At 45.4% G+C, this 117,965-nt stretch overlaps 4 protein-coding genes across 5 annotated transcripts; 2 read left to right on the top strand and 2 right to left on the bottom strand.

Annotated features, from left to right (window-relative positions):
• Positions 1 to 8,275: 8,275 nt before the first annotated feature.
• Positions 8,276 to 8,605, bottom strand: LOC120882456 (60S ribosomal protein L37a-like; the record flags this gene model as incomplete). Its single annotated transcript, XM_040266478.1, has 1 exon — positions 8,276 to 8,605. A coding segment is annotated over one exon (330 nt), but the record flags the coding sequence as incomplete, so codon positions are not given.
• A 1,752-nt stretch (positions 8,606 to 10,357) lies between these two features.
• ZC3H7A (zinc finger CCCH-type containing 7A) lies at positions 10,358 to 37,621 on the top strand. The gene is made up of 23 exons (XM_040230609.1): positions 10,358 to 11,000; positions 11,086 to 11,187; positions 11,959 to 11,998; positions 14,294 to 14,491; positions 15,226 to 15,384; positions 15,621 to 15,701; positions 15,795 to 15,833; positions 16,712 to 16,745; positions 17,362 to 17,645; positions 19,068 to 19,275; positions 20,372 to 20,436; positions 20,984 to 21,170; positions 22,217 to 22,378; positions 25,605 to 25,801; positions 26,076 to 26,176; positions 26,826 to 27,007; positions 27,384 to 27,460; positions 28,370 to 28,503; positions 28,905 to 29,010; positions 31,644 to 31,752; positions 33,568 to 33,701; positions 35,467 to 35,630; positions 36,719 to 37,621. The coding sequence occupies exons 2-23, from the start codon at positions 11,120 to 11,122 to the stop codon at positions 36,906 to 36,908; spliced, it is 2,919 nt and encodes a 972-aa protein (XP_040086543.1). The 5' UTR covers positions 10,358 to 11,000; positions 11,086 to 11,119; the 3' UTR covers positions 36,909 to 37,621.
• A 7,797-nt stretch (positions 37,622 to 45,418) lies between these two features.
• TXNDC11 (thioredoxin domain containing 11) lies at positions 45,419 to 103,423 on the top strand. Of its 2 annotated transcripts, XM_040230581.1 has the most exons (12): positions 45,419 to 45,739; positions 53,259 to 53,475; positions 56,604 to 56,701; positions 60,176 to 60,305; positions 70,974 to 71,067; positions 85,578 to 85,690; positions 87,758 to 87,958; positions 91,676 to 92,468; positions 94,690 to 94,832; positions 95,306 to 95,415; positions 98,886 to 98,966; positions 102,664 to 103,423. In XM_040230581.1, the coding sequence occupies exons 1-12, from the start codon at positions 45,498 to 45,500 to the stop codon at positions 103,304 to 103,306; spliced, it is 2,865 nt and encodes a 954-aa protein (XP_040086515.1). In that variant the 5' UTR covers positions 45,419 to 45,497; the 3' UTR covers positions 103,307 to 103,423. The 2 variants fall into 2 exon arrangements, with proteins under 2 accessions (XP_040086515.1, XP_040086522.1); XM_040230588.1 differs by lacking the exons at positions 45,419 to 45,739; positions 60,176 to 60,305 and having other exon boundaries at positions 53,257 to 53,475.
• Positions 103,350 to 113,292, bottom strand: SNN (stannin). Its single transcript, XM_040230597.1, has 2 exons — positions 113,181 to 113,292; positions 103,350 to 106,508 (listed from the first exon to the last, which is right to left on the bottom strand). Exon 2 carries the CDS (start codon positions 106,424 to 106,426, stop codon positions 106,163 to 106,165), a length of 264 nt encoding a protein of 87 aa, XP_040086531.1. The 5' UTR covers positions 106,427 to 106,508; positions 113,181 to 113,292; the 3' UTR covers positions 103,350 to 106,162.
• Between the last annotated feature and the right edge of the window lie 4,673 nt (positions 113,293 to 117,965).

Here is a 117,965-nt window from a genome sequence, read left to right as displayed (position 1 = left end):
CGGCCACAAAGGTCGCGCGGCCCCGGCGCAGGGGCGGCCCAAGCGCGCGCCGCCGCCTGGGCCCCCGCGGGCGCGCCGACGGGGGCGGGCGGGTCCCGGTGCCTCCCTCCCTGGGGGGCGGCGGGGGGCGCGTCTCCGCCAAGCGGGGCGCAGGGGCGCCGCCGCACGCCGCATTCCCGCATGTGTTTCGGTTGACAAAACACCCCTTCTCTGGTTATCTAAAATATATATATGTATATATTTTCCCGTACTATTTGTGTCTGTTTGGTGATCGAGGACCCCCACCCCCCACCAATCCAGTACCTTGGTTTTGGGGGCGGGAGAGATGCTCGCGGGGCGCCTGGCTGGTTAATTTCGGGTCACTCTCTCCGCCCCCGCCCCCCCGTTATTTATTTTTTTGTTTTGCACGGAGCTCACGTCTAGGACGTGCACGAATGGTTTCCTGTCTTTATTGTGGACACCGAGACGGCCCGGGCTGGAGGTTTCTCGTCCCCACCCTTAAAGAATGAAGACCTGTCAGTTCCCATTAGCGTGAATTTCCTGTCGGGGACGGTCACTGCAGGGGTGTGGTCCAGCTGGAAAGCTCTGGCTGGTCCCGAGAGGTCGCGCCTGCACCCTGATTGGGTGAAATTTTCGGGACTTGGGTCTTTCCCCCCAACCCCGTCCTCTGATACGTAGTTGGGTATTTTAAAGGCCAACGTCCGCCTGAAGTTCGTGTGAGCTGTCCCCGGAAGGTGGCTGCTGACCGCCCGAGCGGTTGCAATGTGGCTTGACCTAGTAGAGATGCCCTCTTCGGTGAAAGAAACACACCTGATTTTAAATCACTTAGGAGAAAACAGTAAAGCCCCCCCATTCGTCATTTTTTTCCTGCTTATATCATACAGGTTGAGACGATGTTTCGAACATACTGGGTTAACTTAAATAGATTCTTAAAATTAATGTCACTGGTTTCATTTTGCTCTCTCTTCTCCTTTTAACATGGCTACTTGAAAATTTAAAATTAGATATGTGACTGGCATTATATTTCTATTGGACAGCGTTCAGCCAGAGCCTCGGAAGGGGGCAGGGGTGATTAGGAGCCTGTGCCATCTGCTTATTTTTTTCTGTTTCTGTGATGGCATGTGGCCTCCTTCTCTGCTAGGCTCTCAAGGAATCCCCTGCCTCTTCCCTCTCACCCTCAGCTGGACTGCCCAGCTGATTGCTTAATGAGGATCTTGTCCTAATTTGCAGAATAATTTAAATTAGTGGACGGAATTTTCTTTGCTGAAAAAATGTTTTCCGTCTGTTGTCTACAGGAGTCTGCAGATAGTTTCACTCAGAATCAGACCTTGAGCTATGGAAGCTGAATGTTTTTTGGGGAGGGTGGGGTGTATGTGTGTGTGTGTGATGCAAAGCACATGTTGATTTTCAGGTCCTCTGCCACCTAAATGCCTTCCTTCAAGTTACCATGGCTCTTTCTTGGGTGCTCATCACACACCGACCTACACTCTTTTCCCTTCCCACCTGTTAGATACTGTTAGTTTTTACAAGTACAAGCAGTGATTGTCAATGATACTGTCCCCTAATTATTCATTTTGACTAACTGTAAAGCTTGTCAGTTTGGGAGGGTTAAATCACTGTTAAGTAGGAGAGAATCAATTAGTTTAGAATCTCAAGTCCAGTAATGGTGACAGTGACTCTTGGAGAGTTGTGAGCATTCCAGTAAAGGACAAGGTAGAACAGAAGGTGTCTGTATTCTGTTGTCTTGGTTACTCTAGAATGACTTTCAAGAGAAAGTATAATATGTGGAGATTTGATTTCCAGATAATATCTTGAAGTGTGTATGTGATAGTGAAAATACTTTTTCTCCAGAATCTTAGGATTGAAAGTGAAATTTGTGTTTTCTTAAGTGTGAAATCTTTACAAATCATCAGGAAAACTTTAGATAGTATTTTTCGGGTGGAGAAATAAGAAAATATTCATCCAGAAGTTTAAAATGTATACTTGTTCCAAATAACAGTTTAAAAAATTTAATTCACATACACGCACGCACACAATAGAAGCATATTAAGTGAGGTAAAATTTTCCTTTGATGCAAAGAAACAGGGTCATTTATCCTTACCAGGTCTTGCCCAAATAAGAAGTTTGCTTTTTAATTTTGTTATGAGTTTAGCGATGTGTTGTTTTTAGTTAACTAATTACTATTAATTTCACATACTGTGAAGCCTTGGGAACCAGATAATTAATACAGTAAAAGGCAGAAATTTTTCTGTTGCACAAATGAGAAAGTGGAACCTTTATATTTTATTAGAATACGTGAGTCTGGAGCAGGGTAGTAATCTGGCAGTTCAGCACACCTCTGCAGTCCTGGGCATGCCACTGACCCAGGGCCTGGGTGCCCCTGGGCAAGTTGTCTGCAAGATTTTTTGTCTTTCTTGTCCATTCCTCCCATACAGGATTCCTGTGTCAGGCAAGATGTTCCCAGGGCCTTAGGAGGCCTGGGCCCCGGAAGGGCCACCTGGCACATGTTATATCTGAGAGATCTGAGAGCAAGTTCAAAGTGAACAGCTGGGGGGGTGGGGTGGGGAGGGGGTTGGGGGAGGAGTAAAAGTGTGAAATTTCCTCCCTGATGTTGCTTTGCTTAGCACAGCCTTCATCTTGGGGCTTTCGTTTTCAGTAGAAGGGGCAAACTGCCTCGTAAGTGTATCCAGGAGATTTCCTGTTCCAGGAAGGTGCCAGAACACCTATAATAACGTTTCCCTCCCTGGGTTTGTGGTCTCTGTGGCATGTAATGTGTCCCCCTGCTTCTGTAGGTGTTGCAAGCCGGGTGACAGGGAACAGTTACTGTAGCTACTTGGTGTGTTGTTTGGGCCCCGACCCAGAGAGGCTTGAGTCTGAGGACCGCATTGACTACAGGCTGATGATTATAATTTTTCACTTGCAGCTTAGGAATGCCTTTTAAGGCAAAAATTCAGGCACTGTGCTGCACATTCCCTGGGGCACCTTCTCTGGTCCTGTGTGAGGATGTCTTGGAAGTACGGCTGTTTAATAATATTTACTGCTCTTTCTAAACACATGATGTCATGGGCGGAGCGTATTTCCACTCGCCACTTGGCCCTGGAGTGCTGTCCTAAAATTCCCTGTGTCCACACCATCGACCCCCTCTGCTTCTCTGAGTTGCTTTAAATTTCATCCCTTGCCGACGTCATCCTGTATGCCTGAGCGTGCGGAGGGCTGTATTTATTTGGTTCCTCTTGATTGGCACTGAAGTGCCCACCTGTCTGTGGCAGCTGCATGTGTCTTTCAGAGCCCAGCCCCAGCGCCCTCAGAGCCATGCTGGTCCTCCTGGCAGAGCTCCTGGGATGGGAATTCAGGCCCGGGGCCAGCCCGGGCGGCTGGGCCGCTTTCTGGCTGTGCGATGCTGGCCCGGCCACATCACCTCTCTGTGCTTCAGCTTCCTCTCAGTACCTGTCTCTCAGGATTCTTAGGATTGATGATTTCACCCTCAGAAAGCACTTGGAACAATGCCTGGCATCCAGCCAGAGCCGTCAGTGATGGCTGTGATTTTTGCCTCTGCCGTATATTGTAGTCACATTTCGCTTCCCTGGTGTCCTCTGATAATGGACGCTGGTTCCCAAAGTTACCATGAAAGGCCAGAATTTCACAGTTTGGCGTTTCATGGTTTAGTTATAGCTTTGTACTAGGCTTCGACTAGAGGGTGTCACCTCACAGGCACAGAATAAATATATGAGGAATTATACCGGAGAGCCAGGGTACCTTGCCTTCTGTGAAGCTTCAGGGTGAGTAAGGAACTTAAAATCAGCTAGTTCCAGACAGGTGATGTATGTTCCCGTTTACAGGAGTTTAGCTAATTCATGAATTGTTGTTCAGCGGCTCCCTCGTGTCCGACTCTTCTCGGGCCCCCTGGACTGCAGCACTCCAGGCTCCCGGTCCTCCATCATCTCCCAGGGTTTGCTCAGACTCTGTAATTGAGCTTCTGGCTGATTTTGTTTATTTATTTTTACAGTTCAAAGCTCCCCCCTCACCCTCCCACCACTTCCTTTCCGTTTAAGGAGAAGAGGGTGGGGCTGACTGGCTCTTCCCCTGTTGGTGATGAGTGAACTCCTTCAGGAGTGACTTAGGGTTTCAGGTTTTCCCTCTGTTGGTCCGGTTGATTCCCACCCTGTCGATTCACTCCCTTGTTTGCTCCCTAAGGACGTGGGGTCCCCCTCAGCCAGCCCCACTGGCGTCCGGTCACTTCCTCTTTGGCCCTGTCCTTTGGTTTCTCACGCCTGCCTTGACTGAACCGCTGTCCTGGGGACTTTGAATGGAGTGTTCTCTTTACACTTGGCCACTTCATTCATTCTTTGCTCAGGTTGTCATTGACCTGGACCCAGGGAGTGTGAGGTGATCGAGGCCAAGAAAGACGGGGTCTCCTGGCAGGGAGTGATGAGGGGGACAGCCTCTAAAGCTGACCCTGAAGCCCAGACTCAGGGCTGAGAGGAGCCAGCTCAGGGCAGATCTGAGAAGGGTGTCGTGGGCAGAGGGAAGTGCATGCATGAGCTCCCGGAAGCGTGGAGCCCTTGACTCACCCCAGGGACCCACAGGAAGAGGAACAGCGTGACCCGGGCCGGGTGAGGGCGGCGTCGCCGTCAGGAGTCTAGATTTGGTTCTGGGTGCTGAGGGGACGCCAGCAGAGGAGTTCAAGCAGGACTGAAACACCCAACTTGTATTTTTAAAGAGCATTCCTTTCAGTGCAGTGTGGGGACGGGGTGGGGGAGGGGCGGTGGGGAGCTTGGGGCCCGGAGCAGAGGTGTGGGGGGAGGGAATTGCGACACCCCCCTGTGACTGGGGCCGGGGTGGCACAGGAGGCCTGACACGATCAGATTTGGGGTGCCCGGCATGTATTTTTGACAGTGTCACCGACAGACGCTTTGTGGGTAGATTAGTTGGATGTGGTGAGAGAAAGGTTTCTGGTTTGAGCAGTTGACCAGGAGGTGATTTCAGTACTGAGAAGGGCAGTTAGGCTTGGGAGGAGGAGGGTATAACATTAGGGGCCTTCCAGTTAGACATGCTGAGTAAAGATCACACACTGGCCCAGAATTTTCTATGGGTCTTACACATGTCCGTGTAGGATAGGTGGCCTTTTTGTAAATGGCATTTGGACAATTAGTAGCTATTTGAGAGGGAATATGTGTATTATATATCTCACTCCTTAGAGTAAACTGGTGGATCCGGTTTAAGGAAAAGAAAATCTTTTTTAATGAATCAGTGAGACTACTAGACGAAAACATGGAGAGTTATTTCATAATCTCAGAGTGGTGCAGGCATTCCTTTCTTTCTTTAAATAATTTTACTTCTTTATTTATTTTGGCAGTGCTGGGTTTTCACTGCTGCTAAGGCAATGGCACCCCACTCCAGTATCTCGCCTGGAAAATCCCATGGATGGAGGAGCCTGATAGGCTACAGTCCATGGGGTCGAGAAGAGTCGGACACGACTGAGGGACTTCACTTTCACTTTTCACTTTCATGTATTGGAGAAGGAAATGGCAACCCACTCCAGTGTTCCTGCTTGGAGAATCCCAGGGACCGGGGAGCCTGGTGGGCTGCCGTCTCTGGGGTCGCACAGAGTCGGACACAACTGAAGTGACTTAGCAGCAGCAGCAGCAGGGCTCTTCTCTAGTTGCAGCGAGCAGGGGCTATGCTGGTTGCGGGGCATGACCTTCTCGTTGTGGTGGCTTCTTTTGTTGCAGAGCCCGGGCTCGAAGGTGTGCGGGCTTCAATAACTGTGGTATGTGGGCTCAGTAGTTGCAGTTCCCGGGCCCTGGAGCATGGGCTCAGTAGTTGTGGCACACGAGCTTAGTTGTTCCGTGGCATGTGGGATCTTCCCAGATCAGGAACCCCTGACAGGCATTCTTAACTGCTGAGCCGTCAGGGAAGCCCAGGCATTTCTGAGTATGTCAAAATCCAGAAGCCATAAAATAAAGTATTGAGCTACTTAAAAATAAGACTTTTGCTGTCAAAAAGTACCATAACCAACATCAAAAGTTTGACATCACGTTGGGGAAAATAATAATAACATCATAAAGGACTGCTTTCCTCAACACATAAAGAGCTTCCATGAATCAAAACAGCTCAGCCTGGAAGAAAAAGGCATGAAGGAAATGAAACAACAGTTCACAGAAAAGGAAGTACAGACGGCTCTTAAATCTTCAAGGATGTTCAGCCTCACTAACGATAGGAAGGCTGAAACAAATAAGCCCCAACCACAGTTGTCACACTGTCATCTCCCTGACGGCAGTGGAAGTGTCCGATAATTTCTTGTGCACTGGTGGTGGGTAGGGTCATTTGGTAAAACTTGGCAGTAGCTGGCAAAATAAAGAAATACACCTACCCTTCATTCTTTGGAAATTCTTTGAAGATATGTACATATGAAATGTCCTGTGTACCTGGTGAACTTTTAAAGACTGGAAACAACCACAGTGTCCTAGGGGCCTGGTCACGTTCTGGTGCAGCCGTATCACGGAGCCCGCTGCATGGCTGTTCACGCAGCTTGATGTGTGCTGACGTGGACTGACCTTCAAGACGCGGTGCCAGTCAAGAAAAGTAAGGTGCAGACACGTCTTAGGAGCCCTGGTTTGTATAAAAAATAGTGTATCCACAGGATATTTTTAACTTTTTATTTTGAAATAATTGCATACTCAGAGGATACTGCGAAAGTCATATATTGACTCCCATGAACCCTTCGTCTGCTTCCCCCAGTGGTGCCGTCTTGCCTACCTGAAGTGCCTTAGCCAAGCCCGGAAACTGACACCTGTATAACGTTATTAACCAGACTACAGACCTTACTCAGCTCTTCATTCACGTGTGTGTGTGTTTCTGGGCAGTTTTATCCCACGTGTAGATTCATGTAACCACCTCTGTAGTCCAGGCACAGCTTTGTTCAGAGTGTCTTTGTTAGGATGCCTAACAGATCTGTGTCAATGATGTTCTGTTGATTGATTGCCCTCAGAGGGCACCCAAGTGGCTGAATGATCGGGCTGGAAAGGCGACGTTCCTTTTCACTCTCATGGTATCTTAAAGCCCTGCTTTCTGAACAGTGGGTGGCGTCTGGACATCCAAGTAGAACTACCAGGTAGAAGGTATCTGCGAGCTCTGCTAGGGGATAGACATGGAACATTGTCGGGCCCTCGAGAATATTTCACATCTGGGTCGGGCAGGGGGTTCCCGAGGGGAGAGGGGTTCTGGTGGCCCCCAGGGCCCTCGCGTTTAGAGGTCAGCTGGAGGAGAAGCCCCCCGCCCCCGCACTTTGAGGAGGGAAGGGACCCCTGGCATGTGCTGCTGAATTTGAAGAGAAACGGTTGTTGGATTAACTTTATCAAGTTCTCCTTCACTTTAAAACTGAGGCAGGGTTCTGTTGACTGGATCCCGAAATAAGATGGTGTGGAAAGCCTTTATTGTTTTATTTTAAAGTGAGATGTTGGGGGAGGCTTCATCTCACAGGTAAAACTAACTACGGTGGGAAAAAGGCCGAACAGTGATTGCCCTGGGTGCAGGGTAGGGGAAGACCGGCTGGAGAAGGGGCCCGAGGGAACTTCCTGGAGTAAAGGCAGTGGTGTGTCTCAAGACCAAGGTCTGGGTTACACACAGATGTATCATTTGTCAAAACCTGCCTTAACGTATTTGCATTTTACCTTAAGAACTGCAAACAGCTGTTGAACTCCGCATAATGCTGAGGTGTTTAGCGGTGAGTTATAATTGATGTCTGCCGCTCACTTTGCAGTTTACAAAATTGTGTTGGTGGGTGGACGGAGGGTGGGCAGCCGTCATTAAGGATGGGCAGATGTAATACGTATACCAAAATATTCATTGTAAGATATAGGTAGTATAGAGGTATATGGATTCATGGTGAAAAAAAAAATTTTTTTTTTTCTGTGTGTATAAAATTTTTCATAACAAAATTTAGGGGAGAATTCTATAGAACACGGAATGCTGTGTCATATGATATTTAAATGTCACCCCATGCTCTGTTCCCCGATCTTTAAACATGTGAAAGTGGCATGGCGTTTCCTGCTGTTAAGAATCTACATCTTACTTTCTCTTAATCACTTGCTTGAGTCGTCAGCTCTTTCTCTGCTGCCCTTTGTCCTTAAGAGGCCAGGGTTCAAGGTTTTCGAGCACTTCCTGGGGAAGCAGCTCTAAGGCTCTTATCTTGGCGGATCATCCTAACCCCGGAGTCCCTTCTGAGTCCACAGATTTGCTTTTTTTGTTGTTGTTACATAAATGAGCCCCTTTATTATAGGCTAGGCAACGTTGTCAAATGGTGGTGCTTCTCCTGATCCTTCCGTTCCTTCAGTCTTCTTTCTGATGCAGCCTTGACTGTGACGGCAGAGGTAGGGGTGAAGGTCCAGGCGCCACCAGCTGCTGTTCTCACACAGGAACCACAGTGCCAAGTGCCCACGGCTCGTCTCTTCTTGGTTTTGCTGCAGAAGGAGCAGGTGTGCTTGGCATGCTGGCTGGTTTCAGTTTTCCTCACCATTTTCCTGGGGGAGGCATCATAACAGGTCCCGTGTTTGCCCACGATTCTGACCTCCTTGGTGCATTTCGCCAGGTCCGAGCCCAAGAGCCAGATTTACTTTTCAAGTGAACCTCAAACTAATTCCACACCTCGCCAGGCAAGGGTGGGGAGAGGCCCATGGTTCACTGAAGGAGAGGAGAGGCTTCTTGCCTGCAGCTTCTTTTCTTCCATCCCAGTCACTCTGGCCTGACCACCCTGGGTCTCCAAGTGCAGCCCTGGGTGCCTTTCCCTGGGCCTCCAAGTCCAGCCCTGGGTGCCTTGAGCTCCAAGGTTCTGACTCGGCCTTAAGTTAAAGGAGAAAAAACTCGAGTGGCCCCGGAAGGGCTCAGAAGCCACATAGGCTTCTTTGAATACTTTCTTTTTCAGTGGTCATTTATTCACAAGATTTAAAAAAAGAAATTTTTTTAAAGGTTTGCTGTGAAGAGACTCTGTCTTACCCTCTCCCAGCCCCCAGGTTCCTCTCCCTGCTGTTGCTTCTGTGAATCCATCTGGAGCTGTCTTGTGTATGGCTCGTGCTCAGCTGCCTCAGTCGTGTCTGACTCTTCATGACCCCATGGACTGTAGCCCGCCAGGCTCCTCTGTCCATGGCGTTTCCCAGGCAGGGATCCTGAAGTGGGTTGCCATTTCCTTCTCCAGGGGATCTTCCTGACCCAGGGATCACACCCATGTTTCTGGCATTGTAGGTAGATTCTTTACAGCTAAGCTACCAGGGAAGCATGAAAGTTTTGAGAAAGTAGAGTAAAAGTTCTCATCCCAAGGAAAAAACCAAATTTTTATATTCGTTTAATTTTGTGTTTATATGAAGTGATGGTTTTTACACCTTAACCTTACCCAGTGCTGTATTTAGTGGTATCTCAATAAAACTGAAAGGGTGGTGGGGGGGGGAAGCCTTAGCACCAGTTCCCAGGTTTCAGGGCACTCCAGCCTCCATCCCACTCTACACTTTGAAAAACTTGCATAACACATGGTGAGCAGTAATGAAACTAAAACAGTTCAGCCATGTATACTTGAAAGATGGGTGCAGATCCATAGTTTTCGTGACACGATGTCCTCTTAGAATTGACTCTCAGGAGTCCTCGTCCAAGGGTGACTGTGTGGACCCCCCCAACCCCTTTCCACCCCACCGGGGAGCGTTTAACAATATCTGGAGACACTGGTGTGTCACATCTGAGGGGAGGATTGCTGCTGGGACTTAGTGGACAGAGGGCAGGAAGCTGCTAGCATCCCACGGCACACAGGACAGCTCTCCATGCTAGCGCTTGTTGTCATTTAGTCTCTAAGTCACGTCAGACTCTTTGCAACCCTGTGGATGCAGCACGCCGGGCTTCCCTGTCCTTCACTATCTCCCAGAGTTTGCTCAAATTCATGTCCATTGAGTTGGTGATGCCATCTAACCATCTCATCCTCTTTCATCCTCTTCTCCTTTTGCCTTCAATCTTTCCTAGCATCAAGGTCTTTCCCAACGATTCAGCTCTTCACATCCGACCAGAGTAGTGGAGCTTCAGTGTCAGCATCAGTCCCACCCGTGAATATTCAGGGTTGATTTCCTTTAGGATTGACTGGTTGGATCTCCTTGCAGTCCAAGGGACTCTCAAGAGTCTTCTCCAACACCGCAGTTCAAAAGCATCAATTCTTCGGTGCTCAGCTTTCTTTATGGTCCAACTCTCACATCTATGCATGAGTACTAGAAAATCATAGCTTTGACTATACGGAACTTTGTAGGCAAAGTGATGTCTCTGCTTTTTAATATGCTCTCTGGCTTTGTCATAGCTTTCCTCCCCGAATGGCTGAGATTGAGTGACCCTAGTTTAGGACGCTGAGAGGTGACGTTTTATCCCATTTCTTTTCTCCGTGGCTCTCCTGTAGCTTTCTGGAAAATACTTCATTAACAATGGCCAGTCAGGGTAAATAACCCCGGTGTTGACATCAACCTGAGTTACATTTAAGGTAAACCCTTACCATCTAGAAAATTTCAATTAAAGTAACTTCACTTAGATCCTCATTCTATCAGTTGTATCAACAAGGATTGTTTCAAAAGTCTGTGTAACAAAGTATGGATCAGGCTTAGACTGCTCACAAGGAAGTCAAAATCCCTCGGAGGCAAGCGGATATGAAACCTTTTTGCTCCTGGAAGGTTTCCAGAAGCAAAACAAGGCCAGGACTGTTCTCACGGCTGCTTCCGCATGCGTGGAGACAGGCCAGAAACAAAACCTGCAGTTGAAGGAGGGTAGATGAGAAGGGGAGAGAGGTAACTTGTGCGTGGGGATTGTTTAGGAGGCTCCTGCTGAATCTGCCCGATTGTTCAATGTGGAGCAGGCAGAATGTGGACACCCTCTGCTCAAGGCGCACGAGACAGCGGGGACCACTGACCGAGCTCAGGTGGTGTCCTTGGCCTCAAAGACCCTAGTCAAGCTGGAGGATATGGATGCGTCCACAGTTAATTGTGCGACATGACCTTGATCCTGAGTGTTTTAATTGGGGTCCAGGAGCCCCGTGCCTTGTGTAACTTGTTGCCTGTTTCTTTCCAGATTTCTCCTTTAGAAAGTGGATGTGTGGGATAACATGTCCAGTGTGTCCGAGGAGAGAAGAAAAAGGCAGCAGAACATTAAGGAAGGACTACAGTTTATACAGTAAGGGCTCCCTGCACGCTCTGTCCTCGCCACGTAGCAGTTCCTTTTTGCTGTGGGTCTGGATTTAGGAGGGGGTAGGACACTTTTAGTCCTATTCACCTGGGTTAGAAATCAGATATTTTTGTCCCAGCAATGCTTTCTGCTCCCGGAACATCAGTCCCTTTGTGTTCCGAGGTGGACCTTGCCATCACCGATATTTCAGGGTTAAAATCCTGACTTATCTCCCAAAATGTTTGACAGAGGAATTTGAACCTAGTTTCACTCTGATGAGGGAAAGTCAACATCGGTCAGCACCCAGGGCTTTTGCGGTCCCACTCCCTCTGTTGAGAAGCCCGGCCTCAACTGGCCTTCGTGACGCACGTCAGCGACAGGACCACAGCCCGGGTGGCCGTGTCCAGGCAGAAAGGCTTCTTTGTCCCTCCTGGGAAGGGGATATTCTTTCCCTCTGTTCTGCAGTGAATTGGAACAAGTAGAACTAGTGGTTCTGTACTATTTTAAAACTTTTTCGGCATTTAAAGAATTAGGCCCTCTGTTAGTAGAAGTAGATTTGAAAGGTAAATGTTACCCTAAAGAAAATACAAAAGAATAGTTTTAGATTTTTTATGTGACTACAGTTATATGTGAATCATGCTCATAGAGGACAAGTAGGTCTTTCAAATGTGCTTTGAACCAGTGATGAGCTAATGAGAAGCCCAGTTTTATGGTCACTCCTGGATGAACAAATCCTGACAGGGACCTGATCATCAAAATTAACTGATTTCTTCTTCTTAGGTCACCGCTGTCGTATCCAGGAACACAGGAACAATATGCGGTAAGGAAAAGATCTGTTTGAAAGTAGCCTGTGAACTGTCACATGTAGCCTGGCTTGGCAAACCCCAGTGTGGCCCTCTGTTTTTATAAATAAAGTTTTATTGGAACACAGCCATGCTCATTTGCTGGTGTGTTATCTGGCTGCTTTCATGACATGGTTGAGAGAGACCATATGGATCACAAAGCCTCAAATCCTTACTCTCTGGGTATTTACAGGAAAAGTTTGTCAACTCGTGTAAATAAGACAAGGTTAGTTTCTTCTGGCATACTTGGACAGTTGTATTTTCTTTCCTCTGTTAATGTCATTTTGAAGTAATTTCTTTGAGTCCCTTGACAGTTACTTTTAGCCTTTCATTTCAGGAAGAATGAGAGGGACAGATTATGATTGAGAGGGACAGAGTATCTTCTGGTTTTTCTTTAGCAGAGAAATTGTCACAGTAAAAGGGTGACTTGGTAATCAAATGAAAGAGCTGGAGATGAATCTAGTTAGAGAGAAAGCCCAGTTGACTAGGCCTGGTACTAAAGATTACCTCATCTCTGCATACTGTTAGTTCCCCGTGGCTTTGTGTCTCTGCGGGTTTTGGTGTTTCTGAACGTCGTTCCTTTCTTTCTGCCTCCCTCCCTCTCTGTTCATTTCAGCCTCTTCCTTCCTTTTCTCCAGACAGACGTAGAACTGTAAAGTATGAGAGCTAGCAATCATGTGGAGCAGTCCTTTGATTTTACAGACAGGCATTCGGGGCCCAGACAGGGGGATCAGCCTGTCTCTCAAGTCACCTCAGTCGTTAAAGATTGATCTGGACAGTTTCCTTTGTCACTTTCATCAGCTTAGACGTGAATTCATGAAACGAGATGAAGAGCTGCATGTTTATGTGCCCCCTTGATAGGAAAGGATTACTTATTTAATTTATTTTGGGGGCTGTACTGGGTCTTCATTGCGGTGCACAGACTCTCTAGTTGAGGTGCACAAGCTTAGTTGCTCCGAGGCATGTGGGATCTAGTTCCATGACCAGGGATCGAACTGGTGTCCCCTTCATTGGAAGGCAGTTTCTTAACCACTGGGCCAACAGGGAAGTCCCAGAAAGAGACTTTTAAAATCTTAAAGCAATGATAGCAATCCTGAAGGAAACTTAAAGAACTTTTGCCCCTACCAAAAGAACATGTGTACTAAAAGCAATAAAAAAACGATTTGACATCCCCTGGAAGAAAATCTGTGACCAACCTAAACAGCATATTAAAAAGCAGCAACATTACTTTGCTGACACAGGTCCGTCTTGTCAAAGCTATGGTTTTTCCAGTAGTCTTGTATGGATGTGAGAGTTGGACCGTAAAGAAAGCTGAGCACCGAAGAACTGATGCTTTTGAACTGTGGTGTTGAAGAAGACTCTTGAGAGTCCCCTGGACTGTAAGGAGATCAAACCAATCTGTCCTAAAGGAAATCAGTCCTGAATATTCATTGGAAGGACTGATGCTGAAGCTGAAACTCCAATGCTTTGGCCACTTGATGTGAAGAGCTGACTCATTGGAAAAGACCCTGATGCTGGGAAGGATTGAAGGCAGGAGAAAAGGATGACAGAGGATGAGATGGTTGGATGGCATCACCGATTCTGTGGACATGAGTTTGAGCAAGCTCCGGGAGTTGGTGATGGACAGGGAGGCCTGGCGTGCTGCAGTCCATGGGGTTACAAAGAGTTGGACACGACTGAGTGACTGAACTGAACTGAACCCCCTAAATCAGTAAGCCACCTGAACATTTACAAAAGAAGAAATACAAATGGTCCATTAAAATGTGGAGAAGTTCAGCCTTGCTGATAATCATTTATGCAGATAACTAAAGGATACCGTTTTTCCCCTAGAAATTGGTAGATTTTATGTGTGCGTGCTCACGCACGTGTGTACACATGTTGGCAGGGGTGCATTAAAGCAAGCCACTATATGCATTCATGGTTACTGTCTTTTTTGGAAAACAATTATAAATACCAGTTAGAAGCCTTAAAATGCTCATTCCACTTGTAGGAATTTATCCTTGGCACAGAGTTGGTGATGTCAACAAAAATTGACAGGCTGCTTTTGCAGCACTTTTCTTAATTGATTTTTTTCTTAGAAAAAGCAAGCACGAGGAAACTCCAGCTGAGATAGTAGTGACCTGGCCTAGATTTCATAATTTCTTACAATAGTGCTTGTTGCTCTGTCAAATTATTTCCTCTGAAGTTTTAGATACAGAAATTAAAATTTGCTTGCACTTTGACTTGTTCCTTAAAGAGTTTCAAGGGGTAACATTCTTTTTATTTTTTTTAAGGTATATTTACACGCTCTTGTGAGAAATCTTTTTAATGAAGGAAATGATGTTTATCGTGAACATGATTGGAACCACTCTATAAGTCAGTATTCAGAAGCTTTGAGTATAGCTGATTATGCAAAGTCTGAAGAAATTTTAATCCCTAAAGAAATCATTGAAAAACTATATATAAATCGTATTGCTTGCTATTCCAATATGGTGAGTTGTGACTTCTAAAGCAGTGTTTCTGGAGAGAAAAAAGATTTTCAGTAACATGGTACATTAGCAAAAGTTACCTTTCTAATTTCAGTTTATAGGAAAGATGTATTAGCTGCTTTAGAGAGGCCTCAAGCTTTGAAAAATCAGTTTTGGCCAAATACGAATTTTTAAAAATAATTTTTAAGATACTGGTCCTTGGAGATACCCTTTTGAGTATGGCTTTGAGGGAGAGGGGTATCTGCTCTTAAAAAAAAAAAGTCAGCCTGGGAAGATACAGGTATTCACAGATGGGTGTATCAGTTGTCTCTGCTGACAGCTTGCTCCTTATGTTTCTCTTAGGAGTTATTTTTATTTTTTAATTAAAAAAAAGGAGTAGTGAGCCTTCAAAAGAATTAACACAACCTCTTCACTTATCTAAACTTAAAAAGTAGTATTTTGATGTTCTTACAGTTTTCATATAGACATTTACACTTAGGACCTCAGCAATACCTGGACAGCTTTCTTTCTTGAAGATCTGGGGTCTTTTATGGCCAAAGGTCTGGATGGTGGGTACATAGGTAGCCATGATATTCTTTCCACTTTTCTGTATTTGAAATTTCATAATGAAAATAATTTTTAAAAAATAAATAAAAACCATTACCAATCCATTTTGAGAGGAGAATCTGAATTTGTTTGTGTTTGCATCATTGCAAGACATGAATTGATTGCTAACTTTATTTGGTCTCACTCACCAGGGTTTCCATGATAAAGTTTTAGAAGACTGTGATACAGTCCTCAGTTTAAATGCCAGTAACTACAAAGCTCTGTATCGGAAATCTAAGGCTCTAAGTGATTTAGGAAGATTCAGAGAGGCTTATGATGCTGTAGCAAAGTGCTCCTTGGCAGTGCCTCAGGTATGGTATTTATGTTCTAATTCATTTGTTTACATCCTAGCCATTTTATTGCTTCTGTGTAGACGAATGGCATCAAAAAGTTATGTTTTTCAGCCAGCCGTCTACTTGCTGCAGCTGGGAATAATTGCCCATAAAGCAAGTGTCTTGACAAGGATAAATTAGAACTGTTTTGTCCTTTCACCTCTACGGTTAGTAAATATAACCCTCCGTTAATTGTATATTCTGACTTTTTTCAGGATGAACATGTAATAAAACTAACTCAAGAACTAGCTCAGAAATTGGGATTTAAAATAAGAAAAGCATATGTTAGAGCTGAGGTAAGCTGGAGTTCTCGCCATAAGGTATTTTCATTTTGTTTTGTAACTTGGAATCAGTTCTGGTTTTAAATTAGCATCTTAATTTTCTTTCAGCTCTCACTAAAATCAGTTCCTGGGGATGGGGCTACAAAGGTAAGGTCATTACTTTTGTAAGAATCATAATTTTTAAAAAAAGAAGATAGAAGTAGTAGCAGTCCTGCTTTTAATATTTTGGGGTTCTGTTTATTTTTGAGGCCTTTTTATTCCTCATACACCTAAGTGGCCAGAGCTTCCTGCGCTATGAAAAGAAAACAAACAGCTCCAGTCATATCTTTTACTCTCAATCAGCATTTCCTGAAGGCCCATGGAGCATTTTACAGGATGTTCATAGAAGTTAGGTGTTATCAGAAAATGTGGGTTGGGGCCACATACTAATTTTAGAAGTCACTGGGGTAAACACTTATCTTTTTTAAGGATAAGTCTTCTTAGAGCTGTTAGGAGGTCGCTGTGAGTTGGGAAGGGTGGAGTGGCTACACGGGTCCCTCTGGAACTGGAACGCTCCTGAATATGCTTGGAGAAATACTAGGCCACACGAAATGAGTGGCAAAAGGCCCGCACTGTTTAATTCTATGTATTACAAAGGTTGGGCTTCCCAGCCAGGTGGCCTGCCAGTGCAGGAGACGCAAAAGATGCAGGTTCAATCCCTGAGTCAGGAAGATCCTGAAAAGGAAATGGAACCCTACTCTGGTATTCTTGCCTGGGAAATTCCATGGACAGAGGAGCCTGGCTGGCTACAGTCCATGGGTCACAAAGAGTCAGACACAACTGGGCATACACTGGACTGGCCCACACGACTGAGTGTGCACTGGACTGGCCATCACAAAGGCTTATGCATTCTGTTTGTCTCTGTCTTAATTGGAAGGAGGTCAGATGTGAGAATCGGCATTGCTCTCTTAGAGTGAGTTTTATAGCGTGCTTTATAGTCTAGAATCCTGAAAATACTATGATCTATTATTTGGTTCAATTTCTAGGCTTTGAACTGTTCTGTGGAGGATATCGAGCCAGGTATGTTTGCACACACATGTCCTCTTAATCTGAAGTGCCACCCTTGGGGACTTCCCTGGTGGTCCAGTGGTTAAAACTGCACGCTTCCAATGCAGAGAGTGTGGGTTTGACCCTGGTCAGGGAACTAAGATCCCACCTGCCTCACTGCGCACCAAACAAAAAAGAAAAGTGCCAGCCTTAGATGTTATGTCCGTTATAGTGTTGTCAGTTAAGATTGCTGGGTCGTTAGTAGTGTTAAAACAAGAGTAATTTCAGAAACCACCTCTGTGCTTCTGGTGTGTCAGTAGTGACTGATGGTACTGACTGTCAGCGAGCAGTTGTTTGGCGTCCACCGTGGCATCACCACCCTCTAGTAGCTCCACCCAAAAGGAGCCCAGGTATTTTGAGAAAGGAAGCATTTTCACAAGTGAATATATCTGTTCCTGGGCAAAACAAACTCTTTTTTTTAGAATTGCTTTTACTCTTTTATTTGAATTGGTTTCGCTGTTGTATCTATCTGTTTATAATTGCTTTCATATTTTCACCTTGCTCTTCATTTTCTCTGTTATTGGCCATTAACAGTAGTATTATGTACATATACTGAAAATATGTGAGCACATGTCCATTCATGTTACAGATTTATTAGCTCCGAGGCAAGAAGCACCTTCTGTTGTTTCTATACCTGCATCCAGTTTTTCTCACCAAGTTGGAAATGAGCTGGCTTCAGTTTCTATTATGCCCTTAACTTCTGTTTTGCCACTGCAAGTGGAAGAGAGTTCTCTATCATCGACAGTGTTGGCAAATGGAGGAAAGATCCCCTTCAGCACGCCGGAAGCGTTTTTAGATGATGGGGATATGGTCCTCGGAGATGAAATAGACGATCTCCTGGATTCTGCACCTGAAACTAATGAAACCGTCATGGTAAATTTCAGTCTGACTCCCTTAAAACCTGACTCCCCCCCCCCTTTTTTTTTTAATTGTGATATAACCTGCTAGATATTTTCAGTAGTGACTGTATGCTAAACTTAGGCTTTTCTTGAAAATTACTTTTGTCCTTTTCCAGTGGTAACTGGCACTTTATTTTATAAATTAAAAAAAAAAAACAGAACATGCTAGGAATCACATGTTATGGGAAAGGGAAATTTAACTCCCTGGCAAAGAATAGACATTTGGCATATAAGGCAAAATGAATCGATGGATTAAGGATTTCTCATTCCTTAAGGATGATTCTCCTGTAGCTACATAACCATAAAGCAAACTTGGGTCCACAGGCCAGATCTGGCCTGCTGCCTCTTTTGTACAGCCCGAACACTAAGATTGGTTTTGAGATTTTTACATGGCTGGAAGAAAGGGAAAAGAAGAATAATATTTTAAGATACATGAAAATATCTCATGACACTGCAGTAACACATTTGAGTAGTTGCACCAGAGACCGTGTAATCCACAAAGTCTACAATGTTAATAGGGCTATATTAATATTCAGCCCTTATAGAAAAGTTCACTGACTCCTGCTGTGAAGTATATTAAGAAAGATAGTGGCAGCAGTGATACTAGAATGATGATGCAAAGAGGGAAACTCAGAGCTGGTTTCCGGGGAGAGTAAAACCAGTGATGTCCTTGTGGGGCTGACAAAGAGAAGATGTAAAAGGCAGACAGATGATGGGGGGTGCGGGTGGGGGAGTTGGTTCCTTTGACTTTGATCTGAGGCAGGTTATTTCACCTCTCAGTCCCTCGGTTTCCTCATCTGTACAGTGACAGTCCTCGTAGGATGCACCTCAGAGGGTTAGGAGGATTAAATGGATGGTATATCCCGCCATTTGCAGAAAAGTTCGCTGACTCCTGCTGTGAAGTATATTAAAATAGTGGAAGGTATTTTAATTGATACAGGGGGCTCTCGAAAAATTGTCGCTGTGTGGGGGAGGGGCAAGGCATCGTTCCATTTGTTCTCATGAGGTTGTACATTGACATCTCCCAAAAGATGGTCCCCAATTCTCCAGGCTGCTCCAGCTCCCTTCTCTCAACCACCCTTCCTTCTGCCCTGGCCCCCATTGGCTCAGAGCAGGGAATGTTAGGAATCCTAGGAAGCTTGGAAAATGAAGCAGGGACTTCTCATTTGGGTCACAGTGATATTAGAAGTCACATCTCCAGACTTTTTAAAAAGTGGGCTGGAGAAGAAGTCAGCTCTGTCGCTTGGATTCTGCCATCTTGATTATGACTTCAACTTTGTTACCTAACAAAATCACCCGGTGGACTAATTTGTTCTTATGTGCTGATATTAAAAGCAGTTTGGCAAGCTTGGGACAGAGTTTCACAGACTTCATTCTGGTCTTGTTTCCTCCCCAGCCGTCAGCCTTAGTCAGAGGCCCCCTCCCAACTGCCAGCGTTGGCCCAAGCGTCCCCTTCTCGGCGGCGTCTCTTTTGGGTGCCTTGCCCATCGGGGCGAGGTACGCACCTGCGCCCTCCTTCTCGGATCTGTATCCGCCTTTGACTTCATCCTTAGAAGATTTCTGTTCTTCTTTAAATTCATTTTCAATGAGTGAATCTAAACGAGGTAAGACTCGAGCTGCTTATGTAAACAGTTACAGTTCATTTTCTAAAAAAGACAGTCTGTTTAACTAACACTAGGTAGTTGGTACTTGAGTTATTTTCATTGTAGCTGAAAGTACACTGTAGCTCTAAAACCTGAAGCTTCCTGTTTTAAATTCACCTGGACCTAACTGTGCCATTGTGGAGATCAAGAAGCAAAGGCCTAAGAGTAGGAATGTATGTGGCACTGTTTGTTTGTTTGTTTTAATAAGATAACTTGTTAAGGTGGGTGTCTGTTGTTTCGGGGGAGGGGTGTGAAATGACTTAATGTTTTCTCTAGAAAAGGGATAACCCCCTCTTAAAGGGTCTTAAAGACAGGTTATCCTTTTAAATTCTGAACTAGGCAATACTTTAGTTAAGACTAATTTAAAATCAGTGTTTAGAATGATAATAGAACCACCACGTATTTTTGGCTTCATCCATTGAGCTCAGCAAACTATGGTACTTTACTTTTGCAAAGGATTGCTGAGGTTTGGGCCTGACTCCTGTTTTTGTAATCTTAGGCTTAATGTATCCTTTAAGTAGCCACAAGAAAAATCTTCATATTTTTGTCAGGCATCATTACAGTTAAACAAATCAACATCAAAATAATTGATTTAAAGATTGGCAACTGAACAAATGAAAATTTGTGGAAAACAGAGGGTGGAGAGAAAGTAATGGAGTGGTAGACTAAGAAAAAGAAAGAAATTGAACCTGACTGATTCTTTTAATGTTTTGATGAGTTTCTGCTTCATACTTTCAAAAGGAGAGAATCCTTTTCCCTTTTTAATATGAATTATCTTCTTAGTCTTTTTAACATTCCCATTTGATAGGCTCTGCCTTAGCTCATGTCTCTGAAAAATTGCTTTTTATTGAAATTTGTCTAAGGATTATTTATGTCCTTGGTTTCTGGAGGAGAAGAGAGACTCCATAGCCCTTTTTGGGTGTCAATAATGAGCAAAAAAGCTTCTTGGAACTGGGAGGGGAAATAAGGTGGGAAGCCATAGTGAGCTACTAAGCCCTGATGTTCTTATTACATGATTAGAATGAAAAGGTCTGTTGAAGTTTTTTTATTATTTTAGATCTGTCCACCTCAACTTCTAGAGAGGGAACAGCGCTTAACAACAGTAATTCTTCCCTTTTACTTGTAAGTGCCACTTCCTCTTTTGTAACTTCGTCGCTTAAATTGCAAATAGGTCTTTTACTTAAGTAACTGAGTTATTTGAATGAACGGTACCAGCTCCCTGGAATTTTGTGTGTGCTGTGGGAAAGAGTGCTAAAATAAGACTCTTCTGGAACATCCAGTAATAAGTGCTCTGTGTTTAAGGCTGGATCTGTCATGGCAAATTAATCCAACAGTGTAAGAGGCTTTAGCACAGTGTGAGTGACGAAGAAATGCAAGATCAGGGCATGAAAACCCTGTTGGCTGATGAAGCAAAACAATTGCCCATTGCTTATAACAACTCATGGAGCAGCCCAAAAAGTGGGGGAGGGGCCTAGAGACCCCAAAGACAGGGAAATGTAGAAGGAAATTGTTTTCAAATAGAAACGTAGTAAGGACAGAATAGTCCCACCTCTAGTCTGTGCAGAATGTCTCACTTTTCAGATGCGTTTGTTTTCTTCTTTAGTGATAGTGCAATATTTTTTGGCTGTTTTTTGTTTTTTTGTTTTTTGTTTTCTTATGCTTCTTGCAGATGAATGGACCAGGCAGTCTGTTTGCTTCTGAGAGTTTCCTGGGAATTTCAAGTCACCCTCGGAATGACTTTGGAAACTTTTTTGGAAGTGCAGTAACTAAACCCACTTCTTCAGTGACCCCAAGACATCCCCTTGAAGGAACCCATGAACTGAGACAAGCTTGCCAGATCTGTTTCGTAAAATCAGGTCAGGACCAAACCAAGGAGCCCGTCAATAACCTGAGAGTTATTAGGAATTTGTAAATCTATGTGGAAACACCAACTATTGTGACTCTTGTATCTTTATTTGAATTCTTTCTAAAGAAGCAGCAATTATTGATTAGGAGCCTCTAGAGTCTAATAGGATAAGTCTCGGTTCTTCTTTGATATAATTTTATGTATAGAATCATTTGGAATAGAATATTTAACCTGATTTTGAAAATTCTTTGTATTTTAAGTATATGTTTAAGAATGTGATCATTTTCAAATAGAGTGAGAACTAGAAAAAAGCATTTTAAGACCAGTATGTGATACAGTGTTTGTGAAAATTAGAGTACTTTCTGTTGGGTTTCTTCATATCTTTACCCCTAAGTCAAGTCATACAAACACAGTTTATTCTAAACGGGGCCCAAATTCATTTTCTTTCTTAGTTTATTTAAGCACATGCTTTTCCTTTACTCCGTTGGTAAAGAATCCGCCTGCAGTGCAGGAGATCCTGGTTTGATTCCTGGGTTGGGAAGAACTGCTGGAGAAGGGATAGGCTACCCACTCCAGTATTCTTGGGCTTCCCTCATGTCTCAGCTGGTAAAGAATCCGCCTGCAATGTGGGAGACCTGGGTTCGATCCCTGGATTGGGAAGATCCCCTGGAGAAGGGAAAGGCTACCCACTCCAGTATTCTGGCCTGGAGAATTCATGTACTATAGAGTCCATGGAGTCACAAAGAGTTGGACATGACTGGGCGACTTTCACTTTCACTTTACCTTTAGAAGCCATTAGAATTCTTATTCTAATAATTAAATAAGGGTTATATCTTGGGAGCACTCGTGGTTTTGTTCTGATCTTTGTGTTTTGTCTGACAGCACAAAAGGCAAAAGTTACTTTCCCTAGCTTGTTTTACGTGGGGGTTATGAAAGGACTTTTTCATGGGAATTTAATAATCATTATTCAGTTGCTCACATCTGCTTATAACTGTGCCTGTAAAATGAAATGATACTTCTTGTGCATATGAACAATCCTTTTTATATCTTTTTCAGGGCCTAAGCTAATGGATTTCACTTATCATGCTAATTTAGACCATAAATGTAAGAAAGATACTTTAATTGGTAGGATAAAGAATGTAGAAGATAAGTCATGGAAAAAAATACGTCCAAGACCGACAAAAACAAATTATGAAGGACCTTATTATATATGTAAAGGTATGTGCTATAATTACTTAATTGGTGTACCATGGCCTAAGTGAGAAACAATTTGCTACTTTTATTGCAATAGTCCCAGTATTACTGTTACTAAAAATGTTTAGAGTTAACAGCAAATTCCTTGGTTTGAAAGATTAGTATTTTTTTATATTACTTTTACCTTTGCTTTTAATTTGCTGTCTAGTGGGTGTTTAATAGTTATTTATTGAAATAGGGGTTTCACCAGGTTTTAAACAGAAAACTGTCTCAAACTTTGGGTTCTCTGACATAGTCTAAGCAGAATCAGAACACTGAACTAAGGCTTTGATAATGTCACTCTTTTAATATATTTTTGAGAGAAATATAGTGTTTTCCTTTTGTCAGACCATTCCACCTAAATGAGCTTTCAGTCAATTAAGTCGCTCAGTCATGTCTGACTTGCTACCCCATGGACTGCAGCATGCTAGGCTTCCCTGCCCATCACTAACTCCTGGAGTTTGCTCAAACTCATGTCCATTGAGTTGGTAATGCCATCCAACCATCCCAACCTCTGTTGTCCACTTTTCCTTCTGCCTTCAATCCTTTCCAGCATCAGGGTCTTTTCCAGTGAGTCAGTTCTTCACATCAGGTGGCCAAAGTATTGGAGCTTCAGCTACAGCATCATTCCTTCCAATGAATATTCAGGAAATGAGCTTTGAATGTCCGTAAATGATAGAATGGGAAAGACTAGAGATCTCTTCAAGAAACTTAGAGATACCAAGGAAACATTTCATGCAAAGATGGGCTCAATAAAGGACAGAAATGGTATGGACCTAACAGAAGCAGAAGATATTAAGAAGAGGTGGCAAGAATACACAGAAGAACTGTACAAAAAAAGATCTTCACAACCCAGATAATCACGATGGTGTGATCACTCACCTAGAGCCAGACATCCTGGAATGTGAAGTCAAATGGACCTTAGGAAGCATCACTATGAACAAAGCTAGTGGAGGTGATGGAATTCCAGTTCAGCTCTTCCAAATCCTAAAAGATGATGCTGTGAAAGTGCTGCACTCAATTTGCCAGCAAATTTGGAAAACTCAGCAGTGGCCACAGGACTGGGAAAGATCAGTTTTCATTCCATTCCCAAAGAAAGGCAATGCCAAAGAATGCTCAAACTACCACACAGTTGCACTCAACTCACACGCTAGTAAAGTCATACTCAAAATTCTCCAAGCCAGGTTTCAGCAATAGGTGAACCGTGAACTTCCAGATGTTCAAGCTGGTTTTAGAAAAGGCAGAGGAATCAGAGATCAAATTGCCAACATCCGCTGGATCATCGAAAAAGCAAGAGAGTTCTAGAAAAACATCTATTTCTGCTTTTTCAACTATGCCAAAGCCTTTGACTGTGTGGATCACAATAAACTGTGGAAAATTCTGAAAGAGATGGGCATACCAGACCACCTGACCTGCCTCTTGAGAAATCTGTATGTAGGTTAGGAAGCAACAGTTAGAACTAGACATGGAACAACAGACTTGGTTCCAGATATGAAAAGGAGTACATTAAGGCTGTATATTGTCACCCTGCTTATTTAACTTACATGGAGAGTACATCATGAGAAACACTGGGCTGGAAGAAGCACAAGCTGGAATCAAGATTGCCAGGAGAAATATCAATAACCTCAGATATGCAGATGACACCACCCTTATGGCAGAAAGTGAAGAAGAACTAAAGAACCTCTTGATGAAAGTGAAAGAGGAGAGCCTAAAAGTTGGCTTAAAGCTCAACATTCAGAAAACAAAGATTATGGCATCTGGTCCCATCACTTCATGGCAAATAGATGGAGAAACATTGGAAACAGTGGCTGACTTTATTTTGGGGGGCTCAAAAATCACTGCAGATGGTGATTGCAACCATGAAATTAAAAGACGCTTACTCCTTGGGAGAAAAGTTATAACCAACCTAGACAGCATATTCAAAAGCAGAGACATTACTTTGCCAACAAAGGTCCATCTAGTCAAGGCTGTGGTTTTTCCTGTGGTCATGTATGGATGCGAGAGTTGGACTGTGAAGAAAGCTGAGCGCCGAAGAATTGATGCTTTTGAACTGTGGTGCTGGAGAAGACTCTTGAGAGTCCCTTGGACTGCAAGGAGATCCAAGCAGTCCATTCTAAAGGAGATCAGTCCTGGGTGTTCATTGGAAGGACTGATGTTGAAGCTGAAACTCCAATCCTTTGACCACCTGACGTGAAGAGCTGATTCATTTGAAAAGACCCTGATGCTGGGAAAGATTGAAGGCGGGAGAAAGGGATGACACAGGATGAGGTGGTTGGATGGCATCACTGACTCAATGGACATGAGTTTGAGTAAACTCTGGGAGTTTGTGATGGACAGGGAGGCCTGGCGTGCTGCAGTCCATGGGGTCGCAAGGAGTTGGACACGACTGAGTGACTGAACTGAACTGAAATGATTTTTTAAACTTAGGTGGTGAACATGCAAACATCAGGGCTTTTTTTGCCCTGTCTGAAATAAAAGTAATTTAGAATTGTGCTGCTGTTTTTTTTTGTTCGTTTGTTTGTTTTAAGAGTTAATACCATTGGGACTTCCCTGGTGGCTCAGATGGTAAAGAATCTCCCTGCAATGCAGGAGACCCAGGTTCAGTCCTGGGTCGAGAAGATCCCCTGGAGAAGGGGATGTCTACCCACTCCGGTATTCTTGCCTGGAGAATTCCATGAGCCTGGCAGGCTATAGTCCACAGGGTTGCAAAGAGTCAGACACAACTGAGCAACTAACACTTCCATGCTTTCAATACACCATTCCTGCATAGTAATATGTGTACCATGGTTTGAAGCTATCCGTGAATTGTTAGAAAAATTTAAACAATGCCCTTAGTGTGTTTAATGTTCATTGGCTTTGAAAACACAGTGGCCCATGTTTTAAATGTCTTTTAATGCCCTGTCTCCCCCCTACTTTTTTTTTAAGATTTTGTTTGAAAATATATTATTTTTTTTTTCCTTTTTCAGCGGATAGTTACTTTACAATGTTGTGTTAGTTTCTGCTTTACAGCAAAGTGAATCAGCCACACGTATACATACATCCCCTGTTCCTTGGATTTTCCTCCCATTTAGGTCACCACAGAGCATTGAGTAGAATTCCCTGTGCTGTACAGTCGGTTGTCATTAATTACCTGTTTTATTCATATTAGTATATGCATGCCAATCCCAATCTCCCAATCCATCCCACCTCTGTTAATTTCCTGTCTTTCTAGATGTTGCCGCTGAGGAGGAATGTAGATATTCAGGCCACTGCACATTTGCTTATTGCCAGGAGGAGATAGATGTCTGGACACTGGAGCGGAAAGGTGCGTTCAGCAGAGAGGCTTTCTTCGGTGGCAATGGAAAGATCAGCTTTACCGTGTTCAAATTGTTCCAGGAGCATCTTGGAGAATTTATATTCCTTTGTGAGGTACCGTCTTCAAGTCTTCTTTCGACTGTGAAACAGGTAGTGGTTTCTGACCCAGTAGTATCGAGTGCTTAGCTCTGGTCCTGCTGTATGCTAAAGCATTTGCTTAGCAATGGTAGCTACTATTACTATCCAAAAGAATTACATTAAGACGTCCTATTTGCCGAGTGTTAATTGACATATGCTTGTAATATGTAAGTATGAATGTCATCAGCATCACACAGAAGTTATCATCTTGTATTACATTTTTATGATAATTCTTTTCTGTCTGTTTCAGAAATGTTTTGATCATAAGCCTAGAATGATAAGTAAAAGAAACAAAGATAATTCTACTTCTTGTTCTCATCCGGTTACAAAGCATGAATTTGAAGACAATAAGTATGTTGGTATTTTCTAGTATTTTTAGTGACAAAATTAATCCTCTTTTTAGATCTAAATAAAACCAGAGTAGTATCTTGCCAGGCGTTCCCTTCTCTTTTTGTTGTTGTTTTGAAAGATGGTGACTATTTTTATAAGACTAATAGCTTTTGCTGAGAACTTTAAAATGAATTATTAAGATTTAATACAGAAAAGCAATACTGGTTTATAGCTTCTCATGACATGGATTTAGGTATTTTAATGTAGCCTAACATAATTATCCTCTCCTCTCCCCAATTAATCCTACAGTTGCATACAGTGGTTTGTTTTTTTCTGAAAGAGATTTAAAATGTATTTTCAGTCTAGAATTTTACATTTTGTATGTGTATATGGGCTTCCTTGTCACTCAGATGGTAAAAAAAATCCACCTGTAACGCAGGAGACGTGGGTTTGATCCCTGGATTGGGAAGGTCTGCTGGAGAAGGGAATGACAACCCACTGTAGTATTCTTGCCTAAGAATCCCATGGATAGGAGCCTGGTGGGCTACAGTTCATGGGCTTGCAAAGAGTCAGACGTGACTGAGCGGTTAAGCACACACACACGAGTATATACTTTTTTAAAAAAGCTATGGTAGAACAGTAGTAAAATGTTGCTCCATTTTCCTCTTAGGTGCCTTGTCCACATTTTGCGAGAGACAACAGTGAAGTATTCCAAAATACGTTCTTTTCATGGCCAGTGTCAGCTTGATTTATGCCGACATGAGGTTCGATATGGCTGTTTAAGGGAAGATGAATGCTTTTATGCACATAGTCTTGTAGAATTGAAAGTCTGGATATTGCAAAATGAAACAGGTAGGTTTGTGCAAGATTGAGACAAGTCCCCTCAAGAGCAGTCAGGGTTTACGAAATGGTGTTGAAGACCTTTCCCCATAATCTGGTGTGGCAGCACTGTAGATTTCATCTTGAGTCTTAAACCTGAGTTGCTTCATCTTTAGAGTGGCCTATTTTGAATGTGGTCTCATATAAGTAATTCCTGATACAAGTTCATGTATGCAGTATGGATCCGTGAGGAAGAAAGATTCTTCGGAAGGCACCAAGAGTAGTATGATATTCATCCTTGGTGACAGATTATGCCAAATGGGGGTAAAGAATTGAGTCTGACTGTGCCTAGACAGGTGGCCTGGTATTGCGTAAAGAACCTTAAACAAAAGTCTTCGGCATTTTTCAGGCATCTCACATGATGATATTGCCCAGGAATCTAAACGATATTGGCAAAATTTGGAAGCAAATGTACCTGGAGCTCAGGTATGTTTTTCCTTTATCCTTTCTGCATTCGTGATCTTTTCTGGAATGGCCTGATGGATGTTAGTAGTTGGCAGATACAGTTTATACTTCCATGTAATCCAGTAACTTGCTTGAGTTTTCTTGAGTTTATTGAGTTAAGTGGGAAAAAAAATTGCATAAATGTGAAAAAAAATTTCTGAATTTTTGAAATAAAAAACCAAAAAACTAGGCATCTCATAGTACCTGCCAGGAATACAGGTTAGGGAATTCCCTTGTGGTCCAGTGGTTAGGACCCTGTGATTCCACTGCAGGGGCCATGGGTTTGATCCCTGGTCAGGAAACTAAGATCCTGCATAGCCAAAGAAGAAAAGAATATAGGATCCAATTTTCTCTAATTATTTTATCTTTTGGCCACACCACATAGCATGTAAGATTTTAGTGCCCCAACCAGGGATGGAATCCACATCCCCTGCAGTAGAAAGAGTCCTGACTACTGGGAAGTTCTAGGATACAGTTTTCTTATTTAGTTTATTTGGCAAAACAGTTGGGGTCTTGGGCTGTGGGCATCCTCGGAGGAGGGGAGGTAGGCTATGTAGTTTTGCTTACCACTTAGCCAGACTGCTTTATCCAGCCATCTTCCTTCCTTTCTCCCCACAAATCCTAAACATTAACACCAGAGCTGGCTTTGATAAATTGAGGTTTGGCATATGTAATCTACTTTCATCATATTCTCTTAAATTTGGGTAGAGAACTAGAGATTTAGTTATCAGATTGTATATATAGTGGTCAAATCATCAGACCAGACAAGAACAGAAGTTGTGTGCTATTATATTAAAAAAATAATAATAGCACACAGTTGTGCATGGCGAATGAATGTGTTCTCAGAAAATGGTTTTCTGTTAATTAAAACTGACCTCTTAATTACTTAAGGTACTTGGCAATCAAATAATGCCTGGATCCCTTAATATGAAGATAAAATTTGTATGTGCTCAGTGTCTGAGAAATGGCCAAGTCATTGAACCAGACAAAAACAGAAAATATTGCAGTGCAAAAGCAAGGCATTCGTAAGTAGTGTGTGTGTGCAAATAGTGCCTGTTTCTTTTCATGGGCGTAAAACCGTACATATAAGAAAAAAGATTAAGGCTGTGAGGAGAGCAAAGGAAAGTTGACAATTTAGGAGTAATTGCAAACCAAAAGGAAAGAGATTTTTAGGATTTAGTAGCTAAGAATTCAACAAAATTCAATAGTATTTTTCCTGTATTTTACCATTTCCTTGTTTAGGATTCATAGGGAATGTCTGTTTAGAAATATCAACAGGAAGTGAAATGACAGAATCATAAGGCATTTCTTTTAGAAGGGTTGAAAAAAAAATCTCTGGTCCCTTAGGTACAGACTTTGTACCTGCCCCTTTATATTATGCCTTTGCCAGTGTGTTTTTGTTTTTTCTGAACTCCATTTTTCTTAGGTGGACCAAAGATCGTCGTGCGATGAGAGTGATGTCTATTGAACGTAAGAAGTGGATGAACATCCGTCCTCTTCCCACAAAGAAACAAATGCCTTTACAGTTTGATGTACATACGTAATTTTTAAGCCACTTTTTTTTTTATTAGGCATTTCAAATCATTAGAAAGTAGTAGTAATTCAGATGGAAACTGGTACCCTTTAAATAATGCTCGTCATGTTACTAAAATCTAAGTCGTCCTTTCGTTTTCCTTCCCCTTTTGTGTGTGTGGCTCTGGCGCAGTTTTTAGGTTGACTGGAATGAATTACTTAGGAGACGTAGAAAATGAACTAGAGAAAAGTGATGGTCTAGACTTAGCTTATTTTCCAGATGAATGACTGTGAGCAAATGGTAGAGAATTTCACTGATTCCTCAGCTTTGCTATCAAACCCAAGACTTTCTGTATTATTAACTCTGTTGATGAGTTTTTGGTGTTTGTTTGTTTTTTTTATCACGCCTATTTCTTTCACTGAAGCAATGGATGCTCACTAAAGGATACCTAATGTTACAGGATTTTCTTGAAGTAACCCAGGGGTGGAGAAGGAAATGGCAACCCACTCCAGTATTCTTGCCTGGAGAATCCCAGGGACAGAGGAGCCTGTGGGCTGCCGTCTCTGGGGTCGCGCAGAGTTGGACATGACTAAAGCGACTTAGCAGTAGCAGCAGCAACCCAAGGGAAAAATGCTTTCTGTTGGAGCAACATGTTCCCCCAAAGCCCTTAGACTGGGAACATCAAACTGACTTACAAGGTGGCACGTTTCGTCTTGGTCCCTGTGGTTCCCTACATGGTCGTCTGGGCAAAGCTTGGAACTGGCCTGACTTTCTTGTTCACAAGAGAGGGTCTGGCGGGGTTATACCTGAGCTCAGGTGAGGGGCGCTTTCTGCCCCAGTGGAGGAAACATGGAGAGCCTTTTGCCCAGAGCAGCAGTGCATATGGACTGCAGAGTCTCCACTAACGCGGCTCCTTCTCCAAACTGCCAAGGAGTTGAGGAAGAGGCGGGTTCATTTCCCATCACCCAGGGCACCTTGCAGTTTGTGAAACTTAACACAGGTTACAAGGCCAGTCTTTGAGGGAGGTGATGTGTTTGTGTTTATCCACTGTGGTTTCAGCCTCATAGATATGGGTGATTTATTAGTGGGCTATAATAAGAGAGGAGGAAGGCTTATTAGAACCAGTGATTATCTTGTGCTTCAGTAGATAGTGGAGATTATAGACGTACTCCTCAAAATTTTGCCAAAACAAAGACGACTGGGAACAGTTCTAACTCATGAGGCAGCTGCCTAGAACCACTGATTATTCTCTCATTGCAGATGCGGGTTCTACACTGCGTTTACAGGAACACATTTCCTCTGTTTCCCTATCCCACTAGATACTGCTAAGGGGTCCTTTTTCTAAAAGAAGAAATAACACTCTGCATGCGTGTATGTGCGTAGGCAGTGTGGTGAGGCGGAGAGAGGATGGACTCCAGGGTCTGCCCAAAGGGCCAGTTAGTTATCCTCAGTTTGCTCATCTGTAAATGGGAATCATTGCAAGGAAGATATGTGAGATGGTGGTGTGTAAAAACCCAGCACAGAGCAGCCTTCTCCTTTATCTTCTCTTCTCCCTGCTCCTTATCACTGAGCTTTGAAAGACAATCATCAATGTCTACCCAGTAATACATAAGTACTTCCTGGGGCTTGAATGGGAAAAGAATATAAGAAAATCCATCACAAGAATGTTTTGGTGACTTGACTTCCTGCAAAAAAATTGTAAAGGGGTTGGGGGGTCCCTGACTTGCGTTCAGGAGAGGAAAGGAGCAGTGTTTAGTGTTAACCGCTTCTTGATTTTTGGTGAAAGTCAGTGCTAAGCATTTACTGTTATGTAAACTAATACACAGAGCCAGCTCTGTTGAAACACGGATAAACTAAGACAAGCTAACAATGAATTGTGCTAGGATTTATGCTCCATAAAGACAAGTACATTGATGATATTTACGAATGTGCTCTTGGTGACAGTGGTATTCCTAGTTCTTAATAGTCACAGGTCTTAGGGAAATCTGTGTTCTGCTGACTGCTATCATTTTATTTTTCCTACCAGTATCACTGTATTTACTCTGTAAAGTAAAAATGCAAATAACCACAAGAGGTATTACTTGAATGCTGTATAACTGGATGGCCTGGTTAGTGGAATAATTGTCTTCTGACACTGCAGAGCTAGTGAATGATGGCTGATATTAGCTGCCAGTGTCGGTGAGAAGTAAATGTCGGAGGTTTTCTCTGACCTTGTTTATTGGAGGTGTCTGCAGTTTCTTTCCTGCTTCCCAAGTGCTGACAAGGGGTTATCCTGGGTGTCAGGCAGAGGAGAGTAGGATATGTCATATTGAGGGGGCCAGAGACTTGCACTACAGAGATAAAGTGCTCTGTTGTGTTAAAAACAGATACTCTGAATAAGTGAATCTGTTGACATTTTCTCATAAGAAAATGTTCCATATTCCAGTTCCATACTTATGCTCTTTTGAAAAGTTTTGAGACAGAAAGCTTGATATCATCTCATGTCTTTGGGGCTTATAGTCAATTTGAATAGGAGCAAATTAATCTCATTTAAAAATTATATTACTCAGCATTAGCATGGATAATATTTATTTCGCTTACATGTAAAAATTAGGCAGTTTTACTCATTGTACTCTGTCTTAAAGCATATTCATGTATTTTTTTTTAATACAGCTGTGCAATCATATTGCTTCTGGGAAAAAATGTCAGTACATTGGAAACTGTTCCTTTGCTCACAGTCCTGAGGAACGAGAAGTGTGGACCTACATGAAGGAGAACGGGAGTAAGTTGATGATTAAACATGGCCTTGACACCCACGGAATCCAGCTCGCCTGGAAGTCTCTTTCCTCCCTGTAAATTGCCAGCTTACAGGGGACACACAAGGCAGTCTGTGCTCTAAGCCATTATCTCATTTTATCAGTGAAGCAGTCTGACCCCCAATCATGTTTGCTTAGGTCAAATTTGGATACAAAAACGTAGGTCAGCATCCTCTGACGACATAGGCGTGTCCCTGAGTCACTGTCTGGGGTAGTTCAGTCCTTCACGAGTGCTCAGGTCAGATCACCTGCTCCTGGTGTGAAGAGTCACTCCTGAATTTATCAGGTTGGAACTGGAGGTTTTTTCCCGGAACTCTTATGGGTAGAACAGGCCCAGATGCAAAGGCCCAAGGAGAGAATGATTGTCTTGGTCAAGCGTCAGTTTTACTGTGAGAGCGTTGGAAAGAAGCCTCAGGCAACCTTTCACTTCTGATCAGAAAAGGTTTCGATACCAGGATCATTGTTCTTCAGTCTTAAGTAAACTGATCAAAATTTATGGATGGCTTAAGAGCTGCAATCTGGGGATTACAAGAATCAATTGGATTTAAGCACATCACCTATTGTATTTCAGCCATGCAAACATTCAGTGACTTGTGTGAGTGGGACTCCTTGCTTAGAGTGAGGACTTGAGGATATCCTGAAGGTGTCCTTGCAAATCAGGGCTCTTGCAGCAATTCCTGCTACCACTGGCCTGAAGGAAGAAGGATTTCCTATTGTATCTCTAATCTTAGCTGGAGGTATATTGTTAGAAACACTTGAGCAGACAGTAGAGCCGGTTTTGACCAGATCCTCATTTCTAGTTTTATTATTATTTTTTTTAACTCAGTGCCTCTCAGCTGGGGATGAATTTTGCCATCCACACCCCTCTCCCCTTTGGGACAGTTGGTAGCATCTGGACCTTTTTTATTGTTATGACTTGTGGGGCAGTGCTACTGGCAGCTGGTGGGCAGAGGCCAGGGAGATTGTTAAACATCGTACAGTGCACAAGGCTTATCCAGCAGCAGAGAATTATCTGGCTCAGCACACAGGTGGTGCTGAGGCCGAGAAACCTTAGTTTTATCAGTGGATGCTAATGCCGGATATACTTGTTCCTACTGTAAGAAGCAGCTTGCAGCCACAGCCCCAGACCTGGTCATTACTGTGCTGTTGTAAATTGCACCCCTGCATGTCAGTCCTCTGGGAAAGTAGCTGGACTGACGGGGCCCCATCAGGGCCAGAATCTTGGTCCCTGTAGTAGGTTCCTCACCTTTCTCAGTAAACAGTGAGGAGCTGTGTAAGTTGCCTGTGTGTTTACGGCACTAACGAGTGTTTGACGTGGGCCCTTATGAAGCTGTGGCTTTCCTTTTCAGCAATGCCCTTGAAATGGCTTCTGAATTTTATTTTTTGGCTGCACCATGCTGCATGTGGGATCTTAGTTCCCTGACCAGGGATCAAGCTTGTGTCCTCTGCAGTGGAAGCTCAGAATCTTAACCACTGGACCACCAGGGAAGTCTTGGGTTTCTGAATTTTAAACACCCACAAGGTGTCTTGCAAATGCAGGGAGGAGTTCATCAGTCTTGAAAACTAATGTTTGTCTGTGCCCTCATGGACCTGAATTTGGTTCTTACCCTGAGCATCTGGAACTGGCTCGTCTCTCGTGTCTAATACATAATCATCTCTGTTTGCCTCTTGATTTTCTTTTGAAAATTATGCTGACTGATACAAAAAGAGTGCACGCTCTTGTGTGTATTTAAATGGTGTCTTTAAATATTTGCCGCTGAAAGGAGTTCATTTTTCTTTAGTACAAGATATGGAGCAGTTTTATGAACTCTGGCTAAAGAGCCAAAAAAATGAAAAAAGCGATGATGCAGCCAGTCAGTCCAGCAAAGAGAATGGAAAGCAAATCCACATGCCGACGGATTACGCGGAAGTTACTGTAAGTACCGCAGGTTGGTGCCCTTGTCTGTGCTTCCAGGCCTTTCTTTTCTTTCCCACCTTCTCCCAAACCTGGCTCCCTTGCTCCCAGCTGGCCTGCCTGCCTTCCGGTGTCTTCATCTTCTCTTTGCGCTGGCTCCCCGCTGTGAGTCTAAGCCTCTCCGTCCTAAAAACTCCTTTCCTGCCTCCTTTTTCTGACTCTGGAAGCAGGAGCTGGAGAGTCACTGGCCTGAGACCCTGGGTAGCTTACGGAATGCCTCTGTGAGGGAGACGCACAGCATGATGAGCCTGCGGGTGCATCCCAGTGCTGGGCCACGAAGGTGCTCAGGAATGGAGGGTTCCCCACCCCCAGGCCCTCCTTGCATGTGGGATCTTGGTTCCCCAGCCAAGGATTGAACCCGTGCCCCCTGGACTGGAAACCACTAGACCATCAGGGAATTGCCCACCCTGCCCCAAGTCCTCATGTTCCCTTACCATCCTGCTGCAGTCTGGCCTGTCTCTGGGTTCCACCCCAGACATAAGTCACCTGCGGTGTTTCACTGTGCTAGCCTTAACATTTTTCGGAAAAGTAAAGGGGTTAATATAGAGAGTATCTTGAGCCGACCATCCCAAGTCAACTGATGTTAATAGTTTGCCGTGTTTGCTTCTGTTAGGTAAATAAAATACCACAGATGAGGTTGGAACCCCAGTTGTCACCCTTCCCAGAGGGACCAGATCCAGTGTGTCTTTTTCGAGGCCGTGTCTCCATATCTTGGACTGTCTAATCCTAATCTGCAGTTCTGCCCAGCGTGTTTTTTTAAACTGACACAGATGTACACATTAACTCTGCTCCTTGTTTCCAGTTTTGGTTTTTTGGCCTCTTTCTGAATTGAATCAGTCAGACCCGGGTCAGGGATGTGTCTCTGCTCACGATAAGCCCTGTGGACTCTGCCCTCTCTGCCCAGGCTCAGCGCCGATTGCCTCTCCACCTTAAGTACTGCTGAGGTTTCCAGAGCAGGGTCCACCCCAACTTTCTGGGTCATGAGAGTCACCTGTCTCTGTGAGCCTCTTCTCTCTGCCCCCTGGCCCCCGCCCTGCGGTCCCGCCTAGCATGTGAGATCCTGGTTCCCCCGCCAGGGATCAAACCTGCATCCCCTGCATTGGAAGCACGGAGTCATAGCCACTGCACCGCCAGGGAAGTCCCTCTGTAAACCTGTTCCTACCCAGTGTCACACAGGATTGACCCAGGGCACTTGGGAAGTACTGTTCAAATACCGCACGCTTGCATCTGTGGCAGCACAGGGTTCCTAATACAGTTCGTGGGTCTGTGCCCCTGGGGCGGCGTCTTCCCAGCATGGGTACTTCCCTGGTCCCTGGCACACGTCCTGGCCCGCGGTAGGGGCTCAGTTCATGTGCAAGCGTGGAGTTGCTGCTCCTTGTTCTTGCACAGCAGGCGAGCCCTGGGCTTTCGCATCTTCTCTGATTTTCCTCATGGTGTTTATCCTCCCCGGGACCCTGGTTTGAACCTGGCCCCCCATCCTCCCGACAGACTCCCTTGTTGGCACACCAGTTTCTTGCCAGAGAGTGCCTGGACCCCTGGCACTCTCTTGTCCCGGCTCATTGCTTCCTATGTGCTGGGGGGACCCTCGGCCCATCTCTCCCAGCTACCCCCGCTGGACGGGCTCCCCAAGAATAGAATGTGGGCCTTAGGTGGAGTTTTTAGTCAATCTGGGCCCCCCCCCCCCGGACAGCAGCTGCTGACACGACACGTCTTCCATGCGCTGCAGGTGGACTTTCACTGCTGGATGTGTGGGAAGAACTGCAACAGTGAGAAGCAGTGGCAGGGCCACATCTCCTCTGAGAAGCACAAAGAGAAGGTCTTCCACACTGAGGACGACCAGTACTGCTGGCAGCACCGCTTTCCAACGGGGTATTTTAGTATTTGTGATAGGTACGTGGGTCTCTACAGCTTCCCACGTGAACTCTGCTGGTCTGGCTTGAATTCCACAGTCATTGTATCAGTAGACATGGTGCAGGCTAAATCACTTCGGTTGACAGACTCTGTGTGACCCCATGGACTGTAGCCCTCCAGGCCCCTGTGTCCATGGAATTCTCTAGGCAAGAATACTGGAGTGGGTTGCCATTTCCTTCTCCAGGGGATCTTCCTGACCCAGGGATCGAACCCACATCACTCACCTCTCCTGCACTGGCAGGCAGGTTCTGTGCCACTGAGAGCTACCTGGGATGCAGTGGACAGGGTACCTGAGTGGCAAAGTCTTCTAATCCTGGATGTTGGCATCTGAGCTCAGAGTTTTAATTGCTCCTTGAACATTTCCTTCACTCACCTGTGTTACCTGAAAAGACTCACTAGTTTGCCCGCACTGGAGTGAAACATCTTAAGATAACCAGACAGGGAAGTAAGTTCATTCAGGCTTGCCCAGATGATCTCTGAGCTGGCAGTGAGGATTCTCTGACTCTTCACAACCATCTTTTCGTAGTAGATGGTTGAAACTGCCTTTGAATTATATTCCAAGTGTCAATCTGGAACTTTCTCAGGTCAGATGGAAATAGTATTAATAGTATCACTCTTTTTAGTTAGAAAATTTTTCAGTGAAAAGCTAGGCAATTTTGAATTGCTCCTTATTTTGTTGTTGGCCATTTCTGTTTGATTTCCCAATTTAGATCCATGTGATACGTTGAATTATTGAAGATTATTTTCTACTTCCGGTCCCCTTTGATTTTCTTTCTACTGCATCAGGAAGGAGTAGAGTGTTTTTTTTTTCCCCTAGCAATCAGTCTTTTTCATTGAATAGTACATTTAAATAGTTTAAAGTACTCATTTCTCTATTCTAGATGCCAAGACAATAAAATACTCATTTTTATTATACTCCGATATGAAAGTATTAAAAATACGCATTTTTCTAGGATTATGAGTTTGAGCTACAAGTTTAACACAAACCATATAGGTAGTGAAGAGCACATTTTAAAGACTGTTATAAACAACGGGTGGACACTTACCAAGCTGACTTGTCCTAACAGGTATATGAATGGTACCTGCATGGAAGGAAGCAGCTGTAAATTTGCACATGGCAATGCTGAACTTCACGAATGGGAAGAGAGAAGAGACGCCCTAAAGATGAAGCTCAACAAAGCACGGAAAGATCACTTAATTGCCCCCAATGATAATGACTTTGGAAAATATAGTTTTTTGTTTAAAGATTTAAACTAATATGCTGGCTTTTATGTATGTTACATAATCAGGGCATTGACCAGAAAAATTGAAAGTGTTCTAAGGCACGTAGCAGAGGAGCTGCAGGTTTTCTGCTTGTATTGGCGTCTCTCGTCCCTCCTGAGCAGCAACCCACAGTAGGTAGGAAAACGGGCTGTTGGACAGGTCTGGCCAGGCTCTTAGGGCGTCACATGGCGAAGTGACCGCTACTGGTTGCCATCTGTTGAACGGACATTTGGATGAATTGTGTTCGGGAAGAGGTGATGTCTAGGACGACTCCTTGAGTTGGTCCTTCAGATAAGAATCACGATGGTGAGAGAGAAACACTGTACTAGGATCAGAACACATGATGGATGAAATTCTTCACGCATTTTTAAGAGGAATGAATTTGTCTAATAAAGTTCGCTACTTATCTGTACGTAGGTTGCTAAAAAGGATTTTTTTAACTCAGATTTTAAGCCAAATAACCATTTAACACTAGTATATGTTAAATGGGGTATTTTTCTGTATTTGTATGTTTCACTATAATAAGGGAACTGAGGATAATGTGCATTGAGACTATTTTGAAAAATAATCAGTTGACTCAAATTTTATTTCTTGGTCTTTTGCTGTTTAAATGATGATTTTGAAAGATTAAACTTGTACTGTTGGTATTGTGTAGTGTATGGACCAATATTGCCTGTAATAAAGATTTTATATATAGATGTCTTTCATTTTGTGGTATGGTCCTTGCCTCACAAAGAATTGTTAAAACTGGGTCCTAAAATCACAAGGTTAGATCTTTTTTTTTTCTGGCCACTCCATGCAGCTTGTGGGATCCCAGTTCCCCAACCAGCGATCGAACCTGGGCCCTTCGCACTGGAAACATGAAATCCTAACCATTGGATCACCAGGGAATTCCCTAGATTTTTTAAAAACACTTTTCCTCAAGCAATTAATGACAAAGTAAATTAGAGGGACATGGCAGTAACTGCCACTCTGTCCCACTCTCCTGCGATTCGGGTTGCTAAAAGGCTTCTCTTACTGACCAACATGCTAACTCCTCTAAGAGCTCTTCTGTGTTTCATTCACATGAACACTCAGCAAGGGGACACATGGTCAGCTAGGACGTGGGCTGTGGGACTCTGCAGAGATAGCCGTCTAGCGAGATGCGCTCGATAGGGTCATTGTGGTTGTTGAAAGACCGCTGAAGACATGGTCAGCACAGAGACAAAGGCACTGCTGTCGTTCTGCTAAGTCTCCCTAGTCTGACGGCCTTCATGATGTTTTTCTTCTCCATCCTTCCAGACTTCTTTTGTGCTCTTTCCAGGGAGAATAGATGTTAAAAAAAGATATCTCTGCTGTTCTGTTTCAACCTGCAGTTTAAAAAGCTGGTTGTTTTAACCTTGGAAACGTAGGCTTGAAACCTAGTTTGGAATCCTCTGACTGGTCAAGAGAAGAATTTTTTTGATTTTCACACCCCACCTCAAAATTTTCTGTGCCTTGGCTCTCTTGCAGTTCTCTGTGCTCTGAACCATCTTTGCAGTAAATCCCACTTCTGCCTAAGTCATCCAGTTTGTTGCTCTGGTTTCCACCTAAGAACCCTGCAGGCCACAGCCTTGGTCTCAGCACCAGGATTTAGTCATTCAGTCACTAAGCTGTATCTGACTCTGCGACCCCACGGACTGCAGCGCACCTGGCTCCCCTGTCCTTCACTGTCTGACGGAGTTTGCCCAGAATCATGTCTACTGAGTCGGTGATGTTCAGTATCTCACCCTCAGCTGGCCCCTTCTCTTTTGACTTTCTTTTCCAGCATCAAAGTTTTTGCCAGTGAGTCAGCTTTTTGCATCAGGTGGCCAAAATACTGAAGCTTCAGCGCCGGTCCTTCCAGCATCAGTGAATATTCAGCATCAGGAAATCAGTCTAATTACTCCATGATGAAGTCACATCCCCAACCCAGAAATGAGAAGAGAGTAGTATTGGGGTGAGGAGAGGGAAGGAATTTAATAAGGTATAAAAGAGCAAAATGCAATATGGTTAATATTGGAAACTAATAAACAGATGTGTCTCCTTGGACAGGTTGATCTGCCTGTCTCCTCCAGAGTGGATTTTTTGTTTGTTTCAATGTTTCACAAATGGAGATACAATTTTAAAACCCCCAAATGTTACCATTTTAAAGTAGAAATCCATGGTTTTAGTAGAATCCAAATGTGCTACAATCGCCACAATGAAAAAGTGTTTTACTCCCTGAAAATAAAACCCACACCCTAGTGTACTCACTCCTGCTTTTCAAGCTGTAGATGACCACTAATCTGCTTTCCTTATTTAAAAAAAACATTTATTCATTTGGCTGTGCCAGGTTGTGCCATGTGGGATCTAGGTTCCCTGACCAGGGATTGAACCCAGGCCCCCTGCATCTTGAGCTCAGAGTCTTGTCTAAGGTTGTCCTAGACAAGGATAGGGCAGTCCCTAATCTGCTTTCTGCCTGTGCTGGACATTGCATGTAAGTGGAATTATAGAATATGTGGCCTTTTCTGACTGGCTTCTTTTACTGAGTGTAATGTTTAAGAGAGCAGCAGAGGATGAGATGATTGGACGGTATCACTGACGCAATGGACATGAGTTTGAGCAAACTCCGGGAAATAGTGAAGGACAGGGAAGCCTGGTGTGCTGCAGTCTGTGGAGGGCACGACTTAGTGACTGAACAGTAACAGTGTTTTCAAGGTTCATCTACACTGTAGCATGTTATCAGTATTGCATTCCTTTTAACTGCTGAATAATCCTTCATTGTGCAGATCTGTTAGGTTTTGTTTACCCATTCCTCTGGTTGATGGGCATTCAGCTTGTTTCCTCCTTCGGGCTCCTGTGAATAGGAACATTCATGTGTAAGTTGTGTTGGCCACAATAAGCTGGTCCCATCAGTCCTGAAGAGGTGTTGGGAGGTGGCAGGTAGATTTTCCTCTGCCCAGTTCTCCCACCTGTGTTGGACGTGCCTGGACAGTAGGCCGGGGCTGGAAGTGCTCACCCCTCTCCATCATCCTCAACCTTCCTGGGTCTGCTCTTTGAGGGCTGTTTGCCTTTGATTGAGTTCCAGTGATCCCCACTGGGAAACCGAAGGACTGCATGTTCCCTGGGCAGTTAGTGTGGGTTCAAACACTCCTTAGTTGACCTGCAGAGATGAGCATATGGGTTGGCTTTACCTAGTAGGCTCAGGGTGTGGGCTCCGTCCTGCGTTACTTGCCAACCTGTACCTTGTTAGGCACATCCTGTTTAGTAAGTAAATGCTTCGAGGCTTTAAAAATTAACAAGCAAAAAAAAAATCATCAAGCATTAGATGTTTCATATATACACACACACATATATATATACACACACATAAATACACGTCTCTGGTAGCTCAGCAGTAAAGAATCTGCCTGCAGTGCAGGAGACACAGGTTCAATCCCTGGGTCAGGAAGATTCCCCCCAAAAAGGAAATGGCAACCCACTCCAGTATTCTTGCCTGGGACATCCCAAGGACAGGGGAGCCTGGAAGGCTATCCATGAGGTCGCAGAGTCAGACATGACTTAGACACCAAAAAACAACAAACATACATGTTATATACATGTATATAAGTATATGTGTGTATATATATACACACACACATACATACATATACAATGGAATATTAACTCAGCCATACAAAAATGAAATTTGTAGCAACTTGGATGGACCACAGAATATTATACTTAGTGAAATAAATCAGAAAAAGACACTGTATGATATCCATTATAGGTAGAATCTAAAAAGATAATACAAATGAACCTGTATACAAAACACAAACAGATTCACAAACAGAAAACAAATTTACGGTTACTGAAGGAGAGACGGAGGGACAAATTAGGAGTATGGGATCAACAGATACAAACTACATAGATCGGCAACAAGGATTTACTATACCTTCTACATAGTACAGGGAATTACTGAATATCTTGTAATTACTATACCTTGTATATAGCACAGGGAATTACCTAATATCATGTAATAACTTATAATGGAACATAATCCACAAAACACACTGTGCTGTACATCTGAAACTAACACAATATTGTAAATCAACTATATTTCAATTTTTAAAAAATTCTGTTGAAACTACAGAATGTAAAATAATGGGCTTTCTTGTGCAAGAAACACTAACAGAATACCAAACCAGAGACTCAGATTTAAGGAAGCTGATGAAGGGACAAAGTAGAATAAAATATTTGAAGCAAGTGATAGCACTGCTTTCTGAGTTACCATAGTAACAACACTTTTAAAAATAACCAAATTTGGCTTAGAAACAATAGTAACGAGACCGTTTAAAAGACAGAATTACACAATTTTGAGCAGGGGGAAAGTTATGATTATTTGCACACACACAAAAAGAAAGAGCTCTAATTTAAAAAGAAATTAACAAGTCATTATTTCTCCCAAATTCTAAGACAGGATTAATACCTGGGAAAAACATACATCCCAGATGGCATGGTGGTTAAGAATCAGCCTGCCAACATGGAGACAAAAGAGATGTGGGTTTGATCTCTGGGTTGGGAAGATCCCCCGGAGGAGGAAATGGCAACTCACTCCAGTATTCTTGACTGGAAAATTCCATGGGCAGAGGAGCCTGGCAGCCTACAGTCCATGGGGTCACAAAGAGTCAGACACGACTGAGCACGCGCACAAAGAAAGAAACACATGGAATCTTCTCCCTGCCCCTATGCAAATGCCACCACCCTGATCATGGTATGAACAGTGACCGTGAAAGCACAGATACTGGCTGACGTGGACTAGTTAGGGCTGCCATGATTTAATGACTGAACAAGAACAAACTGTGAAGAGCAGTGCAGCCTGACCCAGATGGCCGGGTGTCATCTGAAATGAATTTCCCATTGTCCATCATTGCCGGAGCAGCAAAGTCTGGAAACAGAGGAGTAAAGGAAACATATGTTGGTCTCCTGGCTTGTAAGACACTGCCCTGCACTGCCATAAGATATAGTGGGTCTCATGAAATAGCCCAGAGGCAACAAAAGCACTTTGAACTTTATAAAGCCCTGTGCAAAAGACAGGTGTCTTATGAAAGAGTAGGGTGGATTCTGCCCTATTGGCCTACAGTGAATGAGTACCCATGACTTTGGACCGTATTTGTTTTTGTTAGCAATATACTGTGTTAACTCAGATCTAAACAAATCAAGAAAACTAGAAATGGTAAATAAAGTTAACATCTTTTAAAAAACTAGATATGCATTTAAAAAAAATTTCTCAGCTTCTTCCAACAATATTATATAAAACAATAACAACACTGGCTTTGTAGTAGATTGAAAAAGAACAATAATAGCATTAAAATGGAAGGAAGAAATGGAGCTATATTGGAGCAGTTTCTGTATTTTACTGGAATTAAGTTAGTGTAAATCTGAAGTAGATTCAGAAAAAAATGTATACTGTAATCTCTGAAGGGCTTCCCTGATGGCTCAGATGGTAAAGAATCTGCCTGCAATGGGGGAGACCCAGGTTTGATTTCTAGGTCAGGAAGATCCCCTGGAGAAGAGAATGGCTACCTACTCCAGTATCCTCGCCTAGAGAATTCCACAGACAGAAGAGTATTGTGGGCTACAGTCAGTGGGGTCACAGAGAGTTGGACACGACTGAGCAACTAACACACAATCCCTAAAGGCTGCCGCTAAGAATATAAACTGAAAAAAATAAGTTTTAAATCAGTAAAGGAATTAACAGTGTTTTAGAAAAGAGCCACTTAACATAAAGGAAGGAAGCAAAGAGAGAAAAAAAAAAAAAAGGGATTGTGAGAGGAGATACTTCCCTGGTGGCCCAGTGGCTAAGACTCTGCACTTTCAATCCAGGAGGGCCAGGTTCCATCCCTGGTCAGGGAACTATATCCCGCATGCTGCAACTAAGATTTGGTGCAGCCAAAAAAAAACAGTATTAAAAAAAAAAAAAGATGAGATATACAAACCAAAGAGCAAATGGCATACAAACATGAGCTACCAACATGTTGAGCCTCCATGGTTAACAAACTGAATGCTCTGAGCCACTTAGGAAGGTGGCCATTCCTAGAGCCCTTTCAGTTCAGTTCAGTCGCTCAGTCATGTCCGACTCTTTGCGACCCCATAAACCGCAGCACTCCAGGCCTTCCTGTCCATCATCAACTCATGGAGTTTACCCAAACTCACGTCCATCGAGTCAGTGATGCCATCCAGCCATCTCATCCTCTGTTGTCCCCTTCTCCTCCTGCCCCCAATCCCTCCCAGCATCAGGGTCTTTTCCAATGAGTCAACTCTTCACATGAGGTGACCAAAGTATTGGAGTTTCAGCTTTAGCATCATTCCTTCCAATGAACACCCAGGACTGATCTCCTTCAAAATGGACTGGTTGGATCTCCTTGCAGTCCAAGAGACTCTCAAGAGTCTTCTCCAACACCACAGTTCAAAAGTATCAATTCTTCGGTGCTCAGCTTTCCTCACAGTTCAACTCTCACATCCATACATGACCACTGGAAAAACCATAGCCTTGACTAGACGGATCTTTGTTGGCAAAGTAATGTCTCTGCTTTTGAATATGCTATCTAGGTTGGTCATAACTTTCCTTCCAAGGAGTAAATGTCTTTTAATTTCATGGCTGCAATCACCATCTGCAGTGATTTTTGAGCCCCCCAAAATAAAGTCTGACACTGTTTCCACTGTTTCCCCGTCTATTATTTCCCATGAAGTGATGGGACTGGATGCCATGATCTTCGTTTTCTGAATGTTGAGCTTTAAGCCAACTTTTTCACTCTCCTCTTTCATTTTCATCAAGAGGCTCTTTAGTTCTTCTTCACTTTCTGCCATAAGGGTGGTGTCATCTGCATACCTGAGGTTATTGATATTTCTCCCGGCAATCTTGATTCCAGCTTGTGTTTCTTCCAGCCCAGTGTTTCTCATGAGGTACTCTGCATATAAGTTAAATAAGCAGGGTGATAATATACAGCCTTGACGTACTCCTTTTCCTATTTGGAACCAGTCTGTTGTTCCATGTCCAATTCTAACTGTTGCTTCCTGACCTGCATATAGATTTCTCAAGAGGCAGATCAGGTGGTCTGGTATTCCCATCTCTTTCAGAATTTTCCACAGTTTATTGTGATCCACACAGTCAAAGGCTTTGGCATAGTCAGTAAAGGCCCTTGACCTCCCTGGAAACCTTGCACCGGGGTTAGCATGCTGGCTTGTGGCATAGGTGACTTCTTATCTTCTGTTTTTTTTTTCTTTTTCTTTTTTTTGTTGTTGTTTTTGTGTGGTATCATACTGCCTTAGTTCTCTCTGCGTTTTATTCACCTGGTTTGTAGTTATTGACAGCAGAAGTCTAGTCTAGATCTTTGGCCCCAGCTGTTGGGTAATTATGGACATTCTCTTAGCTCCAGGCACACGTGTCCCAGGTAAACAATCCCAGTCACTCTCAAATCATATTTCATCCTTCTCCAACTTGTCCTTTTTAATCACCAAAACTTATTTAGAAGTACCTAACATTTAGAACATTTGGAGCTCCCCCTGTGGCTCAGCTGGTAAAGAATCCGCCTGCAGCGCGGGGAGACCTGGGTTCGATCCCTCGGTTGGGAAGATCCACTGGAGAAGGGAAAGGTTACCCACTCCAGTATCCCGGCCTGGAGAATTCAAAGGGCTGCATAGTCCATGGGGTCGCAAAGAGTCGGTCACGACTGAGCGACTTAACATTTAGTCAGAAAGGATTTAAGAGTCGGCAGAGGATCGATCTAGCGGCTTGTTAACCAAATTGCTTTCGAGTCTACTCCCCTAATGCCTAGTGGACGCGGTCAAGCGGCTTTTCCAAGCCTCGGTTTTCCCATCTCTAAAGTGAGTACAGGATGCACAGATCGTTTTCCCAGGGCCGTGGTGTAGGGACGTGGTACCGTGGCGCACAGCACTTCACTGTGCAGGAAATGGACACTAGGAGAGAACAGTCCCTAAGACTTTAGCACTCACTATTGGCCCAGCAGTTTCCATCAAGGACCTCAGTTAACCTTCAAAGCATCTCTGTGAGGTCAGTACTGACGCCACTGCAATTCCACAGGTGTGTCCCAGACACGACTGCTGTCACCATCACAGCTCTTTTAAGCTCCCGGAGCCAGGCGCTGACTTTCCGCAACCCGGGGCTGCTTTAGGGCAGCGCAGGGTTGAACCCGCAGTAAGAGCAGCCAGACACCTAGCCGCGGCGCCTGCGCAGACTCAGTGGACGGACGGACGTAAGCGGGGCGAGCACGTGGCAACAGCGGCTTGCGCGCAGACTCCAGGGACGGGGCGGGGTCTGTGGGACGAACACGCCTCCGCGGCGGCGCTCGTAGGGGGTGGGGCCACGCAGACGCCACCAGTGAGGGGTGTGGCCCTCCGGGGGCGGGGCTTCCGAGTGGTGTCCGGCTCCGCCCTCTGCCCGGAGGGGGCGGGAGCCGCAGTGGCGGCGGGGCTGACGTGGAGGCTTGGGGTTAGCGGGCGCGGAGAGCTGCGGGATTGGGGAGAGACGGGCCGGCCCGGGCCGGGCCTTCGGGCCCTTGGCGGCGGCGGCGGCGGTATAAAGCCGGCGACGGGGAGCATGTAATGTCGGAATGCGGAGGCCGCGGCGGCGGCAGCAGCAGCAGCGACGACGCCGAGGACGAGGGCGGCGGCGGCGGCCCCGCGGGCTCCGGCTCCCTCAGCCCGGCCCCGGCTGCGTCCTCGGAGGGCCGGCTCCGCCGCGGCTTGCGCGGCGCCTCTCTTATGGCGCGCCGGCGGCCCGAGCTGCTCTGCGGGGCTGTGGCGCTCGGCTGCGCGCTGCTCCTCGCCCTCAAGTTTACCTGCAGGTGAGGCGGCCCGCATCCCACCCCGGTCCCCTGCCCCGGGCCGGCGGCGCGTGGCCGGCTTGGGAGCCTCAGAGTCGAGGGTCGAAGCGGCCTCCGGAAGTTGGGCCTGACTTTGCCCTGGCCGGTGGACTTGACCCTGCCGCCTGCCGCATGCGGCCCTGCCCGCCGCTTTCCCTTTTCGCGGCCAGCGAGCCCTCAGGCGAGGCTCTGAGGTGCTGCCCGGCGCCCTTCCTACCATTTTCATACCAGGAAAGGTGGGCCAGGTTCTGATGTGCTTGTCACCTGTTGGGATTTCTTGGGGGTGCACCCGTCACTTTTGCCCATCCTGTAGGACCCTTATTTATCACCCATTTTATTTTCCTATGCCTCGGGGAGGCGTAGAAGACCCTTAGTGTCCCGGACGTTGAGAATTCATGCACTCATGGATCTAACGATTATTTATCCGCACCTACTGTATGCGGACGGCTCTTCGAGGGTGTGTGATGAATATCAGAAGTCCCTGTTCTCAGTAAACGAGTAACCTTAACATAATCTTAAAGGGTTTCAGTAAGTGCTGCGCAGGGAATAGAAGCAATGAGGGTGGGGCCCTAAAGACCTTCCCGGGGATCTACATAGGAGAATCACCCAAGAAGGGGAAGGGGCCAGCACTGGGGCGATCCGGGGGGAAATGTCCAGGGTAAATAAAGGAAACGGCAGGTGCAAAGGTCCTGGGACTAGACAAGACTGGTGGACTGGTGTTTTCCTGAAACTGGAAGAAAGGCCTGAGTAGGCTGGAGCTAGTGGGTGGGGTGGGGGAGGGAAAGACAGTTAATATGTCTTGCTTTGGAAAAGGACACAAGTACAAATTTTGCTTTATGTTTTAGTGTGTCTAGTGTGTTTTCGTATTTTGGTGTGTCTACAGTGTGTCTCCTGGGACTCCAGTTTATTTATAAGTTTGTGGTGCCACTGACTGGCATAGCGGCCACTGGGAAGATTTCAACTTGGAACATTTTTATGGAGTCTGTTTAGGACAATATATGACCCCTGTTGTCAAAGAGATGTCAAAAGATTGGAGATTTTAGTGGAAAGAAGAAATTATAATAATTATCGCTGATGAATTAGGAGATGGGGATTGACATATATACGCTGCTGCTGCTGCTAAGTCGCTTCAGTCGTGTCCGACTCTGTGCCCACCAGGCTCCGCAGTCCCTGGGATTCTCCAGGCAAGAACACTGGAATGGGTTGCCATGTTCTTCTCCCATGCAGGAAGGTGAAAAGTGAAAGTGAAGTCGCTCAGCCGTGTCTGACTTTTAGCGACCCCATGGACTGCAGCCTACCAGGCTCCTCCGTCCATGGGATTTTCCAGGCAAGAGTACTGGAGTGGGGTGCTATTGCCTTCTCCAATATATACGCTAATATGTATAAAATAGATAATAATGAGAACCTGTTGTATAGCACAGAAAACTCAACATAATGCTCTCTGGTGACCTAAATGGAAGGGAAATCCAAAAAGGAGGGGATCTTGGATACATATGAGCTTCCCAGGTGGCTCAGTGGTAAAGAATCCACCTGCCAGTGCAAGAGATGCAGGAGATATGGGTTTGATCCCTGGATTGGGAAGACCCCCTGGAGAAGGAAATGGCAACCCACTCCAGTATTCTTGCCTGGAAAATCTATGAACAGAGGAGCCTGGGGGGGCTGCAGTCCATGGGGTCACAGAGAGTTGGACATGACTGAGCGACTGAGCATGTGTACACACACATGGAAGTATATGTATGGCTGATTCACTTTGCTGTATAGCAGAAACTAACACAACATTGTAAAACAACTATACCCCTAATTGAAAAAAAAGTCATATAGTAACAAAACAAAACTAAACAAAAAACCTTATTGAGCATTTGCCATTGTGCCAGGTGCAGCCTGCCAGCTGGGTTTCTCAGCCTTGGTACTGTTGATATTTTGACTCAGATAATTCTTGTGGTAGCGGGCTGCCCTATACATTCTGAGGTGTTCAGTGGCATCCCTAGCCTCTACCTACTACCTGCTCTTACCCCCACCCCCCACAATGTGACAGTAAGAAATGTCTCCAGGTCATACCTGATGTCCTCTGGGGAACAGAGTCACCTGTTTGAGAACTACAGATTCCATGAATGCATTTATCTATTTAACACGTGACCTGAGAACCTGTTATGGATCACTTAAGTCACCAAGCAAAGTCTGGAGAGAGAGAGACACACACACACACACATGCACGCACGCACACACGCACACACACTCTTACTCTTCCAGTTTACACATGAAGGAGTGGAGCTTTGGCCATGTTGCAAAACTTGCCCCAATTCACTTCCACCTAATAAGTGGCTGAGCTGGAGTTTGAATCCTTTATTGTCAGAAACCAGGCTCTTAACTGTGTTCTGTGTCACATCCTACACAAGGGAATTACACAAAGTATTTTACAGGGTAGAATACGGCAACGTGGTATTCGAGTTCAGATGAGGAAGAGAGGTTCTCTCTCCTCCAAGGGTGGAGAGCTTACTTGCATCAGTTTGTCCATTTATAGCAATAAAATGTAGTGTTTTCTCTGAGAGAACAAGACTTAGTAGATATGAAAGTCCTTTGAGATTTCAGGAAGAAGTGTAAATCCAGTTAATGGAGCAGGCTGAGCAAGATCCCACCTGCTTCAGGCAGGGAGAATGAGCCAGTGAACAGCCTGTTTGCCTGTCCAGCTTCTTTCTGTGCCACAGATTTGACGGTCTCTTAATAGACTCAAATAGATTTTTTTATAATCTCCTTTGATTAAATGGTGTCATGATACTACTTTATTGTTCTACAACCGACTCTGACATTTCTGCTGCTCTTTTCCTATTTTGCTTTTAAGATCTTGTGTGTTAATGAAGACAGAGGCTTAAAGAGTAGAATTTTTTAAAGTTATTTTTTATTAATAGCTCCAGACCTAAAATAAGACAACCCCCTTTAGTGTCTTATTGCTTATTTTTTTAAAAAGAAAAAAGGTTGATTTGGAGTTGAAACACTATTAATAATTAGTTGTGCATTTCTGAGCACTTAATCTCTGTCCTAGCTGCCTTTTTATGCATTGAATGTCCATGACTTCATCCTTTCCTTTTACCCTGCTTTGTGGGTGTGTTTTTGTGGGGAAAAAGTTATAAGTATGTCTTTGGGTGCCTGTTATCTCTGTTGTTCAGTTGCTCTGTCATCTTTGACTTTTTGGGACCCCGTGGACTGCAGCATGCCAGGCTTCCCTGTCCCCCATTATCTCTCTATGTGTACATATTCATTTTGCTTTATTTTGTTTTGTAAGCTCAAACCTGCCTCAGACCCTCTTTGGAAGGAGGTGTAGAGCGTGATTCTGGTATAGAAATTGGGAGTTGCGACAGGACTTCCTTGTTTGCAACCAGCTCTTTTGAGTTTTTTGGTACCTGAGACTTTGGCTTCAAAGCTGCAGGAAATCTTTAATCTCCATATAGTTTCTCAAAAACAGTAGCTAATTTAGGAGTTAAATGGCCACTCATGAATGCTTCTGTTGGGGCAGACGCATATTAGTTTCTCTGCCCCGGTGATGTTTGCTTTTTGACAGGCCATGGGCTTGTCTGGCTCGTTTACTTGAGGAGCTGGCTCATCAACAGTACTAGGTTGATGATTGTCCTGTGTTTGATTTGCCACAGACCTGCATTTTCCCTCCGTTTGTGTATTTAACTCTTACCACCAAATTTGAAGAGTAGAAAAATAATGCCTCCAAAGACTTTTGGACTTGTGAGAATGTGTCAGCTTGCCTCAGGGCCTTCCCTCTGGGTGACTGCCTTCCTGTCATTCACGTCTCAGCTTAAAAGATACCACCCCGACCACCACCCCCTGGAGGAGCTTCCAGGTGCCCTGCCACATTTCCGGGTTGACTTCTCCCAGCGAGCGTGATCATTTTGTATGGTTTTCTGTCTGTTTACAGGTTTGCTTGTTTGCGTGTCTTCTTTCCTGAGAAAGGAAGCCCCTTGAGAACAGGTCCCTGCTCCTGTAGCCTTAGTTCCTATACAGCAGTGCCTGAAGCACAGTGACATTTGCTCAGTGAACTTTTTTTTTTTTGAATTATTGTGTAAGGGACTGAGTTTTGGGGGTTATGAAGATGTTACACTTAGACAAAGCTCCCTGACTGCAGAGTTAAAATATTAGCGTGAGTGTGTAAATAGGAGATTTGCTCTGACTTTTAACAGCATTAATTTATGATGTTAATAATTTTTGGTTAAAATGGGGAAGCAATATATTTAAACCTGTCTTAATTCAGGAAGCTGACACCTTGTAGATGTAGAGAAGGGTGTGTACTCTTCCTCAAAACTAAATGACCCAAGGCTCTTAAAAGTAGCTTTGGTCTTGGGTATTTGTATGATTTCTTTTTTTTTTTTAATTTATTATTTGTAATTGAAGGATGATTGCGGCACAGTATTGTGTTGCTTTCTGCCATACGTCAGCATGAGTCAGCCACAGGTACACATACGTCCCCTCCCTCGGGGCTATCACAGAGCACTGGCTTGAGCTCCCTGCGTCTCACAGCGTTTGCACACTGGCTGACTATTTTACATACGATGACACAGGTTTCAGTGTTACTGTCTCAGTTCGTCCCACCCTCTCCTTCCCCCACTGTGTGCACAAGTGTGTTCTCTATGTCTGTGTCTCCATTGCTGTCTTGCAAACAGGTTCATCAGCACCATCTTTCTAGATTCTGTATATATGTATTAATATATAGTATTTGTTTTTCTCTTTCTGACTTAACTTCACTCTGTATCATAGGCTCTAGGTTCATCCACCTTGTTAGAACTGACTCAAATGCATTCATTTTTATGGCTTTGAATAATATTCCATTGTATTACACTACAACTTCTTTACCCATTCATCTGTCAGTGGACAGCTAGGTTGCTTCTGTGTCCCATTACTGGGCATATACCCTTGAGAGACCATAGCTGAAAAAGACACTTGTATCCCAGTGTTCATTGCAGCACTATTTACAATATCTAGGACATGCAGGACCTTCTCAAAGCTCAGTTGGTAAAGAATCTGCCTGCAGTGCAGGAGACCCGGGTTTGATGCCTGGGTGGGGAAGATCCCCTGGAGAAGGAAATGGCAACCCACTCCAGTATTCTTGCTTGGAGAATCCCATGGATGGAGGAGCCTGGCAGGCTATAGTCTGTGGAGTTGCAAGGGTCAGACTCGACTTAGCGACTAAACCACCACCAGGACATGGAAGCAACCTAGATGTCTGATTTCTTTTTTGAACTAATTATCTGTTTGTCTGCTGCATATCTCAGAGCTGGTAGCATGTTCCTACCTGTTCCTCCGTCCTGCTACTTTGCTGTATACTGAGAGACCAGATGATCAAGTTCATTTGAACACATATAAAGTTAGAATAAAGTGGTCCTTAGAATCATTCCTTGTAATGCAAATGCACCTTCTGACATTTTTGATTCAGATTAATAATATATGTCTGTATGGATTTAATTTGCTTTCACAGATATTCAAATGAGGTGAGTAGGGTAGGTTTGTTCATTTCACACATTACTGATCTTTGCAGTACTGGGAGCTGCTAAACAGTAAGGATTTATCAGTGAAGAAAAGAGCGAGGGTTGTTACCCTTATGGAGTTAATAAACAGGCAAATAAGTAAGTCACAGATTATGGTGAGGGCTGTTGAAAGCAACTAATAGGAATCTGAGAGGGAAAAAAAAAATTTGGAAGAATCGTCGGAGCAGTCCTCACCAAGGAGGTGACCCATCAGCCAAACTTATTTCTCATCAATGCCATTGTACTATAATTTACATTTGGTAAAATTCCCACATTTTATATATGTAGGTCCATGGCTTTTGGCCAGTGTAGCCACCGCTACCCTTTTAATTCCTTGTCCCCAGAAACTTTCCTCAGCGTCCTCTGCAGCCGGTCTTCCTTGCTCTACTCCCAACTCCAGACCACTGCTGATGTGATGGATTTCATTATAGACTAGTTTTGCCTGTTATGGAATTTCATGTCAATGCATTCATATTATATGTATTCTTTAGTGTCTGACTTCTTTCAGTGTATTTTGAAACTCATCCAGTTATAGTATGTATCAGTTTGTTTTCTTTTAAATTACTGAGTGACATTTAATTGTAAGAACACACAAATTAGTTTATTTATCCTTTCATCTAATGATTTATTACAGCTTTTTTTGTGCTTACTATGTATGTAGTTTATCTTTTCCCATCCCTGTGGTTTTATGCTGTCTATGTCTTTATGTTTAAAATGCTTTTAGAGAGCATATGGTTGGGTTTTGCTTCATTATCCAGCCTGTCAATCTCTTCCTCTTAATTGGATGGTTTAGTCCTTTTATATTTAATGTAATTGTTGATATGGTTGAGTTTGTGTTTACCATCTGGCTATTTGTTTTCCATTTATACTTTCTGGTTTTTCTTCCTCTCTCGGTCTTTTTTCTGTTCACCTTCCACACCACCCCTCCCCGCCCCCCACCCCAACCCCCCTGCCCCCCAACCTGGTACCACATGGTCTGCAGGAATCTCAGTTTCCCAACCAGGGACCAAACCCAGGCCCTCAGCAGTTTGAAAGCAGGGAGTGTCAACCACCGAACATCTAAGAAATTCCCTCTTTTGGGTTAATTGAATTTTCGTAGGGTTCCATTTTTATTTTCTCTCTTGTTTCTTAGCTAAGCTGCTCTAATGGTTTTATACTCTTTTAATCCAGATGTGTGGACAGCTCAAGAGTGTTCACTGGGGCCCTTTAACCTGGTGGGATGCAGCTTCAGCACAGACCTTGTTGTCTTGGCTCTGGCCACTTGTTTAGTTTTATTCTCTTTCTTTCTTCCCCTGACCTTCTGTGAATCTTAAGTACATACTTAGGAAACCTGTTTTCCAGTTAAATGGGCAGTTGCTTTGCTTTCGTCTTTATTAACCTTTGGATCATGATGCATACATACAAATGGAGACATCTACATTATTATTACTTTTACCTGAGTGTCCTAAGTACAGGCCAGCCACAGCTAATGGACTTAATGTGAGTGGACTGTAAGGATTTCCCATGCCTCCTAGTGGTGCCATGCATGCTCCCCCCTCTTGATTCTGAGCTAGCTCACTGGTGGCTCTGAAACCCTGGACATCAGTGGCTTGTGGAGAGCAAGGCTGCAGAGAGATAAGGATGGAGTCTTTTGGGTGGGGGAGGCAAGAGTCCGATAAGGATGGAGTCTTTTGGGTGGGGGAGGCAAGAGTCCGGATTATTCAAAGACATTCTTCTGCTCTCCACTGCCCTCCCACCCTACACCCGGGGCAGACAGTGTTAGAGAATGTTTTTAACATGTCATTTGAGTCTTGCATTCTCTCAGTCAAATCTTGCCTTCACTTAGCACAAAGTACTGCTTTTATCCTCTAGGCCAGTGTTTGGGGAAGTCCCTTTTCTTACTAAGAGAAGACTCTTCTTTTAAGCTTTGTTCTCTTTCTACACAGAGCTGTTGTTAGAAGATAAACTAAACAGTCTTGTGTTTGCTCTTTTTTTAGTCGAGCAAAAGATGTGATAATTCCAGCAAAGCCACCTGTCAGCTTTTTCTCCTCGAGGTCTCCGGTTCTTGACCTCTTCCAGGGGCAGCTGGACTACGCAGAGCACATTCGCCGGGATTCGGAGGTGGTGCTGCTGTTCTTCTATGCTCCGTGGTGTGGCCAGTCCATCACCGCCAGGGCTGAGATTGAACAAGCAGCAAGTCGGCTTTCAGACCAGGTAAGGTGGACATTCAGCCTGACCATCAGATGACTGGCAGTCCGGGTGCAGGGCAGGTTCTCCCCACAGAGACACCTTTCCCAGATGGCTGATTTTGCCAGGGTGAAGGCCAGGAGCCTTATTTCTAGCCTAAATCATAAAGCCCCTGTGAGCAGAGGTTAGAGGCAGGAGTGGGAGGAGATGCCATGTTTTCTTGTGATGAGGCCAGTGCTCATCTCAGGGTGCCAGGTTGTCTGGTTTCAGTGGGAAGACTGAAAATCCTCACTGAATATACTGTTAATATTTGCTGGTTATTTTAGGTAAGAGAATTTATGGGTCATGATTACAGTGTAACTAGGCAGACCTTTCAAATACCTAGACCATAGCTACATTCAACAAATATTTAAAGAATGCCACCTTCACTCTTGGTAAGAGGGATATATAGACAATTGATATATAGGACTTCTGTCTGGCAGTGGTTTTCAATCCAATGGATCCCAGTTGACCTTTATAAAACAAGTATTTTTTGATATCCCTTTTTCTGTCCTCAGAAGGTATTCATAGATGATAAAACTTCCCTATACATATAGTTTCGATGTAGCCAATTTAATGCACTAATTGTAACATAAAGATAAGGGGAAAAAGAAAAATGTTATATAATTAAACACGTGTTTTAGCATGTAAGTGCTGGGGTAAGTTAGGTCCATGTACCTTTATGTAGGAGAATGCAATGGAGAACCACTGTGAGTTATAACAGCAGGAACAATTACAAATGCAGCCTCATAAAGTAGGATATGTTGGCCACTCAGGGGCTACGAGGGCATTGCTCTCAGTGACTTGATTTTTCTAAATGGTGAACAGCTCTTGGAAAAGTTCTGAGCCAACGAAAGTCCTTTCAGCCCTCAATTAAACAGATGTTGCCTTCTTGAGAAATTCAGTGAACACAGAAGCCATGCTTTGGATTGACATATATAAAGTGGAGTCAAGATCTGAGTTTAATAATAATAAACAGGTTTCCCTCCACATCAGTGTTTGGCAGGATGTTTAAAACTGCTCTGGGTGACATGGAGGATCGTTCCATGTGCAGAGCAGCTTGAAGCACTGCAGGACATCAGTGCCACGACCCCTGCCCACCACATGCCCTCTAGCATCCCCCGACCGATGCAGTCAGCCAAAAAGCATCCCACAGGTTTCCAAGAGGCTGCTGTCGATACCCACTGATCTGGGGTGACTTGTGGCACAGTTGAGTTTCAGAAGTTCATTTGGAACTCTCAGTTGGATTTTCTTAGAAACAGTGTTACAAATGTTGTCTAGACTTCCTGCCCAGTGTAGCAAAACCTTTTTAATTAAGTTATACCCCTGAAAGTGGTGCTGAGTACTGTATAAATACGCTAATTTTTGTATTGATAGCGTTGATTCTCAGGGGGTTGTGATTCTGTGTTCCAGCTTTGGACCCATGGACTCAATCTATTCCTTGTCTCCCTGCCACCCCCGCTGCCACCCCCCTTAAGAATGGCTGATAGTAATAAAGCTGGGGACACTTGTGGGAAGAAAACAACCCTAAGGGAGCTCTGGGAGGCAAGCTCAAAGGAAGTCACCCCTTTGTCAGTCATTCCTCATTTAGAGCACTTGGGGGAAATGTGAGAGTCTGTTGTATTTTAGGGTGAGTGTCAGCTACTTGTTATATTACTGCCAGCCTAAGGAGTATGGCCTTCAGTGTGACTGTAGGGATTGAGTGCTGCTGTGCAGGCCCCTGCTCCTTAGAACATCCCTGCAAGCTGATGCTGGTTGCCCTGAAGCACGACCTTAGGTTTAGAGGGCAGAATGGTTTGTTAAGGCCACAGGACAAGTGGTAGAGGTTACAGTGCCATCCACAACTGATGGGCTCTGCCTTCTTTCAGAAAAAATTTTAGCTCCTTCTAAATTGAGAGCTTATTGTTCTATATTCTCAGTAGGGAAACGGAGTGGGTTTATTTTTGGAAATAGGCAAAAATTTCTGGAGCCACATTACTTAATAAAATTAGCAAATGTTGTAGATTGTGCCCTATTTTTGAGGTGTCAGCCTTAGTAAAGGTACTGTTATAAAGTGTAGGTAGAGTATAAAAGGAGTTCTTGAGAGTTTACATTAAGTTTTGAGCAGTACTGATCTCTGGTCAGTATAAGGCATCTGAAAGTGACTTTTCATTTGTAGTCTTCATATTTTTCAGTACAAAGATTTAAAAACATATAATAGCAAAGGCGAGCTCTGTCTGCCACTTAACATCTAATAACATTTTATTAGGCTTGTTTTATCATGTATCTGTTCATCTTATCATCCATGTAATCTGTGGTTCTCAACTAGAGGCGGTTTTGTCCTCAGGGGACTTTTGGGACTGTCTGGAGAGGTTTTGGGTTGTCACTACTAGAGAGGGGAGGCCAGCGATCCCACTGAATCTGGCATCCACTGTGTGCCCTCCCCACTCCTGCCCCCAGCAAAAACAAATAAAACAGCAGCAAAAAACCTGTATCAGTTCATGCTAAGTGTCGGTAGTAACAAAGGTGAGAAACTCTGCTCCAGTCTAAGTATTAATCCATCCCATTTTGGGTAGAGTTCAAAGTAAATTTCGGGTACTGGGATACGTCTCCCTAAATACTTTAGCATCTTCCTATAAATACATACTTAATCCATATTTTTGCTATCTGATAGTATATTTTAGAGTATAGTTCTAGTCATCTATTATCTTTATTGGTTTTTAATATCATTATTAAAAATGGTCCTTTGAAATTTTTGGTATGTCAGCTGTAGGTAAGATTGTTTTTATTCTCAGATGCTCAGTTTGACTATCAAAAGACATATCCTATTGGTAAGTTTTAGTATAATCATGCTTAGAAAAAGTTATTTGGTGTCATTCACTTCAGGATTTGAAGCAATTCGTTTTCCTCTTGGACCAGACTGCAAAATATTCAGAGTCCCAGCTGGACACTGTCTACTAGAGTCTTTCTTTGTCCTTGTCAGGGTAAATGATGCCCTTCTTTGAACACCCAAAACGACTTTTTTAATGCTTTCTGTTTCAGAGAGGGATTGTTTCATTTCTATAGTTTTATTTTTTAAATCTTGGTGATTTTTCAGTTGTTATTTATAGTCATTTGAAACCTTCTTTGACTTGCAGGTGTTGTTTGTCGCAATTAACTGTTGGTGGAATCAGGGGAAATGCAGAAAACAGAAACACTTTTTTTATTTTCCTGTAATATATCTGTATCATCGGAGGTAAGAACTTTCAAGTAGTGTTTCTAATCCAATTCAGTTTATCAGTTTCAAAGTGAATTTTTGTTTTATCCTGTTTAAAAGTATCTACTGTAGAAAATTGAGAAAATAATAAATAAGCAAAAATAAGTAAATAGAAGGATCTGTGATTTATCAATCATCCATAATCACTATGTGTTTTGATTTATATCCTCCTGTGACTGTACATATCCACCCCCCCTTTTTTTTTACTTAAAAAGTGGGGTCATGTGTTGAGAGTAGTAATATCTCCTCAACTGCTTTTTTGTGTGTGAACATTTTTCCATGTTATTACGTATTCAATAGCATTGTTTTCAATTGTACTGGTTACTCCACTGTGTTGCTGTATGTTTCAAATATTATAGAAATATTTTATGGAATAAAAATGTATTAAAGTCCTTACCCTGTTGTCTAGCAGCATAACATAGTCAGGAGGATATCTAACATTTTTTCAAATTGGGAAGAAAAAACTACAAGTGTGCAATCCTATAATCTATCATTCTGAAATCCAGAGAGCTTTGAAGACCTGAAAGAGTTCCATGAACATCGTCCCCAAATACATTCATCTGGCCTAAAGTACCAAGAGGCCACCTATAGTCTTTGTACCACATCAGACGCCACTGTACTCATTTTGCTGCAGAAATACTGGTGCTTGATGTTGGAGAACTGCCCGGGCCTTGCTCTGGGTTGTTTAGTTGTGTCCGACTCTTTGTGACTCTATGGACTGTAGCCCTCCAGGCTCCTCTGTCTATGGGATTATCCCAGCAAGAGTACTGGAGTGGGTTGCCATTTCCTCCTCCAGGGGATCTTCCTGACCCAGGGATTGAACCCGTGTCTGCTATGGCTCCTGCATTGGCAGGTGAATTCTGTACCACTGAGCCATCTGGGAAATCCTGCTGTGGATGTTAGGTCTAAAATCTGACTTGAAGGATTTTGGAGACAGAAGATGAAATTCTGGGCTCTGTTCAGTGTAATTAGCTTAAAGTTTGTTACTGAAGGGTTAAGAAGAGTTGACCAGTAAGAACTTTACTTTTTAGGCTTTATTACCTCCCTCTAAAATCCTTGGGCCTTAATCAATGCAGAGTCCAGATTATCATGTGTGGATTATCTATCCCCTTCCAGCACATTCCTGTGTCTCTAACATAAAAATTGTGTGGCTCAGAGTGTTGTGTCTCAGGAGCTATTGAATAGTATTTGAGCAAAAACACACATTCCTTCCCCATCTCCACCCTCAAATTTCCCTCTGGGTATAAACACAGTTTCTCTGAGTAACTTTCTGATGGTCACTTCTTTTTTTTTTAAGATAAGTATATGGTGGTATATTAATATTTGAAAGTTGTAAACCTCGGTAGTATGTAATGGGTGATGACCTTGCCCTGAAGAGATCCCTGTGTTTCTATTTTTGGAAATAGGGCACAGATGGCTAGCAGGGAGTGTAGGCCTTGCAACTATGTGTAACCAAGCCTGCTGCCCAGAGGCAGACTTAACTCGATATGACATTAAAATCATAAGAGTTCCCTTGAATTGAGTACAAATGTCATTTCAGAATATGTGGGTGTGCAGCATTGTCTTACACTATTGGTTTTCTTAGTTTTATAGAAAGGTTGAAAGGACATGAAAGGAACATCAGAAATACTTAGTCCAGCCCTCTTATTTTACAGATGAGGAAACTGAGGCTGGTATACCTTAAAGTGCTTGCCCCTCATCTTGGCCTGTTAAACCTTTACTTGAAAAAAAAAAAAAAACCTTTACTTGTTTGAGTCAGTTCAGAACCATTAATACTCATTTCAACATCTACCATTCCCATTGTACCAAAAAATAAAGTGCTACGGTAGAGACAGGAAAAGGTAGCCTTTTTGTATTCTGTGCTGTTTGTGTAACAGCTTAACTAGTAGTAGCTACCTATAGAAATTAACAGGCTTTCCTGTTTTGTGAGAGCAGACTCCCAAGTTTTTTTTGACTTGTTTCGTTGCCAGTCACAAAGGCAGTTTAGGAAAGGCTCTGAAGCAGGAAGTAGTTTTCCCAAAACACTCTGTGCAGAATTCATCTCCCCTCAGTCAGCTTGTCTGAAAGCAATGGCCATGGTGTGCTGGCAAACCGTGCTCTACGACCTGCATCTGGGGATCTTCTCATTACACCTGATCCCTGGGACCCTTGTAACACGGTACCTGGGAACCTTAGCAGAGCCTGATTTGCTTGAGTGGACGAGGTTTCCAGGTCCCTTGCCCACTTTCTGCTAAGCAAAATAAGTTATTAGATGACTTTTTTGTTTTCTTCCTTTAAATTAAAATTTGGTGGTGGATGATGGGGTTGGTGGTGGTAGTAATTTAAAAACAAATTAGTTAGCAAATGAATTGTAGTAAGTCTTGAATCGATAGAGTCTCTGACCCAGTGTCTCTGCTGTGTGTGTAGAATGCTAGTTTTACCTCTTTCATGCTGATGTTCCTCTGTCTGCTGTCATATTCTGCAGGGCACCCTGAAGATTGTTTATGTCATCACATCATATGTATGTGTGTTTCTGTTATTATATATTAATATTGTGATCCCCATTTATGTAGTTCTTTTCTGTGCTCTGCTGTTGCTGTTAACAGGACGCTTAGTGTCAGTTTCTATTCAGAGAGAAGAATGGGTATAGATCTACTGAATTTCGCCGTACTCCCCCATCCTCGCCACATACTATCCAATTATATTTGAGCAATGTGTGTTGTGCAAGAGTGAAGAAAGCCCTGTGAGCATTCTTATTAGCTTAGGAGGATAACTCGGTGTTGGCAATACTGCTTATCGGTACTAAATCAAATTCCTGTGTGTCCCCAAGCACAACTGCCTAGGAGAACAGGGAAGATCATTTGTACAGTTCCCTGACTTCATACCTTCATATATATAATTTTTTGTTGTAATAAAGTTTTAAGTAGGTTTAAGGTTCATTTAGTGACCTTTTGTATAAGTGCCTCTGAAAATATTTAATGACTACTTTGTAGTAGGCCAAGGACCAACTGCTCAACTTGTTCCTTATTTCACAGTGACCTGAAAAGGAAAGTCTACCCCTCCCCCCTCCTTCCGCCCCTCCCCCACCCCACAGCAGAATTATGTAAAGATCCCGGAATCCTTTGGCATTTGATCTGTTTTCAGAGTTGCCTGTTTATTGTTTTTTATAGAAGTGTTACTGTGAGAATTAATTTGTTTTCAGAGACTAGAATGAACTTTGCTCTGAAATTCAGTTTGCAGAATTAATTTCATATTGAAAAGTAATGGCCAGTTTTACCTCCCCTCACATAAAATGCTTGCTCTTAATTAGGCCTCCAGTTACCCTCTTGAGACAAGGAAGGCTGCTGACATATGAACCAGTTGGGATCCTAAAGCAGGACATTTTCATTTTGTAGTGTTGATGATTTCAGTTATATATTACAGGTTTAATGCATAGTGTATTTTTATTTTTTATTTTTATTTTTTTGGTACTAGTTTTGGACCAATCGAATACAAAGGCCCCATGAGTGCTGTTTACATTGAGAAGTTTGTCCGCCGAGTGATGAAACCACTTCTCTACATCCCATCTCAATCAGAATTACTAGATTTTCTCTCAAACTACGAGGTACCTGTCTTTCCTATCTTCTCCCATTTCCTCAGGCTTCACTGGGTTGCATTGGATTGTTTTTATTAGAAGAGTCTTTATATCTCCTGATTTACAGCAGTTAAAAGATCACATATAGGTAAGCCCCAGTTAAATGCTTTTGGAGATACTTAATTACAGGGATGGTTTGGCCAAGTGAGTTTTTAGAGAACAGAAAACTTGTGAATACTATTTTTTATTCGGGGATTTTAAACAAACTTTCAGTTTGTCTCACGATTAGCTTAGAGTATGTAAGAATTAATTTACAATTTATATGCAATTGTAGATCTCTAAATATATGATGCATACAGCACTTTTGGGCACCCAGTGGTAAAGGTGGTAAAGGACCCGCCTGCCAGTGCAGGAGACATGAGACGTGGGTTCGATCCCTGTGTCAGGAAGATTCTCTGGGTTAGGAAGATCCCCTGGAAAACGGCACAGCAGCCCACTCCACTATTCTTGCCTGGAGAATCCCATGGACAGAGGAGCCTGGCAGGATACAGTCCATGGGGTTGCAAAGAGCTGGACATGACTGAAGGGACTAAAGCACATAGGACACAGATTTCTAAAAATTTTGTACGATGCTGACAGCTTTTTACTATGCGATATCTGGTTTTTCTTGTAAGTTGTAGTTTAGTTTAAAAAAACAAAAGCTAGGAATATGTTCTTTCTGTTTTATTAAATGTGTAAAAATTTCAAGGTTTATTAACAGACAGTTTCCTAACATCGCATCTCAACTGTTTTCCTATTGCCAGTCAACCCCTGATGGATTATTTTGTTGGGATCCTCAATGCGTGTTCAGGACTGGTTTTTATTGAGAGACCAATATAAATCTTAAAATAATCTCAAAAATTATAAAAATAGTTCCACAGAAAAATTCACTGGATCAAATGTAAAATCGTACTTACAGTGTTAGTTGCTGAGTTGTGTCTGACTCTTTTGGGACCCCATGGACTGTTGCCCACCAGGTTCTATCCATGGAATTCTCCAGGCAAGAATACGGAAGTGGGTAGCCATTGCCTTTTCCAGGGGATCTTCTCAGCCCTGAGCCTCCTGCATTGCAGGCGGATTCTTTACCATCTGAGCCTCTTGGTCACAAGTAAAAATGATACTTAGCGACAACAAAATCAAGACTGTAAGTACCTAGTAGAGATAAAAAGCATATGAATCCACCTCTCACTACTTGAGAATTTAGTAACTGTCATTTGGTTAAAATTTACCTTTTGCACACTGTGTATATTTTATATAGGTGGGACGTGAATTTCTTTCTCCAGAGCGTCACTTACAGCTTTTTCCAGTTGTGTCAGAAACATTTTGTGTTAACTGTTAGCAGATTCTCAGGCAGCAGCGTTCCTCTCCAGTTATTCTGCTTCTAGTTCCCAGATGTGCTTTAGGGTGAATGCTTCCGAACTCTTACGTGGATAAAGGGTAGGTTTCCATGCCCTCCTGGGCTTGCTCCCATTTTCCTGGGAGGCTGGTGAGCAGGACCTACAGTGGGAGGCAGGACCTACAGTGGGACCTGGACCCCATCCCTCTGGCAGCACCAACTGGGTCTGTGACTGGGGGCAGGTCACTCATCTGCCAGGTGTCAAGGTCCGGGAACAGGGTTTTCCTGAGACTCCGTTTGGTGCAGTGATTGTGCGATAAGGGTTTTCACGTAGATTTTCAGTAGATGACAGTCAGTCACTGGGGGTGGTCCAGCAAGACGGTGAAGAATCAGGACTCAGACAAATTTGAATCCAAACTCAATTCTGTCTTCTTAGCTATGTGGCCTCCACCTAGTACTTAACCTCTTTTAAGCCTCCATTTTCTCATTGGTAAAACAGGGATTAAATGAGATTTTAAAAAGAAAATGCCAGGTAGGATGTAGTCATAATAAGTGAAAATCTATCAGTGAAAATTACATTGTGGAAAAATCCTGGATAGTTAGCACTACTGAGAGAACTTAAAATGTGCCTAACATCTGCCAGAATTCCCTACTTATATAAAAACCTTTTGTTTGTTTTGTAACTGAGATGATAAAAAATGACCTGTAGAGGCCAAGAGGTCTTCCTTCAGGTGAACTCTGTTGAGACTTCTGTGGAACACTGGGCCTGGATTGGTGCCCTCTGTTTTCCCTTTACATTTTCACTCAGTGTCCTCTAGAAAGTAAAAAAATGGGAGAAGAGCTGTGCAACATCATGTAGCACACAGCATGTACCTGCCCGTCCCCAAAAGAGTGTGGAAAAAAAACGGAGATGATACGGCTTTACAGAGCACAGAGAGGCAGCTTTAGAGTTATATCCAGGTCTGTGAGAGATTTGTGTACAGAGAGTTTTGAGCAAGTTCTTAAGCAGAGGTCACGTGATGAGATGGACTCAGCTAGGACTCTGCAGGGCTGGGTTTTAGCCCTGACATCTAGCTCTGACAGAAATCTTTGATTTCTGCGTTTTATGCAGATTTCTCACCTCTGAAGAAAGGGAGATGGCTCAGATAATCCCTCCTCTTTTGGCTTTGGTGAGTTTAGAGGTTGGAAAGAGGCAGATGAAAGAAGATTTATCATTTTTGGTTGGGAAGGTATTTTTTAAACAGTGCCTTTGGGCATGTGTATCAGAGATCTTTCTAACCCTTTTTTTATTACTGTCTCTAAGATGTTTGTAGTGTCTCTGTAGTTGGATCTGCAGGAGAGAGACGAGGGCACCGCTATGACTGAGCAGCAAGGATGATTCCTGACCTTGAGCTTCTGCATTCTTAGAACCCGCTTTTCAGCAGCAACTTTCAGTGATGATGCTCCAAGTCTGATGTTGAGTTCACATCAGACTCGGTGTCATGCCAGTGACATTACTCAAGTTGTTTGTTTTTTTTTGGCAGCCCAGTTAATTAGAAAGATGACAACAATGGTTAGACTGCCTTTAAGATGGGACCCAAGAGAGTGCTGCCAAGATGGAACCCTGTAGAGCTTCTCTTGGCCTTTCAAATGCCTCCTGAAAACTGCAGATGGCTTTTATCTTTTTAGAATCATCTTTGCTGGGCTTCTGTTCACTGAAATGAAACTGTTGGGTTGGCAAGAGACAGTATTTGATTAATTGTGAAAGAATTTGGGAGTCACGCCCAGCATGGTTTCAAATGGGAAGTCTTTTATCTTGTGAAATGTACCAGATACTGCCTTAGAAAGGAGTGATACCAGCTTCATTCACTCTCTGTAAGATAGCATAAAGACACAATTTATGATCCAGAAATGAAACCACTGTCATGGTTTTGATAGTTGAATAAATAAAAAAGTTTAAAGGAATTTTTAGAGGCCCCACTCTGGACCATAATAAATTTTATAGGCATCCTCTAAATGAGTTTCTCAGCCTCAACATTATTGACATTTGGAATCAGATAATTCTGTGTTGTGGCGGGTTGGCCCGTGCTCTGCAGAATGTTTAGCAGCATCCTTGGCCTCCACCTACTAGATATCAATAGCGCCACACCTTCCCCTTACTTGTGACAACCAAAAATATCCAGGCATTGTCACGTGTCCCCTTAAGTAAGTAAGTAAGTAAGTGAAGTTGCTCAGTTGTGTCCGACTCTGCGACCCCATGGACTGTAGCCTACCAGGCTCCTCTGTCCATGGGATTTTCCAGGCAATAGTACTGGAATGGATTGCCATTTCCTTCTCCAGCAGATCTTCCTGACCCAGGGATTGAACCCGGGTTTCCCACATTGTAGACAGACGCTTTACCATCTGAGCCACGTGTCCCTTAGGGGCACAAAATCATCCTGGTTGAGAACCAGTGCTCTGAATGATTGTTTCCTCAAATAAGGTCTTTAGGATGCCTCACAGGTCTTAGTATAAACACACATTTTTCCATATAGCACGCAGAAGGCTGCAATCTAATTATTGCAAGCGTCTCTGCTTATCACAGTGTCAGTAGAGAGATGAAAATTAAGCAGTGCCTTAACTGGAAAATTCTGGAGTGTTACCCATGGGGAGCCAGAGCCAGGCGTGTTATTTTTCATCTATAGGGTCCCTGATGCTCAGCCTTTACTCAGTTTGTTTGTACCACACCCTCCCCCCACCCAAAAAAAGCAAGCATCCTAAGCATGTTAAGGGTATTTCTGATTTAAAGGAGTCTAGTATGACAGATACTTGCTTTGATCAAATATGGATTTCAGTATGAAACCTGTATTTGGATTACAATACCCAAGTGTTGTCTTTACAAATATGGATTTCAATATCAAATGTGTTTAATATGAATTGATATTAAAATCTATTAAAATACCGATTTCATATTCCTTGAAATTACAAATATGAATTTCAATATCAAATGTGTTTAAATTTAGGTATACTAAAATTGGGCAGAAATAATTATTTAATGTTTCTGTGGCACTTCTAAGGTTTGTTAGGATGGCACTGCTTCTGTCTCTAGATGTTTCTGCAATGTGTTACAGGAATGCATTTGATAATTTCCTCCTCATTAAAAAAAAAAAGTATTGGTTACTTATAAGTTTGTCTCTCATCCAGGTATTTATGAACAATGTAGATCATCGTAAGATTGTGTAGTGTTTATTACTTGGCAAGTTATGCTACCCTGCAATTAACAACTTTGTATATTGACATAAACTTCATTATTCTATGTATACTGAACTCTGTTCACATATGCTTCTAATGCTGTTATAAACAGAAATGCTCTAATTTTAGGTTGGTTTGAATTTTTATAAGTCCTACAGATGAATCCTTTTAAAGCCTATTTCAGATTATTTGGTAATTACTTAGAAGAGCAGAAGTTTTTAACAAATGGAGAAAATATATATGTGTGTGTGCATGTATATATACATATGTGTATATAGTTTTGACAGTGTTGCACGGCTTGCTGGTTCTTAGTTCCCCAGCCAGGCATTGAACCCATGCTCCCTGCAGTGGAAGCACAGCATCCTAACCATTGGACTGCTGGAGAATTCCCTAACCAATATTTTATTTGACTTAGAATACATCAGACCTAACCAAATCAGATTGCTCATCATTCACCATGCTTCTGTGTTTGTAAAATATGACACTAAACCCAGATGCTATTTTTAGGAAAACAGGATTGCATTTAATTTACTGAACATTGCAGAAAGACATTAAAGGGTGAATATTGTAAGTGCTTGACTCTGTAAATTCCAAAATACCTTAGACATTATCAGCAAACAAAGAATGAGTAAACTATGCTTGGATAAGTGACCAGCAGTTTTCAAGTGCTTTTACTTCTGATTTTCCCAGCAGCCATGTGAGGTAGATGGAAACTGTAGATCCTTTAAACAAATTAAGAAGGTAAAGGAACAGAGAGGCAGAGAGGGTTTGATTTACCCTAAGTGGAGATTGGACTGCAGTCCAGGTCTTCTGGCTCCCAAGATTCTTCTCTTTATACAAAGGAATGATTAAAGTCTCTGATTTGAAATTTCACTATGTAACTAGAGGTTAAAACTTTGAATATTTAATTATTTTTATGTCATTTTTGATCCTTTCTTCTTCATGGAAGAAAAATTTTAAAATAAATGTTAACTTGACTGTAACTTTTTTTCCCTTCATCTTTAATAATGGTGCTAAGAATAATTAGTGATAAAGGATGGGCCATGGCTATTGACTTACTATTAAAGAAGCAAGTTTTATTAATTGGGTTGTTAGTATTTATTCTGCAGAACTGGGAGTGTTCTGTGTATGAAAATCACAGGATTGATGCTTGGTAGAGTCTAGAATGTTCTTCCCAGATATGCACTAAAATCATACCGGCCTTACAAATCATGAATGTAGCTAAAGCTAAATGGACTTGCTGGTGGACACTGCAGGCAGAGATCAGGAGCTTTATGTCATCTTGTTGCCAACCATGTTAAGAAATTCTGCTTTCTTCATTTACTCTAATTGTATGATAAAATTCCTCTTCCTTGAATGTTCTTCCTAACTATTTAAGATACAGACAAGACAGTTTATTACTTGGGGACAGCATAGTCAAACATACCACCCCAGTGTCATTTTTTTTAGACATTAAGTTGATCGGAAAGGGAATGGGACTGAGTGTGATAATGTCACTTTCACAGTCACTAATTTTATGACTCCTCTGTCAGTAATTTTCAGACATCATTTGTCTTAAGTATCAGTAGCTTCTGTGTCAGTAGTGCTTACTTTTTTATATTTTAAAGCATGTGACAGAATCATGATTTGTACCTTTCAGTCTACCACCAGATGCCAACAGTATTATTTAAAACTTATATCTGTAACCAAAATATTTTCAAAATCTTTTCATGAGTTTCTATAATTTCTCTTTTTAAGAGCTGTGATTTAGCATATATCCATTCATTTATTCTTAGACGTTTTGATAAATCAAGTTGTTTTAAATTTAAGTGGGATAAGAGAACGTTTGGAGGGTGTTTGGAGGGAGAAGCAGGGCATTGGGTAAATTGCCAATTGACAGAAATCTGAGCACTTTGGAGACAAACCTATAATGCTGCGTGGTACCTGCTGTTATCCTGTTGTGTGTTGGTAAAAGTGTTGATTGTACTCTTGCGTTGGTAAAAGTGTTAATTGTACTCTTATGTTGCACAAAGAAATAGATACTGTTTCTGTTAATTCATAGTTCTGTACAACTTTAGCTTTACATTTTCTGCTGCTGTTGCTAAGTCGCTTCAGTCGTGTCTGACTCTGTGCGACAGCAGCCCACCAGGCTCCCCTGTCCCTAGGATTCTCCAGGCAAGAACACTGGAGTGTGTTGCCATTTCCTTCTCCAATAAGTGTGAGTTAACATTAATTCAGAAATATTGTTGCCATTGAGGAAAGCAACACATGGAGGTAACTGTTCTCATGGCCACTAGAGGGCGTGCACACCATCTGCTGAAATTTATGCCACACTGCAAATGGTGCTCACATAGGAAAGACATATTTTATGCTGATGAGGTTGGGCTGGCCTCATATAAATAGCCCATTTATCCTATTCCAGCCTTATTATCGGAGAAGGCGATGGCACCCCACTCCAGTACTCTTGCCTGGAAAATCCCATGGATGGAGGAGCCTGGTGGGCTGCAGTCCATGGGGTCGAGAAGAGTCGGACACGACTGAGCGACTTCCCTTTCACTTTTCACTTTCATGCATTGGAGAAGGAAATGGCAACCCACTCCAGTGTTCTTGCCTGGAGAGTCCCAGGGACAGGGGAGCCTGGTGGGCTGCCGTCTATGAAGTCGCACAGAGTTGGACACGACTGAAGTGATTTAGCAGTAGTAGCAGCCTTATTATAGCAGGTACTGAATATACTGTACATCATGGAAAGGAGTTGAAAACCCACAGATGGTTAGGGTATAATCTGGTACTCTCTGTGTTTTGTTCTTCACCATGAGAATAAATTTCTGTTGGTTTAAGCCATCAAGTTTGTGGTGATATGTCATGGCACCCTTAGAAAGCTTAACACATGAGGTAATATCAGAAAACCATTGCTACAGACAAAGACAAGTGACAGGACAGAAATGAGAGCAGAGAGGGAGGTGTGAGTGTCTTAGAAGGCAGAGAAGACATCTCTGAGGACGCGACATTTGGACAGAGACTTAGAGTGAAGCCTGTGTGATGTGATCCATCCCTGAGGAAATTTGGGGAAAGTGCTCCAGGAGGCAGGAGCAGTGAGTGCAGAGGTCCTGAGGGAGGAATTGGATTTGGTGGGGCAGTGACTAGAGCCGAGGGGAGAGCGGTGGGAGTCGAGGGCACAGAGGTGTCTTGCAACTGCGGTGTGTCCTGATTACACCTTTGATGAGGTAGGCAAGTGAAGGAAAGGGAGCACTGGCAGTTAGGTTCCTGTGGGCTGTTTGGCTCTCCTGGCAGCCGTCCTGGCCTCAGGGAGGGACTGGTGGAAATTCTGCGGCTGGACCCTGAGGTGGGACCATCTGTACTCGCTGGTGGGCATCAGAGTGAGGAGCAACAGCATGCATGCCAGATGGCCCCAGCCCCAACCTCAGCCCAGGGTCAGGCTGCCCCACGTGCTTGGCCTGCTCATTTGAAAGAGAGCCTCAAAAGTCTATGAGGCAGGGGCCCTGGTGTCTGCTTTGAACCAGCTCTTGGGTTGATATGCAGCCCAGCAAACAAGGGGTGTGGACCTGGCACAATTGTGCATGTGGATAGGCATGTGTTTTATTCCCCAAACTTCCCTTTTTGCAGATTTAAGAAAGAACTGTGGAGGAAACTGAAATATATAATCATTTCTCAGATAACAGCTTTGGTTGGAGAGGCATTGAAACTTTGGGGAAATGGTTGTGAAATTTATTTTACCTGAAACATAACCAGAGCCAGTTTAATAACTTCTAAATGCTAATTTGCAATAAAAATAAACAGAATAAATAGATAAATAGGAGTAAATAGAAATAAATAAATAGAAATAAAATTGTCAATTTATTTCCTTTTCATTATTTTGAAATGTTTTAAGTGACATTCTGAAACATGCCACATTTCAAAATTTAATACAGACTGTCACACTACTATGAATATTTGGAAAATAGTACCTAAAATAGATAGACATTCCCTGTTTCTTTAAAATAGCTAGTATTTTAAGATTTATGCAACCTTTAATCCCTTCATATGGTTGTTGAATTTTATGATCCTCATATTTTTGGCAGTAAAAAGTAAAAGTAATTTTACCTATGGGTTTTTTTGTATTGTTTGTGGAATTTCTTTGGAAATTTCAGTACCAGGTCTTCTGAGAATAGAGGGCTTCATTCAAGCTGTGTAGCCCCTTGGGAAACCACAGCAGTGGTGCCATCAACAGGAATAAACCCTTACATGGTTAAAAGGCCTGCAGAGGACCCCTGCAAATGGTTTAGCCTTTATTCATTTTTAAAGGTTTAATCTACATTTCTCATGAAGACATAGAATTCAGGTAGTTTTTATTTCCATTGAGGTGTGTTTACATAAACACACATGTAATTACATACATGCATATAAATAGATATGTGTTTATGGGCCGTATGCCTTTTCCTATGATGGGAGAAGAGAGTTTGAAGCTCACTTCATATAATTTTTGGCCATGAAACCTTTCTTAATATTTAGAATGAGTGTATTCCAATTGGTTTTGATTTAGGAGAGTGAAAGAAATTTAAATGGGTGTATTTTCTTTCCATCACTTTTCATTTTATCTTGTATTACCCAGTATTAATTGACTGAAATTCCTGAAGGTCTTGTTTTCCTTAGTTCATGGTATAAAGGCTGATACACCGTCATAGCTTGGTTTAAAACATTAGGAACCCAAACAGTTTTTTGTTCTACTTTGAGCCAATTCTGGATTGGCTTGTTGAAAACATTTTAAAAAATTTAGCAAAAAAAAAAAAAAATCCTGTTTCAATAACTTTACTTTCTTATTTCCTCAATTGTTTAATAAATTAGTTATTTGTTGGATTTTTATTTTGATATTAAGATTAAACATTGACTGTCTCGGTCTCTACCAGAAAGAAAAGCAGTAATTTATTTAAAATGAAATCTTATTAGATTAAACAAGTGCTTTAGATTTGAAAGATAGTATGTTCCATTATAGATCAGAAATTTCCTTTTTTGTACAACATACTGATTTTAAACTTTACCAACAGGGTAAATTTCTATTTTACTATTTAGGTCTTCGTCCCAGTGATCACATCAGCTCCAAAATTATTTATTAAAAATAGAGTTGTGTGTTTTAGGGCTAGAAAGGACTCCTTACCTCTGGCTAGTGCTTTATGTTCATCAAGCTTATTCTTCTCAGTAACCCCAGGATGAATGGTCCCCATTTGCCAGTTAAGAAAGCTGAGCTTCACATTGAAGGGTTCACCCAAAATCACTGAGCTGTCAGGCTTGAGCTTAGGTCTCCTGACTCCCAGCCAGCACTCTTTGCTCATGGATCTCGCAGTTGGGCTTCAGAAACATTTAGTTACAGAACAAAGTCGGACAGAATGGTGCCCGCGGGGCCCTCTAAGGAGGAAGAAATTATTCTGAACATGAAAGCAGAATGTGTCTGGTGGAACACAGTTAATTGGTTTGGCAGAATGGAGGGGCGCGCGGTTCTAAGCTTAGAGAAATGGAATGAGCAGGTGGAAGGTGGGGTGGAGGACCAAGAGAGCTCTCCGCAGACTGACCTTACAAGAGAGGAGCGTTGCCCGTGAGGAATGCTGGCCTCTAAGTGGGGGGAGAGGGAGGAGCCCCAGAAGGATGACCTTGAGCACCAGTGGAGCCACTCAGGGGTAGCCTGATTTCCAGTGAGCGTGAAGGTGTGTTTGGAGTGAGGGGAGGAAGAAGTCGAGGAAGAAATGTAAGAAAGGTAACAGATCATTGAACTGGTTTGCCTAGAGTTGCTAAACAAAGGCAAGTGAGTACTTGAACTTGATGGTGAGGTTTCAAACCAGGGGCATAGGAGAACTGTCCACAGAGGGTGAAAGACCTGCCTAGGGTGTTTCAGCTCTGAACTAACTGCCCCTGTAAAAGCTGCTGCAGCTCAACTCGATCCCTTACCCTGTCGTCTAAATGGAGGGAAAGGGTCAGTGCTAACTGGCAACTTTTTTCATGGGCTTCTGTTAGGTTTTTAAAAAGGGAATGCAGCAGATTGCAGTTGTTAAGTTGTAACGGCATGTCTTTCTTGTTTTGAAATATTTCTCTTTATGCAGTGACCAGCGATACCCCAGCCACCTAATTCTGCTCTTGTTCTACAGCCTGGAGTTCTCGGGTACTTTGAGTTCAGTAGCTCACCCCAGCCACCGGGTTATTTGACCTTCTTCACCTCAGCACTGCATTCATTAAAGAAAGGTAAACAGGGTTCATATTAACACATTAGTGCTTTAACCAAAATGTATGTATACTGATATCTACTTTTGCATAGGTTATCTTTGTGATTGTACATTTTAGTTCTCTTGATTATTTTTCTCTGTATTTATATTACATTGTTTTATGTTCTATTGACAGAATTGTTCGCTGTTTCAAGGACAGTCTCTTAAATGTTTCGAGCCTTTTTTTTAATGTAGCTTGATCACACAGTGTCTACAATGTTGTATTTTGCACTTTAAATTTTATTATATTCTCTGGTTTTGTGTGGAGTTGGACGTTTTGATCAGTTTTTAGTGGTTGTATTGTTGGTTGTATGAAAGTCATGTCACATTACAGCATCAGCCTACGGCTAGCTTCACTATTCTCAAATCCATATATACATGGTTTTTTTACATAGTTGAATCATATCTTATTTGAAGCCCTGCTTTGTAAGTTAAACATTGTATCCTGCCTGTTTTTTCATGTTGCTCCATTTTCTTTCTCTGTATCAGTTGTGACCTGAAATCAGCTCTCTGTTAGACACTTTCATCTGCTGTTCATCTCCTCCTGGTCCAAGCCTCTTCCCATCCCACTGACGAGACCAGTGGGCGCTTACCTGGTAGCCAGTCTCCACCCTCCTTCCTCACACGGGGGCCGCTGTGCCAGCCCTTCTGCCTGAAATGTGTCCTCTCATCCCCAGTGCCCAGGGCCCAGCTCTCCACCTTTTAAACCCCTGTTTATCCTCCAGATTCCCTTCAAATAGCACCTCCTCAGTCTCCCACGTTGGGGAGAGATTTGTTGTTTTTTTTCATAGCGCTCAGCCTAGTTTATATTGATGTGTCTCCTTGTGAGATGATTTGTTTACTGTCTGTCGTTTTCCTGGGACTGGGAGGTTTCTGCGGGTGGGGACCGTGTGTCTTCAGTTTAGTGTTCTTTCTCCAGCATCTGGCACATATCAGGGGATCAGTCACTATTTGCCAGATGAGTGATCGCACGGACCTTTCAGTAGGCCAGCCAAAATAAGTAGCCATCATCCTGTTACTGGATATTGCATTGCTTCAGTATTTGGGGGGGTATTGTGATCGTACACTGTTAATACATCAAGCAGCTGTACTATTGGCCATTCTACTGTGTACATTGTCTTAAGGCTTTATGCACAGAGAATCTGCTGTGTGCATGCTTTTCACGCAGGGGACATTGGGAGAGGAACTCAACCTGTCACATTAGGTGTCTCTTCTGTCCCCTTTAAGACTGGGCTGCACAGCTTCAGGTGACTAAGGAGGCTCAGTGAGTCAGAGTTTGAATTTTGAAGACAAAATACTGCCAACTTAAATAAGCTTAAGCAGATAGATGTTCAAAAATCCTCTTAGAAAACTAAATAAAGTCCTTTGAAGATGATGTATAAAAGGGTAGCCTAGAGTTAGTCACTAGAATAATGGCAGCATTCAAGTTCTTGAGAAGCCGTTTCAAGATTTGAAAGGGTGTGTTGTTATCCAGCTAACTTATAATATGTGTTAATGTTTCATCTTAAATTACCTTTTCATTCAGAAGTTTCCAAAACATTGCTTCTTTTGGAAAAAATCTTTCCAAATATAAGGTAGTAGTCTTTATTCCCATTTTTTCTCTAATATAGTTGACTTATTAAAAGCTTTTTTAATAAGTTTTTTTTTTGTTCCTTTTTTAAGCAAGGAGGGTAACAAATGGGTTAAGACTACCTGAAGGTACAAAACAAATCTTACGGTCAGATCACTAATTTTGACAAATGATTATATCAGATTTCTTCTCGGAATAAATCTAGCATAGTAAATTTACTATATTTCTTCCTCTCTAGCTGGGTCTTGTAAAATCCTGTTGCCTATGGACTTTGCAAGAACTGAGTTCATTGTATTTAATAATTTTTCACTCCATTTTTGTGGCTAAGCTCCCACTTAAGCTTTAATGAACCATTTTTAGAAGAAAAACACAAATTTGGAAGGATGAATTTCTATGAAATATGTACTGTGAAGGATTACCTAAAGTAAATCTTCCTTGGGCATCTGGGTGTTTTTCATCTTTGCTTTCTCCTCCTACGCTGAAGTCAAATGCTATTTTACTTACTATTAATAGCCGATGCTCAGTAAGAGAAAACCATGCAGGCTTTTTTTTTTTTTAACGAGACAGTTTGAAATGTAAATTCTAGGTCATTGTTACGTTTCTGTCGTGTACACAAATTGAGGCCTGAGGAACATTTGACCGGTTTAACATTTGGTTATAGAGAGCTTAACTGATGAAGTGTTTAGACTGTTGTGGTAGAAAGCAGATGTCCTGGTTCACCAGGCCACGAGCGTATATAAAATGCACATGTCTTTCCATTGCCTTATTTTTTTTTTTTTTTTAATTGCCTTAGAAATAGCCAGGACACTCTCTAACGTTTGTTTAGCTTGCCATTGGTCTACAAATATTTTGAGAATATGCCATATATGAAGCACTCTGCCTGGGTGTTGGGGGTGGGGTGCTGAGAGGGGCCATCTCAGTCCCCTGTGTCCTCTCCATCCGGGTGCCAGTTCATCAGTTTATGTTGGCCCTGCTGTTAGATGGTTGTGGGCAGTAGCCCTTTGTTATATTTCTGTCCATTATTCTCTAGTCATTTTACTTTTATCTCTTTTTTTTTTATATATATAGCAGTTCTGTATTTTCATGTAGTTAAATCTGTGGTTCATTTTCTTGATCTATTTTTTTAAAAATCTGATCACTAATTAGTGTACTTTCTTCTCTTTGGATTTTAAAATTATTTAGCTCTTTATGCTGCCTGGGTTTACCTTGGCTTAAAATATAGAGCACAGTTGATTTTCCTCACTTCTTACTGACTAATCAGTTAGCACTATTTACAGAGTAACACTTCCTTTATCCTTCATCTTGATGATGCCTGCTTAACCAAAATATATTTTCTTACATGTAATTGGGTCTATTTTCTGTGTTTTCTCTTGGTCTAGAAACCTTTTTGTATGACTAAATGTAATTTCGTCTCTTGCTCTGTAAATGAGTACCTGGTGAAGTCTGAACTCTGCTTCTTTTAGTTCTTATGTTTTATGAAATATTCTTTTATATCCATCTATACATTGGGCTGGTAGTTTTATTAAATGTTTATATTGACTTAGAGGTAATTGACATTTTCATAAAATTTAGCTTCCCTTTCTAGGCTCACAGCATAATTATTCATTTATTCAAACCTCCCTTTCAGTTTTTTGTAAATGGTCTTGGCATGCGTGCATACTCAGTCATGTCTGACCAGGCTCCTATGTCTGTGGGATTTTTCATGCAAGAATATTGGAGCAGGTTGCCATTCCCTCCTTCAGAGGATTTTCTGATCCAGGAATCGAACCCATATCTCTTGTGTCTCCTGCATCGGCAGGCGGGTTCTTTACCACTGCACCACCTGTGAAGCCCCAAAGGTCTTACATACCCTCATTACTGATTAATCCTTGCAAAGTGCTGAATGATTAACTGTGGGCTGGCATTCTGGGTGTGTTTCCAGATCCTTGAGACGCTGGTCCCTTGTACTTTTCCTCTCTTCCTAGACTGCCAAGCCTTTCCTCTTTAAGCCTTTTCACCTTGATCTTGGCAGACAGACTCTTTCTTCTTTTGCCTAAAGAAAACTTGATAAAGGGGTTGATATTTTTAGGGTGCCTACTTGATTTTTTTCCTGTCTTATGCTTATTTATTTACTGTAAAGATGCATTCTGGTAAAATGTTGTTATATTCTGCTATGATTCAGTGCCCTTTTTAAAAGAGAAAATTTGCAAGAAATTTTGTCCTTTTGACCTTCAGAAGGGATGCAGTGCTTCCTGAGGGGAAGGCAGGGGCCTGGGAGCTGATATCTGGTTCTTAGCCTTTGTTTGCCCCAGCAGGGTCCATACACTTGAGCAAAACATGCACCTTTTCTGTGTTTGAGTTTCTCTGCCATAAAATGGGAGAGAGTGGAGGCAAGACGGTAAATGCTTGTTTTACAAGGCTGCATCATATGTGAATTATGTTGTGTGTGAATAAAGTGATAGTCTGAAAGTCTGTAGTAGTTTAATGGGAAAGGCACCGACTGAAAGTGCCTGAAGCGAGTTCTGGGTCTGGTTTCTTAAAGGGGACACTGAACTGTTAACTAAAGACCAACTCCCTTCTTTTACCTTTAGGAATTCCTGAGTGTAGTTGACAGCAAACTCTGTGACGTTAGTCTTCTAAGGAACACTTTCAGAAAATAACCCTTTTTAAAATAGAAATTGATTAGAGGAAGTAATTCCAGTGTAGGGTCCCTCTCCTCCACCAGATGGCGTTTTGTGGTGCTGCTGTTTGCTGGGACAATCCCGTCAGGACACAAAAAGGTCCCTTTATGAATAAAGCTTTTTTGGAGCACTTTTCTGTTAAATTATGAAACTTTATACAACATCAAGAGATCTGAAAGGTAAGATTTTCTTATCCTGTAAGTGACATTCTTAAAGTCATTGAAAAAACACGGAGCTGGGACTTCCCTGGCAGTCCAGTGGCTAAGACTGCACTTCTCACACAGGGGGCCCAGGTTGATTCATGGTTAGAAAACTAGATCCCACGTGGCTGCAACTAAGAGTTCGCATGCCATAACTAAGAAACAAATAAATAAATATTTTAGCAAGGATATGATCATATTTCATAGGAAATACTTTTATTCCCATTATGACATCTCCTCAGCCTTGTAAGTGCTGCTCAGTTCAGTTCAGTCGCTCAGTCATGTCCGACTCTTCGTGAACCCATGGACTGCAGCATGCCAGGCCTCCCTGTCCATCATCAACTCCCTGCTGGATAAGCACTAAGCTCGAAACCAGACATTCCTGTTCTTGAATTAGATTCAGAAGCATGACTTACTAATTCAGCGAACTTTGGAGGGTCCACTTTGTACTCCAGTTGTGAAAAAGAGTAACACTTCCTACCATCCATAATGCCCCCATAGCGTGGCCCTCAGGTGGGCTTGTCCACAGAGCGAGTGCAGTAACACATCTGTGGCAGGCTTTGTTGGAGCACGGAGGTGTGGGGTGTGCGGGTCAGGTCAGGGAAGACTGGAGGTGGGCGGGGTTTCCCAGGAGGATGAGGAGTCAGGAATGAGAGTGAGGATGAGGAACAAGAGGTGGAAGACAGGTGGCACTGAGAGAAGCAAAAAGTGTGTGGAGAGCTCAGAACCAAGCTTAGTGGTCACCTGTAGATACTCTTGATAACTTGGACCTGTGTGTTTGAAAAATTTCACTGTCTTTACTTTCTAATTGTTTTGTGGTATTTTCTACCTTTTTGAAGTTTACCTTTTTTATGAGCGTGTATGTATATGTGTTTTTGTTGTTCTGTTTTGGGGATTTTCTCTGGCCACCCTGTGCGGCACGTGGGATCCCAGTTCCCAGACCAGAGATGGAACCTGTGCCCCCTGCATTGAAAGCATGGATTCTTAACCTCTGGACCGCCAGGGAAGTCCCTGTCTGTGTGTGATTTGATTTTTGATCCTATTTTTTCAGGGTTGTTGGGGGTTTTTTGGTGGGGTTTTTTGTTTTTGTTTTAAGCTGAAATAAGACTCCTAGGCAAAGAACTCAAAACATTAAAATCTTGAAAACCTCTCAGGGATCCCCTTCTATAATAAAGTCACACACTTATAGTGAAGTCATTCGGTTCAGACAAACCCAGCTCTGGCCTCCACTTGACTGCTTGTTGTGTAACATTGAGCATGATAAGTTGATGCTGAACAGAGAGCACTTTACCCAGAAGATCCAATCTTCACTGCCATTCTTTGAAGTAGAATGTTACCTTCTCAGTGTTACTATCTCAGCTGAGGAGACTGAGGCTTGGGAAAAGTTGTTAACAGACGCCAGGTCACTGTGAGGCAGAACAGTGGCTCCTCAGAGATGCCCACATTCTAACTCCAGGACCTGTGAATATATTACATTGCATGACAAGAGAAAATGGAGGTTGCATGTGGATTTAAGTTGCTAATCAGCTGACATTGAGAAAGGGAGGTTATCTTGGAGTATCTGAATGGGCCCAAGATAATCAGAACAGTTCTTAAAAGTAGAATTGAGAGGCAAAGAACAGTGTCAGAGTGATCCAGTGAGAGAAGGACTTGTCTGGCCATTGCTGGTTTTGAAGATGGAAGGGGCCACAAACCAAGGAATGCAAGTAGCCTCTGAAAGGTAGGAAAGGCAAGGAGATGGATTCTCCCCTGCAACCTCTGGAAGGAACACTCCCTGCTGACACCTTGATTTTAGCCCAATGAGGCCCGTTTTAGACGCCAGCCTCCAAACTGTAAGATATTTTTTAAAGCTACTAAATTAGTGGGTAATTTGTTACAGTAGTAACAGCGACTTAATATAGTCATGTCCAGTAAGTGAGGAGTCCGATAGGAACCACAACCACATCACTCCATCTGCCTCTGCTCTCCTGGGATGAGGAGGTGGTGATTCTCACCTCCAAGGCTTTGCTCATGATCCTACCTAAAATGCAGTGCCTCTCCCTAGTTAGTATCTGCCTTCCTAATTTTGGGGGGCCTAGCTGAAGTCCTGTGGGAGTTGTAGATATTGCCCAGTCAGTGTGACATCTGGTGCTCTGTAGACTTAGAGTGGAGATTTCCATCCACTGGCTCCTTTCTTGGAACTCCTGTTGCACTGCTTGGCTGTGTCTCCCACTTAGCAACCAATGTTGTTTTCTGATTTTCTCCTAGACGTTAGTGGCGTCTTCTTAACTTGTAGTCGGAGACTGACTCTCCTGACTAGTGGTGTTAGTGGCAGGTGTCCTGTGTGACCACAGCTTACTCTTTAGGTTCCCCATCTGCAGTGTAAGGGAGCTTTGCCCTAGTTGCCTCTAAAGGAGACTTCAGCTTGAAAATGCTTTGGCCCGTGGCCTGTTTTTTTTTTAGACCTGGTAGCTAAGAATTGTTTTTATTTTTGTAAAGCATGATTAAAATATCTATCTATCTATCTATCTGTCTATCTATATATGAATGACACCAATGCTAGACCCTAAGTGCAGCATAAGAGGAGATGGAGGAGGAATTTCTAAGGAGATAATGTTTCTTTAGTGAAGTCTTTCCCTCCCTGAGGCTTTTTTTTTTTTTTTAAGAGAAACTTAATTGAAAGACATACAAGAGTTGTATTCAAATTGATCATTTTAATATTATGCTCTGACTAAATGAGAACAGTGGTGTGAGGGTGTTTACAGTCATGTTAGTGTATAGGACAGTGCCTGTTTAGCTCTATAGTTTATGTTCCCCTCAAATGATGAATTTGGAATGATGTTTTTCTTTCCCTCCTTCCTAACTCACAAGTAAAAGGAAAATCACTGCTAAGAAGTTATATGTTTACTTGGAGTTTAGCAGTATTTTGGCAAGCACCAGCATATGCATAATGTGTCTGTGGTGCCCAAATGCCAGACTTTTTTCTACATAATTGCTTTGTGCTTGGGATTTTGAGGGAGTTGCCCGGTGGTCAGGATTCTGTGCTTTCGTTGCCGTGGGCTGGGTTCAGTCCCTGGTTGGGGAACTGAGATCCAGTAAGCCATGCTGCACAGCCAAAAAAAAAAAAAAAGAAATTGACAGTGTAACAAATCTCTGAGTCACATTTCTGGGGGAAAATGCCAGCCATAGCTATAGTTCATGCGCTGAAGACAAACATTTCTGTACAGTTGCATCTTTTTGCATATTTTTTTATTTTGATGAATGCATGTAGCTTTGGAAGTGCATGAAGTCATCATCCGGTGGCTGATGCCGAGCCATGACAGTGGAAACCCTAAGTAACCTCGGAGGGGCTGTTGTTATCCCTGTTAACACAATCCTGTCGTCTTCCTTTTTCTTCCTTGTCCAAACCTTGGAAAGAAGAGTGGGAAAGCAGAAGTTAATAAAAATGTCAGAGTATAGAGTAAAGTGAGAATTGTTGGCGGCATGGAAGGGACCACAGTACAGGTTTTGCCTTTGGGAATGTGACCACTTCCCAGAGTAAAGAATTGAGAGAAGTTTTCCCAGGGAGTGAATAACTTCTTAGCCATGTAGGTTAAAATCTACGGGACTTAACCCAGTGGTACTCAGTCCGTTTTGAAGAATATCATGGTTTATTTGTTAGCAGTATTCTCTATCAGTATTTTTCCCAACCTGGTGTTCCATTTTGCCCTGGGATCCCTGAGAGATTAGCTCACGCAGAAGCCTCCTGGAGAGCAGATGGCTGGTCCTGAGGTGAAAGTTTCCATTCAGTTCCAGCATGTCTGCTCCTTCTTCCAATGTATCCTTGGGTACCTTACTTTGTAGGACACCAGATGCTGTTTAATGTAGACCTCTGAGAGAACTTCAGAAGCTCGGCCGTTTATCCCTGGAGTCACAAGGTCGAGAGCCCCACTTTTTCCTTTCTGCAGCAAAGAGTGGGACACATTCTTAAAAATAACCATTCTCTGCTATTTAGAGAGGTTTTCATAAAAAACATCTTTGTCTTATGTGTCCTTCCCAGATAACTGTCCATTACGAAGGCTTATTGGCTGCTGGACTTATCTGAGGCCAATCTTCTTCCTGAGTTACATGAATCTTCCTTTTTCGTCGTGGTCACCTTGGCATAGTTCAGTAGAACTTCAACATGAACCACAGAGATATTTTAAAATTTTCTAGTGGCTGCCTTAAAATTGAAGAAGAAATAGGTGAAATCAATTGAATAATTTATATTTTATTTAACCCAGTGTACCCCAATTATTAGCATTTTCAACATGTAATCAACATAAAAACTGTTGAAATATTTTACATTTTTTTAACCAAGTCTTTTATATGTAACAGCACACTTCAATTCAGATGCTAAATGTTCATTAGATATACTTGATCTGTATTTAGATTTCATACAATTTACAGCTGAAAAAGTGTTTTACATACCAAATAGTTTTATATTGTTTCATTTTGTGTATTTATTTTTATTGAAATATGGTTTATTTATAATATGATATTAGTTTAAGGTTACAAACTCATCTTTTGAATGTTTCCTTATAACTGAGTTGAGTATCACTTTCAAATTAGATTAAGTAAAGTCAAATAACGCAAAAAGTTTAGTCCCTCAGTTGCTCATATTTCAAGTGCTCGATAGCCACTCGTGGTTAGTTGCTACCACCTAGGACCATGCACTTAGGACCTAGGGCTTATTATCCCGATGTCCTGGGATAAAGCAATTATATCCTAAGATACTGAGTCTCCTGTAGGCACCTCCTTGAGCTAATGCTTCAGTGTCCTCCTGGTAGTCTGTTAGTTGGTGAGTGTGAATTGTGTAGCTTTGCTTTTGGCAAGATTTTTATTACTAATTTGAAAGCAGTTAAACATCTATTAGTGGAAAATCTGAAAAAAAAAATAAAATAAAATTGAATCATTTTGCTGTACACTTGAAACTCATACTGGATTATAAATCAAGCATACTTCAATAAAAGGGAAACAAAATACCTTTTGCTAACAAAAGGAACTAATTTTTGTTCTTTTCAGGAATGTTTGAGAATTTTAATATTTTGCCTCACTGAGGTCTTGCCTCAGAATGTATGCAGTTTACCTTAATAGGGAACTGAAGTTTTAATGTTAAAAATTGAATTTAAAGCAGTGGTTTTAAGCAATAAAAGTAGTCTGATATTAAAACATTATGCAGTGACCAAAAACAAAACCCCTGATGCACACCAGAAAGATCACAAGTGAGCCAGATGAGTCTGAGTGGAGACCAGATGGAGTTTCAGATCTTTCCATTCTCGATGTGTCCTTGGTGGTTGCCAGGAGGTAAATGGTGAAGTGGTGTGTGGAAGGTCAGTGAAAGCTCCACCCAGAGGGCTAAGGGAAGCAGGGGTAGAGCATTCTGTGAGTGACGGAAAAGAACCCCAAGCTCATGAAAGGTAGCAAGGGGTAAACCTGCAATAAGTGCTGAAAATAGACAAGGCTTCATGGATCCAAGCAAGGCTGTTTGTTCCTCAAAGCACGCAAACAGTGAAGCACCATGATATATTTGTTCCACTCATCCCTAGTTTCATGGGGAGCCTAGCGGCGGCTGTGTGCCCAGTAGGTTGCCATGTAGCTAAGAGAGACCAGACCAAGGACTCAGACCACAGACCTGCTATTTGTAGCAGACAGTAGACAAGCCAGTCTTCTTGCTGTGGTCATCTTGATGTCTGTGTGACCAGCTACAGGAACTGCTCAGTAACTCCTGCTTTCACCCAGATGTTCTCTCAGGATGTTGTTGCATGTTGCAGTAGTCTTTCTGACACCTTTCCCTGGATGGTTAATAGACTGTAGTCGGCCGGTTACCTGGCTAACAGCATTTATTAAAACTTTATTATTATTATTAATTTAATAGGATCATGCCATTGTTGGACTCACTGATGGGGAGGGAAGAGCATGGTTCTGAATTTGCTTATTATTCAGTACACTCAGAATCCTCAGTTAAAATATTAAAGCTCCATTCATTTTGGGACAAAATTATTCGTTTTTAACTGACAAAGACCCCTATTGTAGAAAGCGCTGGAGCCCTGCCTGACAGAATGTTCTGGATGTGGAGATGAGAAGTGTTATTTTCGTGTGTTGTTCTTACACTGTGAACTTCGCCTGCTAATTCAAGTGCTCCTTATACACAGGAGACTGCACAGATAAACTGCTTCTTCCAGCAAGATTTCCACTATCTGAAGGGACTTTTAAAAGGTGTGATTCTTGTAAATTTCCATGTGAAAAATAAAGTTTTGAAATTGTAATATGTTTGGGCATGTTAAAATCTGCCACGTGCAGGCGGCTGTCCATTCTTACGAATGCAGCTAAGCTGGTTTTTGAATGGCCCCTTTCAGCTTTTGAGTTAAACTGTCCCTCTTGATTCCTCTGCTCCAGTAAATCATGTTGGTGACTTTGGCGGACTCTCAGATGAGTTTCCTACTGGCTGCTTCTCCTTCACCCCTCTCTGGATCGGTGGCGGTCTGCCAGAATGAGCCTCCTGCTGGATGGAGGGTGGTGTGTTGGCTCCTACCGGTGCATTTTCCCTCCTGGGTCCTGCTTTTTCTTCCAGCACCTTTGGAATCTGAACTTACGTGTTATACTTTTTTTTTTTAATTTCAAATTTGAACCAGTTTTATAGCTGCAGAAATGTTGCACGGATGGATGGATCCGGAGTTTCCTAACGTTCTACCTTCACCTAGCTCCCCTCAGTGTTAACATGATTTAACCATTTGTGGTGGTGCTTTTGTCAAAACTAAGAAATTAACATTGGTCCAGTGTGAAGGTCTGTAAACCGCAGACCTTATTTGAGTTTTGCCATTGTTTTCAGTAACGTCTGTTTTCTGTTCCAGGATTCAGTCTGGGATCCTGCATCGCAGCTAATTATTTTTTCTCCTTAGTCTCCTCCTATGACAATTCCTCACTCTTTTCTTACTTTCCATGACATGGACACTGTTGAAAAATACTGATTGTTTATTTTGTTGCTCAGATTGTTCCGGCTTTGGCCGTTAGTGTCTTGGGTTGGTGGCTGTGTCCCTTGAACAAATTTTCCTCTTTTTATGAGCACTTCTTTCCTGACTCAACAAGATGTTTCAGGCTCATCTTGTACTGCCTTTGCCCCAGCGCTGGGATCAACTTCTTTTCCAAGAAGCCCTGGATTCTTTTTATTGGAGGATGACATTTAGAAACCCAGATCTGGGGCTTCTTGATATTCAGTGTCATTACTTCTAGGCCCTTTCAGCAGGCAGAGAGCTCAGACATATATGTGTTTATTCCTACGCACATGCATGCCTCTGTTCTGTATCTATTATCTGTGTCTTAAGTCATAAGTTTATACTAAAAGTTGTAAGTTTATTTTAATTTCCTCTGATTCCAGTCTAACACTGCAGAGTTTACTTTAACTTGCCTCTCTTCATATGTAACTTCTTTCTCCTTCTCTGAGAAGCCTGGCTCTCGCTGTCCTGACAGTATCCAGTCAAGATGCTGTTTGCAGCTCTTCTCTGGTTCAGTTCTTTGACCTCACCCACCACCACCCCCTCACTGAGGTGTGCGGTATTTGCAGTGCCGTCAGGCTTATCTCGGAGAAGGCGATGGCACCCCACTCCAGTCCTCTTGCCTGGAAAATCCCATGGGTGGAGGAGCCTGGTGGGCTGTAGTCCATGGGGTTGCGAAGAGTCGGACACGACTGAGCGACTTCACTTTCACTTTTCACTTTCATGCATTGGAGAAGGAAATGGCAACCCACTCCAGCATTCTTGCCTGGAGAATCCCAGGGACGGGGGAGCCTGGTGGGCTGCCGTCTCTGGGGTCGCATAGAGTCGGACACGACTGAAGTGACTCAGCAGCAGCAGCAGCAGGTTTATCTGTTGGTGCTTGTGTTCCACATTGGATCCCCACGCAGTGGCTGGTGTAATGAGTCTAGGTTTTGATCGTGAAGGCTGTGAAACGTTGCTGTAGTTCTAAGTCTGGTGCTGAGAGGAAGGTTAGGCTGCCTCACTCCTATTCTCTGGCTCCCATTGCCCACCCCGCCCCGCCCTTTGCCATCCACCCTATATATAAGCCTTTCCTGTCATGTTGGGCTTATGCTTCCTGTGTTTCTTTGGTTCTGTGGCATTTTCAGCTCATCAGGTTTGTGTTAGATTGTCCAGCCTGGTGTGAGGGACATGGTCACTCTTGCCTCGTCCTCAGTAGCCACTCCTCCTCCGAGAGGAAGAGGCTGCCCCTGCTGGAAGGTGGGCTGGTGTGAGTAACCTAGAAGCTTCGTGTGTTTACTTAGATATCACTTGGTAACATTTAAAGTTGTTTTGTTTTTGTTTTTTTTTCCTCTGTAAATAATGATGCAGTGAACATCTCTGTGCACAGGACAGTTTAAAGTGATTTTGACTAATTTTCATAAGATAGAGTCAGAGCTTCCCAGGTGGCGCAGTGCTAAAGAATCCACCTGCCAATGCAGGAGACACGAGAGACATGGATTCTATTCCTGGGTCAGGAAGACCCCCTGGAGAAGGAAATGGCAACCCACTCCAGTATTCTTGCCTGGAAAATTCCATGGACAGAAGAGCCTGGCGGACTACAGTCCATGGGGTCACAAAGAGTCAGACATGACCGAACGACTGAGTGTAGCACACAGTGTTTAACTGATATTTTAATTAACATCTGCTAGTAAAGCAGAAAGGGGGTAGGAAAAAATGTACCTTTTCCTGCATCGTTTTATCCACTCTCTTTTAATACTATATATTTTAGTCAACTTTTAATCACACAAATATTACATTAAATATACTCCTTAGGGGGAAAAAGAACGCTTCACACATAAGGGTCAAGTCCCCTTGGATCTCCAACCCCCAACACAAAACAGTTTTTATTATCCTTTCAGATTCTGTATACATTTGTAACCATATGTGCCTGTAGAAACATACTTTATAAGTGTGAGGGATTTTTCCACATAAAAGGTACACTGTGTCTTTGCTTTTTTACTCACATGTGTCTTAGAAAATCTATTCAGGCTGTATAGATTGCCCTGCCCCACTGTTTTCAACATCTGCAGGCAATTCCTTGGTGACTGCCCTTGGGTATAACTCTCAGGGCACATGTGTGGGCACCAAAAAGCAGATCGGGGGCTGTGGGCCGTGTCTGGGTTCCATCGTGGACAGCACAGCAGATTGCTCTCCCAGGTGGCTGCCAGTCTGCGTTTTCCACCAGCTTTGCAGCAGAGCACTCATTTCTTTACTGGTCATCAATATCTGGTACTTCCTATGTCTCAGATCTGGGGCATTTTGAAAGTGAAAAGTGGCAATTGTGTTTTCATTTGCTTTCCTCCCAAATAGCGAGGTTAAGTGCACAGTTAGCCTCTTACGTTTCCTTTCCTGTGATTTGCCCATTTTTAACTTTTATTTTTCTTACTAATTCATATGAGTTCCTTGTATATACTAGATTGATTCATGTAACTAACATTTATTGCTCCAGAGATCAATACACATGTGCCCAGATGCTGCTGTAGATGCTGGGATAAACAGCAATAAACAAGGTTTTAAGAGGAAGTTGGATCAAAGAAGATCTAAATAAATCAGTAGGATTATGTAAATGTTAGTAAGTGCTGTTAAAAGCTTAGAGTAATGGTAAAGAGAAGGCTTGAGTCAGGAGGGAGCCTTGGTGTCCCCTAACAGACCATCCTTTCAAGTGTTTTTGCCTGGAAGCAGGTGGTCAAGGAAGCCTTCTCAGAGAAGGTGGGGTGGGAGCCGAGATCTGAATGATGAGAAGGAACTGGCATGGAAATGTCCAGACAGAGAGAATAGCATGTGCCTAGGCTCTCAGGTGAGGCTTGTGAGTAGGGGAACAGGGACTGAAACAGCGCAGGTCCTAGTCAGAGGCAGGTACTCGGGAGGAGACGTGCGATCTGTTTTAGGAGGTGGTTTCTTCGGCTCCTCCTTTGCGGTCTAGGCTAGGTGGCCAAAAAGAACTTTGCTCCGGGGAAATTTGTGTGTCAAGATTTGATCGTTGGGTTTTGTGGTTGTTTTAAGGCATAGGCTTTTTCTTTTTAATAAAGGAAAATTTTCTGTTTCAGATTACCTAGGAACAGTACGATTTGGGGTTATCACAAATAAGCATCTTGCGAAACTGGTATCCTTAGTACACTCTGGAAGTGTGTATTTACATAGACATTTCAACACATCACTTGTAAGTATTTTAAAATCACGTTTCTATTAGCGCAGTGGTTCTTAACCTTGTTTAGATCACATACTTCTTTGAGAACTGGGTGAAATCTGTAGACGCTGTCTCTAGGAGAGTGCACATGGTTTTATATGCAAACCGAGTCCCCTCAGCCCCTTCGAGAACCCGTGCCCCAGAGCTCTCGGATTTAACAGCTAGAAATTCTGTTTATATTCTTAGATTTTGATGCAGCCTTATTAGCTTTCCTTCTTGGATGAAATTCCAGAATTGCTGTATTGGAGAAGTGTTCCTCTGGGACCATGTTCTCAAAGGTTAAGGTTCCACTGGGCGATATCCTTTGTTCATTTGTTCCATTTATCAAGAGTAGCAACATGACACGCTTTTCTCCTTTAGCTGATGAGATGGATTTGGAAGTTCTTGTCAAGTTGCAGTGAGAAGCTGGTGGCTTCCCGCCCCAGCGCGCCTCAGTTTCCCATCGTTGTCTTTGTTCCCTGATTTTGTCTGCTTGTTGGTGGACTAGCCCCAACTTGGCTGTTTCTGAGCTTCTGGCCTGTGTTGTGCTTGGTCCTGTGCTTCTGCTCTGTTTATTGCCCCTTCCTCAGTCCCGGCACTGAGCTTATTTTCTCCAGTGTTTTCTCTCTCCAACTTCATTGCCAGCGTCAGGGACTTGCAGGTCGAATGAGAACCCGAACCCCCGTACCCAGTGTGCCCAGCCTTTAAACCCACGTTCCCCTCAGCTCAGCGTACAAGGCTCTTGCCTGTGGAGGGACTGCTGAGGGGCGCCCCCTGTGGCCAGTCTCCCTGGCTTCTGCCTTTCTCTAGTAACCCAGATGGCTTTACTCCTTGCAGTTTATATTCCCAAAGTCAAATATATTCCTTGTTTTCCAGATAGAAATGTTCATGAAGACAATTAACATTTTTTTCCACCTCCCACCATCCCGCTCTGGGAATCAAAATCTGATGGTTTCTCCTGCCGCCCACCTATTCTTGTGCCTCTGTCTTAAGTTTCTTTAGATTTCATCTGCTTCTGCGCTGTCTATCATTTTCCTTCATCCTTCTTTTGCAACATGCTTTACAAGCAACATATATCATGTTCATGTATAGTAATAGGTACTGAGAAAGAAATTTAAAATAGATGGCGAAAAGAAGGTAGGACTGTGAGAAAGATACTGAAGATACTGAATTCATGGTGTCAATGCCATAGTTTTGGGTGGCTCATTGACAGAGCAGCAGAATTCCTTTCAGCAAATGAAATATTAATGGAATACCAGTATTTTTTTTTTTTTAAGTAAAAGCAGTGGACATCTTGTTATAAGTCAATTTAAACCTCTATTTGGGGAAGTATAAAATATCTTATTTTGTGGAACTCTCCAAGCATTTTGGGGGTTTTTTTGTTTAAACTCTGTAATTTATATCATTGGAATTTCAAAAATAATCTTATGTTGACATACTTCGTTAGAGAAAAACAAAGCAAAAAACACGAGGTATGTCTCTCCTTAATTCTGTACACGTAAAGTATGATCCGTGGCCTAGTATGCAAGTTCTGGGTCACTCAGGGTTTCATGCAAAGATGTGTTGAGTTCCTGCTCTGTGCCAGGTGTTCTAGTCCCTGTGGCGGGGGACGGGGGTGGGGGAGACAGGTGAGCAAGGCAGATACACACTTCTGTCCTAACAGAGAGTCCCCAGGGACAAGGGAAACATGATTTTCCCAAGGGTCAAATGACCCCCGACTCCATCATTTCTGTTTCCTTAGCAATTGCTTTACGCAGGAAGGTAGAGGTCACAGTTGGCCAGCAGCAGGCAGGGAAACATTTGTTGATAGATAAACAAATTCATCTTTTCTGCCTAAAGGGAAAAGGTGAATCACATGATCTGAAAGTCACCTCTCAACAGCTTTTGCTTTCCAAGCCACTTGAGAGGAAGCACCCTGTCTGGAGAGGCAGAGCCAGAGTGCAGCCGCCCAGGCCACTCCGAGCCTCGTTTTCCTCACCTGTGAAGAGAGGGCTGAGGCCGGGCAGGGGTGGTGCTGCGATCCCGCCTCGCCTCTTATGTCTGCGCGTTTGTCCTTCCCAGGTCTTTCCCAGGGAGGTCATCAACTACACCGCCGAGAACATCTATAAGTGGGCCTTAGACAACCGAGAGACGCTTGTCCGATGGCTGTGGCCGCACGGCGGCAAGAGTCTCCTGCTGAACAACGAGCTGAAGAAAGGACCAGCACTTTTTGTATTCATACCTTTTAATCCCTTAGCCGAGAGTCACCCTTTGATAGATGAGGTAAGAGCCACAGTGGGAAGAGACGTCTCAGAAGCATCAGGCGAACCTCATTGACTTAAAGGCTTCTCTCGTTCCACGATCGGAGTGGTTTCCCTTACTCAGTGGCTGCTGCGTTTCGTGGTGTCACTTCTTCCTGTAAGTGGGCAGGAGAGCCTGTGCCTTCTTGGTTGGGACCCACCATGGCCTCTCCGGCCACGTTACTGACTGTCTCAAGTCTGGGTGAGGCAGAGCAGACAGGGCGGTCAAACCAGGCCTCTTTGGAGATGGGCCAGGTTCCCTCTTGCTGCGGCGACTGATGTTCGGGAGAGGTGTGGAGGGGGTGGACAGGACAGGCGGGGTTTAGTGTGGCCTTGTGGGTGTTGTCATCACAGGCATTTGGCCAGGCTGGTCGCCCTGACCACGCTCAGTCCAGCAGTGGTGAGGTGACCTTGGGATCCCGTATTTTCCTAACCCTTCTGTGGCTCACAGAGTGGTTTTTGGAGCCGATCGTCATCAGAAGTCAGCCCCTCCCGCCTGCCTCTTTTGCATGCGTTGCCTGTCTCTGGGTGTGAGTTTATTTTATGTATGGATTGTTTGGGGGCACTTAGAGCAATAACAATCAGCAGAGAGCGCCTGGGATTGCTCAGTTGGCTTTACTGGGGATTTAATTTTTTCCTTCCCTCCAGGATCCCTTAATTGGCCAAAACCAATTTCAGAGAATCCGTGAGCCACTGGCCAGGCTCACCAGATGCTGCTTCTCCCAGGCCCTCTCAGGAGCCTTCCTGAGGGAACGGGGAGGCAGGACCCTCACCAGGCCAGGCCCCTCCAGAGGCTGCTCTGGAGCCTCTTTGCTGACATGGTTCATCCCTGTGGGGGCCTTCTGAGTGGACACTGCTCCCGTAGCTTAGAGGAGGAAGAGGAAGTGAAATGGCTCTGCCGATTCTCTGACTAGGGAGGACTTGAAGTAATAAGATTTCATTTCTTTGGAAAATCTTCACTACACAGTTATTTTGTGAACTAAGACACTCTTACTTTACTAAGACGCTCTAGTATTAAGAGTTCTTAAAGTTGTTTCTAGTAAATGTGGGGTTTTCAACCAGCCATCCCCTGGTATCCATGGGGGTTTGGTTGCAGGACCCCCGCGTATACCAAACTCCAAACATGCTCAAGTTCTGTATTGTGAAATGGCATAGCATTTACATATAACCTATACACGTTGTCCTGTATATTTTAAATCACCTCTAAGATTACTTATAATACCTATACCTAATACTGTATAAGTGACAGTGTTAGTTGCTCAGTCGTGTCTGACTCTCTGCAACCCCTTGAACCATAGCCTGCCAGGCTCCTCTGTCCTGGGGATTTCTCAGGTAAGAATACTGGGGTGTGTTGCCATGCCCTCCTCCAGGGGATCTCTCTGACCCAGGGATCAAACCCCCATCTTGTACATCTCAATACCATATAAATGCTGTGTAAATAGTTGCCTGTGTGCAGCAAACTCAAACTTTGTTTTCTGGAATTTTTTCCCCAAAATATTTTTGATCCATGTTTGAATTGCAGATACAGGATATGAAGGGCTGACTGTAGTTGAATTTTTGTGGGTTTGGTGGGGGCCTGGGGGTGGTGATCTGTTATGTCTTTGAATATAAAGCAGTACCCAGATGGGGCAAGAGGGCAGCTGGGCTCTTTATTAATCACATAGGCTTGAACTTTTCAGTATAATGTGCTGTCAGAGCCTTACCCTTTAAGAAGGGCTGAGATGTTCTTGTGTGTACATGTGTGTGTGGGAGAGGGGACCAAAACACTGGTTTTATCATCTAAAGTAACCTTTTTTATGCCCAAGAACTATTCGAACAATTTGTTTTTTTGTACAAACATGTGTCTTAAATTAACTCTGTCCATAAGTATCATACGGAATAAGTATCATATGGAGGAGGCAATGGCACCCCACTCCAGTACTCTTGCCTGGCAAATCCCATGGATGGAGGAGCCTGGTGGGCTACAGTCCATGGCGTCGCTAAAAGTCGGGCACAACTGAGCGACTTCACTTTCACTTTCCACTTTCACGCATTGGAGAAGGAAATGGCAACCCACTCCAGTGTTCTTGCCTGGAGAATCCCAGGGATGGGGCAGCCTGGTGGGCTGCCGTCTATGGGGTCACACAGAGTCAGACACGACTGAAGTGACTTAGCAGCAGTAGCAGCAGCATAAGTATCATGTGTTATAAAATATGGGTTTTCTTTTTAATTGGAAAAGTACTTACTAAATGGTTTTTACACACATGCGCACACACACACGCACCCTCTTTAATGAAACAAAATCCTGAGTGACTTAACACCCTTTAACTAACTAACCATCGCAAGATTTGACTTAAGTTAGCACAGTTCTGTTTTAGGGAGTATGAGTGGCTCTGGATTAGAATAACTTGCTTGTCTTTTGCATTAAACTGGGGTGGTGTTGGGTGGTGAAAGCTCCTGAGTTTGGAAATGGAAGAGTCCTAGAATGCAACTTGAATCTAAATGGCTAACACTGGTCTCAGGGAGTGTGTACATTCCCCTGAGATGCCTTCCGTTCACCGGGTATTTATCGAGCCTTTGTTACGAGCCTGGCTCTGGGCGAGGGTCGAGGGGACAGCAGGATAAAGCAAGCCCAGTCCTGCCCGTGAGGATTCCTGAGCCTGTGGGGAAGAGGGGTGTCTCGACAGACAATTGTGAGGCTCTCTGGGAAGGACTTCCGGACCGTAAAAATGCGGACCCTGCCTCTCCCCAGGTTGGGGTGGGGTCACCTTTACTGGTGTAGGGTCTTGGGGAGAGTGTTGAGGTTTGTCAGGTGGAGGAGGCTCTGACCAACCAGAAAGGCAGACTCGGGTCAGACTGTGTTTGGTTTTACCCTCTAGATAAGGGGAGCCATTGAATGCCGTTTGGCAGAGGAGCCTCATGCTTTGGGTGGTATTTTTAAAAATAAGGGGTGGCAGTGTGGAGGCTCAGTGGGCGGGGGGAGAGAATGGCGGTCTGAGAGGAGTGAGGCCGAGTCGAGGCAGTGGCCGTGGGGATGCAAAAGGATACTGCCCAAGCTGGCTGGACTGGAGGTGTGAGTGACTCGGAGGAGGAACTGAGGGCTGGCTGATGTTTCTGATTTGATGGTGCCATTTTCCAGAGAGGTTGGTGCAGGAGCAGGAAGGCAAAATGGAGGAGTACGGTTTGGAACAGGTTGAATTTGTGGGCTCCTCTGGTGCATTAATTTATTTGGAAACATAGATGCCGGAAAATAGTTGATCTTCTCGTTAGGTGCTTGGCAAGTTTTTTTAGGCTAGACTGTTATATTTAAGAGGAAGAATGAAGACCTCCTCTGGAGGAGTTTAAGGATGTAAAGGAAAGTGACTCAGCTAGGTGTTCAGACTTAGATTCTGTTCCTGGTTCTTCGACAACCCAGATGTGTCTTGTGGGGTGAGCCGCTTCACCCCATCACGTGATAGGCTAAGACATCTCCCTCTAAGACCCCTTCTATCTCTGAACACGTGGTTCAGTATTTGTTAACAGAGTGACATGATCTGAAATGTGACCCAGACCCTTCTATTAATAGCTCTAGGTGTGACAGCTTCCTGTTTATTGCTGTTTCCGGCCAGGGCTCTTCCTTCTGAATCAGACAGGATGCTCTCTAGGCCTGTGAGCCCTGGGGTCAGTCCCTTGGTTCCCTACCCCACCCCACGCCTCTCACGAGCTCCACCCTGTGTTTCAGATCACCGAAGTGGCCTTGGAGTACAACAACTGTCACGGGGACCAGGTGGTGGAGCGGCTCCTCCAGCACCTGAGGCGAGTGGACGCCCCGGCGTTCAAGTCCCTGGCACCTGAGCCCCCAGCCCGCCTCTCGGACCCGCCGCTGATAACGGCGTCACCCTGCTGCAACACGGTGGTGCTGCCACGGTGGCACTCCATCTCCAGAACCCACAATGTGTGTGAACTGTGTGTCAACCAGACAGCTGGTGGCCTCAGGCCAAGCTCGGTCAGCATGCCCCAGTGCAGCTTCTTCGAGATGGCAGCAGCTCTGGATTCTTTCTACCTCAAGGAGCAGACCTTTTATCATGTGGCATCAGACAGCATAGAATGCAGCAATTTTCTAAGTTTCTACAGCCCTTTCAGCTACTACACTGCATGTTGCAGGACCATAAACAGGGGCGTAGCGGGCTTCATTGATTCTGAACAAGGTGTCTTTGAAACCCCGCCCACTGCATTTTCTTCCCTAGAGAAGAAGTACGAGGTTGAGAGCCCGGGCTCTGTTCCTCACATTGAGGAGAACAGGTATCTCTTTCCTGAACTGGAGACGAACAGCTCGAGCTTCACAGGCCTGAGCTGCAGAACCAACAAGACCCTAAACATCTACCTTCTGGACTCCAACCTGTTCTGGTTGTACGCGGAGAGGCTGGGCGCTCCGAGCACCACGCGGGTGAAGGAGTTTGCTGCAATCGTTGACGTGAAGGAAGAGTCTCACTATATCTTGGATCCAAAACAGGCTCTTGTGAAGCTCACCCTAGGTACCATGGGCCATTACCTTCCCCAAGCCTAACGCTTTGCTTAACTTTCCATAGGCGACTGTTATTCAGGGATCTCATGACGGTTGGCTCTTACTAGCTCATTTTAAATCTTCACGCTGCAGTCGTAATTTTAAAAGAAGCTAATTTTGTGCATTAAATGAAACAGAAACTCCCTAACTCCAAATTCTGGATAAGTTGGTCACTTAGCCCTTGGGGCCAAGAGTCCAGCATCCCAGATTGGCAGTGCCTGCCGCATTTCCAAGGTGGGAACCTGGCCACAGTGACGGACAGGGTGGTGGCGACTGGATCTGGCGGTAACTCCCCTGGCTGATGAACAGCCCTGGCAGGCGCTTCACAGAAAGCAGTGGAATGATAGAACCGCCTGGCCCCCTTTTTGTCTTGCAGGTTTAACTACATATCAGGGCTACCAGACCTAATTTGTTCTGCTGCTCCTTTTTAGCAAGTTGAAGAATACTGCTATGACCTTGGGTGCCTAGATGGTAACAAGCAATTGTCAAGTGCAATAAACAAGTGTCGGACTGCAAACCAGCAAGACCCACTTTGGGGGCGGGAGTGGGAAGAGGGTAAATCACCATTCTGGGAAAGCACCGTGAGCTTGCCCTTAGAGCTGGCAGCAGCAGTGACCCAGCCCACGCGTCCTGTTCCCAGGGCTTCACTGACATCCTTGATGTGCACACAAGGAAGTGTGAATTCAAAAGCTGTGTTAGTTCAGCCTCGTTGGAACCATGGGGGAAAGCCAGTGTTTGCCAAGTGGAGACAGGAGGAATGTGGTGGGGAGGGCAGCCTTTCGTTTTCAAGCTTTGGAGAGCATGAAAGTGAGAAACTCAAAACCCTTAAATATTAGTCACTTTAGGTGCTGTCTTTTAAGTCCAGGTGAAGCTTGTTTCCTACATTAGACACGTTTGAAAAGGCTTATGTAAGTGGTGATTTATTTTTCCTACATCAAATTATATACTAAAACGTGAAGCTTCCCGAGTGTGTCGAGGAACCCCGTGAATAGTCACTTAGTGAAATGCGTCCACTTTTGATATCACACCTTGCTCTTCATTCATGTTGCCTGAAGTTACATTTTGGTGTACTGAGTTTTCTTAAAATGAAACAAGCCTGTATTTTTAAAGTAAGCGTTGATTGGATCTTCCTGCCTCCTGTGCTGATACTCAAGCATTCAGTGAGCTGATGATGGGCCCACCCTGAATTTAAGGGTGATCTGAAAGACGCCATCTTCTGATTTCTTTTCATCTTCTGTATCTACTCTGAAACATGTAGTTCTATTGTTCTCTGTCCTGTGGTTGATGATAAAATTTGTCAAAGTCCTCATACAAAAACATCCACTGTGTTATTTTGGAGAGGTGACTCAAGTCTGTGGGGCAGTTTCAGAATTCAGCCCTCATTCAAATTAGTGAACAGTTCTGGGTCTTATGTTTCAAAAAACCAACCAAGTGTCATTCAGATGTTGATGACTGATTCTCTTTAGTATTCGCTCAACCTTCTTCCCTTCTTCCTTCCTCCACGGAGCCTGTCATTGTTCACTAGGACCTCAGAATGGAGAGAGAAGGAAAAAAAAAAAAAGGAACTCAGATTAGTGCTGCTTCAGATGAAACAAAGGAATCTGAAAACATAGTCACTGGTGGGGAGGGTAAAACTGTTGGTTCAAGTTAGGATTTTGGATTATTTATGGGTCTTATTTATGCTGTTTTGCCACTAAATATAGTTGTTTATTTCGCTTAACCTTTTAATTAAAGAAGAAACTTGAGGAACTTTAGTAAAGGAAACACAAACCATAGCTCCTCACTCTCAGATGAATGAGTGTTTGAACACCTCCCACATTACAGTAGCTTGTGCAGTTAACTGCATCAGTAGTTAGGCTTAAAGGTCTTGATATTGTAGGTTGAAATCTCGATGGTGACTCGTTGATGACTTACCCAGTCTCTGGTGTCTTGTAGACCAGTGTTAGAAGAAAAGAGCGTCGAATTCCTAACCCGTGCACTGTAGACCATGGAACTCTTGAGTGGTGCTTTTTTAGCTAAAGTGCTGTCTGCTGAGTTACTACAGCCAATGTGACCCCCTGCCCCCTCTTGTGTGGATTTTGTTCAGTGGGCCTGTGAAGCCAGCCCACTTTTTAAAGTGTAGAGTTTAAAGTGGGCCAGCTACTCTCCTTGTACCAAGAGAAGAGCTGATCTCATTTTCTCTTTATTTTTAGAGTCTTTCATTCAAAACTTCAGCGTTCTCTACAGTCCCCTGAAAAGGCATCTTATTGGAAGTGACTCTACACAGTTCACTTCTCAGCGTTTAATCACTGAAGTGACGACTGATACCTTCTGGGAAGTAGTCCTTCAGAAACAGGTACGGAATCGAGCGAGGCAGAAATCAAGCCATCTGTCCCTATTCAAATAATTTCCAAAGCTGCAATCATGGGTGGAGCAGTGGGTGCTGCCGTACAGAAGACTAGCCACATGACAGCCTTACTGCAGAATGTGCATGAATTACATGGTGCTTTTGTGATTGCAAAGCATCCTTAAAAATACATAAAACACCAAAAGATCAGGGACTTCCCTGGTGCTCCAGGAGCTAAGACTCTGAGCTCCCAGTGCAGCGGGCCTGGGTTCCATCCCTTGTCAGGGAACTGGATCCCATATGTCACAACTAAGAGACCCAGTGCAGCCAAATAAATAAATATTAAAAAAAAAAAAAAAAAACACCCAGAGATCAAGTTTTCACTGTACTTTGTGCATGAGCAGCATTTATGGAATGCCTGCCAGGCTCTTAAGTTCAGTGAGGACCCCAGAAGCCCAGTAACAGCCAACTTCTTCCCACAGGACGTGTTGCTACTTTACTATGCACAGTGGTGCGGCTTCTGTCCAGCCCTCAATCACATCTTCATCCAGCTAGCTCGGCTCCTGCCCTCAGACACATTCACTGTGGCGAGGTAAGGAAACCCATGCTGCCGTACTCTGGGCCGGGTGCCTGTCATTGTTCTTGCTTCCAGCTTAGCCACGTGGCTAGCAAGGGTCTGCCAGTTTTCTGTGGACTTGGGTAAGACTGAGTTGATTGTCAGCTGGAAGCTATGAGCAAAACCTCATTGGCGCCAGAGTCTTCTGGTGAATACTGAGTGTTCCTTGCGTGATGTTGAGTGTGTTCAGGCCTGATCTAGTTCATCGGAGCATGAGGGTGTTTCTGTGGGAGCAGTGTTGACCTGTTTGCTTAGACAGCCCCCCAAGTGGCCAGCTTTCTGGAATGTACATCACTGGGACCTTGGCCCAGCAAAAGGGGGCCAGTCTCTGACATAACTGTCAACCAGCCCTGGGACCTGGAGTGAATTTCTCCAGCAGGCCTTGTTTCCCTCCTCATTCCTAAAAGGAAGAGGAAAGATGGGCTAATACCCACGTGATGTTCTAGTGTGATTCCATGGCACTGTATGTGGGATCTTCAGTAAACAAATGAATTTTAAATCACTGTTTTGTAAAAACAATGCTCAAAGAGTTTTTGGATGAGGTAGGAGGCAGTATAGAGGGAAAATTATTTAAATTTAAGCTATATTTTCTTTCTCCCTCCTCTCCAAGAAAACCCCTTCAGATAGGTAGAATTAAATATAAAAGATCAAATCAGAGAAAATGACAGAAGATAGAATATTGGATTTGCTGGTTGCTTTGAGAGGTGGAAACTTGCCAAATAGTGAAAGAAAGATGATTTCAGATTTCACTAGGAAAGTGTGCAATGAAAATACAGAAAACCGACTTGCAGAAGGACAGTAGCTGTGTCTTCCAGCATGTGCGCCTTTCCTTTTGTGTGGCTGCGAATGATGACTCAGAGCCCCACTGGAGGAGGCACTGCGTTTCGAGACTATATAAATGGTATCTGACTTAGTCCTTAGGACCGTCAGTGGAACAGGTGTGAGCACCACTCTTTTTCTACTGAGGACGAATCTGAGACACACAAGTACCAGGCTGCTTGCCCAGAGTCAAGCAACCTGTAAATAAGGGATCAGGATTCAAAATCAGGCCTTCATAGTGCAGACCCTGAGAAATTAAAGTGGTTTAAGAAAACTGCTGAGGGCAAAATGTCGTTTGTACATATAGTGGAATATTATTCAGCCTCAAAAATTTTAGGATGTTCACGCTACGTGAAATGAGACACAGAAGGACAAGCGCGGTGCGGTCTCCCTTGCGGGAGGCCCCTGGAGTAGGCAGAGTCACAGTGGTAGAAAGCAGAATGGTGGTCACCCAGCGGTGCGGGGGGGGGACGGCAGTGGTTGCCGAGTGGGGTCAGTTCCTGTTTTGCAGGATGAAAGAGCTCGAGACAGATGGTGGTAATGGTTACACAGTGTTATGAAAGCACTGTGCACTTAGAAATGGTTAAGATGATACATTTTGTGTTCTGTATATTTTACCACAGAGGAAGTGGGGGATGGAGGGAGAAACAGCTGAGAAGGACTGCAGTGTGAAAGAAAGGTCACAAAACAGACTTTCCACCTAAGAGGAGAGAGTGAATAAACAAGTAGGGAAATGATAATCTAGTAAATGTAAATTAAAACAATAACAAAATGTCATTTATGTTTATTAATGAATGCTCTTGAGTGGTAGAATCTTTGTTTGTTTGTTTGTTTTTGTTTTGGCCACATCATGTGGCTTCCAGGTCCTGACCAGGGATCAAACCCAGTCCCCAGGGCAGCAAAAGCACAGAGCCCTAACCACTGGACAGCCAGGGGATTCCCATTGGTAGGATCTTGTGTTGATAAAATCAAACGAAATTGTCACAGTCAGATGTAGCTAATAGAGAAAGTAAATTGGCATAAGCTTTTTGGAAAACATTTTAGCACCATTTGTAAGAAGTCACAGAAATGATTATATACTTTTGACCCAGTTAATTTCACTTTGGGGAATTAAGGAAATGGGACTCCCAGAGAAGCATGTGCTCATCATTCCAGTGTTATTTATATCTGACAGGAGAAAAATGGTTACATAAATTATGGTTGAGCATTTGATGGGATTTTTACCCCTTCATTAGAACAATGCTCTTCATACAGTTAATTTTGAAAAGAACAGAATGTGAACTTTGACTGCTGCTCTTCACAGTATGTCGACATAGACACCAGAACTTGAATGAAAATGGCAGAAAGGAGGTCCTGATTAGCCCAATAGGATTCGGAGGGGATGTTTACAAATATATTTTTTGATTTTACAGTTTAGTTTTTCCTTGAAGTGAAAAATCAGGAGAAAAAGCATTTGATTATAAACCACTTGCTTAAAAAATAGGACTGATGTTCTCTGTAGCCTTTCACAGGGGGAGGCGGGAGTGCTGTTTTGTTAATGAAGCTATTTAAAACCGTTATGATTTGGTTATGTCATTTTTTTTTAAGTGAATTTCATCCTTCTGGACAAATGCATGGCACTGATTTCTCCCACTCCCAATTATACATCTGAAAACTTCTGTCGAGTTAACGATTCAGAACATTTCCATCTTTTGTACGTACTGTTTGTGGATACTGACACCTGGCCTACCGGGCCTTCCTTGGTCCGCTTCCTCCTCCTAGGATGTTCCTTTTGCTTCAGCTGAGCAGTCCTGGGGGCAAGTGGGGAGGCCCTCCTGCAAGTCTGGCTCAGTGCCGGCTGAAGAGGTGCCTCCACCTAGTTTAGCAGAAAGCAAGCGCACAGGTTGGGTAATTTAGCCCAGGTGTCATTTCCTGTATTAGAAAATTAATCTAAAATCTGCTAAGAAAATACAACTTTTTTGGTCTCTGTCTAGACTTACAAAATATAGAGTATTATCTTTCGTTCCCAGCTTTCTTACATTTTCAGAGGCTCGATGTATTTTGTGCAATGATTTCCTTTTTCCAGGGCTGATTCATGGGTTAAAGTACTTGCCCACATTCTGTCAGTTAGGTGGACTACCTGTCAGGTGTCAGTGAGACTTTTTTATTCTTTTTTAGAATTCACTTAGTGAATTAAAGTGTCTTTACTTTCAAGACATTACATTTCAGGACTTCCCTGGTGGTCCAGTGGTTTAGACTTCGCCTTCCAACGCAGGGGGTGCAGGTTTGATCCTTGGTCGGGTAGCTAGGCTCCTTCCTACATGCCCCCTGGCCAAAAAACCAAAACATGAAACAGAAGCAATATTGTAACAAATTCAATAAAAGACTTAAAAGTTGTCCACATCAAAGGAAAAACAAAACCCCACTACATTTCCCTCAGTGGGTCAGGTGAGCAGTTGCCTGTCCTAGAAGCCTCAGTGTTTCTCGCGTGCGCTGTGCCTGCCAGTGGTGGGCTCACTGCCAGGGGCCAGTCCGTGTGGCACACGCAGCACTCCGGGTTCTTAAGTTACTTGAGAAGATGCGTTCAGGTTCCAGGTTGGAGTTTCTTGAGCCACTCTTTTACGTTTTCTGTTCTCTCCCTTTGCCAGGATCGATGTATCTCAGAATGATCTTCCTTGGGAATTCATGGTTGATCGTCTTCCTACTGTCTTATTTTTTCCCTGTAACAGGTAATGCTGATTTTTTTTTTTTTTTTTCAGTATTTGGGCAGATGGGATTCTTTTGCCAAAAATAAAATGGGTTTGAGGTAATTCACAAAAGTGAAACGTAAATCATTTTATATTACTAAATTATTTAGAATAAAATCATTGTTTGAAATGTACCACTAGGGACCAAGGGGAAAAGGCCTTTGGTGTCAGGGTGTCAGGTGTAATGGTTTTAATAAATGTGCCCCTCCTGGAGTGTGTTTTACACAAGCATGAATGTGGCCACTGGAACTCATTCCCCTTCTTGGCCTTATGAACACACAGTGTGTGCTGAGATTGACAGCAAAGAGCCCCACGTTCAAGTGGGCAAAACAGTAGCTCATGGCTGGGCTCTCGGGGACTCAGGTCCGGCTTGCCTGCTTCCACGTGAGTCATTCATTTCTCATTGAGCCCTGCGGATGGCTTCCTCGGCTCCCTGGTGCAGGGAGGAAAGAGGCTCTCCCACCCGCTGTACCCTGATTCTAGGGCTCACAGAGCCTTCTTCCCGTGAATGTCACTTCAGGGGCTGTCACCTTGATCTCTTCACATTCATCTAAGGGCGCTCCAAGGTCAGCCATCAGGGCACCCTCCCTGAGAGCCCAGGCACAGGAAAGGGCCAGTAGGTTAGCAAAAGGACGCCGACCTGGTGGTCAGCGAACATGGATCTGGATGTTTTGGTAGAAAGGAAATTAACTCTTGGCCTTTTAAAGCCTGACAAACCAAATGTTCTCTTTGTATAAATTCCTTTTTTGTTTTCCTCAGAGACCCAGTCACATGGGTTTGACAATATCTTCTCAGGGAAAAGCACTCGCAGGATGAGTTTAGTAATGCTCTCTAACTCACGTGTTTTATTCTCCGGCGCTCGCTTTTACTGTTTATTACAGCCACTGTCATGCTTCGCGTGTCTCTCTAAGGAGAGTGCTTCCTTCATGTGTATTGATTCATTTCCTTGGTTTTTCCTCTCTATCTCAAAGAATATTTGCTGGTACACTTCCTGTGGTAGTAGGGTCTTGTCAGATCACGCACTAAAAACAGAGCGTGACTCACCCCGTTCCACCACTGTGTGGTGATGAGCCTTTTTCTTTCTAAGAAGCATCTCAAGTGCCACACAGTCCAGGAAACATGGACAGTGACACAAGCAATTTCACCTTGTGTGGGACAGAGGTGAGCTTTAACGCCTCGTTTTTCAAATTTCAAGCCTAGTTTGAAAAAGGTGAAGTCCTAACCCCCAGCACATGCCTTTGCACGAAGGCGTTCCCAGCAGCTAGATGGTTTCGTGTGTGGGTTGGGCGCTTTTCGCTCTGAGGCCGCCCAAGGGAGTCGCTCATGCCCTGCAGGAAGGGTGCTGCAGCCCCTTCTTGTTTCCCTGAATTGAAAAGTCAAGGAAGTAGATACTGAATAGAGAAGACTGTCCAGTTCTAGTTTAACAGAGAGAGCTTGAGAACCAAAGTCTTACTGCCCTGGAATGGAAACTTTCTTTTTTATAAAATATTTATTTATTTATTTTTGGCTGTGCGCTGCGGCATGCGGGTTTTCTCTAGTTGGGGCGAGCAGGGGCTACTCTCTAGTTGAAGTGTGTGGGCTTCTCGTTGCAGTGGCTGCTTCTGTGGCAGAGCCTGGGCTCTAGGGCACGTGGGCTCGGTAGTTGGCACTCCCTGGCTCTAGAGCACAGGCTCAGTAGCTGTGGTGCTCTGGCCCGGCTGCCCCACAGCATGTGGCATCTTCCTGGATCAGGGATCGAACCCGCGTGCCCTGCATTGGCAGGCAGGTGCTTTATTACTGAGCCACCAGGGCAGCCCAGGAACAGAATTTTTTTCTTATTTCCTAAAAAGAAATGGTAATCAGAAGTGAATAAGCTCCTTACTAGCTGGTCCAAGGTGAGTGTTCAGTTTACTCAGAAGGTAGATGGGCAGAGAGCTGACAGCTTGCAAAAGAGGACATGAAAAGGCTGACAACATGCAGTAAGACCTTCCTCACAGTCACATGCTTGTCTTCCATGAAGAGAATGTAAAAGTGCATATGCGTTTTGGTAAAATATAAATTTACACATGCACTGGGTTAAAATTTGTGCAGAAGGGAAGGGATCAAGGGGTTGATGGTGATGGTTTTGCAGGAGTGAGGCTTACAAGTGGTGAATGCCTCTTGTGTGCTTTTTACACCCTTTGCAAATTGCCCTCAATGAGCACGTTGGATTTAATAATCATGAAAGTGAAATCATAGGAGAGAGCTTGTCCTCTGCCGCAGTGTGCAGCCTGGGCCTCCTCCTTCTCCTGCAGGGCCACCTTCCCACTCAGGGGCATCTCAGAGCCACTCTTGTTCCACCATGTCTTCTGTGTGACTTTTCACAAGGCAGGTGCTCTGGCCTGGCCCTGGGCCAGCACATTAGAAGTAGGAGGGGGTTCACTCTAGCATGGCCCCTGCGGAAGGACCTCGCTTCTTTAGAGGAGCAGCCCACCCTCCTTGTGTGTTATAGCCCATTGGCCAGTTTGCATTTGGCCTTTTATTACGTGCTAGAGGTGCATACATGTGCTCTTGGTGAACTTCCAGGAGAGTCAGATAAACAGTGGGACCTTTACTACCACTCCTGCAAAACGATTACCATTTGGGAAGCAACTTGTTGAAGCTCTGTGTCCTTGCTGCTTAAGGAGTTTGAAAGTATTTTAGCACAGCCTTCAGGTAGGTTCATGGAGATTGCTCCAGATACTGAAAAACTGCTTGCTTACCAGTGTCATTTTCTGTGCTGTGTCCCCAGATACACACACTAAGCTTTTTGCTGGGGACGGTTCACATTTGCTGTGTCCTGGAAGATCAGGTTGTGCTGCAGAACTTGGGGGCAGATCCAATCTCTGCTTGCCCATCCTCGCCCGCTCTTCACAGGGGCCAGGATGTTCTCAGTTGTTGACTGAATGGCTGGGAGGCCCCAGTGGAGAAAGCTTACACGTTAAGGAAACTATGCTTTAAAGGAAGACGTGGTTATGTGCTTACCCCCAAAGTTTTAAAAAAAATTATTCCATTTACCTAAAATTTTCCATAAACATATAAAATGGGGCATATCTGCTTTTAGTTTCCCTATGATCTTTCTTTCATAGGGAAAGGGCTACCCTTTGATAGAACACCTTTTGTCTTTTCTTAGGGCTGGGCAGCCTTCATTCTTCAGAGCCCCTCAATCCTGTCAGGGGTGGGGCTCCAGTAACACCTTCCCCATTGTGACAATAAAATGTATCTCTACCTGTTGCCCACTGTCCAAAGGGTTGGGGATAGTCACCCCAGTTGAGAACTCTTGCTCAGATAATGTGTAATAAATGCTTGCGTGTTGGAGGTTTTCCCCATCTCACCAAGCATTGCTGATGGCCACAAGAATGATATGGTGGCGATCTGGCCCCAGGACACTCTTCCTGACACACCACTGGCTTTAGGCCTGGGAGCTCTTATCTTTCCTGGAATGTTGTGAACAGAGTCCGAGCTCTTTGTCCTCAGGAGCAGACACACCTTTGAGATAAACCATTTTAATTACAGAACCAGCACATCCTCATGTGTAGAACATTTTTTTCCGGATGACATTTTCCATGCAGACTTCCTTTTGGTAGGAAACAGCAGCTTGACTTTCGCTGGTAGCCTGGTTTTGGACTAAGAACATAAGCCTGGCTCTCTGATCTTTGACTCCTTCCCCCTTTCTCCCCAGAAAGGACCTAAGTGTGAAATACCCTGAAGACCTTCCCATCACCCTTCCCAACCTGCTGCGGTTCATCCTGCATCACTCAGACCCCGCCTCCGCGCCCCGGAACCTGGCTGGCCCTCCTGCCGCAGAGTGTCTTCAGAGCGAGGCGGTCCTGCAGCAGGGGCACATCGCCCACCTGGAGAGAGAGATCCGGAAGCTGCGGGCGGAGATTGGCGCCCTGCAGCGGGCGCAGGTGCAGGTGGAGGCCCGGCTCGCTAGCGCACGCAGGGACGAGCACCGGCTGCTCCGGCAGCAGCACACGCTGGAGCGGCAGCATGATTTGCTGCGGCTGCACAGCGAGCAGCTGCAGGCCCTGTACGAGCATAAGACCCAGGAGCTTGACGAGGTGGCCCGCAAGCTCCAGGAGCTGGCTGATGCCTCAGAAACCCTCCTCACTGAGAACACGTGGCTCAAGATCCTGGTGGCCACCATGGAGCGGAAGTTGGAGGGCAGGGACGGGGCGGATGACCGCATGCCCCAGAGCAAGGCGCACTCAGAGCACCCCGAGCCCCCAGGTGCCCCCCGGCTGCCCGCCAGCACACCCCTGCCTGCCAATGTCAGCTCCACGCTGGCCTCCGAGGGGAGCCCTGAGAATCGGACAGACTGACTTTGGAAAATGACATGAAGAAATCAAAGGAGAAAACTGTACATTGGGAATATATTTATGCAAATTTTATTGAAATTTATTGTAAATAAAGATTTTCTCAGTGGTCTAGAAAATCAACTTGAATGTCATTCAGCTTTTATTGAACAGGGGTGACATCCCCTCCACTTATTGCACAAACTTGGTAGCTTTGAGACAAAAACAGTAGCACAGTCCATGTGAAGATTCGTCAGAAAAGTTAGTCCCTGTTTCAGTGGCTCAGTGTCGGAGTTCCCTCCCCATCCCCCTCCTGTTGCCTCTGCCATGACACGCAGGATGAAAGGCTAACGTCCTGACTGACAAGTCAGGAAACTTGGACGCAACAGTTGGGCTATTCAGAAAGAATTCAATGAGAGGTCATAACATAACTGAACCATTGGAGTGCATGGCTCTGGTGTCTCTGCTAAAAAAAGTAGCTATTGACAAAGAACAGTGAGAGCTATTGTGTGGTTGGTCACCAGTCCTGTGGGCCCTTCCACTTACCCCAGACACCCCACTAGTGCCCCACTGTGCCTCTGACCCGGCACTGACGCCATGCTGATACGCCTGGTGCAAGAGGCATAGATGTCCACGGATAAGGACCCCCCAAGAGTGAAACTAAGGAGAAAATGACACTTCATGTTCTCAAAACTGAAACTGCACGGGCATGGTAAGAACCTCAGGGGAAGCCTGACAGTCAAGCGATGGTCGTTTTCGGGGTCAGGCTCAGGGACTTGAAAATGCAAGTGCTTCGGTTACTTGGGGGAAGGACAGACAGCCTCAGCTGCTGACCGCCGGCTGCAGAAAGTAGAGGTAGAAAGCCCGAAGCTCTGAAATGCGAGGGGAATGGATCAGACACCCCCACACCTGCCCTAGTTTTACATCCTCTGTTAGAAAGCACACCTCCTTGACCTTTCAGTTGACCCCTTTAGAACCTCTGACAGCCCCCTCCAGCCCACACTGTGTCCTGCCTCTGCTGGTGTCCAGTCTCACACTTGGCCATCCCCGGGTGGGGACCAAAGGCAGCCTCTCCCCTGCTCTAAAGCCCGGCCACCTTCTAAGGATCCCTCAGTGGCCTACTGTGCTGTCTCAATCCTGCTTTTGGCTCAAATTGTCTTTTAACTAGCTACCCCTCCCCTCCCCGCTAGCTATCATTTAAGGCTGGACCCTTAATTGAGGGGTACACTGCTAAGAGAGGTGTTCCCTAAGCTCCCTCCTAGGGATTCTAGAAAGTTGGATTAGTTCAACACACTTTTTTAGGGGAGATCTGGATGAGGCCAGAGGAGCCGGCTTCAGCGTGCCCAGGAGGCCCATGGAGCTCTGATGGGGTGGGGGCAGCCTGAGGTTAGCCAGGCGCTCCCCGCCTCTGCTGTGGCAGGAGGCTCAAGTGCTGGGGGCCAGCGCTCCGAAGCTCTGCCAGGGCTGGCCTCCAGTTTATTCCAGAGGATGCGCACACAAATCATCTAATCATCGTTTAAGACTGTTTACAGTGGTGTGATTAAAAACCCGAGTTCACTGAAGTCTACACAAGGGACACCGTGGAGGAGCGAGGGGTTGGGGGGGTGTCGATGGCCATCCAGCTCCTCATCTTTGCAAAAACCAAGTCCTGAACCTTAAGCCCCTTTTCCCCCTACCTGCCACTGAAGTACAGGCTGCTCGGGGCTCCTGCTTCCTCAGGCACCCAAGAAACGACACTGGGCACTCTCAGAGCAAGGTCAGGGGACCCTCCATGTCGGTGGCCCGCTGAGGACAGTGAAATCGAGCAGGTGGGTGGGAATCTGAGCGGAAAGGAAGCAGATCTGTGAAAAGGGCAGGAGGGAGAAACGGGGGAAACTAAGCCCCGCCCCCCTCCAGTGCAGAAAACATTAAATACAACAACAAACTAAAACCGCCATTGTCTCCCCTTCCTGGGCCAGCTGGGTTTCGGATGCGGGTGAAGGCGGCAGCTCTGGTGTTTTCTAGCGAAGCCAGCGCTCAGTAAAGCCGGGTTGGGGGCGGGGCGCCCAGCATGCTCAAGACCACGGGGGCCAGAAACTGCTCTGCCACTGGGACGCCTGGCAGCCTCGGGACTCGTGCCAACTCGTCCTTCACCGGCTCCCAAGCAGCTGCAGCAGCTTCCTTGCAATCGCTCCACCAGCAACAGGGAACAGCCATTTAACGACCTCATCTACCAGGAGCCAGCGGGGTGGGGCACGGGGGCGGATCGCGCCCCCGCTCTCATTCATCGCTCACAAAGCAAACCACCAAGGCACCCCGAAGGGTCCGCTGCGAGGCTTAAAACCAACATGTCACGTCCTCTACGAACACACACGTGTATCAGAGGCCCCTGCCAAGTGCCATATGGGCCTTACACGTCTAAAACCACCCTTCCCCACTGCCTTGACTCAGCTCAGCCCTAGTTCAGACAGTCCCATGTGCTCTACAGGCGGTATTTTAAAAAATCAGCACAAGAGGCTTAAGCACGTGCTTCCGGGGCCTATTTACAGTTCACAGGCTTGTGAGTTCACGCGTTACAGTAGTAGTAGCTCCATCAAAAACAGGCTCAGCTAAACATTCAAGTAACAAAAGCGCTGCGGGGCCGAGAGCCCCAGCTAGGTCAGGCCTGCCCACTGCCTGCAATGGGCAGTCCCACCAGGACACCGAGGGGTTGCCCAGGGCCAGCGAGCCCCGGACTGGGACCACTGGGACCCTGGGAGTCAGTGCATGCGATGATGAAGCCTGGCGAGGCCATGCCAGCAAGTGTCAACCCTTCCTCTTAGGCGGAGGCATGTCTGTGGTTTCGCCTCTCCTGCGCCTCTCCCGGCTGGCTACAAACGGGCCCAGGAGCCTCCGCATCCCGGCTCAGCCGTGGACTTCAGGGCCGTTGGGGGTCAGCTTGGCCTTCCTCTCCACGCACGGTCCCTTGGCTGAGTACTGCACCAGCAGGAAGGGCTCCTTGGTCTCGCCATCCCCTACGATGCTCTCCTCATCCTCTGACTGGCTGATGCGCTGCAGTCGCAGGTAGCACCAGCAGCCCAAGATCAAGGCCCCCAGGGCAGCGATGGCGATGAGGATGACGATGACCGTGACCACTCCCGTGGTGGGGCTGTGGTCCATAATAGACATGGTCAGCGCGTGTAGGGGCACGGGCTTGCTCCGCAGGAAGGTCTCGTGTGGGGACAGCTCAGCAAGGCTGGACCCGAAAGCCCTGAAAGACAAAGCAAGACGATGGGACACTCTGCTGGGGACCCTGATGGCTCACACGCTCTCACTGGGTCTTCCACCGGGTCTATTTTTAATCAGTTCGTAAGCCTGACCGGCCCGCCCTTATCCTAGTGAAAAACAGGCCGGGTGGCGTTTGCTGGTTTTTTTGGCTCATGATGCCACCAGCGTTCTTTGCTCACCCCAGCTGCTTCCATTTAATACCTTCAGTGCCTCTGCTACCAGCCAGCCAGTCACCCACGCTCAGGCAGGGAACCTGAGAGGCAGAGGCAGGAGAGGCAGCCCCCGAGACCTGTGACCCCACCATGGTGGAGGCTGAAAGAGCGTCTGTTCCAGGTGAATGGATGTTCTAGAAACCCAGCACCACTGGGTGTTTTAGTAAGTGCTCACAGATGAAAGGAGCCAGTGCTTCAAGACAGCCAGAGACGAGGGATTCGAAAGCAGGGAAATGACATCAGCCCCGACCAGGGAAGTATACAGCTCAGCGAGCCTTCCGGTACACCTGTGAGAGGGTGCAGTCAGTGATAGCCTTTGCTCCCAGACGAGCTGTAGCTGCCCTGGCGTGGGAACTTTGAAGGGGCACAGGCGACGCGGAACAGACCGGCCTCTGCCCTCACTGGGCTCAGCGTCTAGGGCAGGAGCTAGACTACAGACAGGTCAATATGCCACACACCTGTTGCTACAAATGCAGGAAAGTCACACTGGGAACACAGGGGGCCAGGTGCCACCAGGTTAAACTGGGCGGGGCAGGTGACAGACACCTGGGAGGTGATGCTGGGACATGCGGGCAGTCAGCCCCTGGAGAAAAGCATTCCTGGCAGCCGAACGCCATCTGCTACAGTTCTGAAGGCAGGAGGGTCCGCTAGCAAGCGTGAGGAGCTGAGGGCGTTTGATCCCTGGTCTGGGAAGATTCCACTTGCAGCCAGTGGAGATCAGCTGGTTTGGGTGGGGTAGAGGAGGGGCAGGCAGGGACAGCCCCCTGGGGTTGGAGGTGGTGGCTCCCCTGGGTCCCAGACCGAGCCCTTTTTAACGTCTCCTGCATGACCACACATGGAGCAAATAATAGTAACAGCCAGGTGGTCGTGAGGGTGCAGGAGAGCCCGGGGCGCCTTGGGCACAGGGCCAGTGCTCAGCTGTCTGAGGCTGCTATTTTTGGAGAAGACTGACATCAGTGCAGGTGGACAGCGCTGGAAGGGGAAGGTGTCCCCTCCAAACAGGATGGAGTGCCGTCCTTGAGCAACGACAGCCTTAATTAGCAATGATTCTCCTCCACACTAAGGATTCCCTCCCACACCCACCCCAGGACCACGTTCTGGGCAGCAAAGTCAATGTCCCTGAGTCTGTCCAGGGACCAGGCCTTGAGAAAATTCCTGCCTTGCTCCCACCACCACAATGGCAGAGGGGTCTGGGGCTGGAGGAGGCGACACACTTGGAGTCTGTGCCCTTCTTACCACCTCCAGGGCCAGGCTGCTGTCATCACTCTCAACAGGCTCCCTGGTCCACCAGGACCACTGCAGCCAGTGCCCCGCCACGCAGCAGAAAGGCCCCAGGTCCTTACAATGACCTTCGGAATCCGACAGAAGCAGCCCCAGCCCCTGCTCATCTCCCACTGACCCCACCTCCCTTCACTCCAGGCCTTTGCCCAAATGCTCTGCTCCCCTAACCCTGACTCAGTGATTCTTAAGTGGGGACAGTCGTGCCTCCCAGGGGACATGTGGCAATGTCTGGAGACATTTTTGGTTATAACTGGTGCGGGGTGGAGGGGGTTGCTACTGGTACCAACTGGATAGAGACCAGGTGTGCTGCTAAACCTCCCCCACTGCTGGGGACGGCTCCCCAGACAAAGGTCCCAAACAAACATCATGCGGAGGCTGAGAACCCTGCCCTGGTTAGTTCCAGCCCAGGCAGGGAGCCTTCCTGACCCCTCAGTCCAGGAAGCCCCCTTGGTCCTGCGCCTTGCACTCCCTCCCTGCCTCCCTTCAGGGCACCCATCTCAGTCTGCCACCCTGGCTTCAGTGTCAGCACCAGGCTGGCATACTTGCTCCAGGGGTGGCCCCGCACACTTCTGTGCTGCCCAGGGCATGTCCTCCTGGCTTCTCCCATGCCACCATCAGGGCTGCCATCAGCTTCCACAACCCTGCTCAGGCCTCTGGGTAGGACAGGTGAGCCCTCCTCCCACCCCACCCCCACCCTGGTAGCACCGGGTAAATCCGTCCCAACCCTCATGCTCTCTTCCCACTTGGGAGCACACCGCACTGCCAGTCCCTCTCCACCCTGCCCTCTCCACTCGCCCTCCTGGGTGTCCAGCGCCTGCTGGGGTGCCTGCCCCCACCCTGGGTTCTTGAACAGGAAGGGAAGTCAGTATCAGTTCGGAAGAGGAAGTGTGTGTGTTTGGGGACTGGGGGGGTAGGGAGAGGGTTTGGGGACAGGAAGTCAGAAATCAAACAATGGCAGCAAAAACCTGAGGATGGGGACCCCAGGGGCCAAACCAGCTGGGGGGCCCAGGAAGTGCCCCCAGAGTCCTAGGGGAGAACCAGAGAGGCAGCCCCAGCTCCAAGGGACCCTCTGAGAGGGGCAGTGACCTCTAAACCCTGTCTGCTGCCCCTCCCCACACCCCCGGCACCCCAGGCCAGGAGGAGGGGGCAGAGCCAGGTCTGGGTTTCTCCCTCGAGGGAGCACAGAGCCAGGTGACCAGGCCACAGTCACACCTGGCCGGAGTTCCCTCCCCCACCCCCAAACGTGTGTGTTTATTACTTCATTCCCTCCGCAAGTACTTCCTGAGAACCCATCTTTTACAAAATCTGGTCGCGTCATCTCCTGCTCAGAGCCCTCCCCGGTACCGGCAGAGAATCCGAATTCCCCTGCCTCCCCAGCTTCTTCACACCCTCCTGCCTCCGCCTATCTCCCCAAGGCCTCTGCACTTTCCGTTCCTTCTGCCTGTGGTGTTCTTCCCTGCACGTCCCATGACTGGCTGTTTCCCATCAGAGGGAACTTTCTCAGAAGATGCCTCTTGCGGGGGCGGTCTCCCAAGACCCCCCAGGCTCCAGATGGCCCCCCCACCTGACATTCTCTTGGGTCAGGAAAGGTGCTTCCCTGACTGCCAACTCCTTCCCACAGTGGGCTCTGAGCCTGGAGGAGGGTGCATCCATCCTGCCCATTGCTGGAGCCCCAGCCCTGTCACCAGCACACAGCAGGTGCTCAATACTTGTCTGCTGACCACCACTTCAAGCTCGGGGGAAGCAGCAGTCCTAGGTAGCTGGCCTTGGCAGCTCCTACCCCTGAATGCCCCCGAATCTCAAAGCTACCAAGGAGGAAGGACAGGCTGCAGCCTGAGCGTGGGGGTGGGTCCCAGGCTGGCCTGACCTGAGCCCCTGGAGGGGCAGCTGTCCCCACACGGGCTGTGGGGAAGGGAAAATGTCACCGAGATGCAGATCCCAGAGCAACCTGAAGCCAGCTGGTTCCCCCCTGCAACCCTCACGGCCTGGGCTGGACCCTACCAATGGCTCCATCTCCTCCGGGCTTCCCTCCTGCTAAGCTAAGCTGTCTCCTGCAAGTCAGGTGACCCCTCACCTTGAGGGGGAGGAAAGGGCACAAGGCAGGACAGAGAGGCTCACAGGCTGGGTAAATGCCCAGAACAGTGTGTGGGAAACCTGGACCCCTTCAGAACACTCATCCCAGTGGTTAACACTTTATTCCACACCATCATCTGATCCTCCTAACAAGATGGCAAATAGCGCTGCTCAGGGTTCCCATCTGAGTTTCACAGGGGGGGAAACTAAAGCGCGGGGAGCTTGAGCGGATTATCCAAGAGTGAACCCGGCTGGAAACAAGGAGGACGGGACCCAAAAGTGGGCCCAGCAGAACAAAGGGCAGGGGCTTCCAAGTGCAGGGGGAGAGGGGCAGGCTAGCCTGGGAGCCAGCGCACAGCCGAGGCACTCTAGGGGTGGGCGACGGGCCATGCTCCCCCCAACCTCCGCAGCAGCTCCTTGCCAGCTCCCATAGTCAGGAGGGAGGCTGGCGCTGGAAGCCCAAGGCCATTTGGATTCCCAAACACACAGTGCCAATCCTCCGCCCTCCCGCTCCACCTCCCTGGGATCTCACTCACTGCTCCTGGAAAAACAAGATGTAAAAGTCCAGTGCCTGCAGACGCCACTTCTCTGAGCTTGCCACCCCAGCCCCCCACCATCCACCAGTGGGTTTTAAGGACTGTCCCTGCCTCGGCCACCAGCAAGCCAGGCATCTCCCACTGTCCTGCTAGCCTCAGAGGCCCACCACTTAGGTCTTCCTCAATGTAAGGTTGCATGTGTCACCCCTGTCTCTTCAGGGAACCCTAAAATGAAGCCTTCACCCCACTCTGCAGGTCCCTGCACCCACTCCAGGCCTAGTGGAGCCTCAGCCTCCAACAGAACAGATTCAATTCGAGTCCCCTTCTTCACCCCATCCCATCCCTCCACTCAATATCATGAGCTACTATGACTCAGCCAAGCAAGCTGCCCGGTAATGGCCTCAGTTTCTCAGCCTGCAAAATGGGAACGAGACCTGACCTCACCAGCCAGGCTGTGGGGAGGCTGAGAAGTGATCCGAAACGTGACAACAGGACTCTGGAACCACCAGGTTTGTGTGTCACCAGGCCCCACACCTTCCTGGATGTCACAAGGAGGACAGTGAGACCTCAGGGTGGCCCCTCACAGCACCCCCTCTCCAAAGGACCTGCTCCCAGAAGGGTACAAAACCTGGTCCAGGCCCAGTGCCACAAATAGCAGCTTCCTCCGGGGACATGCTGCCACCTTCTTCTCGCTTAACTGGGCACATCACAAGTGTTACCCGGCCCAGCTCGACATGTTAGCTACCTCCGCCCTGTAGCCGCTACCTTCTGGGGCTGTCCTGCTTACAGGACAACCATCTCCGCACAGTTAAGCCATGCCCCTTCCCCCGACAGAGCCATCTGTTAGGTGTCCCAACAAACCCTGCTCTGTCTCTTCGGGGGACCCCAGTTCACAAACTGGAAATATTTCCTGCCCAGTTTCTGATGAGGAACACAGGACAGGTGGGGAGGGTGGGGCACGTCAAGGGGGCAAGTGGAATATCTGCTCTGTGCCAGGCCTGAGCCGGGGTTTGGACCCAAGGGAGCATCACACAGGCCACTGCCCTCGACGAGCCAGGGCGAGAACAGTGGCGATGCGGATGAGAGATTAACTGTGCTGTGCCCAGCTCTGCGTCCAGGGTCACTTCACCTTCCACCACCCACCCATTACACCACGGTCCTCCCGAAGGGGAAATTCACACCAGAACCCTCTAGGTTCCCCTGTGTAGAAGAGGAAGCTGGCGCAGTTAGAGTCCCAGGGACTGCCCCAAGGTCAGTCTCGGTCTCCTATGCCCGCGCCCTGTGAATCAGCCACTGGTCATTCTCACAGGCTGCCCCGGGGTAGGCCCCACTTGCTGGACAACTTTGGTAATAACAGTAGATGCCTGACAGAAGTTGGCAGTGATTACTCTGCCTGACACTGGGCTAAACACTTCACACAGATCATCTCTCAGCCTCAAGAGTCCGTGGCTCAGAGAAGTTAAGTCAATTGCCCAAGGTCACACAGCTCGAAAGTAACTGCGCAGGGATTCAAACCCAGGCAGCCCCGGATCCAGAATGTGGGATTTCAACTCTGACACTCAAATGGCATATTATTTGACCCCCACCTCCCCTGCTCCCATGCCTGAGGGGCCAAGGGGGACAGGTGAAGCCCACTCCGCCCCCATCAGAGCAGTCTGTGTGACTGGGGCCGAGGCCTCTATGCTGGGGACACGGGGATGACAAGCGCCCGGGCAGCTCCCGCGTGCCAAGCGCCGGCGACGTGCAGGCGCGATGCCAGGCGATACCAGGCGCGCTCCACGCACCCTCTCATTTAACCCTGCCAGGCGACTCCGTCGTCTCCCCGCCTCTACCAAAGAGCTAAGAACAGGGTGGAGAGAGGAAGGGACGAAGCCCGGGGTGGGGGGACAACTGGAGGGGGAACGACAGCTGGAGAAGCAATTCCACTCGGCTTGACTGGGGGAGGGAGCTTGGGGGACGCGGGACCACGAGACCCAGTCATGCCCACGCCGCGCAGTCACCGCCGACGAAACCGGGCACCAAACGTCGCAGCCCGTCCTCAGTTTCCCCACCTGCGAAGTGGGCGCCAGACGTTGCCAGGACCCCCTCTCCTACCCACCGGATTCCTCCTGATCACCCCGAAGGCTGCCAGGATCCCCGCCTCCTGTTAATTTTTGAAAATCTCTAAGTATCCCGAGGAGCCCCGCGGCCGGCCTGGGGTGCCGAACTGCGGGCCGCGGTGAGGGGCACGCACTGCGTTGGGGGGGTACATTCGCTCCCTACAAAGCCGACGCCGCCGCCCCCCGCCGCCTCCTTTGTCCCGATCTCTCCGCAGCCCAGCGGACAAAGAACCCCCGCCCGCGGGCGCGGCCCCCCGGAACAGACCCTCCCCCCGAAGCCGCGCCCCCCGCCCAGGTTGCCCCTCCCCCGCCACAGCGACCCCCAGCCCGCGACCGAGCCTTCCAGCGCGCGCCCCAACCCCAGGCGGGGCCGCCCCTTCCCCTTCTGCAGGGCCCCGCCGGACCCGAGCACCCGGCACCCGCCCCCTCCTCGGCCCTTCCCGGCTCCGCTCACCATGGCGCCGTCCGCAGCCTGGCCCGATCGCCCCGCAGCAGCCCCGGGGGCCCGGCTCCGCCCGCCCGCCAGCCCGGTCCGGCCGCCGCGCACCGTCCGGACGCAGGAGCCCCGCTCTGCGGCGGGCGGGGCGTCTCCGGCTCCGCCCCCGTCCGGGGGCGGGGTCCTCCCTGAGTAGCCAATGGGAGCCAGCGCCTGGACGACTGGGCGGGGCGGGCCGGGGCGGGGTCACGTGGCGCGAGGCGGGCCGCTCAGGCGGGGCGGGGGCTGCGCGCAGCTGGCAGGACTGGGGGCGGGGGGCGGGCTCGGCCTCGGCGCACGGCGATTGGGCGCGGGTGGGTGCGGGGCCCCAGTGCCCGGAACCCCCGCCTCCAGCCCCCAGAGGCTTCCCTACTCCCGCCAGCAAACAGGGGAAAACTGAGGCGCAGAGCAGGTAAGAGTATGGCAAGGTGCCCCGGTAGGACAAAAGACAGGCAGGACCCCTGAGTTACAAGTCCTCCCTCGGGGCTGGAGCTGGTCATTCACTCGTTTATTAATTAGTTCATTACTGCATCATCCATCCATTCATTCGACGTTTGTGGAACGCCAACCATGTACGCTGGGTGTACCAGTGGTGGCCGGAATAACCACGAACACAAGCAAGGACCCTGACCTCAACAGAGCTCTCATTCTGCTGCGGGCTGAAACAGGATTTGCAGCCTTTTTGGCCTCTTTTAATCGTGGTTATTGAACGTAATAGCCCCCGCGATTAGGCCTCACCCAGCGCTAGGCCCTGTGCTCTCCTCTCAACACACTTCATGGAGACAGCTGGGAAAGGAAGAGCTGCTCATTTTGCAGTTGATATTCCAGAGAGCTGAAGTACCACAGCCCACATATAATAAAGACAGGATTGGAGGCCAGGCCTGTTTGCCCTGGAATGAGTGCCAGTCAGTCCACTTGTCCACCCAGGAAGGCGGTCAAGGAAGAGGACACTCCTTCCCCTTGTGGCCAGCTGGCTGAAAGAGGGGCAAGAGTGGGTCCTTCAAGGCCTCTGTGGCCAAAGTTCCCTGGATCACCACCTCTCACTTGCAAGGTAGGAGGGGGCAGGTGGAGCACCTCATCCTGAGAACTGGTCATCTTGTCTGGAAATGTCTTTTCCAGTCTCAAGCAGAGTCCTCGGAACTTCCCTGGTGGTCCAGAGGTTAAGAATCCACCTGCAAATGCAGGGGACGGTTCAATTCTGGTCCCGGAAGATTCCACATGCTGTGGGGCAATTAAGCCCCCCACCCCCCTCAAGTACTGAGCCCATGGGTTGCAATTGCTGAGCCTGTGTGCCCTCGAGCCCATGTTCCGCAGCAAGAGAAGCCACCGCTTGAGAAGCCCAAGCACAACTAGAGAATCACCTCTACTCCTTGCAACTAGAGAAAACGCTTGGGCAGGAACAATGACCCAGCATAGACAAAAAAAAAAAAAAAGCAGAGCCCTCTGGGAGAAGATGGAGGGTCCCCACTCTCAAGGCCATAGTCACCACGCTCTTTCTGCTCCATCCACTTCGGGTTGGTGTCTTCCTGCTTCAAATGCACCATGCTCTTTCCCACTTCTGGGCCTTTGCCTGTGCTGTTTCCTTTAGCTGAAACGTTCTTCCACTCCATCTTTCAGAGGGCCCTCCCTGATTTCCACCCAGTGCTGTATGTTATGTTCTAGCCTGTGCACTGCAAAATTGTACATTTACAAGAGTATATGATACGTCCTTGTCTGAAGGAAGGAATGAATGGGCAGACTGCATACCTCCGGGTCTGACCCCATTGCACCCTGGCCAAGAGGCTAGGCCCAGGAGGTGAGCTGGAGATTAAATGAGAGTAGACAAAGAGGCAGAGGGGCATTCAGCTCCAGGCCAGCTCCCCAGAGGCCAGAGCCAGACAGCTCAACACAGCTCCTACTCCTGAGTTGGCCCAGCACCACCCTCAAAGGCTCCTGCCCGGTCAGCCACACCTGGGAGCCCCGGGTGAAAGGAAGCAAGTTCTTCCCACAGAGTCAGTTTCAGCGGCCTCTGTGGTCCCAGCCTCAAGCAGCCAAAGACCTCATTAGTGGTGAGCAGGTGGGAGGGGCAGGCCCAGAGGCCCAGAGCCCCAGAGCCAGGGTTGGCCAAAAGGTGACAAGGGACTCAGGAACACTTTGGGGGGAAAGCTTCTGGGAGGAAAAAATAGTGATGGGGGATATAGCATAGCATGGATGATGAGCATCAACTGTCTGGGTACAGTGCAGCCTTTCCTGCCGGGTAGCTTTAGAAAAGCAGCCTGACCTCTCTGACCCTCAGTTTCATTGCCTGAAAAATGGGGGTGACAGCAAAGGCAATTGTGAGGGAGTTGACAGGGCAGTTGTGAGCACCACAAGGGTTTAGTACAGAGGAAACAATTCCATTCACTCTTTTTTTTTTTAAATACTTATTTTTTTGGCCATGCCACACAGCATGTGGGGTCTTAGTTCCCCAGCCAGGGATCAAACTTGTGCCCCTTGCATTGGAAGCATGGAGTCTTAACCACTGAACTGCCAGGGAAGTCCTTCATTCACTCTTAACATGAGTAGTGGGGTTGGATCGGTGTGGGAGTGAACCTGGGCTTCCTCATTTGGATCTTGGGCAAATCACTGCATTTTTGTGAGCCTCAGGCTCTTGTTCTTCACAGGGACAACCCACCTCTTGGGTGCTGAAAGGTGGGGGGCTGGGAATAGCCCAGCTATCTGTCTTGCCCAGAGTGAGTTGCTTCAACAATAACAATAACAACGAATAAATAAGAGCAGCAAACTGTGTTCTAAGCACTACTACATATACATGAACCCATTTTAATCCCCATTTTACAGATGGGACAACTGAGGCACAGAGCAGCATATGTGCACAGAAATTCTCTGGGAGGGGGGTCTTGTTAAGTTGTAGATTCTGACTCAGTAGGTTGGGGCCCAAGGTTCTGCATTTCTCACAAGCCCCCGGGTGGTAGTGATGGTTTGGTTACTACGCTTTGAGCCGCAAGGGGCTAGTGCATTTGCTAAAGGTCACAAGTGGTGCGCACCAAGCCTTGATTCAAGCCCTCCCAGTAGACTGCCAAGTCCTGAACTTAACCACCACCCTAACTGTCTGCCCCAACCCTAGCTTTCTCCCCTACAAAGAGACAGGAAGTATAGCTCCCCTCCCCAAGCCCATTTCCTCTCTTCAGGAAGGGGTGGGTGCTAATGCCTCCCTCAGTTGGTGACATCTGGTCCGTAGAACTGCCCTGCTCCCAGCATCCCAGGGGTCCTCCTGACGATGACAGGGAGGTTTTTAGATGCTCATTAGCCAGGAAGATAATTAAGGGCGAAGGCTGAGCTCGCCTTGGCTCCCTGGGGCTTGCTGGGGCCCAGCTGGGCCTGCCCTGTGCCAGCCTGGCCCTGTGCCCGCTTCCCTTGGGGCGCAGGAGGGGCTGGGACAAGGGAGGGGCTTGCCAGGGAATAGAGAGGCCTCAGCCAGCCTCTGGGGAGACTCCAGTGGGGCCTCTTAGGGTTCCAGGCCTAAACATGAAGAGAACTGCTGGGCCAGAGGGCAGTTCCGCAAAGGGTGAGAGGTGAGTTCTGCAGGGCGAGGTTAGGTGGGACACAGACACGGTGTCACCTAACTCTGAGTCACCCAGCAATCTGGGTCAAGGAGAGAAATCAGCCCTTGCTGGTCGGTGGGTATAACATCTCTCTGGCCTCTCTCTAGCTCTGGCTCGGCCCCCTTATAACCTTATAACCTCAGGCTGACAGTCTTGGGCAACCCACACTCCCATCTCGAATTGAACAACGTGTTGTTTTTCTCCAGTTTATGTTACTGTCTATTTTTGGCCCAGATATTGCTTTTCCGTTTATGATAGTGACATACCCATTTCTTTTTATGTATTTATTTATGTTGGCTGTGCTGCGAAGCTGATGGGATCTTAGGTTCCCAGCCAGGGACTAAAACCCACACCATAACAGTGAAAGCGCTGCATCCTAACCACTGGACCCACCAGGGAACTCCCCCCATTCCTTTTTCTTTTTTAAACTATTTTTTTGAAATTTGCTCTTTATTTTTATTTTTGGCTGTGCTGGGTCTTCGCTGAGGTATATGGGCTCCCTCCAGTTGCAGCACGGAACGAGGGACACTGCCTAATTGTGGTGCACGGGCCTCTCACTGTGACAGCCTCCCCTGCTGCGGAGGACAAGCTCCGGGGCACGCAGGCTTCAGTGGTTGCAGTGCACGGGCCCAGCTGCCCCGTGGTGTGTGGGATCTTCCCAGACCAGGGACCGAACCCACGTCCCCTGCCTTGGCAGGTGGACATCCAACCACTGGACCACCAGCAAATTCCTTCCTCAGCCCCCTCCATTCCTTTTTAAATCAGTCTTTTCAGGGAGAAAAAAAAAAAAGAAGTGAGTGAATTTAAAGCAAAGTGTAATAGAAATAACTAGAGATGGTTAGGGGGGCTAGCAGCGGTGAAGATGGGGGCAGGTGGAAGGCTGAAGTGGAGCACGCACCAGAGGCGGACGCCACAGTGGCTCGGAGCCCGGTGCTCTTATTTCAGTGCCAAACAAGAGCCCCCGGCTGGGGCAGAGGCATCCCATGGGCTCCTGCGTCCAGCTGGGTTGTCATGGGCTAAGAGGAACCTGGGTTGGTTCTGGTCTTCATTCCTGGGGTCAGTTATCAGCGTGATGAGGGGCAGTCTTGGGGAGTGGGGAGGGCATGACTGCCCCCAGGCTGCTCCCCGCCTGAAGCCTGTCCTGTATTTCCACGTGTGGTACCCACCCCTCCAAACACACACA

Source organism: Oryx dammah, unplaced genomic scaffold (genome assembly GCF_014754425.2).
Source record: "Oryx dammah isolate SB20612 unplaced genomic scaffold, SCBI_Odam_1.1 HiC_scaffold_2, whole genome shotgun sequence".
In the NCBI taxonomy this organism is placed as follows: Eukaryota; Metazoa; Chordata; class Mammalia; order Artiodactyla; family Bovidae; genus Oryx; species Oryx dammah.
Note: the sequence above shows the minus strand (reverse complement) of the source record. Positions and strands in the feature narration are given on the sequence as shown.

Coding starts and splice junctions, on each gene's coding strand:
- ZC3H7A (XM_040230609.1), top strand. CDS start 11,120: ATGTCCAGTGTGTCCGAGGAGAGAAGAAAAAGGCAGCAGAACATTAAG. Junction 11,188..11,958: donor GAAGGACTACAGTTTATACA/GTAAGGGCTCCC, acceptor TCTTCTTCTTAG/GTCACCGCTGTCGTATCCAG. Junction 27,008..27,383: donor GATATTGCAAAATGAAACAG/GTAGGTTTGTGC, acceptor GGCATTTTTCAG/GCATCTCACATGATGATATT.
- TXNDC11 (XM_040230581.1), top strand. CDS start 45,498: ATGTCGGAATGCGGAGGCCGCGGCGGCGGCAGCAGCAGCAGCGACGAC. Junction 71,068..85,577: donor ACTGCATTCATTAAAGAAAG/GTAAACAGGGTT, acceptor TTTCTGTTTCAG/ATTACCTAGGAACAGTACGA. Junction 95,416..98,885: donor GACACATTCACTGTGGCGAG/GTAAGGAAACCC, acceptor TCCCTTTGCCAG/GATCGATGTATCTCAGAATG.
- SNN (XM_040230597.1), bottom strand. CDS start 106,426: ATGTCTATTATGGACCACAGCCCCACCACGGGAGTGGTCACGGTCATC.